A 142,355-nucleotide genomic window follows, 5' to 3' on the forward strand; every position below is an offset into this window, starting at 1 on the left:
CTTGTTTTCCTAACTCTGTTGTGCTCGTTTCTCCCATGCCTCTCTGCTTGGTGCCGACTCCATCACTACACTTGCTGAAGCCAAACGATGAGCCTTTCTACTCAAGAAGGCCCAACTTGGATTCAGCCGCCGCCGCCTTTGTAACTCCTCTGTACGTTTCCCAAGAGACCAATAAGGACCCATATAGGTAGGGACGACTCTATGCCCCTACTCAGCACAAAGAAGCTACAGAAGATGAGACCTTCCACCTTCATCCATCTTCAAGGTTTCAGGGTTGACATTATTCTGGGAGGATACGATGAGGGAGCATAAGGCAGGCTGAGGGGTAAAGCACAAGCCAGCCCCTCCTCCCACCCTGGGTGGAATATGATTGTTATTCCTTGGACAGTCTTGACCACCCAAGTACAGAGAAAAGGGCCTTAAGCACTTGTCATGGTAATGTGTGATGCTACGGCAAATGAAAATTAAATTCCCTTACTGCTTATAGCCCACTGACAATCCCTGAAACGGATAGAGTGACATCCCTCTAGGAGCTTAGCTGCTCGGTGATGGTGATGACCCTTTGCTAGGGGCAAAACACAACCTAAGCTTAACATTATCCCAACCTTGAAGACCCTGCAAGTCCACTTCTTTTATTTCAACTGCCCCAAGGCATATGCTGGCAGTATTCCTCCAAGCTTATGCACCCGCCCCATATACATTGAATGGGTCTCATGACTTGGGTTTTATTATGTGGTAATGAAGGGCATTTCCTTAGGCACACCTAGCCCCTCAAGGTGCTGAAAAATTGCTTCCCCCTAACCCTAACCCTATCCTTGACACCCTGCCAACCTGGTGGTGTGTAATAATGAGTTACCCGTCAGGACCCCAGTGCAGATTTTCTTGCATGTGGTTTCTGTCCCCATAGTTTAATAAAATCACCTTTTTTGTATGAAAGATGTCTTCAGGAGACCTTTCTTGGTCTTGGGCTCTGGATCACGCCCACCATCGCCCCCATTCTTCATCAGTTCGTCAGCAGAACTCCAAACGCTGGAGGATACAGATGCTTTCACCATGCAGAGCAGACACTTCATCCACTGGCAGTAATCTTCAGGATCTGCTACGTGCCAGACACAGCCCACTCAAGGACTGGTGCAGCAGAGCCACTCTCCAAATATCTGAGGGTTAGCCCCAAGCTAGAATGTGCTGACTGGGTGTCAACTCTGGCTTCAAAGGACAGGGCAACAAAAGCCAGTGCCAGGAACCTTTCACGCCTTTCTGGAGAAACACTGCAGGAGGTTTCCCTTGGTCCTAGCCCACACATGGTACTTACTCCTGAGGCAACCATCCTATCAGGAGATTGTGCTCGTCGCATCATTGTTTGATTTGTCACATTCTCTCGTGTTAAGAAAGAACTTTGGCCATCTCTGTATCATTCTCCATCCTGTTGCTCTTTTCCCACAAAGTTCTCTCTGTTGTCCATTCAGGGAAGGTATCTCAGAGCCATTTTTTCTACTTTTAACTGGGGTGTCAGACCATTTTCTTGTCACCGTGGGATCCCTTGGGCCACAGGGTCCCTCAACAATTGCCTTTCAGCACTAAGTGGACAAAGGTAAGCCCAGGGGATTTCAAAGTGCCCAGCAGCAATGCTCATGTGGAGTCAGGGTCACGGATATTGGGAAGGAGCTATCCTGCCTTCTGGGATAAGGGGAATGTGGAGGTAGACATTTCTGTCCCAGCTTGATTCCATAATTTGCTGAACTGAAACACTTTGGCCCTGTTTCTAGCCATTCTGATTTCCCTGGCCATAATGATAACCATGTCTCTGGTCTCAGGCAAGGACAATGAGACTGTCCCCTGCATAGTGAGTGCTGGCGACTCCTAACCAGCTCTGAATCTGGTCTGTGCTAACCAAGAGCAATCAGTTTCTGAGATCCCAAAGGAAGGATTGCCTTCCTGAGAGTACTTGGTGTGTGGGTGGCTGATAGAAGAAATGATGGCTAGCCAACTTGTTTCCCTCCCTGGCCATTAAAGATGCTTTTACTCTGAGGAACAGTTGGTTCACCATGGGCAGTATTCTCGAGGACCTGCTTAGCACAGAAAGAGACCATTCATGAACTACTGCATGCAAGCCCTGTTCCAAACATTTGAGCTTAGCCTGCAGCACAAGCCTGTTACCTTGGGATCACTGTCTTCTCTATCCACTGATAGGATGGCAAGGGAAAACAGTGAACTCCAGAAGCATTCCCTCTGTTTCTGAAGTAAGAACACAGGCATCTTGCCTTTGGGTTCCCATGGTAGTCGACAGCGGCTTCCCTTTGCCCTACTCATATGTGTTTCATATCTATCCATATCTTATTCCTGAGACCATCAGCTTGCCAGGGAGTTGTCCTAGTCATTGCATCCTAAGATTTATCTCATTTTCTGGACCACATGCTTCCCTGGGGAATTCCATCAGACATCTAAAGCAGTTAATATCTATGCTTCTCAAGCTGTTCCACAGAATAGAAATGCAAGGAAAACTTCCAGACTCATTGTACAAAGCCAGCTTTACTTTGATTCCCAAACCAGACAGAGACCCAGCAAAAAAAAAAAAAAAGTAAAAGAAGAAAAAAAAGAAAAAGAAAAGACGACTACAAGACAATATGCCTGATGAATGAGAATACAAAAATTCTCAACAAGATACTGGCAAATCAAACGCACAACATTTGAAAAGAACTTTTCACCATGATCAAGTAGGATTCCTATCTGGGCTATAGGGCTGGTTCAATATTTGCAAATCAATCAATAGGATACATCACGTTAAGAAAATCACAGGTAAGAACCACATGACCCTGTCAATACAGGCAGAGAAAGCATTTGAAAAAACACAGCATCCTTTCTTAATAAAAACCCTCAAGAAAGTTGGAATAGAAGGAACATATGTAAACATTATCAAAGCCACGTATGATACAAGCCCACAGCTAATATAATTCTCCGGGGGATAAACTGAAAACTTTCCCCCTCAGATCAGGAACATGACAGGCATGTCCACTGTCACCACTGTTGTTGAACATAGTTTGGCAATTCCTAGAACCAGCAATCAGACAACAAAATGAAATAAATGGTATCACAATGGCAAAGATGAAGCCAAACGTTCACTCTTTACAGACCACATGATACTCTACATGGAAAACCTGACAGAATCCACCAAAAGTCTCCTCGAACTGATATATCAGTGCAGCAAAGTCGCAGGGTACAAAAGCAATGTACAGAAACCCATTGCATTTTGATATACCAATAACAAACAGAAAGAGAAGTAAGGAAACTGATCACGTTCATAGTTGAACCAGGACCATAAAATATCTATCAATAACCTAAAAATACGAATGAACCTATCCAAAGATATAAAAGATGTGTGTGCTGAAAACTATAGAAGGTTTATGAAGTAAATTGAGGAAGACACAAAGAATGGGAAAACTTTCCATGTTCATGGATTTGAAGAAGGAATATTGTTAAAATGTCAATACCACCCAAAGCAGTCTACACCTTCAATGCAATCCCCATCAAAATCGTGCCACCATTCTTTCCAAAGCTAGAGCAAATAATGCTAACATGTGTATGGAAGCACCAAAGACCCCGAATATACAAAGTAATATTCGAGAAGAAAACCAAAGCAGGAGGCATCACAGTCCCAGAATGTAGCCTCAGCTACAAACCTGTTATCATCAAGACAGTGTGGCATGGGCACACAAACAGACACATAGGCCAATGGAACAGAATAGAGAACCCAGATTCAGACCCACAAATGTATGGCCCGGCCCACTAATCTTCCACAAAGCATGAAAGAGTATCCAGTGGAAAAAAACCAGACTCTTTAACCACTGGTGCTGGGAGAACTGGACAGCAACATGCAGAAGAATGAAACTAGATCGCTTTCTTACAGCATACACAAAAATAAACTCAAAATGGATAAAGGACCTGAATGTGAGACACGAAACCTTTAAAACCTGAGAGGAGAAAGCAGGACAAAACCTCTCCGACCTCAGCTGTGGCAATTTCTTACATGACACATCTCCCAAGGCAATGGAATTAAAAGCAAAAATGAACTATTGGGACCTACTCAAGATAAACACCCTCTGCACTGCAAAGGAAACAAGCAACAAAACAAAAAGACAACACATGAAATGGGAAAAGATATTTGCAAATGATGTATCAGACACAGGGCTAGTATCCAAACACCTATAAAGAGCTCACCAAACGCCACACCTGAAAACAAATAATCGGGTGATGAAATGGGCACAAGACATGAATAGGTACTTTTCGAAAGAAGACATCCAGATGACCAAGAGACATATGACAAGATACTCAGCGTCACTCCTCATCAGAGAAATACAAATCTAAACCACACTGAGATTCCACTTCACATCAGTCGGAGTGGCGGAAATGAACAAATCAGGACAAAATAGATGCTGAAGAGGATAGGAGAAACAGGAACCCTCTTGCATTGTTGGTGGGAAGAAAAACTGGTGCAGCCACTCTGGAAACAGTGTGGAGGTTCCTCACCATATTAAAAATAGATCTACCCTATGACGCAGCAATAGCACTGCTAGAATTCAGGGGATTCAGGAGTGCTGATGCACAGGGCACTCGTACCCCAATGTTTATAGCAGCGTTTTCAACAATAGCCACATGATGGAAAGAGCCTAAATGCCCGTCGATGGACAAATGGATAAAGAAGACGAGGTTTCTATATACAATGGAATACTACTTGGCAGTGAGAAAAGATGAAATCTGGCCATTTGTGGCAACGTGGAAGGAACTGCAGGGTGTTCTGCCAAGTGAAGTAAGTCAGGCAGAGAAAGACAGATACCATATGTTTTCATTCATATGTGGATCCTGAGAAACTTCACAGGAGACCAGAGGGGAGGGGAAAGGGGGACACGAGTTGCAGAGAGGGAAGGAGGCATACCAGAAGAGACTCTTAAATACTGAGAACAAACTGAGGGTTGATGGGGGGTGGGGGAGACGGGAAAGTGGGTGATGGCCATTGAGGAGGGCACCTGTGGGGATGAGCACTGGGTGTTGAATGGAAACCAATTTGACAATAAATTATATTGAATACAAGAAAAAAGAAAAGATGCTCAAGGTGACTCCTCATCAGGGGACTACAAATCAAAACCACACTGAGATGCCACCTCACACGGATCAGAGTGTGCCTGTGGGTGGGCAGTCAGCACTGCTGCTTTGCTGGGACACAGTGTGTCCTCCAAAAGCGACAAGGGGTGGGGGGTCTCGCGCTTTGGGAAACATGGACAATCAGGAGCAGCGCGGCTCCAACGTAGCTCAGGGTGTCCCGAAGCGGGCCCAGAGGTGGCCCATCAGCGTCATTGGGGCTCTTACAGGCTCCCGAGCCCCTGTCAGTGGCCGAGGAGGGGGGTGGGGGAGGGGCTTGGAAAGAGCACAGACTTGGGTTATGATTGCACAGAGGCCCGCCCATGCATATTTTTGGGGGTGGTTTTGGCTTCTTGGCTACTTTTCTAGAGCAGTTTTAGCAAATGTGAGAGGATCCTCCAGAGATTTCACACACATACCTGCCCTTACTGAGGCACAGCCTCTCCCCTGAGCAGGTATCCGAAACCCCCACCAGGGCGAGGCCTTTGTCACAGCCCCAAACCTGTGCTGATGTGTGTGCATCGCCCAAGGTCCGCAGCTGAGATCGGGTTCGCCTCTGACGTTGTACCCCAGTGCGTCCGGGAGGGTGCGTGTTGAGGAGTCTCTGCGGTGCAGCGTCCCACCCGGTGGTCTTTCCGCCCTGACGCAGTAGTTTCCGTTGGTGCTGGCGCCACAGCGCATTTGCCAGGCGGAGAGGTGGGGCGGGAGGCCGGCGGCTCTTGTCGTCGGTAGGAGCCCGCATGCGCTGTGGAGGGCGAGGGAGGTGCTCTTCTGAGCATCCGGCTTCTCCCTTGCTAGAAGTCTTCCACCTACGAGGATGTCGTCGTGGGGCCCCTGTTTCTCGGAAGACCGTCCCGATCGAGGCAGGTGAGTTCTGGTGGACCCAGCGCCGCTCGGACTCCCGCAGAGGCCCCAGTGCCAGCCGTGGGAGGCCGGGAGGCTCGGGGCGCCCTGGTTCTGCTCACTTGGGGGACGGCATTTGGCCACCCTCGGGCGGAAGGCCGGCCTGTCCGTGTGGACGCCCGCAGGCTCCCGTGAGTCGTGGTGGCCGCTCTGTGGCGGCGGGGTGTGTGTGGGGGCGCCTCCCGTGGCAGTGCTGGCTTGACCGCTCGGCAGGCGGTAAGGGCCCTTCTCCCTGCCGATAGTGGCTTCTGGGAGGTTCTCCGGGTACCCGCCTCAGCCGCGGCTGTCGTGTAAGGAGTGTGCCGCCCGCCCTCGCAGAGGCTGTCGGAGACCTTCCCGCCTTGTCCGTCCCCTGACCCCGCACAGGCCGCACACGTTCTGTCCCCCGAGGCGGCTGCCACAAACAAAGGCCGCCTTAGGCCCTTGCGTCCTGTGGGCCAGGCCCTAGAGAGTCTGGTGAGCTGGGGAAACCCTACAGAAATTGGCAAGTTGACGAGAAGAAGGGGAGAGTGCCCTTTGTTCCCTGGGTCAGTGTTTCTCAGACTCGGTGGTGTCGGGACACTTGGACATCAGGGGATTATTGAGGGCCCCAGAGAGCCTTCGAGTGTGGGGGCTGTGTCTCTTGATCTCTACTGTGGTGAGGTTAAACGAGAATTGAAGCGGGCACCTGGGTGGCTCTCTGTGTTAAGGGTTCGACTCTGGCTCAGGTGGTGATCTCACAGTTGATGGTTTAGAGCCCCATGTGGGGCTCTGTGCTGCCAGCTGCCAGCCTGGACTTGTCTCCGAATCTCTGTGTCCCTCTCCCTCTGCCCCTCCCCACACGTGCCCCGTGTCTGTCTCTCAAAAACAAACATTAAGGAAACCAAACCAAATCCGAGCATCTCAGGTGTGATGAATTCACTTAAAGACAAGAAATTAGTACATATTTTTGATACCTTTCATGCCAAAAATACATACATTTTCAGAACAACACTGTGTAGAAGCATGGCATTGGCATTGGCATTGGCTTAGTGCAAGATCTTTATTCTTCCAGCCGCTTCTGCATTCAGTGTCTTGTGGCCAATTATGTTCAGGAAGGTGATGTGGACACCCCCAGATGAACAGCTGGAGGCGAGGAGGGTGTGGCGGTAGCTCCTGGGGTGTCTGAATGCTCTTTCCTGATTCCGCACTCAGATGGGTGGGGCTTCCTTGCTTCTCTTGGGGGTTAGGGGCCCGCACAGAGCTGCATTTTTGTGTGGCACGCGGTGGACGTTTGGAACATCCTAGGCCACTACTTTCAGCTGATCTTCCATATCTTTCACTCAGCGAACCCATTCTTGGAACCACCACCTGGATGAAGAAATGGAACCTTACCGTGCTTCCTACCTCCTACTGACTCCCACCGAACGTCCCCCAAAGGTAACCACGGTCTTGACTTTCACCAGCGATGGCTTTGGCTTGTTCTTCGCTTCACGTTGAGCCAACCTTTGAGCGCTGTGTGGGCGCAATGCACCTGCTTTCCTTGCGTGGCTGTGCTGGTCCTCCCCTGCTGTCAAAGGCCCAGTGTGTGAGCACAGCACGGTTTATTCTTTCTCCTGTGGGTGCTCCGGTTTGTGCAGAGGCTGCCTGCAGATCCACATGCATCGTATTGGGTTGCCTTGGAGGAGCAGGGCGTGAGTGGTGGCACGTGTCTGTTCCCCACGAGCAACAGCGTGCGGGAGCTCAGGGCTGGCTGATGCCTGGTATTGCCTCTTCTCGTGTGTTAGCTGGTTGCTGGGGCTCAGGTGCTGGGAGGGATGGTGTATTCGTGGGACCCGCCCCTGTGTGTGTCTTGGCCACTTACCTGTTTCTTTTGTGAAATAATTGCCTTTTGGAAGCCACTTTGTGATTAGGTTGTGTGTTTTGGTTTTTGTTGATTTGAATGAGTTCTTTCTATGTGTGTGGAATACATCTGTGAATGGCAGAGGTTTTCACATTCTTGTGTATGTCTGCCTTACATTCTCTGTGTTGCCTTGTGGTAAGTTTCTTTCTTTTTCTTTCCAATAGTCTAACCATTTGTATGTTTCTTGCCTTGGATTGGCTAGGGCCTCCAGTACTGTGTTGAATGGAAGTGGTGAGAGTAGGTGTCCTTGTCTCCTTCCAGATACGAGGGAGAAGGGTTTCATAATTTTTTGTATACTTAATATTTTTTAAAGTTTCTTTCTTTATTGATTTTGAGAGCGTGCATGGGAAGGGGAGTGAGAGATGGGAAAGCGAGTGGATCCCAAGCAGACTCCGCCCTGTCAGCACAGAGTCTGATGCGAGGCTTGAACTCATGAACCGTGAGATCATGGCCTGAGCTGAAATCAAGGGTCAGACGCTTCACCGACTAGAAGCCACTCAGGTGCCCCAAAGGGTTCAGTATTTTACCACTACATATGACACCTGCCGTTGCGTTACTGGTAGATAGTTGTATCAAAACATGAAAATTCGGGGCGCCTGGGTGGCGCAGTCGGTTAAGCGTCCGACTTCAGCCAGGTCATGATCTCGCGGTCCGGGAGTTCGAGCCCCGCGTCGGGCTCTGGGCTGATGGCTCAGAGCCTGGAGCCTGTTTCCGATTCTGTGTCTCCCTCTCTCTCTGCCCCTCCTCCGTTCATGCTCTGTCTCTCTCTGTCCCAAAAATAAATAAACGTTGAAAAAAAAAAAACATGAAAATTCTCCTCTATTTTTAGTTTGCTCTGATTTTTTAACACTCATCAAAGAAATAATAATACTAAATTTTCTGAAATGTGTTTTGTGCATTTTGGGGACAAGTGATTTGTTTCAATGTTGTGGTTTTACTTAAAACAACTTTTGCCCGTCGAGAATAATCCAAACCTGATGTCTATGCATTCTCTTTTCACTGGATTCCATTTGTAAATAGTGTGCTTTGCATTCTTGCATGTGTATTCAAGAGAGAGGTGGGTGTTCCCTCACACCCTCTTGTGCTGTCCATGCTGGGGTTTGGGATTAAGGTCGTGTTGGCCTCCTAAAACAACGTAGGAAGAAGCACTCCTTGTGCTTTCCCAGAAGAGTTTTTGTGTGTGTTCTTTACTTTTGGGAAGAAGTGCTAGGCCCACAGCTGGTGTAGGGTTTTCCTTGTGAGAAGGGTTTTCATTGCAGATTCCTTTCTTAAGTGGAAATAGGATTTTTCTGATTTCCCATATCTTCTTGTGTCTATTTAGATAAGGCATTTTGTTTTCTTGTAATTTGCTCAGACCTCCCAAACTTTCCAAGGAGTAAGTGTCAACTGGTTTCTAATATCCCTCCTATCTGCAGCATCTGGTGTGATATTTGCTTTAGAACTTCTTGATATTGGTACTTTGTGCTTTGTTTCTTTTTCATAGAACCAACTTGGGCTTTTTTTTTTTTATTTCTGTCATTTACTATTTGTTTCCTGCAGCACTGATTTCTGCCCTTTTGTTTTCCATCTACTTGGTGATTGTTTGCTGTCCCATCTTGTAGTTCTTGAACTAAATCCTTCATTTGATTTGTAGCCTTTGTTCTTTTCCAGTATGTGTATTGTATTTATTTGCTTCTTAGTGTGTTGATTCATTTTAGAATGAGAGCATGAGCAGGGCAGAGGGGCAGAGGGAGAGAGAGAGAGAGAGAGAGAGACAGAGAGAGAGAGAATCTCAAGCAGGCTCCTCACTCAGTGTGGAGCCTGGCTGGGGATCAACCTTGTGGCCGTGGGATCATACCCTGAGCCAAAATGAAGTGTTGGTCACCAAGCAACTGAGCTATCCCTATGATATATGTATTCTAAAGGCATGAGTCTCCCTTTAAGCACACCTTTACCAATCTCACAAGTTTTGATAAGCTAAATGTTTATTATCTTTTATGTGAAACTAGTTTCTAACTTTCATTGTGGCATCTTTTTCTTAATTCATCACAACGTTTAGGAGCATAACACATCTTGATGTTTCGGGGGATTTTCTCGTTCTCTTTGTGCGGATTTCTAGCTTCATTCCATGAAGGTATCTGTCTCAGTGTTTTTGGGTGATTGTAACAAAATTCCATAGACTGGCTGCCTAATAAGCACAGAAGCTTCTTTCCTATAGTTGAGGAGACTGGGAAGTTCTCAAGATCAAGCATCTGCAGATTCAGGGTCAGGTGAGAGTCAGCTTCCTGGTTCATCAACAGCCTGCTTCTCCCTGTCCTCAAGTGGTGGCAGGGGTGATGGTGCTCTCTCAGCCGCCCAGGACTGGTCATCACCGGAAGTCTCCCTGTCTTCATCCCATCACTGTGGGCGTGATGAATTGTTGGGGTAAATGAACTGTGAATCTAATGCAATCCCTAAATATGCCCTGCAGTATTTCAGTCCTTTCAGATGAGTTCACTTTCCTAATGGCCTGGCATATATTCGTTTTCATGAACTGTTCCTTGGCCACGTGCAAATAATGTGTATTGGGGGGGATGCAGTATTCTCTGTTTATATGTTAGATGAAGTTTGTTAATGACAGAATTCAGATTTTAGTAACCACTTTAAACCAAGTAAGGAATAGGCGAGAACGAGTTTCCTAATATTACTAACAGGTATATCCAAAATATCATTTCAGTGTATAGCCAGCGTGAGAAAAACTAATGAATGATTTTGCATTCTCTTTTATCACATTGTCTTTAAAATGTGGTGTGCATTATATACTTTCCACACGTCGCACTTTGAGGAGCCGCATTGCAAGTACTTGCAATAAAGCACGTGACCGCATATTGGACAGCCCCGTCCCACTCCTTTGATTTGTCTGTTGTCGTCAGTTCTGTCAGATACTGAGAGATGTATCGTCAAGTCTCCCATCGTGCTTATGGATGTGGCTCTTTTTCCTTTTCTATGTCAATTTTTCTGTATTTTGAGATTGCGTTATTAGGTATATGCAAGTTTAGAAGTGTTGTGTTCTTGGTTAATGGAACTTCCATCGTGAAATGTTCCTCTCGGTCTCTATTAGAGCTTTTTGCTATAGAGGTTACTTTCTTGGAGGGTCCCAGTGGCCACATCAGTTTTCTGTTCGGTAGGGTTTGCCTGGGGATCTTTTTTTTTTTTTTTTTTTTTTTTAAATTTTTTTTTTTCAACGTTTATTTATTTTTGGGACAGAGAGAGACAGAGCATGAACGGGGGAGGGGCAGAGAGAGAGGGAGACACAGAATCGGAAACAGGCTCCAGGCTCTGAGCCATCAGCCCAGAGCCCGACGCGGGGCTCGAACTCACGGACCGCGAGATCGTGACCTGGCTGAAGTCGGACGCTTAACCGACTGCGCCACCCAGGCGCCCCAATGCCTGGGGATCTTTTACTTCCACCTGTCTGTGATCTTACGTTTTAGGGTGTACCTTTGTGACCAGCGTATGCTTAGTTTCCTTCTAATGAATTTGACACTCAAACTTTTCCTTGGAGTGTTTGTGCACATGTAATGACTGATAGGTTAGTTTACACGTACCGTATTAGTAGTTTCTTGTTTGTCCCACCTGTTGTGTGTTCTTTTGGTCTCTAGCCTTCCTTTAGAAGTAGGAGAGAGTTTTTAATTGTACACTGATGTGTTAGGTAATTGGAATATATCTATTTCTAGAGGCACGTGCATTTTAAACTGACCCCTGCCTGATTCAGGTCTTGTGCTGCTTCCCTGACACTGCTCTCTCCTTTTATCTTTTCTTTGTTTTAAGATTTATTTGTTTTTTGAAAGAGACATAATACAATCGGGTGAGGGGCAGAGCAGAAAGGGAGACACAGAATCTGATGCAGGCTCCAGGCTCTCAGCCATCCGCACAGACTCTGATGCAGGGCTCCAACTCACAAAACGTGACATCGTGACCTGAGCAATGTCGGACACTCAACTGACTGAGCTACCCAGGCGCCCCTGCTCTTTTCTTTGACACTTGAAGCACACTGAACTCCTCTTCACCTTTTGTTGCCTAATATTTTTACGTCTTAGATGGATTTTGGCGTTGTTGTCATTGTTTCGTGCACTTAATGCTTGTTAAGGTTTGTTCTCATAGTTACCCTTTCTGTTGTGACGTTGTTCTGCAAGCCTTGTTTTTTCATATTTCTGTCAGAGACTACATTTCTTCTTTGCAACGAGCTGCTTTAATATTGCTTTTAGTTTGTGTCTGTAGTTGATGTGTAGTCATGGTTTTTGTGTGTGTGTGTGTGTGTGTGTGTGTTGTTTTTGTTGTTCTGTTTTTATTTTTGCTTCTGTTTTGCCTGAAAAACATCTTTCCTTTGCCTTCACTGTGAAGAATGTTTCTGTTAGGTAAAGACTTTCAGGTTGGTGGCTATTTTAGTTCACCTTTCATACATGCCATTCCATCATCTGGCTTCATTTGCTTTTCTTGAAGAGTCAGCTGGTAGTGTTGTTGTTGTCCCATGGAAGGCGGTATCTTTGTCCTCTCAAGATTGGTCACATCTTTTTGCCTGAGGTGTTCTTTGTGGAGTCACTGTCACGGTTCTTTTATCAGTTTTGGAATAGTTTTGATTCTTATCTTTGTAGGGATGTGTTAATATCCATTCTGTGTTTCCTCTACTTTGAGGGTTCCCATTGGACCTTTTTACCGTATCTTCTGTGTCTTTTGGGCTTCTGTATTTTCTGGACGTTTTCTCTGTGTATGGTCTAGATATATTTTTATCTACCTATCTTTCAGTTCACTGAGTCTATTCACCTGTGTGTAGTCTGATGTGAAGCCCATAGACTGAGTTCTTAATGCTTTTAACAAGATTTTTTACACTTTTATTTATGTTGGAGAGCTAGACAGGTTGTGAGTAAGGGAAGAACAGGGAGAGAGGGAGACACAGATGCCGAAGCAGGCTCTCGGCTCTGCACTATCAGCACAGAGCCCAACACGAGGGCTCAAACTCCCGAATCATGAGATCATGACCTGAGCTAAAGTCAGATGCTTAAGCAAATGAGCCACTCAGGCACCTGGAGACCCTAATTTTAGCTCCGATAATTTGCAGTTTGAGAATCCGTTTTGAGTCTCTGAAAATTTTCCATTTGTCAAGAATGGTTTTTGGACAGTTGACTTTTGCATCCAGTAATTCCAGTCTATGTGTCTCTTCTTGGTCTGTTTCTCTTCTTTCTTCTCTGGGTCGCTATGATACAAAACCTGTTTTTTTTTATGTTTATTTATTTATTTTGAGGGAGAAAGAAAGTGAGAGCAGGGGTGGGGGTAGAGAATGGGGGAGAGAGAGACACTCTTGAGCAGATGCTCTTTTCTGTCAGTAGAGAGCCCAACACAGGGCTCAAACTCACAAACGTGAGCCGAAACCAAGTGTTGGTCACTTAAACGAGTAGACTGAGCTATCCAGGTACCTCTCTGTTTTTGTTTGCTTGTTTGTTTCTTTCCTTTTCTTATTAAAAGAATATTTTTTTCGTTCATATTTGAGAGAGAGAGGGGTAGAGACAAAACTTGAGCAGGGGAGGGGGAGATAAAGTGGGAGACACAGAATCCAAAGCAGACTCCAGGCTCTTCACTGTCAGCACGGAGCCCAACACCGGACTCAAACCATAAACCATGAGATCATGACCTGAACCGAATTGGGATGCTTACCCGACTGAGTCACCCAGACATTCCTTTTCTTTTCTTTTCTTTTCTTTTCTTTTCTTTTCTTTTCTTTTCTTTTCTTTTCTTTTTCTTTTCTTTCCTTTTTTCTTTTCTTTTCTTTTCTTTTTCTTTTTCTTTTCTTTTCTTTTCTTCTCTTTCCTTTCCTTTTTTCTTCTCTTCTCTTCTCTTCTCTTCTTTCTTTCTTTTTCTTTTCTTCTTTGTTTTTAATTTTGTGTTGGACATTATGTAGAAGCATAGAGGCTCTTTGTGTGGTTGTATTTCTTCAGCATTTCATCCCACACACCTCGAGTTCGGAGGTTATTGGGCTCAGTTAGGCGTGAGTGACCTGAGACTGGGGCTCAGTCTTTGTAAGGTGCAGTGTGAGCTGGGCTCACGCTGTCCCCCACCCCCATGTAGTCCTCCAGTGTCTCCATCTTGAGGCCGGGAGTATTTCCAAGGACCCCTTCTTGGGGCTATGTCCCAAAGCCCAGTTATTTTCTCCGCAGCACAATGAGATCATTGAAGTGTCAGCTTCTCAGACAGTGCTTGTCGAGTGCCGGGCTCATTTTCTGTGCCTCCCTGTGCTGTCCAGAGCTCGGTTAGCTGCGACTTTCTGCTTGCCTTTCTGTTAGGTTTCCTTTGCAGCTCGTTGGTATCTTGCCTCCAATCCCTGAGGAAATTCAGAATCCTCACATGTCTTGAGGGAGAGAGAGGACTCTGAACATTAGAGTTGGCTCAGCGGGCTTCCCTTTTGTTGGGGTCTCAGTCCTTCCAGTTGTGACTGCCTCAGTGTCTCCTTGATGCCTTCAAACACTGCTTAAAATTGAACTCATCTTTCCTAGTTCATGATGGGTTGACTAACAGACTACTCACACGTATAAGAGCAAGCCGGAAAAGAGTGAGAAGTCATAGTGAACATTTTGGTCATCAGCATTTGTTACAGGAGAAAACGAAACCCAGTAGTCCTTGCCTAGTACCCATCGTTCTTCTAAAATGACCATCCAGTTTGCCCACGCTCAGCCAGCGTCCATGGGGTGGTGATGGTGTCAGCGTCCCAGCCCCACCCCCCTACACCACCGCTCTCTTCCCCTGTCAGGTGCCTGCCCAGGGCGGGCTTTGTGGTGCCAGGCTGGCTGTGGCAGGGCAGGCAGAGGAAGTGGATGGCTTAAGTGACACTTACTCTTTGAGTGTTTGATCAGTGTTCATTGTTTTCTAATTTTCGTAATGTTTATTTACTTTTTAGAGAGACAGAGAGTGTGGCCAGGGTAGGGGCAGATGGAGGGACCCAGAATCTGAAGCAGGCTGGGGACGGGATGCACTTCAAGCGTACAGTGCAAACCCCACAACAAGGGTTTCTGTATTGGTGCACCGGAACCATCTGCAGAGACACAAACACCCACCTTTGTGGCTCCCCTTTGTGACTCTGCACAATTGTGGTCGCCAGGCTCTGGCGTCTGTGCTCCTCGGAGATGGTGGTGGAGGCACATCTGAAAGAGTGAAGGGGTTAGGAGGAAATGTCGCTCCCTTGCGCACTGTGGTTCCGGAAAGGCCTTTTCCAGAGAGGTCGCTCGGGAGCTGAGGCTGACCGAGCACTCTCCCAGCAGCCCGACTCCGAGGCCAAGGGCCGGGGTCAAGGAGGAGCTTGGCTTTGTTGTGAGCGATGGAAGGGGAAGCGGAGCCAGGTGAGGCACCAGGCAGCTGGTGTTGGGACAGAACCTACCCCGTCAGGAGTTGGGTTTTCAAATAAGGGCCTGGGGTCGTTGTGTCCTCAGGGGGAAGGACTGGCATGATGTTGTTGAATTTTTTAAAAGCTGGTGCTGGTTCTGCGTGGATAGTGGGTTGGGGGAGGAGACAAGAATGGATGCAGTGTAGACGTCATTGGGCAGAGTGGCTCCTTCTAATGCGTGGGTTGAGCTCTAAGATTCGTGCTTTAGGCAACAGGTACAAGCCCCTCACATCACCCATCACAGAAAGCACAGCACAGTGTACGTCTTTATATCCTATACACAAGTACGTAATGTTTAAAAGCAACGTGTGTAATTTTACTTGTGTGGGTACAAGGCGTACACTAAAGTATTTACCTGTTCTGGAGTGCGTGGCAGGCACTGTACTAGGTGCTGAACACTGAGTATGTGCTGCAGGTACCTCGCCCCGAGACGTATGTGGTTTTACGGAGAGCAATAGAAGGGCATGGGAGTGTGTGGTTCGGTGGAATAGGGGGAACGTGTGCACAGTGCGGCTGCAGGATGGCCGTTTTGTCTCATGGGTTGGCGTGGGTCAGACTCGGGGAGGCGGTTTTCCTTGGGAGGTTCGGCTGCCCTGTGTTCTCCTTCATGCACCCCACTCTGTCTCCCGGACGCCTTTCCAAGCACCTCGTAGTGAAGCTCCATCTGGGCGGACTGTGGGCTCTTTGAGTTCCACACGGGCCACCACCCTCCTCCCCACACCTGTGCCTCCTCCTGGGAACAGAGCAGCTTGCTCCCTGGTCCGGTGGTCAGAAGCCAGGGAGATGGCTTTGCCTCTTTCTTGCTCTTCCCTCTCCCTGCTGCTCCGTGGGTCCTGTGGCATGGAGCTTGCCTGTCTCAGAGGCCATCTGTGAGGTCCCTGAAGATCTATACCCTGTCTTCACTCGGGTGGACTCGGGGAGGGGCCGAGTCCTGCAGTCTTCCCTGTTCCTGCCGCAATTGCCTGCCAGCATCTTGGCTGTGGAGGGGGGGGGGGCGGTGCCTCCTGCTGTGCAGAGATGCTGGCTTCCTGCCCCATCCGTGTACATTATGCCATGCTCTCTGAGAAGACGGCCTTTCTTCCTGAACCTGTGTCCTGCCTGCTGGCTCTTAGTGCTTGGTGTTGCTGAGCAACTTGGTAACTACGTGGTTTGGGGAAACAAGTTTGCCCTGCGTACAAGGACCCTCCAAACTGCTCCTATTCTGCTCCTGGGTGGCTCAGTCGGTTAAGTGACCGACTTCACCTCGGGTCATGATCTTTGTGTTGGAGAGGTAACCCCCGATTCGGGCTCTGTGCTGACAGCCCAGAGCCTGGAGTGTAGTTTGAATTCCTTGTCTCCCTCTCTCGCTGCCCCTCCCCTGCTAGTTTCTGTCTCTGTCTCTAAGAAATAAAGAATGACATTAAAAAATTAAAACGGAAAATCTATTTCTATTTGACTCTTTTCTGTTGTTGACAATGGTCGTGCTTGCTTCGTTCTTCCCCAAGGATGAGTAGAGCTGACCGTAGAACAACTTGGTGTTTGGGGTTCCACCCTGCCCACAATTGAAAATCCATGTATAACTTTTGCGTCCCCAGAACACTTAACTGTTCAAACTCTCCTGTCGTCCAGAAACCTTAGTAGAAACACAAACAGTGCATTAGCACCTGTATCTTGTATGTGTCATATGCTATATTCTTCGAGTCAAGTAAGCTAGAGAAACAGTTTTACGTCACAGGGAAATAGGTGCACAGCTCTGCGCTGTATTGATCCCTAAGTTTATTCTCCGTTTGTTTCTAGAATGAATTGTCTATCAGAACCCACATCAGTGCCGGCTTAGGTGACACACTACGCTGTTGTTACGCGTATCATTAGCACTATGCATCAGAAATGGGAGGAATTGGAAAGATTCCTGTGTATTTACGGGTGTCACAATTCATGCATTACCAATGAAGGGTGAATGCTTCATGATGGCCTGGTGTAATCAGTACGATTGCTTCCTCATGGCCTAGGAGATACACGGGTGAATGCATGGTTACAAAGCTTGTCTAGCCTGCAGTTTTACAGCCATATTCCTAATACAGTCTGGACACATTGTGACATTACAAAAACGGCCTGTGATAGTAGGCTGAGAGGCATTTTCTCTGGGCGGGGACAGAGAGAGGCATGCTACAAGGTAATGTCACTTTTTGAAACCCATGTTATGGAATGACACGTTATTCGTTTTATGTCAGATCTTATCCCCTTATGCCCATGTGAGGATAGGCTGTCCAAGTGCACACAAGTCTCGCACACGATGTTCCTCCTGATGAACGCTTAGGTGGTGGTGACACACATGCGTCCCAGGTGGCCTGGCTGCATGCTCCCTCGATTTTCACGCACAAACGTGTGCATGGCAGGTGAAGTGATTCACTGAGCACCTTGGTGAGGATTTGCTGTCTGGAAAGTGGGGGTGGGTCCTCACATATGTCCTGATGTGCAGACCTGCATGGGGGGGGACCCGCTTGATGGGGCAGTCTTGGGCCTTGGGGCCTGGCGGTATGGGGGTGGAGGCGGGCACTGCACTGTCTGTGCAGCTTTCCAGAAGGGCCTTTCTGTTCCTGGCCAATGTTTCCATAGACGGCTGGCTGGCTTTCGTCCCAGCGCCCTTGTCATGGAAGGGTCCATGTGGGAAAGGAGCCGAGACTCCGCCGGATCACTCCTGGTGGCAGCGTGCTTTCCAGCGATGCCACTTCCATGCCGCCTTCCTCGCCCTCCGTCTGCTTCGCCAGATCTCCTCTCTGTGCTGTCTTCTTCTGTGACCTCCTCTGGGCTTTTCTCTGTGCTCGTGACCTTCTGTAGGATATGCATTTTGAATCCCTGCATCCCCCAACTCTTTTTCTTTTTCTTTTTCTTTTTTTTCTTTTTGCCATATGCACAGTCTCATTCATGAGTTTCCTGATTGGCTGTGTCATAGGTCCTGGAAATCCCGCACGTCGTATGGACAGTCATCTCTAGCAGGGATTTCTTGATTGTGTTGGGCTTGATGGTTTCCCCAGAGTTTTTTGTAACGTCCCTTGGCATCTTCCTGACTTTCATAATGTTCCCTCTGTGGCGGTTCTCTTTGGTAGCTTTGGCTGTCCTTGTAAAGTGCCTGTGTCATGAGCCTCACAGGTCCTCGTGGCCCCTGGTCCGCAGGCTGACTTAGACCCGCTACGCTCCGGAGCGAGTGAGCCGCCAAGACACGTTTGGTGGTGACCCGTGGGGTTCTGGGTGGCCAGGACATTGTCCAATGTCAGAAGAACTTTGGAGGACAGTCCCTTGCTTTCAGCGTACTTCCTGAGTTGAGGGACAGAGCCGGGATGGAACTGGTCCAGGGCAAGGGCTCTGGTTGTGCAGCAGACCACTGGCCACTGGGACTTGTTGTCTTCAGGACACTAGGGTGAGCTTCCTACACAGGGCCAGCCACCCTGCTCACACCCCCGCCTGTATCCGCTCAGTCGGTAGCTGCTTCACCCCTTCCTACCCAACATCTTGCTGCTCACTTGTCTTTCTCGTGAATAAATGTCGTTTGTGGCATTTTCCCCCCGACAGGGCACCTCCTTCTGCATGAAAAACCTGTGCAGGCAGCCATGGTCTCCTCAACTGATTTTCTTGGGTTTTCACTTTTTGTGTTGGAGTGGTTGACATGCGGTGGATGGTAGTTCCTGCTTCTCTGCAATCTTCTCTGGGGCGTCTGGGAAACCGTGTGCTTCCTCTTCATGGTAGAAGCTGCTTCTCCTATCGTCTGGACCATTTTCAAAGCCAACCCCTTTCTAAAATCACCAAGCTATCCTGTGCCTGCATTGAAATGTGCCAGTTTTCGATCCTCCCCTTCCTTCTGCCTTACGTCGTGATGTCAGGTCTTCACTTGTCTTGCAGTTTGAGTTGAGTCTGCAGGTGTGCCCGTCTCACAGCAGTCCTACATCCACAGAGATGCCACATCTTCCACACGAGACACAACGATGTCTCACCAATAGCACCAGGTTTTTGCATGTGCTGGGGTAGCCGCAGCGAGAGCTTCGAGAATTTCCCTTTCTTTGTGCCTCCATGGTCCTCACGCTGGCCGGCTGGCAGCTGCAGCTGTGGACCTCATTACATGTCAGGCCTTTCAGCCTTTTCTTGTCATGCCATGAGTCTTCTCTGCATCGCGGGAGCACGTCCAGCATCCCTGGGGACACTTCAAACGGGTCCCAGGCTGTAATTAAGGTTCATGGTATTGCCCTTAACACGGTGAAAATGACGCAGGAACCCTGAGAAATCACTTCTCCTGTGGTGCTTGATTTACTGGAGAAAGGAAGTGCTTCCCAAGAGCTGAGTAGCAGATTCGTGGATTCGTGCAACACTTGAGGGGACCTCAATAGCAACAGGAGGTGGTGCACCCTTCCCCCAGAGGACAGCGTCTGCTACAGCTCGTGTTATGCGGGTAGGACTTAATCCTGCATGTCCACATTTGTTTGCCTTTCTCTTGCCTGCAGATGGCACCATGTAGGTACGGTCAGTTTCTGTGTGCAAAATGATACGTTTTATCTTGTTACACTAGGTTTGTGTATGTTTTCGGAGAGGAAATGCTCTAATAGCCTAGTATCTGCGTATATTTCATGCACTCGTGGCCGCCCTTTTACTTACTAGTTTTGATACTTCGTAGCTGCTCAGCTCATCTGCCAGTCTTTCCAAACGTCACACATCTCCAGAGAAGTTTCCAATGTATTTATTGGAACAAAAATGCCCACATAGAAATGGGCCTGCACAGTCCTACATCAAGGATCAGATAGGCTTCTGTGGGTTCACCTTGTCAAGTCAGATTGCAAGGAACGTGGTCAGTTCTGTGGTGACATTCCCGTTGATTTGGAAAGGGCTAATTTATGAAAGAAATTGAAGTAGGTCACCAGTTTGTACTTGGATTTTCTAGAATTGCTGAAATCAACATCTCTCTTTATTTGGAATGTCAGTTGTTAAGTGAACGTTTATCCCCTCGTTTGTCCTACAGAGACAAAAGCTCTGGGGCGCCTGGGTGTCTCAGGGCGTTAAGCGTCTGACTCTTGGTTTCAGCTCAGGTCATGAGGTCATGGTTCAGGGATTGAGCCCTGCACCGGGCTCTGCGCTCGCCTGACTGGAGAGTGTGCGTCCACCTCCTTGGAGCCCACCTGTATGCCATGTCCTTGGCGGGCGCCCAGTATTGGCGGGAGAGAAGCCCCACGCGGGGTGGTGGGCCCTGGCATCACTCTCCTCAGAAACCCTTCCTCCATAATATTTCCTGCTTGACTAAGGAAAGAAGTCGTAAACTCGCCCTTTCGTCAAGAGTCCTACCATCATTTTTGAAAAGTCCATCGGGTATGGTTGAGTCTGATTGAGCCAGGGGTTCAGGCTAAGACAGCAGCTTTTGAGTACCGTCAGCCTTTCCCCACTGCCGCTCCACAAGCCTGCTTGCCAGACGAGGCCAGAGGCTGGGGATGGGCAGGAGGCTTCTCGGCCTGTTGCTCCCGAGTCAGCAGAGTTCCTGAGTCCTAGACCTGCCAGGCACCTGAAAATGTCGGTCCCCTCGAGTGTCGGTCCCTCCGAAAATCCCCGGGACTCCTGTGGGTGGTGAGGAGGGGACTGGTGTGTGTGATGCTACTTGAGGCTGGTGGGTGCTGGGACTCTGGAGGGCCACGGAGGCCTGGTGTGCTCTGGTAAAGACCCCCTGTGTCTCTCCACTTTTGTCCCCTCTCCGCCCCCAGGAGTGTGCAGCTCTCGCCGCAGAGCTCCACACCTGCAGGGAGCAGCTCGTGCAGAGAGAGGAGGAGATCGCCAACCTGAAGGCGGAGAGAAACAACACCAGGGTCAGTAGGCGCACTGCCAGTGTCTTTAAACACAGGACACCATTCACTCCCCTTGTCCACATGTCCCCATGGAGTTGGCTGGGACCTATTGTTCTCAAACCTTGTTTGATCCGTGAGGAGGAGTAAGGCTATTTTAACACATTCGAGGGGGTGGCTCCCTACCTGGGAACTGAATTGAAGGGATTCAGACTTGGTTTTGCATTTGGTGAACTTGAGGCCCGGAATTGAAGGTGTTCTTGACACACGGTTTTCCTTTTGCCTCTCCCGCCAGCTGCTGCTGGAACATTTGGAGTTCCTCGTCTCCAGGCACGAGAGAGCTCTTCAAAAAACCGTGAAACGGCGACAGGCGAAGACTCCGGCCGGCGTGTCCAGTGAGGCGGAGGTGCTCAAGGTCCTCAACTCCATATTGGAGAAGGACAAAACAGAGGATGAAACGGTGTGCCTAGCCACGGCGGTTCTCAGTTTGTGCACATGCTGTGTGTTCTAGGCACGCTTTGTGTGCTTGTGTGACTGGACTTGCCATTTCATCTTCTTGAATTCTTGTAAGAAGACAGGTCTGTATTGTGAAAAAGCAATAGTTGGTGGAAATGTTGTGTGTATCATTTGGCTAGTACAAATTGCATAATGTAATTTATTTCAGGGAAGATTTGTCTTGAATGTAAAATTGAAAGCGGTTAACAACCAATTTTGTCAACACGAGCATCCGTGAAAAACCTTACCAGCATTCTGTCATGTTATTTGAGGCGAAGGGGATGTTAGGGTAACTGTATAGTAAGGACTAATGAAACACCTCTGCGTACAAATTCAATCCCTTTGTTTCCAGGTGAGAGAGCAGCTACGTGTGGCACTGGAGGGGTGTAGTTTCGTAGAAGAAGAATTCGGGGCCACACGCAGAGTTCAGCTCCAGACATCATCCCAGGATTTGATTGGAGGGGGTTTCCTTTTTATCCATTGTTTTTAAAACAACATATGAAGACTAGCAGTGGGGGCCCTCACATGTTGCTTCCCTTTCTGAGTTTCAAAGGTGCAGAGCCAGATGAAAGAGCTCCTGGCTACCCTGTGCACTCTCGTGGCCAAGCTGGAAGAGGACCTAGACATCTCAAGGAAAGACCTCATCCTTTCTGAAGCAATGAACACCATATTACAAAGAGATGTCCGTGAAGTGAGTGTCGGTTGAAATGGCCACGCCGTCGTCGAGCCAAACGTGGGGTGTTTGGTTCGGCCTTGCCCCGTGTGTCCTTCGTCTCCCACGGGTTTTGAACTTCTGGAGTTGGTAGAAGTAGCAGCAGAACGGGACGTGACTCTGGGGCCTGGGCCGGCTGCCTCCCCGTATGCGTGGTGGAATCTGTCCTCCCTGGGCTCTCCCCTGCCGAGGCCTGGCGGGGAGGCGACGGAGTGGCCTCGGGTGTGGAGTGTGGGCCACCTGAGCTTGGCCCATGCCATGCTCTCGGTCCGTTTTGGAAATACACTCGGCACGTAGGAACCAGCGTGGTGCTGCCAGGTCGCTTCCGGGGGCACGACCGTGCGAGGGCGGCTCTGCCGAGGGGCCCTCACGGCCGCCTCTGCCGCCCTGCCCTCCTCCCAGGGGTTCCGTGCTCCTGGTCGTGGCGGTCAGAGTGAGCGAGGGGCAGCCCGCTGGTCCTGGTGTAAGGTCATGGAGGAGTGCGGCCGCTTCTGCACGTGTGGTCGTCGATGGGAATCTGATCATTGTCACAGAAACTAGTAAGGGTAGGATGGTTTCTCTGTGCCTCCTCCTGTCACTGTGAGCTGCCCTTTGCGGACAGTCCCCGCACACCCCACCCCCAGCCCGGCAATGCCACCTCGGGAAGACCCTGTCAGACCCTCGAGGGTGTACGTGCACGAGCAGTCTGTTTAGTACCTTAGTGTGGGTGAGGTCGTGTCAGAATTTAAAACAAAAGTATTTGCAGAAATTATATAACCTGTTCAGTGAAGTTGTTGTTTGGCAGAGGTGGGGAGAGACCCCTCAGCAGAGTTGAATATGCAGAGAATTTAGAAAATCCTTTCTTAGGACTCATCACTTTCACTCTTGAGACTGCTGACAGAAATTGCTTAGTAAACACGGAGGGCTGGAAGAGGAATCTTTCGGGTGTTGGACAAGAAACGCAGGGCAGGACGTTCTGGTTCCATTTGCAGTGTCAGATACCATGGGATACAATGTTGTTACAGGGTTAGGCTATAGAAGATGGCTTCCAGTTATATGAAAGGTGGAGTTTGGCTTCCATTTGTTAACACTGCGGCTTCAACTTTGTGGTAATTGGATGAGATTTCATCCGCCTTTTCCCCGGAAAAAGGATGGTTGTCTCATGGTGTGTGCCTCCAGAGGCAAGTCGCCGTTCTGTGGAAAGCTCAACGGTGTCCGGAGGCAACCGAGGTTGTGACTTCCGGGAGACTTTATTATCCGTTTGTCTTTGAACACATGGGAAAGAATAAGCCTGGGTAACTGGTCAGAATCCCGAGCAGCCTCCGCACTGTCGGCACAGAGCCTGACGCGGGGCGCCAGCTCACAGAGCGACACCGGCTGAGCCACCCAGGTGCCCCGAGGATGCTACTTTTCTGTTTGTTCGGAAAATGAGGATTTCGCCCGGTTTTTGTGTCTGCAGTGTGTTAATGTGTCGTACGCTGATTCTTTCCCTGTGTTCCCTCTGAAATACCTGCTGTAGGCCATGGCCCAGAAGGAAGACATGCAAGACAGGATCACTACCCTTGAGAAGCGCTGCCTCAGGGCACAGCACGAAGCCACCTCTCTGCACGACCTCAAGGATAAACTTGAATACGAGATCGCAAAGAAGGACTCTCTGCATCGACAGGTCGTTGGTTTCGTTGAACTTCATTCCACTTTTATTAATTACAAGTCAAGTTAAGGACCAAGTGTCAATGTCAGGGTTTTAGGATCTTAGAATCTTGTGTTGACCGGTGGGGTTACTTCAACGTCCAGGGTTTAATTCTTTTGAATTTTTTTTTTTTATTTTTTTTATTTTTATTTTTTTTTTAATTTTTTTTTTTCAACGTTTATTTATTTTTGGGACAGAGAGAGACAGAGCATGAACGGGGGAGGGGCAGAGAGAGGGAGACACAGAATCGGAAACAGGCTCCAGGCTCCGAGCCATCAGCCCAGAGCCCGACGCGGGGCTCGAACTCACGGACCGCGAGATCGTGACCTGGCTGAAGTCGGACGCTTAACCGACTGCGCCACCCAGGCGCCCCTAATTCTTTTGAATTTTATGGAAGCATGTTATGGGGCTCCCGTCCTTGATTCCTTCTTTGTCTTGTCTTACATGCAGGTTACTCTGTTGCCTGTTAGCCCTGTTTCCAAAGGAGCAGGGAGTGGCCGGGAATGTGTAGGCAGCTGGCCATTTTGGTTAGTACCTGAGATTGGGGGGAATGGCAGGTGCAGAAGCGTAGTCTGGCGTAAGGATGTGAGACCCTGTGTATTGGGAAGCAGCACGTCTCTTCCTTGGTTGTCTCAGGTCATCCGGCATTGAACAGGAAAACCACATCCACCTTCTTGGAAACAGAGTGAGTTTGCCTGGTGTGTTTGTCAAATGTGTCAGTCGACCCAAAATGATAATCAAAGTGAAATACTAGGAAGCCATTAAAATGACATGGAGGAATGCTATTTGAGAGCACGTAACATGTTCCAAATCATGAGTGTAAAGGGCAGATCGCGAAGTACTATGTGTACAGCATGTGATTTTTTTTTTGAGGGTTTTAAAGCATGATACGCGGTCTGTATATACACACAGAGCTATATGCACACAGAAGATGGAAGGATCTGTGGGAACAAAGGTTAACCTTGCAAAAACCTCACCTTGTACATGATTTTTAAAATGACTTTATATATTTTTAATGCTTATTTATTTTTGAGAGAGGGGGCCAGAGTGAGAGAGAGACAGAGAGAGAGCAAGCATGAGCAGTGGAGGGCAAGAGAGGGAGAGAGGGAGACACAGAATCCAAAGCAGGCTCCAGGCTCTGAGCTGTCAGCACAGAGCACGCGGCAGGGTTGACCCCATGAGCTATGAGATCATGACCTGAGCCGAAGGTGGACGCTTAACCGACTGAGCCACCTCGGCTTCCCTAAAAGTCCTTTAACAAAAAATCTCGTGTCTAAGATTTCCACGTTGAAGTTTTCCACGTTTTTGGTCAAGAGGGAGAGTGTTTTTGTTGAATCATGGTACACTTCCAAAAAGAACTCAACTGGCATCAGGCATGCTCTCAGAAGCTCTGTGCTGGCTGATGTGCCCACCTCCGAGTGTCCTATGTAGCGAGCCCTCGGACCACAGTATAAATATGTTTACGAAGGGTTAGGACCGAACCCTTCTCTCCTTAACTGGTCAGGAAGAGCGAGCAAGCTCCTCCAGAAGATGGGTTTTCTTTCATGTGTGGGAACTTTGTCTTTGGAAAGACTCCTTTGAAGATCCTGAAGAAGAGCAAAGAGGTTGGCAAGACATGTTTTGCGTAGTGAAAGGAGGACCAAGGCAGTGGGTGACTCCTTGCAGAAAGGAAAGGTTTACTCTGAAGCACCTGCCAAACTGTTGGCTTCAGTCAGAACTATCAGTAGATCTCTGCATTTAGATTTTGTTTCACTTTATTAAAAATGGAAACGGAGACGGGGCGCCTGGGTGGCGCAGTCGGTTAAGCGTCCAACTTCGGCCAGGTCACGATCTCGCGGTCTGTGAGTTCGAGCCCCGCATCAGGCTCTGGGCTGATGGCTCAGAGCCTGGAGCCTGTTTCTGATTCTGTGTCCCCCTCTCTCTCTACCCCTCCCCCGTTCATGCTCTGTCTCTCTCTGTCCCAAAAATAAATAAACGTTGAAAAAAAAATAAAAAAAAAATGGAAACGGAGAGAAGACTTGCTACACTTTGATGCTTTGCCTTCATTTCCTAGACTGCGGATCAAAACCGCCAGTTGCAAGAGCGCCTGGAGGTGGCGGAGCGGAAGCTGCAGCAGATCCCGAGGAAGGCCAAGTCGCTGCCCGAGGTGGCAGCCGAGCCGGCCCAGAGGGTGGCCACCCTCTGCAAGGTGGGGCCCCCGTTTCCTTCTGGGTCCCATGGTGGGAATGTCATTTTCAAGGCGGTCCGTTCTTGTATCTCCTTTCTCACCGGTAACGTCGGCGGGCCAAAGTCCGCGAACCAGCTGAGATCTGTTTTCGGTGCTACTGTGTCTGAGATTGGAATGCTTTCCAAACGGCAGGCATCATCCCCAGGTTTGTTCCCTCCGGTTTTGTCCGACGTGTGCTGTTTGCCGTTGGCTGCATCTAAGACTCACTGCTTTTCAGAGTTAAGTCAGCGACTCAAAGCTCAAGATAGTAGCCTTGGGTACGAGAAGGACAGGGGTGCCTGGCCGGCTCAGTCAGTGGAGCTTGGGACTCTTGATCTCAGGGTCATGAGTCTGAGCTCCCCGTTGGGTGTAGAGCTTACCGACAGAAAAAAAAACAAAAAGGCATAGAATTTTTCCGAGAAATGAGAAAATCCTATCCTCTTTTAAACACAATCGTTTTTATTTAAAAAATTCTTAAATGTTCATTTATTTGAGACAGACAGAGAGGGCGAGCCTGGGCACATACCTGAGCAGGGGAGGGGCAGAAAGAAGGAGATAGAATGCCAAGTAGGCTCCATGCTATCAGCACAGAGCCTGACACAGGGCTCGAATGCCCAAACCTTGAGTTCATGACCTGAGCTGAAGCCAAGAGTCAGAACCCGACTGACTGAGCCACCCAGACACCCCTGTAAGAAATAAATCTTTAAGGAATTCACTCGCAGGTTCCACAAATAGAGTCGAGGAACGTGCCAGATACAGTCCCTGCCCTCCCAGCTCTCACAGCCGTCACCACCCACAGAGGAAGGCAGCAGTTGAAAAGGTAGTTTCCAGACATGATGTGGTCTAAACTAAACAAAGAGACTAACAAACGTTTGTCAGGCACAATTGACAAGCTCTTTTCCGAATCTGACGAGAGTCTTCAGCGTCATCTGAAAGAGAGAATGGCTGCTGCGGAAGATAAGGTAGGACATGAGAGACAGCGGCTGAGTGCCCCCGTCGTCACAGAGGAGACGCTCACGTTGTGATCCTGAGGAGCAGCGTGGAGCAGAGGCTAACAGCCAGTGTAGAAAGTAGAAATGATTCTTTCACGCGGAAAAACTGCAGGCTGTTACCCACTGCCTACGTTAAGTTCCCAGTGTCTTGTCCCTGCCCGACGTATGTGTGTGGGAAGGTGCGTCTCACTGTCTAGAAGAGGAGTATGGTCTGGGGAGGGCCCGAGAGTAAGTATTTTAGGCTTTTACTAACTGAGACGTAAGGAGTAAGCTAGCTTCATGCTAATCCAAGATGGGCACAGAAACAGCCATATAACTAAGGGGAGGGGCCGTGTGCCGATACCCCTTTGTGGATAGGACCCGGCGGTGGCTGGATGTGGTCGGCAGGCCCTCGTTTGCCACCCCTGTGCTGGAACCTTCAGCCAGGTTCTTGTCTGGGGAGCTAATTTCTACCTCTTTTGTCCAGACGGACCGGTAGGAGTGCGCAGTTCTGTCAAGCATTTGACCAGCTGAAAACAGAGTATCTCCTGTTCCTTCTCCTGCCTTCCCTCTTTTCATCTGGGTTGGTAAGAGTCTAAGCCTGGACTCTTACACCATCATAACGGATACACTTGAGGTGTTAACGGGAGGGAAGCAGTATCATGGGATCTCTGTGAGAGAAGTTCTGGTGGTGACAGTTGGATGCGGACCTGATACTACCGGTTCTGGTTACACCTGTGTCCCTGTAGATGAGCCCAGAATCTGCCCTAAGATTGGCACTGGGAGACACCAGTGAGCAATGCTAATTACACGACACACTTGTTTTGGGTAAAACCCATTATGAGGTGTTATTACACCCCACGTGAGGTTCTACCTTGATCACTGGGGCCAGCCTTTCGGTAGAATAGTTGTATGTGAGATTGGAAGTATATGTACGAAACTTAGGTCAGGTTTCCCAAGTGACTGAGGCATCACAGACCCTAAAAGCTAGTACAAACCAGTGTACCTGCTGCAAGTAAACTTAGGAACTTGTCATATTTACAGTCAGACAGTGATCCGTGAAGAAATTGTACATGGACAAAGTATGAGTAAAGGCTGTTACTGCAGTTTCACAGACAGCATTTCACTCTGTGGTCATGTGACCCTGTTCATTGGTATGGCCATCTGCTCCATGCCTTGTCTGTGGTGCTGTGTTATTGTAAAAGGAAACGTCGGCATGGTCTAGCATGTGGAACGTTTGAAAGAATCAACACTAAAGGACTGTGTGTACCTTTCTCAGAAGTCTCCGTTAGGAGAAGTTGGCAATCTGAAAAAACAGTTAGAAGAAATGCAACGTGAGAAGGTACTTCCATCTCTCACTCATTCAGTGATGGGTTCAGACTGGAAAGGAGCAGGTGACCTCTGGGGCTCACACTTCCTCCAAGGCGAGCCACCAATGTGCTTTCGAGCGGCCCCACGCTCGCAAGTCTGAATGGCACGCATGTGGCGGAGTTGGAGCCGAGCAGCCTATGGGGTTCAGATTTCTGAGTCCCTTCGGGGGTTCGCTTGAAAGCTAAAATGTTCGCGTAAACCGTTCGTTGAGTGCAGCGTTGCTCAGCAGGAAGGTAACAGGTGACTCGGGTGTCATCCCAAGGGTTCTCGCGGCTGCATTTGAAATGGTCAAACAGACGGGTGATGTTAGTTTTCATGTAGCCCGATGCAGGCAACATGTTATTGTATCATGTAAATAGTGTAGACATGAAGGAGCTACTCTACAATGTTTTTCCACATTCAGTCCTTGCAACCCACGGGGCGTCTCACAGTTCCATCCCCTGTGGTCGGGACCAGCCCCATTTTGGGCGCTCAGTTAGCCACGTGCGGCGGTGTCTCCGGCCTGGGACGGCACTCCCTAGGGGGTTGTTGTGTGACCGAAGCTCCTCGTCGGTTTTGCTCCCTGGCACTGCGTGTGCAGATGTGAGGCTGGGCTGCAGAGGGTCCACGACGGAGCACGTGCCTATGGCACAGAAGGGCTATTCCCCCACCGCCCAGAAAGTCCTGCTCCTCTCTATATAATTAGGAAGAAGTCCTAGTGGCTCGGTGTTTCTCCTCTGTAACCTTGCTATGCCTGAGACCTAACTGTTGAGTAGGGTTTAGGACGTTCACTTGGTGATCCGGGTGTTTACTGGAGGACTCTTGGAGAGAATGGTCTTGGGGTTTGTAACTGCTGAATTTACCCATCGTGGTTATGATGGTCAGCATTTCAGCACACTTGATGCAAGGAGTGTTTTCCATTTTTTCTTGAATTCTAATGAACCTACAGTGTTGTGTCAGTTTCAAGTAGACAGCACACCGTTTCAACTATTGCACACGTGAGTCTGTGCTCGTCACCATCACTGTGGTCACCGTGTGTCACCATACAGAGTCCTTAGGGTATCACGGACCGTATTCCCTGTACTGTGCTTTTCATCCCCGAGACACCTTTATTTGATATCTGGATGCTGATGCCTGATAATCACCATCATCTCTTTTGCCCACTGCCCCTACTCGCCTCTCCTCTGGCCACTACCAGTTTGTGCTCTGTGTTGATGCAAAGACTAGTTAACCTTGCTTGCAGTGAGTGTCGTTGTCATTTGCTGCTTTGTAGGATCGGCTGCTACAGAAAATGGAAGCACTGAGGGCCGTATTGAAGCTGGCAAGATTGAGAGGCTCTTCGCTTCACCATGGGTATGACACTTCCCGGTTCACAGATCTGTTTGAGATGCGGCTGGGGGCGGCTTCCCTCTGTCACCAGTATGACCTGAACCAGCTCATGGTTCCAAAGTAGAACTGTGGGTGTGCTATGGTATGACCCGAACCGGATCACAGTGACACACAATAACCCTGAGTGTGTAGTAGTCTGACGCGATCCATTTCCCAGGTACCAATTAACTGATGATGGGGCGGGGCTGGGGCGACACTGCCCTTCACCGTACCTAACATGAACCACCTCACAAACACATATGTTAGCACCTGCTGTGTATCTTGCAGAGGAATCCTTTGGCCGAATGGGCAGAGTGACTGGATGTAGCTCGGGGAGCCGGTAGCTTAGTAGTTGGCAAGAGGGAGAAGTAAAACCTCATTCCAGAGGTTAGGTTTGGAATCTCAGGAGACCGGGAGGCATGACAGAGCTCGCAGCCATGGGAGGAGGAGTGGAAGTTAGGGAAAGTTCTGTTCGTGTTTGGGTGGGTTTATTTGCGGCCTCCCTCCACCGAGTGTGGCGGTGATGGTGTGGGGCTAGGAGGGGTCCAGCGTGCCAGGTTCGGCCCAGCATCCCTGGAAGCTATGGTCCCTTCCGCAACGCCAGTGGGGTCACCATGGGAGTGGACACGTGGCCATGGTGGTGAAGGTCACCTTGACATTGGTGGGGTTAGCGCAGTGCTCACAGTTTCTTATATTTTTGAAAAGACTGGAGAATGACATGTAATCGCTGTAAGTCTGTTGGGACGTTGGTGAGTCACCTGTGAGGGAGTGGGTCAGCCGGCTTGTGAGCTGCATCCGGCAGACAGTAATTGTCAGCAAGGTATGAAAAGGTTTGCTTGCTTCTTTGTAGGAAATGGGTACCATGTGAGAGTCATTCTGGTGTGACAGTGCCTCGAGTAGCTGACTGGGCCCCCTTAGGTGCAGGAAGCAGGCTCCTGCTCCAAAGGCAGGCCCACTCAGGCCTCACTGGGGTCTGTGCGGCTGCCGACGGGGGCTCTCGGGAGAGTCGAGGGTGTGCTGTGGCTGTCCTTGTTGAGCCTGCTTGTAGGAGAGAGAAGTCAGTGCAGGTAGAGTCACAAGCGGCCCTCCCTGTCCACGGAACTCCTGGTGGCACAGCGAATGTGTGTCCGGAGAGAGAAGCACACAGGAAGATCCGGGCACAGAGCAGCCTCTTGGTTGGCTGACGGAGATCCTCGCCAGCAAGACACCAGTGTGCTGAGTGTCACCATTCCAGGGCTTGAAGACGGGTATGTGTGAGGAGGCCAAGGGAGCAATCAGTGGATGCGGTGCAGGCCACTCGAGTGCATGTTGGAGTTCTCAAGGGAAGGGGCTGTGCAGGCCCCTGGAGGGTGGCACCCTGGGGCAGTTGCCATAAGAGGGACGTCCACGCCCGTCACCTGCCTGAGGTGAGCTGGCCAAGGAGAAGGATAGAGAGGATCGCAGTGCTCCCGTGGTTGCGGAGGCATTGGCTGCGGTCACAGGTGGCCTTGTGGTCAGAAGACCCCGGACAGGAGACCGGCTGAGGAACAGGGTCTGTTTGAAGCCGTCTCACAAAGTGCTCTCTCGTGTGGTGGCAGAAGAGAGGCTGGTGGGAGCTGTGTCACCGTGAGCGGCCGGGGGCCGTGGGGACGAGGCTGAGAAGGCGGCAGGCAGGCTGGACAGCTGAGCCCTCCTGGCACGACCTCACAGCCACGTCTTCTGTTTGTGTCCTCCTCTAGCAAGATGACATGGTCTGGGTTGCAGAGGAAAAGAAAGGTGACATACCAACTTCCACACCCAGGCAGGGCAGATGGGAAAGAGCTCTGGGATAGGACTGGGTGCAGCGTGGTGGGGTCGGGAGCCAGGAAGCCTGAGATAGGGTGTCAGAGTCAGGGGACACACGTGAACCTCGGAGGAGCCACGAACCTTCCCAGGTCCCATGCGGGGTGGCGTGTGTGGCTCTCCCCGATTGGCGATGTGTCGTGGCCCCACAGCAGTGAAGCTAGACCACCTGAGCACAGGTGAGCAGTTGTTCTGGGAATGGGGAGACCAGAGGAGGGGAAGATGGTTGTGGCCAGCGGGCAGTTCTGACTTGGCTGTCTTAGAAACAATCAGTACCCTGAGGCAGCACGTGTCAATGACGTTTCTCAAAAGGCCGCAGAGAAGAACTTGAGGCACCACAGAGGAGACGCCCTGTCGTGGTGGCTCTGTCTCCAGGCCACAAGGGGTGACGCCAGGGGCCCCCTCTTTAGTTGATGTGAATCAGACGGGCGTGTTCTGTCTCCCGAGACCATAAGGATTTGTGAAATGGAAGGCAGCCTCTCTTCTTTTCCAGAGAGCAAGGAGCCACTGGACTCCCGTGCAGGGTTCAAGTGTGGAGGGTGACCCGTGGCTGAGGCCGGGCACGTGGGCTGGCGGGTGCTCCTTCACAGCTGCTGACCGCTTCGTGCCCAGAGCCTTTGCTGAGGGGAGCAGCTGACAGCCCAATTAAGTGACTCCACCCTAGGGGCTCGGGGCTCCATGGAACTTTTCTGGAGACTTCTGAGGCCAAGGGGGACGTTTGTCTGTTAGTCTAACTGCACAGAGGCCAGAGACGCTTTTGCCTTGGAAACACCGGGCGCATTGCCACCTCCTGTGTACGGGAGCTGCGAGGTGTGGTTCCCGAGGATCCTGCTGCGACTGCCCCTGGGGCGCCCGATAGTGGCTGGTGGAGGAAAACCTGGGGTCACCTGGCATCACAGCGAGGGCCTTGGCACACGTGGGCCGATGGCAGGTGAAGGCCAGAGGGACGTATAGGAGTGCTTCCCGGGCAGTTGGGCAGGAGGTGGTGCAGACACGCAGGACGACAGCTTGACTGGGGGCAGGTGCTGGTCCACCTCGGGGACGTCTGGGCCGCGGGGATGCGTTGCACCTGCTGGGCCCGGGAGACCCTGTCTGCACAGGGCCCGGCTAGCGGGCTTGCACTGGAGCCAGGGGCAAGGAGACCTTTTTCTGTGACCTCATTTTCCCAATTGACGGGACGGGGCCTTGAGCCAGGGCAGAACTCAGTGGGCTCTGTGATACACTGGAGAGCAAGCAAGGCATGTGGCCACTCTTCAGTGCCCCTAGTGCCTGCGAGGTTTGGAGTGGGGTGCCTCATGTCCACACTGGGCCCACAGAGCCCCTTCCCGTAGAGGCCGTTCCGCTTCAGCCCCCAGACTTGTCTGTTGGTTTCTTTCCATCTGCCTCAACGTAGTCTCCTTCTCAGAACTCATAATAATGATCATGACTGGCACACTGAGTTGTACTTCAGGTGAAATGCCGTTATTTCCGTTACTGCTCACAATTCCGTAGGAACCCTCAGGCTTTTGGTTCCCTGGGAATGCAAATTTGTAGAAACTGTTCAACAGTGGTCTGATTTGAATGTCCCTATGTTTGAAGTGTATAAAAGTGTTTTACAATAACTTGGATAGTTGCCACCTTGCTGTATGCAATTTGATACTGAAAGTAGACCTTTTGCTCCTGGAACCATGCTGGGAAAATTCTGTCCCTTAGATGTTGCTGATGTGTTTTCTTTCACAACCTTATACTTTCTGTAATGAAAACAGTAAGATTCGTGGTAGTGCCTTCTGGTTCTCCCACCCCACTGCTCCCCGAAATGTGTATTTTTGTAAGTTGAGAGGTAACAAAAAGTGTGGGTTGGCTGCTTTCTGCGTGGAGCCTGCTTTGGGTCCTCTTCCTCCTTTCTCTCTGCCCCTTTCTCGTCCTACACATTCGTTCTCTCTCTCTCTCTCTTTCTCAAACTCTAAAAACAGGGGCGACTGGGTGGCTCAGTCAGTGAAGCATCTGAGTCTTGGTTTCGGCACAGGTCATGTTCTCACACTTGGTGAATGTGAGCCTTGCATTGGGCGCAGAGCTGACAGTGGGGAGTTTGCTTAGGATTCTCTCTCCCCCTAACTCTCTGCCCCTGCTCCACTCTTGCTGTTTCTGTCTCTTTCAAAAATGAAAAAAAAAACAATAAAAAATAAATAAACAAACCAATTAGCTATTGAGGAACCCATAGTTTCAGAGAGATGAGGAGTTTGGTTTCTTTCCTTTTTGCTATTGGACACTGATAGTCTTCAGAAATATTTTTGAATATTGAACGTTGGTTGCAGCCTGGGAATAGAGCCTGTAAGTTGTGTTTTGGGGGTAGCCGGATATCTCACTGCAATCCAGGGCCCTGTGCTCTGGGGGAATGTTCAGTAGTTTATTTGAAAAGACACAAAACGTTGCATTCTCCTTCTACAAAACCAGGACTGATTTCCTCCCACACCACTACTTAAGACTGTCGTCATTGCCACAAGAACGAACACATGCTTGTGAGGAGAACAGGGCAAGGGCAAGGGTGCTGTGGGACTGTCCCAGCGTGTGGCACTGTCTGCAGCTCAAAGACTATTTGGAAAACGAAAAGGTAGTATCTTGTATGGCAGGAAGGTGATTTCACATAAACAGTGGAGCAGGCCCAGGCAGCCCAGGACTCTGCTGACTTGTGCCCGGTCAGGGTCCTGGCACAAGTGTGGCCCTGTCTCCCTTTACCCCCTGGGGCAGCCTTCTGGGCAGGGGGCCCGATGGCTGTCAGGAATGTGGGTAAATACCTGTAAACAAAATTGCAGAGCGAGGTCATTTTAAAGGGCTGGTAACTTTAGTATACGCTTTTGTTTTTTAATTTCCAATCAGTCTTGACTTCTGGATGATGACAAAACTTTAGGAAGGCACCTTCTTGGAGAAAACAATGTAGACCAAAGGACATTTGTGACTTAGCTGCTGGGTCAGCAGAGACTCTCCCTGCAGACTTCTGGGTCACTTCCTCTCTGTCGTCTATGCAGCCAAAGAAGATGCAGCTGGTCGTCGGTCCGTGACATGCTGACCTGCCCCAGCCCCTCGGCGACGGCGCCACGGGAGGCTCTTTGACTGGAATGTGAACAATGGTGGAGAATGGCCGACTCCGTATGTAACAAGGCTGTGGCCCGCTCAGGCTTCAATGATCTAAGATGACTCCTAACTGGATATCAAGCTTATCTGCTTGAATATTAGTGTGCTGCTCTTCCACCTACTACAGCTAGGCATCGTGGGTGTCCTCAGTGCGTGGGCTCTATCAGAGCCTAGTCCTGGGGGCCTGGGCAGCTTGCCTGGAGTGACCCGCAGAACCTGGGAGCTGAGGCCTCGGCAAGCCTGGGCGGGGGGGACCTGGGCACGTCCTCCCCCCACCCCTGCCCCATGCCCACCCTGAGCTCCCTGGCACCCGAACTCTCAGAAGACCAATCAGGAAGCGCTGGGCTCCCACCGCGGGGCAGGGTGCTGGGTGTGCACCCAGGAGGAAGGCGCGAGACCCTGGAAATTATGTAGTGCAACTCTAATAAAGGTCTTCCTGTTCTTACGGAAATCAACGTTTTACATTTCTTTTTTGAACAAGTTTCAAGAGTGGACCTCATTCTCCATTTGTAGATTTTCCTTAAGTTTTTTATGTTTATTTATTATTGAGAGACAGAGAGACAGAGCATGAGCATGGCAGGGGCAGAGACAGGAGAAGACACAGATTCCGAAGCAGCCCTCACGAGGCCACCTCAGGAGGCCCTGGCACAAGATCCCTCAAAGCTCGGGCGACTCTGGGATGGTTCCTTCCCTCCCCGCCACAGAGAGCTTATGGCCATTGGGTCAAGGGATGGACGCCCTGACCCGTGGGCCTCGTGTGGAGGGCACAGCTGACAATCGCTGGGATTTCCTCTTCCGGTACTGTCTCTCCCGCCAGGGCCGATTGTTTACTACTGTGAAGGATACATAGTTTCTTTCTGTGGAGTAAGACTTCCCTTCTCCTTTCTGTCAGGGCATAGGTCATTCTGTGTCTTCCTGTTCAGAACCTTTGCTGGCTGGTCTTTAGTTTCTGCACTTCCTAGTCCTTAGTGTGAAGTGTGAGGTTTGGAACAACAAAGTGCTTCCCTGCGTTTTACACCTAGGATTCTGTTTTTTCCCCACCAAAGCTGGGCAAGCCTTCGGCATCTGAGAGTTTCTGGAAACAGACCAATTCCCCACAGGTACATTAGGTTGCACATGGTTTATTAAAACTTGATTTGGTGAATCCAATTATGCTTAAAAAAGAAATGTCAGTTGAGAAACAGACCAAGCACCGAGCAGATGTCCGAGGGGTGTGGCCTCTCTGAGAACACGCGTCAGCCATCCTTGGCTGTGCTCGCCCCATACTGAATGTTCCGGGGCTTGCAGGCCTTTCCACAGACCCGCCAGGTCCCACCGAATACCCTTGACTCTCCTACCGCTACACGCTCCTCCTTGAGGCCACTCTACCCTCCTCACTGCTGCCCTTAAGGTCCTTTCTTGTGTGTCACGTCGAGTGTTCTGAATGTAATTGTGACTTCACACTTTCCTCCTCGCCTTTTGCTGACCGAGTCCTGCCACCTCCCAGGTGGGTGCTCCGCGGTCCCGGGAGGGGTCTGTCCCCATGGCCCCTGCACAGGGGCAGCAGGCTCATGCCCAGGAGGGGTTGTTGCCTCCTTCCTAATGATCTGGCTTCACTTGATTGTGTTTCTCAACATCTCTGACGTTCTGCTTTCTCTTACCCCCCTGTCGCTTGAGTCCTCGGTGGGAAGAAGTGGCGTGGATTCTGCTGATTCTCCTCCTTGGCTTCCTGCGGCCCCTTTCCCAGTCCTGACTTGAGGCCAGCGCTGTGTCCACACCACCCGGTGCGTGGGCAGATTTCAGCGGGAGCAGGGAGGCTCCATCCTGCCCGGCTTCGGTGCTTGCTGGCCCCCGTGCCCTGTCCCTTCTCGGTGTATCTTACCTGACTCCTCTTTTGAAGAACATTCATCCGTGTACTCCCCAGCCCCCTCCCCAGGGAGTGCAGGGTGGTCTCCAGGTCCTCCACGTAGCTGCACTCACAAAGACTGCTTTTCCAAATAAAGTCACATGCACAGGTTCCAGAGATTTGGACATAGACGGGACCACCTCCCCAGTCCACCTGTTTCTGGAGAAGGCCTGTTCTGCCCGGTCCTCCCCCGGAGGCATCAGGGTGGGGAGGACGGGCCCAACCCTCCCACGGGGAAGAGGACTCTCGGGTCACACGACAGGCCCTAGACTGTCCAGGCAGAAAGTGGAAGATGGAAAATAGTCAAGAGGACCTCTGGCGTGCATCAGGATTACTGCCGGTTGGTGTTCTCACTCGAGTGTGCTGGGCCTCTCCTAGCCACGAGCGTGCGTGTGCCTGGTGAGGGTGAGTGTTCTCTGCTTTGGTAGAAGGCACTTTCAGGGACCCCTGAGACAGGAACCACTCTGGAAAGGCACTAGGACGTGCAGGGGAGACAGCGATGCAAGAGGAAACCATCCTGCCCACACGTGAGAGGAAGCAGCATCAGGCCTGGACGCCAGGATGCCAGCCAGGCTGGGCTGTGGTGAGGGCCAGGTGCAGGGAGGCCCGTGTCCCACTGTGCCGCCTCCAAGGCCTCCGTCCGCTGTGAGCCATGGGCATGGGGGCCGCCCACAGGGTTTCGGGGCACACACACCAGAGCACATCCAGCAGTTGGAGGGTAGGTCAGCCTCTCCTGCGCAAATGGTGGCTGCCGTCCCACTTGCTTGGATCGTTTTCAGTGCGTCCGGCCAGCCATCCTTAGAGGAGGCGAACAGAACCTTTCTCCACTGGTGCTGAGGGGAGGCCCACAGCCTAGCCTCCGTGCTTCAGGGCCATGGCTCTGGTTTTCAGGCCAGGATGCTCTCGGAAAATTAAGTAAAAGCTATTTGTAAACATTTTCAGGAGAACAATAATGTCAGTTAATTTAAAATTTTTTAATTAGGGTAGCCTGGGTGGCTCAGTTGGTTGAGCGTCTGACTCTTGACCTCGGCTCAGGTGACGATCTCATGGTTTGTGGGTTTGAGGCCCGCATCGAGCCCTGGGCTGGCAGCACAGACCCTGCTTGGGATTCTCTCCCTCCCCTCCCCCACTCACGCATGTACTCTGTCTCAAAATAAGGTTATGAAAACAAAGTTACAAAAATAAAAAAAATTTTCACTCGTAATTAAAGCAGTGAGTAAGGCATTGTCACATTGCAAAAATAGAGGGCTAAGGTTGTCTTAGTCTCCAACATCTTATTTTCTTTTTTATTTATGTTAATTTTTAAACTTTAAAAATGATATCTTTTGAGAGAGAGGGACAGGGGAGGAGGGTCAGAGAGAGGGAGAGAGAGTCCCAAGCAGGCCCTCCAATGTCAGCACAAACCTGATGTGGGAACTTTTTCACCAACAGAGAGATCATGATCTGAGCTGAAATCAAGAGTCAGGTGCTTAATTGACTGAGCCACCCAGGTACTCCTAATTTCGATTTATTTTTAAAGATGTTAAGGAACTTCTGCACAGACCCACGACCCAGGTGTCAAGAGTTGTATACTCCCCTGACTGTGGCAGCTGAGTGACCCTGGTTTTTGTTTCTTTTAAATTTTTTAATGGTTATTTATTTTTGAGAGGGAGAGAGAGACACACACAGAGTGCAACTGGGGGAGGGGAAGAGAGTCAGGGAGACACAGAATCCAAAAAAGGCTCCATGCTCTGAGCTGTCACCAAACAGCCCGACCTAGGGCTTGAACTCATGAATCGTGAGATCATGACCTGAGTCGAAGTTGGACACTCAGCCAAGTGAGCCACCGAGGTGCTCCTGTTTTTCATGTTTTGCTCAAAGTGCCACCACACTCATTATTTCAGGGAAAACTGCGACTGAATTGCCCCCACCCTGGTTCTTACTCCCCTCCCTTCCCCATGCGATAGTATTCTAACCGTTTTGTCCCGTTACTTACCTGCTAACTCATGTGTGCTCAGTGTGAGCCCTGGCACATCCACTTCAGATTTACCCAGTGGCATCTAGGTAATAAAGCGATATGTATCGCTCAGCCACGTGGATTGATTGCAAGGAGGACAACAGCAAGGGCTCACGGTGCCACCTTATGCCCCGGGATTTACACGTGAATTCACCCACCCTCTGGGAATTCGACGCCCTGGGTTAGGTCAGGGTATGCATCAATGATTAAGTGACCATGTGGGTTGATACTGGTGGAAGATGGGTGATGGATTCATGAGGGTTTACTGTACATCTTCCTTTGGCATTTGTGCAGAAGTTTCTAGAATAGAAAACGTTAGTAGCTGTTTAGGGATCCCCTCCATGCGATAGACGGTCTCAGCCTGGAACGACTGCTCCCTGGCCCTCACTTTGGAACGTAAGGTAGCCCGGGTTCAAAGTTTGAGCTGCACCGGCAGCGGAGACACGTCTCCCATCACAAATCAGCGTGCAAGTCCTACACGTCGCGATTCCATCTTGACCTTGCTTTCACATTTTGATTCGTGTGACATCAGGATGCTTCCTACAAGTGGTGACGTCTTAGACCTGCTGAAACGTGGCCCATGATGACATCAAAGTCACGATGGGAGGTAGTTGCTTGTCTCCAACTCCCTTTGAGAGGTAGAGTCTAAGGCCTCCCCTTGAGCCTGGGCCGTCCTCAGTGACATGCTTGACCAAATGGATGTGTAGATGGGATGCTCGGGGAACCTGTGGTTCTTGAGTGTGACAGAGTTGCTCAGAGATGTAAGCGGTGCGTGCTTGGCACTGGCTGGTTTCTAGGGGAAGAGAGGACTTGATTTCTCTACTCTGTAATCCGTAACAATGCAGTGCCTGTCGAGGTTGGTGTATCATTTGTGGAAGTCGGTGGGGAGTCGGTGGCTTGATGAATTGGTGTCGTGGTCTCTCTGCAGTCGCAGTGACCGTTCGTGAGAAGTGCAGCTGGCTTCTCCCTTGCTCCCTGAGTCACCCTGCTCTAATCCAGACAGCCTTCCCTGTGCTGTGCTTGTCTCTCAGCTGCATCACGGTCCCTTCAGAGAGGTTTCCTTGGGTTATTTATATATTTTTTCATGTCTATTTATTTTTGAGAGAGGGAGATAGGATGTGAGAAGGGGAGGAGCAGAGAGAGAGGGAGACACAGAATCAGAAGCAGGCTTCAGGCTCCCAGCTTACAGCCCAGAGGTGGACGCAGGGCTCGAACCCACAAACCTCGAGATCATGACCTGAGTCGAAAGTTGGATGCTTAATCCGGTTAGTCACGCAGGTGGTGTGTGTGTGGGGGGGGGGGTGGGTGTGTGTGGATGTGTGTGTTTGCGTGTGTGAGTATGTGTTTAACTCACAGGAATAGATTTTTTTCACTTGTAGCAAAGTCCTCATTTACAAGGAATAAACACAGGAGGCCATGAGGAGATGTATGCTGGCAGGTTGCATTAATGATTTCTGTTAGCAGGGAGAGAAAACTTTATGCAGCTCTAAATCTTTGGAAACGTGTCATTTTCTGTATTTTCTCAATGTGTCTGAAAACCGGTTGAGCTATTTGGTTAGTCAAATGCACTTCCTCCTTCCCTCCTTCGGATTTCTTCACAAAGCCGTGTGAAGTGTGGGAGGATGTCCTGGAGTCCTGAAAAGGTCTGCACGCCTGACGACTTGCCCTGGCGGCAGACGTCCTCCTGACGTTTTTACTCTTCATCGTGTTACGCACGGATCCCTCCAGATGCCTGGGATTTCCTCAGTGGATCGCTGGGTTTCAGAGAGAGACCTGTGAACAGCCTCTCACCTTCCGCCAGGAAGAAAGGTCTGTGCCTTATCAAAATGAATGAAATCTCGCCATTTGCAGTTACATGCATGGAACTGGAGGATATTACGCGAAGTGAAATTAGTCAGTCAGAGAAAGACAAAAGTCATATGACTTCACTCATATGAGGACTTTAAGAGACAGAAGGGATGAACATATGGGAAGGGAAACAAAAATAATATAAAAACAGGGAAGGGGACAAAACAGAAGAGACTCATAAATATGAAGAACAAACTGAGGGTTACTGGAGGGGTTGTGAGAGGGGGGATGGGCTCAATGGGTAAGGGGCACTAAAGAATCTACTCCTGAAATCATTGTTGCACTATATGCTAACCAATTTGGAGGTAAATTATAAAAAAAAAAAAAACAAAAAAAAAACAGAAAATTAAAAGAAAAAAGAAACATCTGTGCCTTGTCACCATGGTATTCCTTCCCCTCGGACCACAGCGGTGAGTCCCTGGGCAAGGATGGGGTGGGGATTCTCCCTTTGGGTGTGCGGAGATCAGGCCGGGATAGAAATTTTTTCTGGGAGGATATTTTGTTGTTTATAAGGTAAAGTCAAGAGGGCGCCCGGCTGGCTCTGTTGGAACAGCATGTGACTCTTGATCTCGGGGTCACAGGGTCGTGAGATTGAGCCCCACGTTAGGTGTAGAGATTACCTATCAATCAATCAATCAGTCAATCAATCAATATAAATGGATAACATTTAAAAAATCCAGCTCAGTTTCCAGTGTTGCCTGTGGTTTTCAAAGAGAACTCAGGAGCTGGGGAGCAGGAGCATATGGACCGTGGGCATGGCTGCCAGGCAGGATGTGAGGAATCAGGCACAGGTGCTCACCCTGCCCTCTGATGAAGCTGGCTTCCAGAAGGATCAGGAATGGTGTGGCCTTGCCGAGTTTTCCTGATGAGTCTAGAACAACAGGCAAAGCCCTCTTTCACCTTCACCTTCCGGGAGATTTAGCCTCACCGGCCCTCCCCAGAGACCCTGTCCTTTCGTGTGACAGTTTCCCCTGGTCCGAACTGCAGGCAGCTGAAGTCGTGCATGCAGTTGGGTGGCCTCTTTCCAGCTCGGGGCCATGGGGCACACTTGGCTGGAGAGGCAGAGACTGTGTACAAATCACACAACTTTCGTTCTGCCATTGTTTCGTTTGCGAATGGGCGCCCCGGCGAGACACTGCCTGGTTTCCCCTCCCAGGACTGAGATTTGAGGCTGATGTTTAACACTGCGTCCACAGTAGATGGCATCTGGGAAATTCGTGCCAGGCTTAGGATACCTAGAGAGAGGGGAGCGAGATTTGAGGTGGCCTTGAAGGGACAGTGTGGATCCTGCCTTACCTGCTAGCAAACTGTTGCCCTTTCAGGGCACAGTGACAGGGGTCGCATCTGGGCACTTGAGAGCTGTGCCCTGATTTGCCCCTCGCTGCCATCCCGGATTTGGACTTGAGGCCCAGTAGAGCTGGAGGGGGTGGGTCCACACAGGCTTTTGTTCTGGCTGAATTCAAGCCGCAGGAGCACCCCAGTGTGGCAACCCAAAAAGCACCCACTGGGTGTCCCCAGTTCAGACACATGGGTGGAGTTTCCCCTTGATCGACTTCAAATGGTGTTTCATTTGCTTCCTGGCCCAGGTGAAATTTTACTAGTACTGGTGTGGAAAACGAGTCGGGTCTCATACATAGTTTTCTCTTGAAACCTGTAAAAGTTCGAGTTTACATTTGCGGGTGGGAAAAGTCTTGTCCCGTTCAGGTGTGAGTCTGCTGCCCTTGGTCTCGGTGCCAGATGGACCCTTCTAGCACTGATGTGCTGGAGGTGGAGGGGACAGCACATCCTCTGAGATTCCCAGTAGGAGAAAAGTCCACATTGTACCGGCCAGATAGTTCCCCCGCGAGGTTTCGTGAAGCAGCCCTCTAAGAAATCACTTGAAAAAATGGACACAATTGTCAGAGCCTGAGTTAGGGATGTCACTATTACCCTTCCAGGAAGTACTTGAAATCGAAATGATTCCTGTTGTTTCTTTGAAGTGAGAAAGTCCACGGAACCTAGGAATCGCTCACGTTGTTGGGCTCCTTCGTGTTGGGACAACACTGTTGTCATGACTTAGTGAAGGCATGTTTTCTTGCTTGCTTGCTTGCTTTCTTGCTTTCTTTTCTTTATTGGTGTTTATTAATGAGAGAGAGAGAGAGAGAGAGAGAGAGAGAGAGCGCCACAACGGGGGAGGGGCAGGGAGCGAGGGAGACAGAGGATCCAAAGTGGGTTCTGCACTGACAGCACAGACCCAATGTGAGGCTGGGACTCACGAGCGGCAATATAATGACCTCAGCCAAAGTCAGACGCTTAACAGACTGAGGCCCCCAGGTGCCCCTGGAAGGGTGTATTCTTAATGGATGACTTAAATGCATGGGTGACTTTTTGTTTTCCAGAACATTGTCTCAATCGAATTGAAGCCGGAACGTTTCTGATGGTGTAAGATGCCCTTTGAGAGCAGTGTTAGAAATCCCACATGATGTTTCTTTTGTGTCTGATGTAGTCATTCCTGCACGGGGCTGTGGGTGGGCATTTGGTGGCCCGGCTGCCCAGCCCCCCCAAGCTGAGAGCTGTCACACTGTGGCCAGAGAGCTTGTTGGGTGGCCTCTGAGAGCCGTTCTCCCAGGCGTCCCTGACCCCGGGCCCTGCTCTTTCACATGTGGAATCTTAGGAAGGCCACACCATGTCCATTCCCCAGGATGAGGGGGTGCTGATGAGACCCATGGGAGACCGACCCTATTTTGTGGTATGAGTCACCAGTGTCCTTCTGTCTCCCTTTTCCCAAAGGTGATTTTCCTCTTGTTTTCATTTGGCTTGTCTGTGTTTCTTACAATCCCCTGTGTGGGCTTCACTCCTCATTGACTACACTTTTCTGAATGATGTAAGTGGCAAAGAGCAGAGATGGGGGCCAAGACCGTGAAAGTTTCTGGGCACCATGAGCACATCAAGGAAGAGACTATCTTAATGCTGGTGTGAAATTGGTCTTTTGAAAGGCAGAGACACAGACCAGGGGGACACAGCTTTCCTGTGAACCCACACGGGCACGACTTGGTCTGTCTTGGGAGCTGATGTTCCCACAACACGTAACTCCATGCTTCTATACATGTGTTTGCATAGGTACGTGGTGGCTTAGAATCTCCCATCACAAACAGTTCCTGTATTGATGATTCTAGCATCTTGTCTTCAAGAGCGGAGATTTCATCAAGGGACTCGGTCACCTACGCTCTCTGCAAGTGGGCGTTCCTGCCACACACCATGTCTTTGAATACTTTCGACCTTAAACTCCCCTCCACGACTCTAATTTTCCTGCTTTGTCACTGCGCGTGGGGTATACTGGGGAGCTGCTTTCTAAGTCCCATATTCTCATGAAAAGCCCCAAATAGGAGAGCCGAGGGATTGTCCCGTGGGAGAGCGGGCCCTGCACCTGACTCGGCATGGCCTTATGCTGCCACCTCTCCCGGTGGTGTTTCCTAGTCAGGAAGTGTAGGTAAAAGGATCCTTGAAACCGTGCTCAGACTTTTCTTTAGGATGCACCGGCTTCCGATTGGACCTTCCCGTCCCTACTGTGAGGGACCATCCCTCTGATCTGTTTGGGTCCCCTGCGGTGCTTGACTTCCTCGGCCCCAATATCTTTCAGGAAAATGAGGCTGTTCTTGGCTGAGGCAGTGCCAGGAAATCATCCCCAAAAGAGGGTGAAGTCTGTAGTGTGGGTATTTTAGACACAAGTGTAGGTTCCTCCCTGACTTGCTGAGCCCACACCTTCCACAGAAGCCACGTGAGGATGTCGAGGCCCTGGGAGCCGACTCCCGAGCCGGTGAAGTCACCATTGCTCTCCTCGTCGTTTCTGTTCCCGTGGCTTTGAAACATGCTGGATGTTGGGAGAACCCCTGGGACGGTTGTGGGCACCCTGTGGCCGTTCCAGGTGTTGGAGCCGGTTCTACCCCCGTCACCATTCCCAAGGACACTGGGCAGTGGCCAGGGCTGGTTTGCTTTTTCGCTATACTCTGGGATTGCCATCCAGATGTGTGGACGTGGTGACCCCTGGACAGCCCTGTGGGGTGGCCTTTGTGCCATTTTGTGGTCCCCTGATTGTGACAGCTCTAAAGGCTTCTTGACCTGCCATATTTTGACCACAGCTTGTGATCTGCTTCACTATTCCCGGTGTTAAATGTAGAAAGGGGCTTTCGATGATAAATTCTGATAGTGTCTTGTGTCACCTTCGAATGTGTAAGAATATGTGAAAGCAGTAGTACTTCAAGTAAAGAGATGCTGTCTAAACGTTTTGCCTCACTGTCTTTGACGAGCGTCCTCAGAGTCTCTGCGATGTGGGATTGTTGACTTGGTTTCCACCTCTGCTATGAGCTGAGGCTTGCAAAAGTACTTCTCCTAATCCCACTACCTGATGAAAGGGAACCTTTTCTCCATATGAATATAGAAAATTCCCATTTTAGGTCAGCTACTCTTGGATTTGGGGTGACTCACTGGCCCGGAGCACATTAGTTTCTGTTTTCCCTGTAAACTTGACTCTGAGCTCTACTGACAAGATGGGCCTGGCAGACTAAGGGGAGACTGGCAAAGGCAGGGACTGGGGGTGTGGAGGAATGGGGCCTAGTGGTGTAGAGATCCCACCACGTGACCTCACGTGTCATCTTAGAAGGCACCGACGCCCTCCCACCATTCCCAGTTCTTTCCCTTCCCTTCCCTTCCCTCCCCTTCCCTCCCCTTCCCTTCCCTTCCCTTCCCTTCCCTTCCCTTCCCTTCCTTCCCTTCAAGCATACACAAGTTGAGAGAGAATGATTTTTAAAGAACACCAGACCCTCAAGGAAAAGAGCTTGAAAGAGGAACAAAAGCCTCTCATGGTTATGGCAGGAAGTTTGGCATGTGGCAGGACCGGATGGACAAGGTCGGTGTTCGCAGAATGTGCCGGTTCACTGTGGGCACAGAGTTGGCGAAGGAGGGGCTCAGACTTCTTGCAGAAGAGCTTTGAGTCCATGCGGTGAAGGTGAGATCCTCCTCTGTTGACTGACCTTTCTCATGAGGTGTTCCTGCGTTTTAGAAGCTCTTTTAGGATTCTCATGTGTGCCGGGGTGTGGGCAATGTGGCAGAAGGCCTTACTGGGGGGCGGTGGGGGGCTCTGGGTGGAGGACAGAAGCCCAGAAGCATCTTGAGTGTGGGTGTTGGTGTCACGGCTGCCCCCAGTTCACCACGAGCCTAATCTGAGCCAGTCTGTAGACCAGAACCAGATCAGAGACTCTCCTTCACGGCGCAGGCGAGCCTTCAGCCAGCTGGCGCCAGAACCAGATCTGGGGCTGTCCTTCAGTGCGCAGGCGATGCTTCAGCCACCAGGTGCTTTGCTGTCCTTCAGGCATTGACGACCTTGACACAACAGTCCAACATGGCCCTGTGTGTAGAGTCACTTCCCGTGAGTCCGGGAGAGAGCACTCTCTGAGGACAGTGGGCGACCTTCCTCTGCCATCCAGCTATAGGGTTCAGCATGGTTGACTGCACACATCAGCCTTTGGTGGCACTTTGCATCCTCTGTCCTGAGACACCCGGAGCTCGGCCGCTCTATTCCACGCCCCACGCAAGAGACTACGGTGTAGGGGGTGGTGTGTTACATGTTTCTCCAGGGAGGTACCTGTGTACATTCTGCAGACCTCCCTGTAGAGGTGAATTTCCCAGTTTGAGCAGTGTCTCTCATTCTGACCCAACAGATGTCTGCCTCTGCTCTGCATAGACGGGAAGCCATCAGCTGATACGGAATTTCTGGTCTATAATTCTAACCTGTGCCTTGTAATTCCAGATGCTGCTCAGATCGGGCTCAGTGTTGAGCCAAGTGCAGAACTGCACCACCGGGTCACAGTGAGCCACGCTGAACTGTGTTCACACAGAGCAGATGTTTGGGGGGTCCTCGGGGCACCACACACCAGGTCTGGAATTTGCCTACGCTGGGGTTGGACCAAGAGTGAGCTACAGGAAACAGACAGGGACGTTTCCTGGTGTGACTGTCATTCCCGGAGATATCTAGACAGGCAGAGTGGGGAGTGGAATCATCTTTGGATTCTACAAAGTTGCCTGGTTGCCTTTTGCAGTACAGACAACCCGTCACCCCCGTGTGCTTCGGACAGTGAGAGAAACAGGTAGAGGCCTTTCCTTCCTGAAACAAAGCCTGTGCCCATGGGGTTGTAGGGATTTGAAACGGAGAGACATTCATGGTCTGTCTGGGTCTCTAGCTCTGGGTTGGCAAAATGACACATTGGGGCAAACAATGAATCTATCAAGGAGAAGCTTGATGGCAGTAACAACAAAGCTGTCACTGCTGGCTTCTCTGCTTCTGTCGTCCTCTCAACACCTTGGGCTCTGGCCTTACTAGGCCCCGAAGCTTCCCTGAGGAGCCCTCCTTCCCGCCAGCCTGTCTGCAGCTGCCTTTCCCCCGTGTCTTCTGCCTGTGGTCCTTCACTCACCCTGGACATTACTGTATTTCCGTGGAGGCTCTCTGGGGCTGGGACCTGTCCTCCTTACCTCGTGCCTGGCCTGGCACCGTGCAGGCGCTCAGCGATATCTCACGAGTTACCAGCCGGTGCAGTGATGGTACCCGGACAGCTGACGGAAATGCTCAGGTGTCTACGCCTGGTATAGTGGGGAGACTGCCCTTACAGATGAATTTGGTGGGGTGCTGCCATGGGCTCACAGCCCCTCTCCCCGTGCCTCCCTACACCTGTAGGCAAGCTTGGCTTCCAGCTCTTCCAGATTGGACCAACTTGTCAGAAATCTAGGTGGCTCAGTCTATTATGTGTCTGACTCCTGGTTTTGGCTCGGGTCCTGATCTCACGGTTCCTGGGTTCGAGCACTGCATCGGGCTGTCTAATGTCAGTGCAGAGCCTCCTAGGGATTCTCTCTCTCTCAATATCTCTGCCCTCCCTGAAATGCTCTGTGTTTGTCTCACTCAAAATAAAAAATAAAGATAAAAAATGAGACTCAAAAACGCATAACTCTGCAGTTATTTGTAACCTGTCCCCTCTGAGTTGGAAAGAGCCCTGAGATCCCTGTGTTAAGATTTGAGGAGAAAGTGATGGAGTCTTGGAGAGCAAAACTCTGCTCGGGCAGGCACGTGTTTGCATGAGTGTGGCCTGGGCAGGTGTGGTAGCCGCCAGGCCCCAGTCTGCACTGCTGTCTGGCATCCTGCCCTTGTCTGCAGGGGAGCCGGTGAGGCGGACCTCATTCCTGCTCTCGCTCCTGGGCTCGTTCCTGGCCTTGGCCCAACCCCCTGCCTGGAGCATGAGACTAGGCTTTCAGACCACGTCCCGCCCGGTGCTGATGCCTAGTTATACGCATGATTTTCTCAGTCGGATCGACCTGTTTTGATTAAAAAAAAAAAAAACTTGGGAAAATTGCCACTCTGCATCTCTGGCAGTACTCTTAGAGAAACTCTCTTACAACTTCTTTCTGCTAAGTTTTGTGCTGGGGAGTCCCTTCCGCAGGCTGTCCTCCAGGGGAGCTTTGTCAGCACTTTCGAGTGGACGCCTGGAGGCCGTGGGAGGCCAGTGTGCCTCAGGTCTCCAGGCAGGATGGACATCAGAGCAGAGCCGGGGAGGGGAGAGAGTGGCAGGGCTCCGACGTTTGGAATAAGCCTCGCCGCTCTCTCCCTTGAACTGTGCTGAGAAGGGCCTCCTGATTTCCTCTTCCTCCCGGCTCCTCCTGACCCAGGTATCTTGTAGGGCCCTGGAGAGACCAGGTGGAGGGGTGTCTATGCGCCGTGTCCCAGGCAGTAAGAGGGAAGGTTCAGATGCCCGCACTGGGTCACTCGTCTGGGCCGTCCACACTGGGGACAGAGCCTGGTGCTGGGAGGCCAGGCAGGGCCGGGGGCTGCCTGGGAGCTCGGTAGTCCATATTTTCAGCTTTGGAGGATGTGGCACATCTGGCATTTACTGAATTTGCTGGGCAGATCTCAGAACCGGGCTTATATATAAATGCTCGGTGGGGGCTGCCTTCCAGAAGCTTTGTTTGCAAAGTGCTGTGGTGCCCGGTGTGGCACGGAGGCTATGGGTGGCTGACCCCGCCGAGGCCAGAGTGGCGGGAAGCCTAGACTTTGCTGCGTGGCAGACCCTGTATGCGGATAGAGCGGGCGTTGCAATTGCAGTTTCTGTGTAGAGTGGTGGAGTGCATGGTGTCACCAAGAGCGTGAGTCTGTCTCCGCCTGTCGCCGCAAATCTCTGGTCCTCATTCCTACGCCACACGGTAGGCAAGTGCCTCGCTTTACAGAGCTAGTGATTGTATCGCCATCTGTGGGTGCCAGGTGTCAGACTCGGCTGTGGATGGTCCCGGCCTCGTGGCCCTTTCCCCACGCCCCTCAGATCACAAGCCCCACCTGGTAGGGTCTTGGGTGGCTTCGGGGATCCCTCCTCCACCAGCTTGCACACAGAGCCTGTTCCCAGGAGGAGCCCTGGTGTGGACAAAGGTGGGGGCCTGTTCCCCGAGGACCATGCCCGGGGGTGTGTGATACAGCTGCTATGCCCGGCAGCTGACACCTTTGCTCTGCGACCTGTTTCAGTCAGCTGTCGGCCACGAGTATCAGTCGAAGCTCTCCAAGCACTCGTCCCAGGTCCACTCCCTCAGGGTCATTCGAGGCAAGTTTGGTGTCCAGGTGGACAGCGTTGACCAGGTGAGTGAGGCGTCATGGGAACCAGAGTGCAGGTGATGGAGCCCCTCCCTCTAGACCAGGGTATGCACTGGGCCTCTCGAGACAGCGCCTCGACTCAGGCCTGTGGGGTGGCCGTCCAGGTGCAGAGCTTTTAGAAGCCCCCCACCCCAGCCCCTGACTCTGAGATGATTTGCCAGGTTAAGAAGTGAGAAGAGGAACACTGTTTCTTGTAGAAATCCCCCACATTGGTATCTAGAGATCAGATAGACCAGGGACAGACAGCCTTCCACTGCCTAAGACTGTGCCCGTGGGGACCATTTCTAGCCAGCCTCCCTGCATGGGTATCACTGTGACCCGGTGGTGTTCAGGGCAGACATGGCAGAGTGCCGCACACGTGCCCGTTTCCAGGGCTAAGGCCCGGTGTCCTGGCACCTCTGGGCCTCAGTCTCTCAGTCTCTGACTGAGGGCCGTGTATACCCTGTTTTACATCACAGCAGTTGGGTTTTGGAGTTAACCCTCTGTCTGCATTCAGGCTTTACTACATGTCAGCTGCGGTTCTGCGCTAACTGCCTGTAAAACGGGGCGACGGGGATTCCTGTCTCCTAGGGCCGTGTGCGCAGATGCCCCCCCCACCATGCCCGTTGTCGTTACTGACGATAGTATTGTTCTTGGAAGAGCTCATGGAAAAGCAGGTGTGCGTGTGGCGGGAGGGGGTCGCCGAGGGTTGGCATTGGGGGGCTGAAGTCCACGAGCACAACTTGCCGTGCAGGGCCTGCGGGTGGCTACCGGTCCACCCGCACTGCCTACTGGGCGTTGCAGAATGTTTCATGGCCGAAAGTTTCCATCCCCAGAGCTTTGGGCGTGAGGTAGGCCTGCCCATGGCTTAGGAAGGCAGAGGTCAAAAAATAACACGGTTTGCGGTTTCAAACCTTTCACATGCATTCTGGGATCAGATGACCTGTTTGGAGACCTCTAAAAACGTGTTTCCCTTCTTGTGGTAATTGCACTCTGCTGTGGGCTTTGAATAGCAGGGGAAAACTGAGAAACACGCCTCTCAGAAAGGTAAGGCCTGAGGCCAGTCGAGCAGGGGGAGAGGCCAATGTCCCCGGAGGTGGTTTCCTGGCGAGTGCGGTGTCTCCTCTGGGGAAGACTGTGCTCTCCGGGTGTGTGGGTCCTGTGTCACCGCCACGGAAGCTGTCTTTCTGAGCAGTGTTCCCTGGACAGTCGTCTCTGGGGCCCGGTCAGTGAAGAGCTAACTTCCCCCCCAACAATGTAAACCCGAGCCTTTCAAGTAATGATGGTTCACTTTTTTAGAGACACGGGTGCTCTCTAATACGTCACTGGCTGACCTTTCAGTTGTGCCCATGTTTTAGAACCATTTTTACCAATGAAAGAGTGTCACCTTCTCAGAGGACTTGATGTGTCTTGAGCAAGCCGGTTACTTCCGCCTCTTGCTTGTCATCAGATGAGCCAGGGCGCGGGTGCTGTGGCCAGGTGTGGACATTTCCTGTCCCTTTGGAAAGGGATGGTAAGTGCGTAGCTTCCAAAGGGTTACTTTCCCGAGTGGGAACGCGGCTCGTTTCTGCCCCAGGAAGCAGGTGCCCATCACAGGCTTGGGGTCCTCGCTGCCCAGTGCACAAGTTGTAGGCCGAGGCCGGCTCCCTGGTGTGTGACCGTGGGTGGTGTTTTCAAACGTGTGCGTCATGTCCTGGTGACTCCTAATTCCGGAATGTTGCTGTCGTGAGTGATTGACGAGAGACCAGTCCATCGTCGGTCTCTGTCCCCGACCCCTGTCCAGTCCCCTCAAATTACTCGATTGACTTTGGCATCAAGTACAGCCTGAAGGCAAAGCACGTGGACAAGAGTGTCGTGGACTTCAATTTCCAGGGCCTGACTGAGAAACACGAGTCACAGAAAGGTCAGCCTGTGGCAGCACGTCCTCACCGCTTGGGACCCCCTCGTGGGGGACACCTCCTGCATCCCCATAACAGGACCCGGGTAGACAGGCCCACATTGCACTCACGCAGCCTTTTTACCTGAACGTGTGAGAGCACTCCTGTCTCTTCCGTGGGTTTAGGGGGATTGTCGTCCTTCGGGTGGCAGCTCAGCCCCAGTCCTGTGAAGGGCCCAAGTCTCCCAAGCTACTTCCTTCTTCTCTGGACCATGGGATCCGGCGCTATGCAGTTTTTGAAGTTAAAAATCTTGTTCTCTTGTGTCATAGACATAAGTGATTATTAAGAAGCGTAAATTTCTAGAAAAGGAATTGCCGGGTCACAGAAGGTGGAATGTAAAATTTTGGTGGATGCTGCCAGATTGTCCTTGCAGGCCCTGCTGGTTTTCCTGTCCCTCGTTAAAACCCCTGCCAGGCATCAGTTATACACTGATGTGTGCATGCGAGGTGTGTTAGAGACGCAGTACCCTCCCGCAGAGGCTGCAGATTGTTGGCTCTTTTGCAATGTTTTATTTCGCGTGCGTGTTAAAAATGTTCGTAAAGATTTTATCTTTTTTAAGTCATCCGTACACACGTGTGCTGCTCAAACATACAACCCCTATATCACAGGTCAATAGCTCGCACGACTGAGTCACCAGGAGTCCATGCACGTTTAAATTTTTGTGTGATTTTATTGGTTTATTTGTTTGTTTATTTATTTATTCATTTATGTATGTATGTGTGTGTGTATTCATGCGTTTATTTATTTACTTATAATAAACTGGGAAGCGGCAGAAAGAGGGAGAGAGAGATTTCCAAGGAGTGTCCACACTGTCAGTGCAGAGCCTGACGCGGGGCTTAAACTAGCGGGCCACGAGATCATGACTTGAGTGAAACCAGGAGTCTGATGTTTCACCAAATGAGCCACCCAGGTGCCCGTGCACGTTTCAGATTTTGAGAATCACTGGCAACCGTTAACAATAGAGAGCTCACGTACTAATTAAAAACCCAGAGATCTTTAAAAGATGAAATTAAACCCCACGACTGCAAACACCACCAGCTCGGCATTTCCCCAGGGAAGCTGCAGGTGCTCCCGCGGGACACTTCCTGTCACTGGCCTGTCCGTCTGTCGTCAGGCGGTGGACTTGGGCCTGGAGTGCGCATCCCCTGCCTGCTACCCATGCCCCTCTGCCCGCCGCGCACCCTGCTGATCAGGGCCTTCTCTTGGATCTTCTTCAGTGCTGTTCGGACTCTCTCCCCGACGTGGCATGTAGGAGTAGAAACCGCCTGTGTAAAATACACCACACTATTTCACTGCATTGTTTCTGACAATGAGTGGAAGCTGGGCTTGCTGCCTTGGTTGGCTATGCTGTTCTGTAGCAGACAGTCATTCGAAAGACACGGCAATAGCAGCATCAAAGGTCTGTAGGGCAGGAACCACACAAGCTGCCTGAACCTCTTGGGCACAGACGGCACACTGGGCTGGAGTCAAAATGAGGCTCATAAGAGAGCCCCAGTCCAGGCCCACATGGAGTAAGTACCACAAGTATTTTTTAAAAGTGCCCGTGGTAAAAGGGCTGTGATGGACATGCAGCTGAACCGATTGTTGCAATTCTTTTGCTATTGGAAAGAGCAGGCCTTCATGGACCTATTGCCCATGTTGCTTGACGACGGAAACAGAGGAATTGACCAGCCTTATGGGGTTCCTTCGTGTGTTCTCTTTTGCATGGGGGCGAGGACTTTGTCAGAACTGGTCGGTGAGGTTTTTAGAGGCTCCACGTCCTCCCACCCTTTGGAGGGAGGGAGAGTATCTCTCGTCTGCAAAGGCACCAAAGGCACAGGCTGACTGTCAAAAAGCTCAGGTCTTTCCTCTATTCGGGGTAATTTGACATCTGTATAGACATCCTGTGAACTCAAGGGGAGAGGGGCAGTGTCAACACTGGACCAAGCGAGGATGACCTCAGGGGGAATGTTACCCCCTCAGAATGCCCAGCTTTAAGTGTTTTCCCTACTTGTTCCCAATTGTTAAGACCACAATTTCCTTGTGTGGGGAACCAAGGGCAGTGTTGCTGGGTAATCATTAATAATGTAAGGAGTGCTTTCTGATTGACAATAGTGTCCACCAAATTTTCCAATGTCTGTAAAATACAAATGTATTGTTCCTGTTGTGGGGAGAGACGGTTTTCCATAGTGAATTTCTCAAAAGTCCATGGCAGCGAATCCTAATAGAGTTTTGCTTCATCCCTTACCTTTTTTCCTTTGCTTTTTGTTTCTTCAATTCCATATATGAGTGAAATTATTGCATGGTATTTGTCTTTCTCTGACAGACTTATGTCAATTAGCATCATACTATCTACTTCAAACATGTCCTTGCAAATGGAAAGGATCCATTCCTTCTTTTGGGTTATGTGTGTGTGTGTGTGGGTGTGTGTGTATGTGTGTGTGAGTGTGTGTGTGTGTGTATGGATATGTATGTATATCTATATCTATCTATCTATATACATGAATGTATATCCATCTGTATATGTTCATGTCAACATATATAAATATATATCCATAAAACTATATCCATATATCAATATATATAAACATATATTTATCTATATATCAATATATATCCCCTTATATACATACCCATACATATATATATATATATATATATATGTATATATATATATATCTACCTATCTATATATCTATATCTATATAGGAGACGGATGGAGGTACAGAGTATGATGTTAAGTGAAATAAGTCAATCAGAAAAAGGCAAATACCATGCAATAATTTTCCTCATATGTTGAAGTAACAAACAAGCAAATGGAAAAAATGAGAGAGAGAGAGAGAAAGAACAGACAATCAAGAAACAGACTCTTAAGATTAGAGAACAATCTGATAGTATCAGAGGGGTGGTGGATGGCACTGGGGGGTGGTGAAATCGGTGATGCGGTTGAAGCGGTGTCCTCGTCATAAGGAGCACAGAGTGATCTATGGAATAGTAGACCGGAAAGTAATATAATTCTTCATATAAACTAACTGGAATTTAGAAACAAAATAAGAAAAGACACTGTGAAAAAGAAAGAAAATTAAATGAGGACCTATCCACTCATTGACTAGGTGAATTACATGAGAACTTAGTTATGACACTCTTGCCATGCCTCCAGTGGGTTGAGAGCTACCTTGGAGGAAGTGACAGTGTCTTCTAAGGCACATAGGACTTTGACACTGCTATTGTGGTGTCTTTGGAATGACCGTCGGCTGCAGGGCAGTATTCCCAACCAAGGCAGCAAGGCCAGCTTCCAGTCATTGGCAGTCAATCAATGCCCTGAAATAGTGCAGTGTATTTTACACAGGCCATCCCTCATATAGGGACTCTTACTCTCTCTTTCATTTCTTCTCCCTATACACTCTGGCTACTCTACCTGTATGTGTGGGCTTCTCCCTCATTCATTTCCTGGATTAAGAACTATGATGATGGGAGCCAATTGTCTTGTTAGGGAAACTGGTCTGGATCACCCGGCAGAAGAACCAAGCGGCACTCGGAGCTCTTGGAAGGAAGGAGGTTTATTTTACACCAGTGGGCCCAGAGGAGATCATTCTCCAGAGATCTGAGCCCAGAGCATCAATAGAGGGGACAATGTATCGTCCTCGGTTACTTCAGCACCCCTCATGAGTAGTAATTTGGTGCCCGTGGCAAGCAGGGTAGGAAGGAAATCCCGGGAGGGTAGTCTTCAGACTAGGACTAGAATTCCCTTATCAGTCCTGTTGGCCCTCTTCTCAGAGATTGTTCCCTAACATTACACCCTTGGATGCCCCTTTAAACAGACCTAGTCTCTATTAGAGGGCATCATCTTCATTTCTTATGGGCTGGTTCCGTTTCTTAGTTCCCTGACTTTGGTTGTGACTATGCCTGACTGATTTACAAAATAACAGCATTTTCTTTCCCAAGGAAGATGCAGGTGTCCCCTTTATCGGCAGTGAGGAGGCCAAGTGCCCATCTGTTCTAGAGGGCAACTCCTGCCACGGATCTTAATTTTCTCTGTAATGACGCTAAGGAGTCGGCCACTGGTTAGTCCCACAGAAGCGCCTGTGACTCCTATGCCAGTCCTCTCCCCGTGGCTATTCCTGACCCTCGGCAGATGGGTAGTAACACAGATCATTTAGCCTAGGCCTTAAGGCTGAACATTATTCTAAGCATCAACTTTTATCCTGAAAATCATTTAATCTCTTTTTTCCAAAGCTTGAGGCACATACGTCAGTGTAAACACTTCCTAAAGTGGCATTGGCCACCTCCTTACTGGCAGGCAAACTAGCATACCCAAAGAGTAACCTTTTAAATCTCCCAGAGTCTTCCATTCAGTGTACCCCATACTTCCAAATGGGGCCCAGATTAAAGGAAATCAATACCAACAAAATGTCCTATCCATAAGAGGAAAGTGAGTGCGGATGGGAACATCTCTCTATTTCCCCAGCTTTCTGGGGCAACCTCTGCCAACCCGATGGCAAGGAGTAACACAGTCTACTGATTTTATCAGACTGGCGATTCCTCGAGCTTCTGCCATGCACAGACCAGCCAGCTTCCGGGGTGTGGCTGGAGCAGGGCTGAAGATCCTAAGAATGTAGGATTCTCCGAAAGGTCACTCTGAGTGGGTTCGTCGGACATGGGTCAGTCTTCCAAGTCAGGGGCTCCTCGGGATTGGCCCTCTTGACTCTGGAGGGGTGGTCCCATGGAGTGATACCCGTAAATGGCCCTGTCTACTGTCTATTGAGAGGGCCTTTTGCAGTCTTTGACACCGGGCAAGTCCCCTGGTGAGAGGGGGTGTAGACGTGCAGGCAGCCCCACAGCACAAAGTGCAGTCTTACATCCTGGTCACCTTGGTGGGTGATGATGTTGCCCGCTGTGGCATGATGGGGAAAGACATGGCTGTTGAGGAGGGAGTGGCCACTGGCTCCCCTGCAGGTTCAGGTAGTAGGGCTCCAGTGAGGTCATGCTGGCCATGATTCTCCCTTGGCTCCTCGATAGCTGAGGCACTGACCACCTGCTTGGAGCCATGCACAGGGCTGGTTCGGTCCAGGAGGCCAGGGCCAGGGAAGAGGCGCAGGGGCTGGATCCCGTGGCTGAAGAGCTCATCGGTCAGACCCAGGTGGTTGTGAAGTGCCAGAAAGGTTTCCCACTGTAACCTCACCAGGATGATCTGCCCCACCTGCACCAAGCTCTCGGGGTACTTGGTGGACACGGCAGAGAAGGCCTCCACTGGCGGTTGCAGCACGTTGAAGTCTCAGGCCACCTGGGCAGACAGTGCCCTGGGGGTGCTGGTGGCTGGTGATGATGTCCAAGATGCTCAGGAGGCTGTTGATGCTGTCCCCGGGACCGTTTCCTTCACACACATTCCTTCCCATCAGGCCCCCACCGAAAGGGCTCCAGAAGCCCATCCTGCACCACATAGTTACTGGCATCCGTCTGGCCTGGCCAGTAGACGTAGTCACCCTGGCTGAGCTGCTGGAAGAACACGTGTCAGCAGAGCTCCAGGAAGAGCAGCTGCTCGACGCGGCCCAGCACCCGGACATGCTTGAGCATGTAGAGCACCTTGGGGGGCAGGTGGGAGTTATTCGGATCACCCTCATCAAGTCAGCTTCAAGCACCATGGGTGGGTGCTCCTTCTGGGGCAGTGTTGGCGCCTCCTTCTGGATGCCAGGATCCATAATAGCTGGGGCCATCCGGAGCTGGGGATTCCTCAACTCATTCCCAGTCTGCATTCCAGCAGGATGAATACGGCTGTGACCATTACCTCGAGTCCATCCCCAATCGTCATGTCCAGCACCTCCTTATTAGCTGCTTTCTTAGCGGCTCTGTCGGCCAGACGTTTTCCTTGTGCTGTAATGTTGTCTGCATTCTGGTGTCCTTTGCAGTGTAGAACTGTAACTTCTTTGGGAAGCCAGACAGCCTCGAGGAGCTTTCTTCCCTGCCTCGGCAAGGCCCTTTCCTTTGTAGGTTGCTTTCTCTTGGTGTGTGTGCAGTAGCAAAGGTGTACTGGGAGTCGGTTGAGTCACTTGTCCTTGCGAATGGTGAGGGCTCAGATTAAGGCATGTCACTGCGTACCCTGCCTTTTGAACGCCCTGCCCTCTGTGATGAAACTTCTACCATCACTGAACCGGGTGAGGTCTGGGTTCTGTCCAGCCTGCTCACGCAGATCTGAGCAGCTTGCAAATATTTTCTTGGCCACCTCAGAACAGTCATGAACTGGTTACCCTTCCTCAGAAGGTAGGAAAGTTGCAGGGTTCTGCATCTGCACCGTTCTAAGAGTGACCAGTGGATTCTCACAGAGGAGCCCCTGGTACTGTGCTAGCCAAGAGTTGAAGAAGCATGAGTTTCTTCTCATGCACAAAGAGATTCTACACTGAAACAGTCTGTAGCCAGCCAAAACCTGCTGGCAAGGGGCCCTCAAGGATGCCCAGAGGTACATCGAACTCGTCACCTAGAATCTGAGAGCAGCAAGCCCCCCACCAACCTACTACACAACTGTCTATCAACTCTCCTCCTCCCCCAGGATGAGCCCAGTTCTGGCTCTGCAGACATTGGCAGCAATCGGTGAGAGTCCCTGGGCCTCTGTGGCCTTCCTTTTTTTTTCTTTTTTTTTCACCCAGGGCTGAGAGCTGCCACCTCTCCCAGGCTGAGTCACAACAAAGCTCTCTTAAATGAACACCAAAGCATAAATCCACTCTGTCATCAAGAGTCACCTTAGGGCACAGTCTCAGCCTCCTCCTTGGGGCTTCTGAAACATACATCTCTGTGACCCAAGCAGGTAATGAGATACGACTTCACAGAATGAATCAAGCTCTCAGTCATCCATCACATGGTGTGCCTGTGGGCCGAGAGGCATCCACACCTTGGCTGTAGCTGTTGATGTAGGAAAATGCAGGAGCAAGGGGCAGGGGGCAAAGAAGAAAGTGGTTGTACCACCTTTTCTGAAAGTCACTTTAAAAGGCTTTTCTATATTCGGCAGGCCAAGGGCTGATGCCTGCCCCCAGGCAGCATTTATGTCTGGGAAGGCAGCTTTGGCCTCTGTCCAGCCAGGGAATTCTCGATCTGGCCCTACCAAGAGATTATAGAGGGGTCTTGCTATTGCTGAGAATCTGGGAATCCAGATTTGGTAGAATCCTGCACCCCCAGGAACTCTCATAGCCCCCTCTTAGTTTGGGGCTAGGGTAAGGAAGTGATTACCACCTTCTTCTTCGTCTTTTTTTTTTCCTGCCCTAGTGCTCTTTTTCCATGAGAACCTGAGTTTTCCGTGATATCCTGAGTCTGACAGGAGTTGGAGGAGGGCCCCTGTGTCCTCTGAACAATTCTCTTGGGTATTGTTGGCAAAGAGGAGGTCCTCCACACACTGAAGAAGGGTGCAGCATGTGGCCTCCCATGGGAAGCTGATGAGGTTCCTGGCCACTACCTCTCCAAAGAGGGCAGGCTAGTTTTAGTCCCCTGTGGGAGGCGCATCTAAGTCAGTTGCATCTGAGGCCCTGTGTCTGGTTCGGTCCACTTGAAGATAAACAAGGCTTGGCTCAGGGGGCCAAACAGAGGCAGAAGGAGGCATCCCTTCAGTCTAGGCGGGTAAACCAGCTGGCAGAGACAGGGATCAGGCTGAGGAGTGTGTACGGGTTAGGGACCACCGAGTGCAAGACTTGAACTGGTCAGTACCCTCCTCTCGGCTTCCTGACTGGCAAGAGTGGGGTTTGCCAGGGTGCTTGGCATTCAACCAGAATGCCTGATTTCCTGGCTACGATGACGGGGGCCCGGCTGTGGGCAAGTCTGGGGTGGGGGATTGTCCTCAGCCCATACACTGGGGAAGGCAGTCCTGAATTCGGGAAGGCCGCTTCATGGTGTACTGTGGCTCCTGAATTCACATAGAAGTCATAGTTTGGCCTCCTACTTTGATTTTGACCGTGGGCTCTTTGGGGCCAAGAAGAAGCGAGCCTGGTTCCCCTCAATCTGAATATATTCCTACTTTAATGTCCTTTCTCCTTGCAGCAGGCACGTTGTTCTTTGGCGAAGGAGGTTTTGCCCCCCCCCCCCTTTGGGGGCTGAACCTTCCTAATCCTACCCCACTCAGTATCTTAGTAAATTACAAGGAAAAGGCAATGTATCAGCAGCCTAATCTCCAGAAACTTATCTACTCAGTTTCCTGGTGCCCCAACGTCACCCTCGTCTCCATAGTGATGTGGGGAGCAAAGTCGAGAAGGAGATGGCAGATAATATAGAATTTCCTGGGGTGCCTGGGTGGCTCAGTGAGTTAAGCTTCCAACTTTGGCTCAGGTCACCATCTCAGGGTTCCTGAGTTCCAGCCCCATGTCGCGTTCTGTGCTGAAAGCTCAGAGCCTAGCGCCTGCTTCACATTCTCTCTCCCTTTCTCTCTCTCTGCCCCTTCCAGACTCATTCTCTCCTCTCTCTCTCTCTCTCTCTCTCTCTCTCTCTCTCTCTCTCTGTCTCTCCAAAATAAATAAACATTCAAAACATTAAATTTGAATATTTTGTAACCGGTAGCTAATTGACAAGTATTTGACTTCTTACCTTTTTTAGTAGGAACCTGAAAGATCTCAGATACCTGTATTTGTCCTAAAAGTCCTTTTTGTGAATCTCCTAGAAGATGAAATATGTTCTGTGACAGAATCAGAACAATTCCAAGTGATAAAATCTCAGAAATGGACATGGTTAAAGATCTGATGAGACTTCAGGTTGACACGATTGACAAGCGAATTGGGTTATTTCTGTGGCACATAACACTTTGATACAAAGAATATCAAGGGAGGACCTTAGAGCAGAACAAATTAAAACTTTAGGAACTGCATATACCTTTGAGCAGTTACAGCATTAACCCATGCAACAGTATCTAAGGTTTACCATTGCTTGACAATGCTTCTCCAAGTAACTTAGCATACATGCCACATAAAAAGGCCTACTTGGCCAAAAGACTTCATTGACAATTGAAATCTTGGGAAAGTTTGTTCAAGCTTTAGGAAGCGATGGAGCACACTGTAAATAGGATTCCAGATCATTACAAATGTTAAACTTTAAATTACTTATTTACCCCAGATGGCAAGAAGAGAGTCCAAAGGCAAGTATGGAAAATTATATAGTTGTTAGCAAAACCTAGCTCCTTTACCGTTGAGAAGTTTTCACTTTAAGTCATCAAAGTCTTGACAAAGACCACACCTAAAGCTTTGGTTTTCCTGGCAGACAAAAGAGAAAGGAAAACACCAACAAAAGAACAAAATGTTGTGTACATATCTTATCAAGACCAGATCAACAATCCAAGAAAACATGGTCTTTCCAAAAGAGAGGAAAGCAGGATGATTATCTTATACCAGTGTAGATGTAAAATCCATCCATGGCAACCTTAGTCCATCCTTACCACCCATAAAATTCCTTTCCAACGATTTCCCTTCGTGAAACTACTACAACTTTCCTTTCCTTCAGATTTTGTCCCAAGTCATTTCTCTCCAAACAACCCATCTAAGACAGCACAAAGTTACTTTCCTTTACCCTCCACGAAATATATATTTCCGTTCTTTGTATCTTTCTTACATACCTCCTATTTTCCAACATACAGAGCTGCTTTCCTTATTTCCATCCATCTTAAGTACACTTAGCAGAATTTTAACGTTTAGAACCTTAGTCTCCAATGAAAACTTAGTAACCAGTGGCGAACTGTTCACACTAGAATTCGTTAGATGGCAAATTAATGAACCGGTGAAGCACCAAGCAGGGTTTCCGATAGGCCCAAATAGCCTTAGTTTGTCTGCATTAAGAAGTTAAAACCACACATCTATGCTCAGAAGCCAAAGCTTTGCCCTGCATTCTGTTTGGAAAAGTCCTAGAGGTCCCATGAATGTCATCTCACTCGCGGTGCAAACTTGAAAGCATATCTTTCAAGTCTCAGGTTTCCAAAGGCTTTGAAAGCTATCTTCACAATTACCCAAGAACACTTGGAGACAGTCGAAATTAACCATTATTTCAAGTCCTCGTTATGCTAACAAACTGCAACTGAGATCAAATGAGCTTTTTTGACCTTTAATAAACCTTGGTAGAATAAAAGTTTCACACTGAATGCTGATAACTCTAAAGACACGTCTGTCTTTATTAAACAAGCAAACTGAATTTAGTTTAAACACGGAATTGTTTCACCTACAGCCACTTAAAAGACTTACATCCATTTGTTCCACCATTATCAGTTTTTACCTGAGATGCCTGCCAGTGGGCCCCAGGAATCTGAAGTGGGTGGTCCAAGGGGGTGCTCTTTGTTCCTTGACATTTAGGGTGGGAAGAGGGGCCGATGGTGCCTGAGGCGCTGAGGGTGGTAAGGGAACCAGTTCTATGGGCCCCACCCAAGGTGGTGCAGAAACAGGTGGAGGGGGAGGGGAAGGCAGAAGAGGTGAGGTGCCAGCAGAAGGCAGAGAAGGAAAACTTCCCGGGTCTAATCTTGTCAGCTGGGACAGAGGAGCAGACGCCATGTCTTTTGTCCCAGCAAAGTGGAATTAGGCAGTTCAGGTCAGGCCGGAGAAGACAGGGAATGTCCCCGAAACAAGTGGACTTTCGGCAGCTGCTTGGGAATTTTCCTTAAAGTCTCCATCCTGAGGTAGACTGAGCACAGTTGGCTCCAGTTATAGCCCTTAACCCACGAAAAAGGAATGAGGGAGAGGCCATCACATCTATCAGGCAGAGGAACAGAGAGGAAGAGTCAGCGTCCCCTTTTCAGGGATGGCCTGTGTTTCCTTCAGTGACCGAGCTTTCTCAGGAGGAGGCCTGTTTAGACATTTGTCATCCAACATATCCGCGGGGAGCTCACCGGCCTGGTTACTGACCAAACGCATCCTGCACGAGGCCCCTGGGCCCGGGTAGCCCTGAAGGGCTGAACCTAGGCTAACGGCCGTCCATTTGCCCTGTTTAGTAAGGCCATGCAGTGTTACAGGATCAGTCCTTTCCACATTTTGCAAACCCACCTGTTTCCAGTGGGTTCAAATGGCATCCTGAGGGAGAATCCTTGCGGACCAAAGAGGAACTCCCACGTTCCACCTAGAGAGAAAAGGAGAGAGAGAGAGAGAAGGTCCATTACCCCTAGAATCCATCCCGACTCCCCAGTAGCATCCCCCACACAGGATATGTGAGGGGTTCCCGAGGTGTCAAAGCGACCCGAGGCATCCCTTGAACAAAATCACTATGACTGCCAACCAGGTGGCGAAGGGCTCCTGAAGGAGGGATGCTAGCCTCCCCACGCCCACCGGCTTCCCCATTGCATTCTAGACAACAGATGGGTGCCTGACTTACAGACCGGCGTCTCCCTTGCTGAGAAGGCAGAGAAGAAACTGCCATTTTCAACCCATGGAAAATACTAGAAGAGTTTGACAAGGGGAAATGACCCAATTTTAAGTAGTAGTTAGTAGAGGACATTGAGGGAAAACAGAAAAGAGAGAAAGCCATCATGATATAAGTGACATTCCAACCCGCATAGTCTTCACAGCGAACCTCCCTAGGAAATGGCGCCCTGTTGGGTTTGAATTCAGTCAGGTGCTGGTTTCGGCCAGCTCTCAGTGGAGATCTGGCATGCAGAAGAGGCTAGCCCAGAGATACGGAGGGGGTCACATTAGACCAATGAGGAGGAATCCTCACACACGGGAGTCTTAAGATTGGCAGACGTGGTAGTCACTTAGGTGGCTGTCCACTGCCCAAGACAGACAACTTTAGACACGGAAAGGAATAAAGAGAGGGCATCAAGTTTCTGCATCTCACTACCATTCTGGCCAAGGTCCTAACTTCCAACCAAAAGGCAGGCTTTCTCCTCCCCGTAGAGTCGCCACAGGCTAGAGGATTGCAGCCAGAGCAATCCCCAGAAAAGTGTTCCCATAAGACCCTACTTCTCAAAAATCCCCTGAAATGAGAGTAAATGAAAGAGAAAACATACTCCCCAAATTGACACTGAAGCACAGAGTCAAGGTGAGAAGATTCGAAGCCCCACATTCGGACGCCAAAATGGTGATGTTTGGGGACGATGGTGGACTGGTCCACAGCTGATGACCAACACAGAATTCTGGAAGACGTCTTTGGTGCAAAAAGGTGGTTGTCTTAATGCCTGGAAGAGCTGTGCTGGGGTCCTACAACTAACTCATCATTATATTCCCTCAGGTTGGCAGGAGGTCAGGGATGGAATAAGTCTCTAAGGAATTTTGGAAGCAAGGTTTCCAGCACCTTCAGGGGCTAACTGTTACTAGGGAAACACTATTTATGACTCCTTAATAAAACATGAGGCGTGAGATCCTTTAAATGTAGATCAGGGGCCATAAGCTTGGAGGATGATTGCCCGCATGTATCTTGGCGAAACTGAGACAAAGGAAGTGGACTTACAGGGTCCTGGAGGTTGGGGTAATGTTAAGCTACAGTTCTCTTCTGCCCCCAGCAAAGAGCCATCATCTAGGCAGCTGAGCTCTTAGAGGGAGGTCATTGTGCTGGTTTCAAGGAGTTGTCAATGGCCTATGGGCATTAAGGGAATTTAATTTTTCCTGTGCCTTAGTTTCCCACATTAGCACGGCAAGGGCTTAAGCCCCTTTCCTTTGTTCTTGAGTAGCTGTGGTGCCCAGGGGATATCCCTCAGATCCACCATGGGGTGGCAAGGGGGGTTCTAACTTGCACTTTACCCTCAGCCTGGCTCATGCTCCCCCGTCATAATTCTCACCATGCCAACTGCAGCCTTTTGAGCCCCAAGTGATAAGGGACAGGAGGTCAATGGATCCTTTTGTAAATCAGCAAATGATTGCTTTCAGGTAGCGTGGGAGGAGAGTGGGAGCACAATTCCCCAGGGAAGCTTGGTGTCCTATGACTATGGACAATCCGTGGGTTATAGGGAAATGGAACATATTTTAGCTACACCTAGGAGCCTGAATGTACCAAAAGAAACCCTACATCTGTCAACACACACTGTAGGGGGGTGGGAGCACTTGCCATCTTTGCAGCTTTTCCTGTCCGTAGGTAAAAACATCGTTGATCTGGAGGGCAGAGTCCCAATACGAGCTCATGCCCAAGTGTGTAGGACTGGGTTCTGATTCTGTTTAGTTTTTTTGAGTCGCTTCTTTGACGTTCACCTGCTGGCGAAACGACTGGGCATGCAATATCCCTGAGAGTCTCCGAAAGCAGGATGCTGAGGCAGTCTGTGGCGGGGGCAAAGAGCACAGTAATAGTCACTGCACAAACAAGAGACTTCAATGCCCCAGGTTTTGAGGAACACAACATGTTTTCGTTGACATCAGAAATTAGTTGTTGGTGGGGGTCGAAAACAACCTTCACGTATGCTCACTGCGAGTAAATCGGCCCTATGTGCAATGAGAAAGAATGAAATCATGTCATTGGCAGCAATGTGGATGGAACGGGAAGGTGGTAAGCTGAGAGAAATCAGTCAGTCACAGAAACACTCCACCCACACCTGCACAGAGGGAAAGTGCGGCCGGGACCGGGGGCTGGGGACTAGGGCTGGAGGCTGGGGGTTGGGAGCTTGGGGCTGGAGAGTGGTGGCTAGGGGCTGCGGTGGAGGGTGTGGGCTGGAGTGCCTGGATACGAGGACAAAGAAGGGGCGGTAGGCACAGAGAGACCCCACACTCCAACTATGCCACAGACCAGGGCTGCCTGGGTCTGGGCCTCTTCCCTCCCTCGGAGCCCTCATCCCTAGCGCCCCTGGCAATTCACAAGGCCCAGCTAGGGCAGCGGGCTTGGGCTGGTGATGTTCTCTGGGGACGCTCGGGGCTCTGGCTTGCATTTGTGCCAGGTGGGTCAGACAGGAAGGAAAGGCCAGGTGGGGGTGCCGTAAGAGGGGGAAGAGGCGCTGAGAATCCGACGGGCCCCTAAGGCCTGACCGGGCGGACGCTGCTCGCTCCCACCCATTTCCCAGAGAGCAGCTGGACATGGTGTGGTGTACTGTGCTTTGGTGTGGTGTGCTGTGGGGTGGTGTGGTGCGGTGCTGCGAGGCGCCGTGCCATGAGGTGCGGTGAGGTGTGGGATGGAGGCGGAGGTGGGCGTGGAACCGAGCCTGGGGCAGCCTGCCAGAGTCCCGGGATCAGAGAGCGCCTCAGCTTGCGCCACTACGGGGTGCCAGGGGCCTGTCGCGCGGCCTCGGCCACCCATCCGGGCCCCACGGAGGACTGTGGTGGGAGGCAGGCAGGGGAGCAGGCGGGCAGGCGGGCACGCAGGTGCACGGGTGGAGCGGGGCACGCGCTGGGCTTGGGAGGTGAGGACCAGGCTCTTGAGGCGCCCAGCGACAACCGGTAGTGTATACGGACATAATACCCTGAACGCTCCAGATCTATTCTGATCTCCGAAGATAAGCAGGGTCGGGCCTGGTGAGTATTTGGATGGGAGACCAACTGGGAACACCGGCTGCTGTTGACTTTTGCCTTTTGCCTTTAACTCCTTGAACTCTCCTTTGGCACCTGCCCACACCGCCACCCTCCCTGACCCGAGAGCAGCGCTACTGGGGCCGAACACACCCCAGACACGGTTCCGTCAGCCCCTGACCGGTCAGCCCAGCAGCCTGGCCTACCTTGCACACCCCACCGAACGTCACAAGGGACCCGCTCCCCGCTCCTCCCTCCCCGTACCAGGCCAAATCCCACTGCACAGGCTTGAAGCCACACCCCAGCTTTGCACCTTCCCTTACACAACACCCACACCCACACAGAGTGCAGGCGGGACTGGGTTCCAGGGTGCAGGGGCAGGGGGCTGGGAGCTAGGGCTGGAGGGTGGGGGCTGGGGCCTGGGGCCTGGGGCTGGAGGGTGGGGGCTGGGGTGCGTGGATGCGAGGACAAAGGAGGGGCGGGAGGGACACAGAGACACCACACTCCGACTATGCCACAGGCCTGTGCTGCCTGGGCCCTGGGCCTCTTCCCTCCCTCGGAGCCCTCATCCCCAGAGCCCCTGGAATTCACAAGGCCCAGCTAGGGCAGCGGGCTTTGGCTGGTGATGTTCTCTGGGGACGCTGGGGGCTCCGGTTGGCGTTTGAGCCAGTTGGGGCAGAAGCGAGGGAAAGGCCAGGTGGGGGGCTGCCCAAGGGGGGGGGGAGCAGGCGCTGAGAATCCGGGGGGCCCCTAAGGCCTGACCGAGTGGACGCCGAGGCTCGCTCCCACCCATTTTGCATGAGCAGCGGGACGTGGTGTGGTGTGCTGTGCTTTGGTGTGGTTTGGTGTGGTGTGGTGCACTGGGGTGTGGGGTGGGGTGGGGTGGGGTGGGGTGGTGTGCTGCGGTGCTGCACAGTGCGGTGCCGTGCGGTGCGGTGCGGTGAGGTGTGGGATGGAGGCACAGTTGGGCGTAGGACCCACCAGGAGCAGCCTGCAAGAGTCCCGGGATCAGAGAGAACCAAGGCTTGCGTCACTCTGGGGTGCCAGGGGCCAGTCGCGCGGCCTCCGCCACCGCCCCAGGGCCCTTTGAGGATGGCGGCAGGAGGCAGGCAATCCAGCAGGCAGGCAGGCTGGCAGGCAGGGTCACGGGTGAAGCGGGACACTCTCTGGGCTCGGGAGGCGAGGACCAGCCTCTTTAGGCACCCAGTGTCAGCAGGTACCATTTAGGGACATACTACCCTGAACATGCCCTATGTCGTTTTGTCTCTGAAGCTAAGCAGGGTCGAGCCTGGTTAGTACTTGGATGGGAGACCTTCTTGGAATCCCAGGAGCTGTAGGCTTTTGCCTTTTACCTCTGACCTCCTTGACCTCTTCTTTGGCGCCAGCCCCCCCCCCCCGCCCCCCCCCCCCCCGACCAGGGAGAGGCGCTCCTGGGGCCAAACTCAACCTAGAAAGCAGGGCTCTCTCAGCCCCTCCCAGTTCAGCCCAGCTGCCTGGCCTGCCTTGCACACCCCACTGCAGGTCACAAGGGGCCCGCTCCCCGATCCCCACTCCCTGCACCAGGCCAAATCCCACTGCACCGGCTTGAAGCCACACCCCACATTTGCACCTTCCCTGACACACCACCTACACATGCACGGAGTGCAGGTGGGGCCAAGTTCCGGGCTCCGGTGTCCGGGGTCTGGGGTCCGGAGGCTGGGGGCTGGAGGGTGGGGGCTGGGGTGGGTAGATGCGAGTACAAATAAGGGGGCGGGAGGGACACAGAGACACCACACTCCGACTATGCCACAGGCCTGGGCTGCCTGGGTCCTGGACCTCTTCCCTCCCTCGGAGCCCTCATCCCCAGAGCCCCTGGCAATTCACAAGGCCCAGCTAGGACAGCGGGCTTTGGCTGGTGATGTTCTCTGGGGACGCTGGGGCTCCGGTTGGCGTTTGAGCCACATGGGGCAGAAGTGAGGGAAAGGCCGGGTGGGAGGATGCCCGAGGGTGGGGAGGAGGCGCTGACAATCCGGGGGGCCCCTAAGGCCTGGCCCGGCGGGCGCTGCTGCTCCCTCCCACCCATTTCCCAGTGAGCAGCGGGACGTGGTGTGGTGTTTTGTGTTTTGGTGTGGTTTGGTGTGGTGTGGTGCGGTGCGGTGAGGTGTGGGGTGGTATGGCGTGGTGTGGGGTGGTGTGGTCTGCTGAGGTGCTGCGAGATGCTGTGATGTGCGGTGCGGGAAGGCGTGGGATGGAGGCGGTGGTGGGCGTGGGACCAAGCCAGAGCATCCTGTGAGAGTACCGGGATCAGAGAGCGCCAGGGCTTGTGGCACTCCGGGGTGCCAGGGGCCGGGTGCTTGGCCCCCGCCACCGACCCGGAGCCCGCGGAGGACGGCGGCGGCAGGAGGCAGGCAGTCCAGCAGGCAGGCAGGCTGGCAGGCAGGTTCATGGGTGAATGGGGGCACATGCTGGGCTTGGGAGGCGAGGACCAGACTCTTTAGGCGCCCAAGGGAAGCAGATAGACTTTAGGGACATACTGCCCTGAACGCGCCGGACCTCCTCGGGTCTTGGAAGATATGCAGGGTCCGGCCTGGTTAGTACGTGGATGGGAGATCTTCTGGGAATACCGGGCGCTGAAGGCTTTTCCCTTTTGCCTTTGAGGTCCTTGACCCTTTCTTTGGCGACAGCCGACCCGCCCACCCTCCCTGACCAGTGAGGGGCACTCCTGGGGCCAAATTCAACCCAGCCAGGGTTCCCTCATCCCCTCCCAGTTCAGCCCAGCGGCCTGGCCTGCCTTACACACCCCACCCCACGTCACAAGGGGCCCGCTCCCCTTTCCCCACTCCCTGCACCAGGCCAAATCCCACCGCACGGGCCTGAAAACACACCCCAGCTTTGCACCTTCCCTGACACACCACCAACACCCGCACGGAGTGCACAGTGCACGCGGGACCGGTTTCCGGAGTTGGGGGTCCGGGGTGCGGGGTCCTGGGGAACGGCACTGGCAAGTGGGGGCTGGGGCCTGGGTTGGAGGGTGGGGGCTGGGATGCGTAGACGTGAGGACAAAAATGGGGCGGAGGGACACAGAGACACCACACTCCGTCTATGCCACAGGCCTGGGCTGCCTGGGTGCTGGGCCTCTTCCCTCCCTCGGAGCCCTCAACCCCTGAGCCCCTGGCAATTCACAAGACCCAGCTAGGTGAGCGGGCTTTGTCTGGTGATGTTGTCTGGGGACGCTGGAGCTCCGGTTGGCGTTTCAGCCAGTTGGGGCAGAAGGGAGGGAATGGCCAGGTGGGGGGCTGGCAGGCAGGCAGGCAGGCAGGCAGGCAAACAGGTGCATGGGTGAAGCGCGGCACCGGCTGGGCTTGGGACGCTTGGAGCAGGCTCTTGAAGCGCACAGCGGCAGCCCTTGGCGTCTTTGGCCATAGCAGCCTGAACGCTCCCGACCCCGTCTTCTATCCGCAGCTAAGCAGGGTCGGGCCTGCTTAGGACTTGGATGGGAGACCGCCTGGGAACACCGGGTGCTGTAGGCTTTTGCCTTTTGCCTTGGCCTCCTTGACCTCTCCTTTGGCGCCCGCCACCCCCCCCTCCCTCCCTGTGTCCCTGTCTCCCCAGGGAGCGGGGCTCCTGCGGCCAAACACACCCCAGCCACTGCTCCCTCAGCCCCTCCCGGGCCAGCAAAGCGGCCTGGCAGGGCCTGGCTCCGCCCTGACCCTCCCCACCCCCCCAGGGGCCCGCACTCCCCACCCCACTTCCCAAGGGGCACGCTCCCCGCTCCCCACACCCGGCCAAATCCCACTGCTGGGGCTTGAAGCCACACCCCAGCTTGGCACCTTCCCTGACACACCACCTACACCGGCACTGAGGGCAGGCGGGACCGGTTCCGGGATCCGGGATCCGGGGGCTGGGGCCTGTGGCCTGGGGGCTGGGGGCTCGGGGCTGGAGGGTGGGGACTGGGGTGGGTGGACACGAGGACACAGGAGGGGCGGGAGGGACACAGAGACACCACACTCCGACTATGCCACAGGCCTGGGCTCCCTGGGTCCTGGACCACTTCCCTCCCTCGAGCCCTCATCCCAAGGGCCCGTGGCATTTCACGACGCCCAGCTAGGGCACCGGACTCGGGCTGGTGATGTTGTCTGGGGGCGCCGGGGGCTCCGGGGTGGGTTTGCACCAGGTGGGGCAGACGGGAGGGAAGGGCCCCGTGGCCGGCTGCGCTCGCCCTAGGGCTGGGGAGGAGGCGCTGAGAACGCGGCGGGGCGGGCCCGGAAGGCACGAGCTGCCTGATGACCCACGCTCGCTTCCACCCTCTTCCCAGTGAGCAGCCCAACGTGGTGTGGTGTGGGGCTGCGAGGTGCCTTGCTGTGCGGGATGGAAGCGGAGGCGGGCGTGGGGCCAAGCCGGGAGCAGCCTGCAAGAGTCCCGGGATTGGAGCACGCCGGGGCTTGCGCCAGCGCGTTGCCAGGGTCCTCGTGCCCGGCCTCTGCCACCCGCCCGGGACCCGGTACCCGGGACGGAGGGCGGCGGCAGGCAAGCAGGGAGGCAGGCAGGTAGTCAGGCGCGTGCATGGGTGATGCACGGGCGAAGCGCGGCACCCGCTTGGCTTGGGACGCGTGGAGCCGGCTCATGAAGCGCCGAGCGGTAGCCGCTGGCCTCTTTGGCCATAGCAGCCTGAATGCTGCCGACCCCGTCTTCTGTGGGAGGCTAAGCAGGGTCGGGCCTGGTTAGCACTTGGATGGGAGACGGCCCGGGAATACCGGGTGCTGTTCGCTTTTGCCTTTGCCTTTGGCCTCCTTCCCCTCTCCTTTGGCGCCCGCCTTCCCCCCCCCCCCCCCGCCGCCTGTGTCCCTGTCTCCCCAATGAGCGCCGCTGTTGGGGCCAAACACACGCCAGCCTCTGCTCTCTCAGCCCGTCCCGGGCCAACGAGGTGGCCATTCCTGGCCCAGCCACGCGCCGCCTCGCCCCCGTGCCCGCACACCCCAGGGCACTTCAAAGGGGCAAGCTCCCCGCTCCCGGCACCCGGCCAAATCCCACTGGAGCCACTGGAAGCCACAGCCCAGCTTTGCACCTCTCCTGACACACCACCCAGACGCGCACCCGGACGGAGGGGGGGGTGGTGCGGTGTGGGGGAACCAGAGGCTGGAGCATGGGGGCTGGAGGGTGGGCGCTGGGTGGGTGGATCCAAGAACCCAGGAGCGGGCGGGAGGGGCAGCGCGACCCCAGACTCCGCATCCGCCACAGGCCTGGGCTCCCTGGGTCCTGGACCTCTTCCCTCCCTCGAGCCCTCATCCCCAGGGCCCGTGGCATTTCACGAGACCAAGCTAGGGCAGCGTACTCGGGCTGCTGTTGGTCTCTGGGGGCGCTGGGGGCTCCGGGGTAGGTTTGCACCGGGTGGGGCAGACGGGAGGGAACGGCCCCGTGGCTGGCTGCGCTCGCCCTAGGGCTTGGGAGGAGGCGCTGAGAACCCGGCGGGGCGGGCCCCGAAGGCACAAGCGGCCTGATGCCCCACGCTCCCTTCCACCCTCTTCCCACTGAGCAGCCCATCGTGGTGTGGTGCGGTGCGGTGCGGTGCGCTGCGGGATGGAAGCGGAGGCGGGCGTGGGGCCAAGCCGGGAGCAGCCTGCAAGAGTCCCGGGATTAGACAAGGCCGGGGCTTGCGCCACATCCCGTTGCCAGGGTCCTCTTGCGCGGCCTCCTCCACCCGCCCCGGGGCCCGCGGCGAAGGGCGGCTGCGGCGGCGGGCGGCGGGGGCGGCCGAGGCGGCGGCGGCGGCTGCGGCGGTGGCGGCGGCGGCGGAGGGCGGCGTCTGCGGCGTCGTCGGAGGGCGGCGTCTGCGGCGGCGTCGGAGGTCGCCGGCGGCGGCGGCGGCGGCGGCGACGGCCGAGGCGGCGGCGGCGAGCGGCGGCGGCGGCGGCGGGGGCGGTCGAGACGGCGGGGTCGCCCGAGACGGCGGCGGCGGCCGAGGCGGCGGCGGCGGCCGAGGCGGCGGCGGCGGCGGAGGCCGCGGCGGCGGCGGCGGCGGCGGCGGCGGCTGACGCGGCGGCGACGGCGGCAGGCAGGCTGGCAGGCAGGCTAGCCGACAGGCAGGAAGGCAGGCAGGTGGGCAGGCAGGCGCGTGCATGGCAGAAGCGCGGCACCCGCTGGGCTTGGGACCCGTGGAGCCTTCTCTTGGAGGGCTCAGCAGCAGCAGCCGCTGGCGTCTTGGGCCATAGCAGCCTGAACGCGCCCCGCCCGGTCTTCTCTCCGCAGCTAAGCAGGGTCGGGCCTGGTTAGCACTTGGATGGGAGACCGCCTGGGAACACCGGGTGCTGTAGGCTTTTGCCTTTGGCCTCCTTGACCTCTCTTCTGGCATCCATCTGCCACACCCCCTCCCTCCCTGTATCCTTCTCTCCCCAGGGAGCGGGGCTCCTGGGGCCAAACACACCCCAGCCACTGCTCCCTCCTCCCCTCCGGGGCCAGCAAAGCGGCCTGGCAGGGCCTGGCTCCGCCCTGACCCTCCCCACCCCCCCAGGGGCCCGCACTCCCCACCGCACTTCCCAAAGGGCACACTCCCCGCTCCCCACACCCGGCCAAATCCCACTGCTGGGGCTTGAAGCCACACCCCAGCTTGGCACCTTCCCTGACACACCACCTACACCGGCACTGAGGGCAGGCGGGACCGGTCCCGGGATCCGGGATCCGGGATCCGGGGGCTGGGGCCTGGGGCCTGGGGGCTGGGGGCTCGGTGCTGGAGGGTGGGGACTGGGGTGCGTGGACGCGAGGACAGAGGAGGGGCGGGAGGGACACAGAGACACCACACTCCGACTATGCCACAGGCCTGGGCTCCCTGGGTCCTGGACCTCTTCCCTCCCTCGAGCCCTCATCCCAAGGGCCCGTGGCATTTCACGACGCCCAGCTAGGGCACCGGACTCGGGCTGGTGATGTTGTCTGGGGGCGCCGGGGGCTCCGGGGTGGGTTTGCACCAGGTGGGGCAGACGGGAGGGAAGGGCCCCGTGGCCGGCTGCGCTCGCCCTAGGGCTGGGGAGGAGGCGCTGAGAACGCGGCGGGGCGGGCCCGGAAGGCACGAGCGGCCTGATGCCCCACGCTCGCTTCCACCCTCTTCCCAGTGAGCAGCCCAACGTGGTGTGGTGCGGGGCTTCGAGGTGCCTTGCTGTGCGGGATGGAAGCGGACGCGGGCCTGGGGCCAAGCCGGGAGCAGCCTGCAAGAGTCCCGGGATTGGAGGACGCCGGGGCTTGCGCCAGCGCGTTGCCAGGGTCCTCTTGCCCGGCCTCTGCCACCCGCCCGGGACCCGGTACCCGGGGCGGAGGGCGGCGGCAGGCAAGCAGGCAGGCAGGCAGTCAGGCGCGTGCATGGGTGATGCACGGGCGAAGCGCGGCACCCGCTTGGCTTGGGACACGTGGAGCCGGCTCATGAAGCGCCCAGCGGTAGCCGCCGGCCTCTTCGGCCATAGCAGCCTGAACGCTGCCGACCCCGTCTTCTGTGGGAGGCTAAGCAGGGTCGGGCCTGGTTAGCACTTGGATGGGAGACCGCCTGGGAACACCGGGTGCTGTCGGCTTTTGCCTTTTGCCTTTGGCCTCCTTCCCCTCCCCTTTGGCGCCCGCCTTCCCCCCCCCCCCCCGCCGCCTGTGTCCCTGTCTCCCCAATGAGCGCCGCTGTTGGGGCCAAACACACGCCAGCCTCTGCTCTCTCAGCCCGTCCCGGGCCAACGAGGTGGTCATTCCTGGCCCAGCCACGCGCCGCCTCGCCCCCGTGCCCGCACACCCCAGGGCACTTCAAAGGGGCAAGCTCCCCGCTCCCGGCACCCGGCCAAATCCCACTGGAGCCACTGGAAGCCACAGCCCAGCTTTGCACCTCTCCTGACACACCACCCAGACCCGCACCCGGACGGAGGGGGGGGGTGGTGCGGTGTGGGGGAACCAGAGGCTGGAGCATGGGGGCTGGAGCGTGGGCGCTGGGTGGGTGGATCCAAGAACCCAGGAGCGGGCGGGAGGGGCAGCGCGACCCCAGACTCCGCATCCGCCACAGGCCTGGGCTCCCTGGGTCCTGGACCTCTTCCCTCCCTCGAGCCCTCATCCCCAGGGCCCGTGGCATTTCACGAGACCAAGCTAGGGCAGCGTACTCGGGCTGCTGTTGGTCTCTGGGGGCGCTGGGGGCTCCGGGGTAGGTTTGCACCGGGTGGGGCAGACGGGAGGGAACGGCCCCGTGGCTGGCTGCGCTCGCCCTAGGGCTTGGGAGGAGGCGCTGAGAACCAGGCGGGGCGGGCCCCGAAGGCACTAGCGGCCTGATGCCCCACGCTCGCTTCCACCCTCTTCCCACTGAGCAGCCCATCGTGGTGTGGTGCGGTGCGGTGCGGTGCGCTGCGGGATGGAAGCGGAGGTGGGCGTGGGGCCAAGCCGGGAGCAGCCTGCAAGAGTCCCGGGATTAGACAAGGCCGGGGCTTGCGCCACATCCCGTTGCCAGGGTCCTCTTGCGCGGCCTCCTCCACCCGCCCCGGGGCCCGCGGCGAAGGGCGGCTGCGGCGGCGGGCGGCAGGGGCGGCCGAGGCGGCGGCGGCGGCTGCGGCGGCGGCGGCGGCGGCGGAGGGCGGCGTCTGCGGCGGCGTCGGAGGTCGCCGGCGGCGGCGGCGGCGAGCGGCGGCGGCGGCGAGGGCGGTCGAGACGGCGGGGGCGGCCGAGACGGCGGCGGCGGCCGAGGCGGCGGCGGCTGCGGAGCCCGGCGGCGGCGGCGGAGGCCGCGGCGGCGGCGGAGGCGGCGGCGGCTGACGCGGCGGCGACGGCGGCAGGCAGGCTGGCAGGCAGGCTAGCCGACAGGCAGGAAGGCAGGCAGGTGGGCAGGCAGGCGCGTGCATGGCAGAAGCGCGGCCCCCGCTGGGCTTGGGACCCGTGGAGCCTTCTCTTGGAGCGCTCAGCAGCAGCAGCCGCTGGCGTCTTGGGCCATAGCAGCCTGAACGCGCCCCGCCCGGTCTTCTCTCCGCAGCTAAGCAGGGTCGGGCCTGGTTAGCACTTGGATGGGAGACCGCCTGGGAACACCGGGTGCTGTAGGCTTTTGCCTTTGGCCTCCTTGACCTCTCTTCTGGCATCCATCTGCCACACCCCCTCCCTCCCTGTATCCTTCTCTCCCCAGGGAGCGGGGCTCCTGGGGCCAAACACACCCCAGCCACTGCTCCCTCCTCCCCTCCCGGGCCTGCTGTCCGGTGTATCACAGAGCCCACTGAGTTCTTCCCCGGCTCAAGGCCTCGTCCCGTCGTCCCACCATCTCCAATGTCCCCCCTTGGCCCACCTCCTGCTCCACCCCACTAAACTGCAAACCACCTCTTCTGTTGAAGAGGGCTCACTTTTATTTTTCAGTTGTCGGATCACTGGGATGTGGTCTCAACCTGCCTCCTTCATCCACTTAACTCAGCTCTGGGACACGCTCACCCCACATGTGACCTGCTCTGCAGTGGAAAGTCCCAGAGAGATATGCCTGCACCACTCCTCTGGGCCCCCATCCCGGGCATCACAGCGCCTCAGCCGCTTGGTAAGAAAGGAAACCCACTGCTGTTACTCACTGTCAGAATCAAGACCAGTTAAAAATAGTGGTACTGAATAGATTGCAAAGGTCAGAGTCTATTGAAGAGAAACTCAAAAACTACAGGGGAAGGAAAAAGAAGGGCAGCCTAGTGAATACGCCAGAGAGACCTCCAGATGAATGACAGTTTCTGAATGCTGGTGACCATGTCCTCACAGGGGCTGCAGTTACACATAATGTGATGGAGCTTCTGTGTTCAAAGTATCTCGTGGATATTTAGATGCAGACACTCCTAAAAGCCATGTGACGGAAGTGCTCCCACTGTTCCTATTAACAGGTGATTAAACGGAAGCACAGGAATGCTCATATGTACCTTCCCCAGAGCCCCAAACTCATCTGTGCAGGAGCCAGGCTCAGCGTCAAGTGCTCTGGGGTCACGCCCTCCCTGCACAACTTCTCAAGGTGGACTGGGAATCCACGTGAGTCCTTTCCAGATTTCATACATGCTCTACGTCCTCCAGGAACCATAGCTGCATTCGGGCCTCAGGTTCACTGTGAAGGAGATACAACCTATTTGCAGCTATATAGAACATTGAACAAACAACCACTGCTTGAAAACCAGGTACAGCTGAGAACTACTCAGCAACACGACAAATACCACAATGCTTATTTTTTAAAGTTTATTGTGTTTATCAGCTTGTCCGCCCAATTTGCTGAGTCCCAGGGCACCGTGGAAGGGTTTTCAACCTCCAATTCAGCGGCTGTGGGGAAGCAGAGTGATGAAATGGGAGGCAGGGGGTGTCAACAGCCACGTGAAGGCCTCCCGACAGGGGAAGGGGTCTGCAGGTCGAGTGACTGCGGATCTAGAGGAACGATGCCAGTAAGACCTCACTCATGCGGGAGCCACGCAAGGGACACCAACCTGTTCAGGCGGTCTTGTCACTAGCGTGGACGGGGTGGACCTTTTGTTTCTTGCCTAGCAAGCAGCACACTGAAGACTGATGACCTTCTTTTTGGGGGCGTTGTGCAGCGAGTCCTGGCTACTGCTACTGCTGCTGAGGTTGCTCAAGGGGCCATCCTGAGAGCCTGTGGATCTGGGGGACGCACAGGAGAGCATCTTCCAGGCATGCTCGTCACACGACACAGCGCCCCACGTGAGGGAGAAGCACAATCCCCCAGCTTCTAGGGAGGGCTGCGCCTTGGGAGCTGACACTCTCCCTCCCAAGTATATCTGGAGTCCAAGCGCCCTGGGTCGGGAACGCTCGGCACCCCTCCCAGGCCGTGACCCGATAACCATGGCGTGGGTCTCATGTAATGCAATGAGGCTGTCCCCTGCGTAGTGAGTGCCGGCCTCTCCTAACGAGCTCTGAATCTGGTCTGTGCTAACCAAGAGCAATCAGTTTCTGAGATCCCAAAGGAAGGATTGCCTTCCTGAGAGTACTTGGTGTTTGGGTGGCTGGTAGAAGAAATGATGGCTAGCCAACTTGTTTCCCTCCCTGGCCATTAAAGATGCTTTTACTCTGAGGAACACTTGGTTCACCATGGGCAGTATTCTCTAGGACTGCTTAGCACAGAGAGAGACCATTCATGAACTACTGCATCCAAGCCCTGTTCCAAACATTTGAGCTTAGCCTGCAGCACAAGCCTGTTACCTTGGAATCACTGTCTTCTCTATCCACTGATAGGATGGCAAGGGAAAACAGTGAACTCCAGAAGCTTTCCCTCATTTCTAAGGTAATAACACAGGCATCTTGCCTTTGGGTTCCCACGGTAGATGACGGAGGCTTCCCTTTGCCGTACACTTATGTGTTTCATATCTATCCATATCTTATTCCTGAGACCATCAGCTTGCCAGGGAGTTGTCTTAGTCATTGCTTCCTAATATTTATCTCATTTTCTGGACCACATGCTTCCCTGGGGAATTCCATCAGACATCTAAAGCAGTTAATATCTATCCTTCTCAAGCTGTTCCACAGAATAGAAATGGAAGGAAAACTTCTAGACACATTCTACAAAGCCAGCTTTACTTTGATTCCCAAACCAGACAGAGACCCAGCAAAACAAAAAGACGACTATAGGACAATATGCCTGATGAATGAGAGTACAAAAATTCTCAACAAGATACTGGCAAATCGAATGCACAGCATATGAAAAGAATTTTTCACCATGATCAAGTAGGATTCCTATCTGGGCTATAGGGCTGGTTCAGTATTTGCAAATCAATCAGTACGATACATCACATTAAGAAAACCACAGGTAAGAACCACATGATCCTGTCAATACAGGCAGAGAAAGCATTTGACAAAACACAGCATCCTTTCTTAATAAAAACCCTCAAGAAAGTCAGAATAGAAGGAACATATGTAGACATCATAAAAGCCACGTATGATACAAGTCCGCAGCTAATATAATTCTCCTGGGGATAAACTGAAAACTTTCCCCCTGAGATCAGGAACATGACAGGGGCATGTCCACTGTCACCACTGTTGTTGAACATAGTTTGGCAATTCCTAGACCCAGTTTTTCAATTCCTAGAACCAGCAATCAGACAACAAAATGAAATAAATGGCATCACAATGGCAAAGATGAAGTCAAACGTCCACTCTGCACAGACCACATCATACTCTACCTGGAAAACCTGACAGAATCCTCCAAAAGTCTCCTCGAACTGATACATCAATTCAGCAAAGTCGCAGGGTACAAAATCAATGTACAGAAACCCCTCGCATTTTCATATACCAATAACAACAAAACAGAAAGAGAACTAAAGAAACTGATCACGTTACAGTTGCACCAGGACCATAAAATACCTATCAATAACCTAAAAATACGAATGAACCAATCCAAACATATAAAAGTTCTGCGTGCTGAAAAGTATACAAGGGTTATGAAGAAAATTGAAGAAGACACAAAGAAATGGGAAAACATTCCATGTTCATGGATTCAAAGAATGAATATTGTTAAAATGTCAATACCATCCAAAGCAATCTACACTTTCAATGCAATCCCCATCAAAATCGTGCCACCATTCTTTTCAAAGCTAGAACAAATAATGCTAACATTTGTGTGGAACCACAAAATTCCCCGAATATACAAAGTAATATTGAAGAAGAAAACCAAAGCAGGAGGCATCACAGTCCCAGAATGTAGCCTCTGCTACAAACCTGTAATCATCAAGACAGTATGGTATGAGCACACAAACAGACACATAGGCCAATGGAACAGAATAGAGAACCCAGATTCAGACGCACAAATGTATGGCCCACTAATCTTCCACAAAGCATGAACGAATATCCAATGGAAGAAAAACAGTCTCTTTAACCACTGGTGCTGGGAGAACTGGACAGCAACATGCAGAAGAATGAAACTAGGCCACTTTCTTATAGCATACACAAAAATAAACTGAAAATGGATAAAGGACCTGAATGTGAGACACGAAACCGTCAAAAGCCGAGAGGAGAAAGCAGGAGAAAACCTCTCCTACCTCAGCTGTGGCAATTTCTTACATGACACGTCTCCAACGGCAAGGGAACTAAAAGCAAAAATGAACTATTGGGACCTCATCAAGATAAACACCCTCTGCACTGCAAAGGAAACAAGCAACAAAACAAAAAGACAACAGATGAAATGGGAAAAGATATTTGCAAATGATGTATCAGACACAGGGCTAGTATCCAAACACCTATAAAGAACTCACCAGGGGCGCCTGGGTGGCGCAGTCGGTTAAGCGTCCGACTTCAGCCAGGTCACGATCTCGCGGTCCGTGAGTTCGAGCCCCGCGTCAGGCTCTGGGCTGATGGCTCAGAGCCTGGAGCCTGTTTCCGATTCTGTGTCTCCCTCTCTCTCTGCCCCTCCCCCATTCATGCTCTGTCTCTCTCTGTCCCAAAAATAAATAAACGTTGAAAAAAAAAAAAAAACTCACCAAACGCCACACCTGAAAACAAATATTCGGGCGATGAAATGGGCAGAAGACATGAATAGGTACTTTTCCAAAGAAGACATCCAGATGGCCAAGAGACATGCCAAGATACTCAACATCACTCCTCATCAGAGGAATACAAATCAAAACCACACTGAGATTCCACTTCACATCGGTCAGAGTGGCGGAAATGAACAAATCAGGACACTATAGATGCTGAACAGGATGGGGAGAAACAGGAACCCTCTTGCATTGTTGGTGGGAAGAAAAACTGGTGCAGCCACTCTGGAAACAGTGTGGAGGTTCCTCACCACATTAAAAATAGATCTACCCTATGACGCAGCAATAGCACTGCTAGAATTCAGGGGATTCAGGAGTGCTGATGCACAGGGGACTCGTACCCCAATGTTTATAGCAGCGTTTTCAACAATAGCCGCATGATGGAAAGAGCCTAAATGCCCGTCGATGGACAAATGGATAAAGAAGATGAGGTTTCTATATACAATGGAATACTACTTGGCAATGAGAAAAGATGAAGTCTGGCCATTTGTAGCAACGTGGAAGGAACTGCAGGGTGTTCTGCCAAGTGAAATAAGTCAGGCAGAGGAAGACAGATACCATATGTTTTCATTCATTCATATGTGGATCCTGAGAAACTTCACAGGAGACCAGAGGGGAGGGGAAAGGGGCAAACGAGTTGCAGAGAGGGAAGGAGGCATACCAGAAGAGACTCTTAAATACTGAGAACAAACTGAGGGTTGATGGGGGGTGGGGGAGAGGGGAAAGTGGGTGATGGCCATTGAGGAGGGCACCTGTGGGGATGAGCACTGGGTGTTGAATGGAAACCAATTTGACAACAAATTATATTGAATACAAGAAAAAAGAAAAGATGCTCATAGTCACTCCTCATCAGGGGACTACAAATCAAAACCACACTGAGATGCCACCTCACACGGATCAGAGTGTGCCTGTGTGTGGGCAGTCAGCACTGCTGCTTTGCTGGGACACAGTGTGTCCTCCAAAAGCGACAAGGGGTGGGGGGGTCTCGTGCTTTGGGAAACATGGACAATCACAAGCAGTCTGTTTAGTACCTTAGTGTGGCTGAGGTCGTGTCAGAATTTAAAACAAAAGTACTTGCAGAAATTATATAACCCGTTCAGTGAAGTTGTTGTTTGGCACAGGTGGGGGGAGACCCCGTAGCAGAGTTCAATATGCAGAGAATTTAGAAAATCATTGCTTAAGACTCATCACTTTCACTTTTGAGACTGCTGACAGAAATTGCTTAGTAAACACGGAGGGCTGGAAGAGGAATCTTTCGGGTGTTGGACAAGAAACGCAGGGCAGGACGTTCTGGTTCCATTTGCAGTGTCAGATACCATGGGATACAATGTTGTTACAGGGTTAGGCTATAGAAGATGACTTCCACTTATAAGAAAGGTGGAGTTTGGCTTCCATTTGTTAACACTGCGGCTTCAACTTTGTGGTAATTGGATGAGATTTCATCCGCCTTTTCCCCGGAAAAAGGATGGTTGTCTCATGGTGTGTGCCTCCAGAGGCAAGTCGCCGTTCTGCGGAAAGCTCAACGGTGTCCGGAGGCAACCGAGGTTGTGACTTCCGGGAGACTTTATTATCCGTTTGTCTTTGAACACATGGGAAAGAATAAGCCTGGGTAACTGGTCAGAATCCCGAGCAGCCTCCGCACTGTCGGCACAGAGCCTGACGCGGGGCGCCAACTCACAGAGCGACACCGGCTGAGCCACCCAGGTGCCCCGAGGATGCTACTTTTCTGTTTGTTTGGAAAATGAGGATTTCGCCCGGTTTTTGTGTCTGCAGTGTGTTAATGTGTCGTACGCTGATTCTTTCCCTGTGTTCCCTCTGAAATACCTGCTGTAGGCCATGGCCCAGAAGGAAGACATGCAAGACAGGATCACTACCCTTGAGAAGCGCTGCCTCAGGGCACAGCACGAAGCCACCTCTCTGCACGACCTCAAGGATAAACTTGAAAACGAGATCGCAAAGAAGGACTCTCTGCATCGACAGGTCATTGGTTTCGTTGAACTTCATTCCACTTTTATTAATTACAAGTCAAGTTAAGGACCAAGGGTCAATGTCAAGGTTTTAGGATCTTAGAATCTTGTGTTGACCAACGGGGTTACTTCAACGTCCAGGGTTTAATTCTTTCGAATTTTATGGAAGTATGTTATGGGGCTCCCGTCCTTGATTCTTTTTTGTCTTGTCTTACATGCACGTTACTCTGTTGCCTGTTAGCCCTGTTTCCAAAGGAGCAGGGAGTGGCCGGGAATGTGTAGGCAGCTGGCCATTTTGGTTAGTACCTGAGATCGGGGGGAATGGCAGGTGCAGAAGCGTAGTCTGGCGTGAGGATGTGAGACCCTGTGTTTTGGGAAGCTGCACATCTCTTCCTTGGTTGTCAGGTCATCCAGCATTGAACAGGAAAAGCACATCCAGCTTCTTGGAAACAGAGTGAGTTTGTCTGGTGTGTTTGTCAAATGTGTCAGTCGACCCAAAATGATAATCAAAGTGAAATACTAGGAAGCCATTAAAATGACATGGAGGAATGCTGTTTGAGAGCACGTAACATGTTCCAAATCATGAGTGTAAAGGGCAGATCGCGAAATACTATGTGTACAGCATGTGATTTTTTTTTTGAGGGTTGTAAAGCATGATACGCGGTCTGTATATACACACAGAGCTCTATGCACACAGAAGATGGAAGGAGTCTTTGGGAACAAACGTTAACCTTGCAAAAACCTCACCTTGTACATGATTTTTAAAATGACTTTATATGTTTTTAATGCTTATTTATTTTTGAGAGAGGGGGCCAGAGTGAGAGAGAGCGAGCGAGCATGAACAGTGTAGGGCCAGAGAGGGAGAGAGGGAGACACAGAATCCAAAGCAGGCTCCAGGCTCTGAGCAGTCAACACAGAGCACGAGGTGGGGTTGACCCCATGAGCTATGAGATCATGACCTGAGCCGAAGGTGGACGCTTAACCGACTGAGCCACCTCGGCTTCCCTAAAAGTCCTTTCACAAAAAATCTCGTGTCTAAGTTTTCCACGTTGAAATTTTCCACGTTTTGGTCAAGAGGGAGAATGTTTTTGTTGAATCATGGTACACTTCCAAAAAGAACTCAACTGGCATCAGGCATGCTCTCAGAAGCTCTGTGCTGGCTGATGTGCCCACCTCCGAGTGTCCTATGTAGCGAGCCCTCGGACCACAGTATAAATATGTTTACGAAGGGTTAGGACCGAACCCTTCTCTCCTTAACTGGTCAGGAAGAGCGAGCAATCTCCTCCAGAAGATGGGTTTTCTTTAATGTGTGGGAACTTTGTCTTTGGAAAGACTTCTTTGAAGATCCTGAAGAAGAGCAAAGAGTTTCGCAAGACATGTTTTGCGTAGTGAAAGGAGGACCAAGGCAGTGGGTGACTCCTTGCAGAAAGGAAAGGTTTACTCTGAAGCACCTGCCAAACTGTTGGCTTCAGTCAGAACTAACAGTAGGTCTCTGCATTTAGATTTTGTTTCACTTTATTAAAAATGGAAACGGAGAGAAGACTTGCTACACTTTGATGCTTTGCCTTCATTTCCTAGACTGCGGATCAAAACCGCCAGTTGCAAGAGCGCCTGGAGGTGGCGGAGCGGAAGCTGCAGCAGACCCCGAGGAAGGCCAAGTCGCTGCCCGAGGTGGAAGCCGAGCCGGCCCAGAGGGTGGCCACCCTCTGCAAGGTGGGGCCCCCGTTTCCTTCTGGGTCCCATGGTGGGAATGTCATTTTCAAGGCGGTCCGTTCTTGTATCTCCTTTCTCACCGGTAACGTCGGCGTGCCAAAGTCCGTGAACCAGCTGAGATCTGTTTTCGGTGCTACTTTGTCTGAGATTGGAATGCTTTCCAAACGGCAGGCATCATCCCCAGTTTTGTTCCCTCCGGTTTTGTCCGACGTGTGCTGTTTGCCGTTGGCTGCATCTAAGACTCACTGCTTTTCAGAGTTAAGTCAGCGACTCAGAGCTCAAGATAGTAGCCTTGGGTAAGAGAAGGACAGGGGTGCCTGGCCGGCTCAGTCAGTGGAGCTTGGGACTCTTGATCTCAGGGTCATGAGTCTGAGCTCCCCGTAGGGTGTAGAGCTTACCGAAGGAAAAAAAAAAAGCATAGAATTTTTCCGAGAAATGAGAAAATCCTATCCTCTTTTAAACACAATCTTTTTTTTATTTAAAAAATTCTTAAATGTTCATTTATTTTGAGACAGAGAGAGACAGAGCGAGCCTGGGCACATACCTGAGCAGGGGAGGGGCAGAAAGAAGGAGATAGAATGCCAAGTAGGCTCCATGCTATCAGCACAGAGCCTGACACAGGGCTCGAACGCCCAAACCTTGAGTTCATGACCTGAGCTGAAGCCAAGAGTCAGAACCCGACTGACTGAGCCACCCAGACACCCCTGTAAGAAATAAATCTTTAAGGAATTCACTCGGAGGTTCCACAAATAGAGTCGAGGAACGTGCCACACACAGTCCCTGCCCTCCCAGCTCTCACAGCCCTCACCACCCACAGAGGAAGGCAGCAGTTGAAGAGGTAGTTTCCAGACATGATGTGGTCGGTGCTGGGATCGAATGATGCACACAGGACGAGGGAGCACATGACTGGGCAGCCAGTCCGTCCTTCCGGAACCGGGGCTGAGGGAACCTGTAGCAGGGAGACTGTCGGTGCTTCTGTGTCACCGGTTCCAGTGCAGTGAGGGTCCCAGTGGGAAGGGGGGTGGGTTCGTCACGGGATGCTGACCCTCAAGGCTGCCATCAAGTCGGGCAGGCGGCATTGGGCGCCCACAGGCCCAGGCTCCAACAGAGCCTCTCCTCCTTTGTGATCTGCATGTCAAGTCTCCGTTTCTTTTCTCGCCTGTCCTCTCTCCTGTCCTGGTCAGCCACGTAGCAGAACCCTTTGTCTTTGGACACTCTGCTGCTGAGGAAGCTCAACTATTGGAAGTGATTTCCCAGCTTAGGAAGGCAGCACGCCTGTTTGCTCTTTCCGCTTGCTGCTTCCTCCCGTCCGTGCTGAGTGGCCAGGGGTGTCTCCCGGGGGACGAGGCACCGTCCAAGGATCCGGGGCCCAGGGTGGGGACGAGACCGTTGCCTACCCCCGGTCACCAGCATGGAAGCCCACTGCTTCCCACTGGCACGCGTGAGGCCGGTAGGGACTGTGAGCAGGCGGAAGGCCGCTCACAGCCTGTCGTGCGTAGGGACGGCGTGTGTTGTGGGGCAGCCAGCTCTTCTGACCCCACTGTCGCCCACAGGCCGAGCAGAGGCGTGGCAACATCGAGGAAAGGCTGCGCCAGATGGAGGCCCAGCTGGAGGAAAAGAACCAAGAACTGCAGCGGGTACGTGTCCGGGCGGAGCAGCCGCGCACCTGGCAGTGGTTGAGGATGAGGCGCAGGCTGGGGGTGTGGGGGTAGGGAGTGGTCCCTTGTTTCCCACTTCTCCCCACGTGGACGCCAGGCCCCTTCTCGATCCCATCAGGGGTACAGTGCACTCTTGTGCGAGTTGGACGCTAGCGAACACTCCTAGCCTGTGGACAATGTTCTCTGGGCGCTGGGGCCCCGTAGGCAGTGCCGCCTAGGGGTGGAGGCACCCGCACAGCCCACCGTGCGCACCAGCTCATTAGCAGCTACTCACAGTTGACTCGGGACCTCGTGGGTGTCCCTTGACCAAAGCGGAGGTACTGGCCTGGGGTAGGGCAGCCTAGAGGAGGGGTCTCCTTCCTTAGGACATGACACTGAGGTCCTGAAATCAGGTCACTGGCCTGACCTTGGTCCCCACATCCTGAATTTCTACTTGAGATGTAAAGGCACAGGTCAGGGTAGATGTTCCTAAGAAGAGGAATAGCGTAATTGAGCCTTGACGAAAGGGACGCCCGTGTCCCTTGAATCCCCTGAGATTTTTCCCTGCGGGAGCTGGTCGGACGTCAACATGAAACACCCAGGAGACAGACCAGACAGCAGCGTCCCCAGCTTGGGACGTCTATCCAAGGCCATCGGGTTTTGTTTTCACCAGAAAACTCAAAACACTCACCCTTAACTTACAGCAGAAACTCGTGTGCTTGGCCCTCAGGGTCAGAGAATAAAACATGAGTTTCCGCGGAGTGAAGCTTCTGATGCCAGCGTGACGGCTCGTGTTGGCCGACCCCAGCCCGCCATGACACATGCACACAAGCGAGCACAACCAGACGCTAGCCTCTTGGGCCGAGAATTCGACCTCACCTACTTAGAGAAGCACTTCATTGCCTTTAGGACTGTATGGTAGTTTGGAGGGACAGGTGTTGAGATAAGGATTCTATTATAACTGAGACAATTCCAAGGACACTTTTAAGCTGCTTTGCTTGAAAAATACTTGGGTGCTGATCCCTTCTTGTGGGGTGGCCAGGGTCTTTTCCAAGTGATGGCCGTTGCTGCGTGTGAGGCGTGGTGGTCGTGCTTTCTGTTGCCTGCTCCCAAGGAAAGAGGTGCCAGCGGGTGTGGCTTAGAGATGAGGAAGCCCGAGCCTGGAGGGACTGTCCGTTGCCTAGCCTGCGGGTGTGTCCTGTGGGCTCTTCTTCCTCCCTGGGCCCCCCGACTGCAGGACACATGTGTACTCCATACCCCAAGGCCCTCCGCCCGGCAGGAGCCCCTGAATCCTGCCGGCCTGTCCTCGCTGCTTCTGTTTTGGGTTAATCCAGGATATGCGGTAGAAACAAGTTGTTAAACCATACGATTGATGAGAGTTCTATAAAACACAGACCCGTGAACTTTGCGGTTACATTCAGATATTACTTGAGGTAATTAGTTATGAATTTGTAATACAAGTTTCCATTACAAAACGTTCAGGAGATGTGTGAATTTCACGAAAAACAAGTGAAAGTCTTTCTCACCACTCAATTTTTCCCAAAGTAGATGTTTTTTTATCTTTCGGTTTTGTAAATGGATTCATTTCTTTCCCCCTGAAGCCAGATCCGAGCTTCTATTTACGCCCCAGAATATTCCTCCTCCCGTGTGTAGATCAGCTGATCCCCTTAAGAATATGCTCTTTCCTGCATGTACATCTGCCTCCTGAGCCCATCTGAGCTAATAATGAGGACATTCGTGAGGGCCCATGCGTGTTTTGTTTCCCAGAAACAAAGGGACCTGCTAAGTGATGACCCCTGGGAAGCAGGTTCCTGCGTTTCTGTGCCCCGCTAGGTCGGTGCTGGCAGTGACGCACAAGCACGCCAAAGAGTGCCGTGGGAAGGGGCAGCCGAGGATGGCGTGCGTGTGGGTCACACCGCTGGTCATTCGCACGCCTGAGCCGGTGTTCGCACTTTGGCTTGAAGCCTGCGTCTTCTCTTTCAGGTAAGGCAGAGAGAAAAACTGATGGAAGAGAGTAATCAAGGTCTGTCGGGCACTATTGACCAGCGCCTTTCCGAATCTGATGAGCGTCTGCAGCGTCATCTTAAAGAGAGAATGGCTGCTGCGGAAGATAAGGTAGGACATGAGAGACAGCGGCTGAGTGCCCCCGTCCTCACAGAGGAGACGCTCACGTTGTGATCCTGAGGAGCAGCGTGGAGCAGAGGCCAACAGCCATGGCAGAAAGTAGAAATGATTCTTTCACGCGGAAAAACTGCAGGCTGTTACCCACTGCCTACGTTAAGTTCCCAGTGTCCTGTCCCTGCCCGACGTATGTGTGTGGGAAGGTGCGTCTCACTGTCTAGAAGAGGAGTATGGTCTGGGGAGGGCCCGAGAGTAAGTATTTTAGGCTTTTACTAACTGAGACGTCAGGAGTAAGCTAGCTTCATGCTAATCCAAGATGGGCACAGAAACAGCCATAGGCAGTATATAACTAAGGGGAGGGGCCGTGTGCCCATAACCCTTTGTTGATAGGACCCGGCGGTGGCTGGATGCGGTCGGCAGGCCCTCGTTTGCCGCCCCTGTGCTGGAACCTTCAGCCTGGTTCTTGTCTGGGGAGCTAATTTCTACCTGTTTTGTCCAGACGGACCGGTAGGAGTGCGCAGTTCTGTCAGGCCTTTAACCAGCTGAAAACAGAGTTTCTCCTGTTCCGTCTGCGGCCTTCCCTCTTTTCATCTGGATTGGAAAGAGTCTAAGCCTGGACTCTTACACCATCATAATGGATACACTTGAGGTGTAACGGGAGGGAAGCAGTATCATAGGATCTCTGTGAGAGAAGCTCTGGTGGTGACAGTTGGATGCGGACCTGATACTACCGGTTCTGGTTACACCTGTGTCCCTGAGATGAGCCCAGAATCTGCCCTAAGATTGGCACTGGGAGACACCAGTGAGCAATGCTAATTACACGACACACTTGTTTTGGGTAAAACCCATTATGAGGTGCGTTATTATACCCCACGTGAGGTTCTACCTTGATCCCTGGGGCCAGCCTTTCGGTAGAATAGTTGTATGTGAGATTGGAAGTATATGTACGAAACTTAGGTCAGGTTTCCCAAGTGACTGAGGCATCACAGACCCTAAAAGCTAGTACAAACCAGTGTACCTGCTGCAAGTAAACTTAGGAACTTTTCATATTTAGTCAGACATTGATCCGTGAAGAAATTGTACATGGACAAAATATGAGTAAAGGCTGTTACTGCAGTTTCACAGACAGCATTTCATTCTGTGGTCATGTGACCCTGTTCGTTGGTATGGCCATTCGCTCCACGCCTTTTCTGCGGTGCTGCATTATTGTAAAGAGAAACGTAAGCATGCTCTAGCATGTGGAACGTTTGAAAGAAGCAACATTAAAGGACTGTCAGTACCTTTCTCAGAAGTCTCTGTTAGGAGAAGTTGGCAATCTGAAAAAACAGTTAGAAGAAACGCAACGTGAGAAGGTACTTCCATCTCTCACTCATTCAGTGATCCCTTGAGACTGGAAAGGAGCAGGTGACCTCTGGGGCTCACACTTCCTCCAAGGCGAGCCACCAATGTGCTTTCGAGCGGCCCCACGCTCGCAAGTCTGAATGGCACGCATGTGGCGGAGTTGGAGCCGAGCAGCCTATGGGGTTCAGATTTCTGAGTCCCTTCGGGGGTTCGCTGGAAAGCTAAAATGTTCGCGTAAACCGTTCGTTGAGTGCAGCGTTGCTCAGCAGGAAGGTAACAGGTGACACGGGTGTCATCCCAAGGGTTCTCGCGGCTGCATTTGAAATGGTCAAACAGACGGGTGATGTTAGTTTTCATGTAGCCCGATGCAGGCAACATGTTATTGTATCATGTAAATAGTGTAGACATGAAGGAGCTACTCTACAATGTTTTTCCACATTCAGTCCTTGCAACCCACGGGGCGTCTCACAGTTCCATCCCCTGTGGTCGGGACCAGCCCCATTTTGGGCGCTCAGTTAGCCACGTGCGGCGGTGTCTGCTGCCTGGGACGGCACTGCCTAGGGGGTAGTTGTGTGACCGAAGCTCCTCGTCGGTTGTGCTCCCTGGCGCTGTGTGTGCAGACATGAGGCTGGGCTGCAGAGAGTCCACGACGGAGCACGTGCCTATGGCACAGAAGGGCTATTCCCCCACCGCCCAGAAAGTCCTGCTCCTCTCTACATAATTAGGAAGGAGTCCTAGTGGCTCGGTGTTTCTCCTCTGTAACCTTGCTATGCCTGAGACCTAACTGTTCAGTAGGGTTAGGGACGTTCACTTGGTGATCCGGGTGTTTACTGGAGGACTCTTGGAGAGAATGGTCTTGGGGTTTGTAACTGCTGAATTTACCCATCGTGGTTATGATGGTCAGCATTTCAGCACACTTGATGCAAGGAGTGTTTTCCATTTTTTCTTGAATTCTTTTTTTTTTTTTTTTTTAATTTTTTTTTCAACGTTTTTATTTATTTTTGGGACAGAGAGAGACAGAGCATGAATTGGGGAGGGGCAGAGAGAGAGGGAGACACAGAATTGGAAACAGGCTCCAGGCTCTGAGCAATCAGCCCAGAGCCTGACGCGGGGCTCGAACTCACGGACCGCGAGATCGTGACCTGGCTGAAGTCGGACGCTTAACCGACTGTGCCACCCAGGCGCCCCCTTCTTGAATTCTAATGAACCTACAGTGTTGTGTCAGTTTCAAGTAGACAGCATACCGTTTCAACTATTGCACACGTGAGTCTGTGCTCGTCACCATCACTGTGGTCACCGTGTGTCACCATACAGAGTCCTTAGGGTATCACGGACCGTATTCCCTGTACTGTGCTTTTCATCCCCGAGACACCTTTATTTGATATCTGGATGCTGATGCCTGATAATCACCATCATCTCTTTTGCCCACTGCCCCTACTCGCCTCTCCTCTGGCCACTACCAGTTTGTGCTCTGTGTTGATGCAAAGACTAGTTAACCTTGCTTGCAGTGAGTGTCGTTGTCATTTGCTGCTTTGCAGGATCGGCTTCTACAGAAAATGGAAGCACTAAGGGCCCTATTGAAGCGGGCAAGATTGAGAGGCTCTTCACTTCGCCATGGGTATGACACTTCCCGGTTCACAGATCTGTTTGAGATGCGGCTGGGGGCGGCTTCCCTCTGTCACCAGTATGACCTGAACCAGCTCATGGTTCCAAAGTAGAACCGTGGGTATGCTATGGTATGACCCGAACCGGATCACAGTGACACACAATAACCCTGAGTGTGTTGTAGTCTGACACGATCCATTTTCCAGGTACCACCTAACTGATGATGGGGCGGGGCTGGGGCGACACTGCCCTTCACCGTACCTAACATGAACCACCTCACAAACACATATGTTAGCACCTGCTGTGTATCTTGCAGAGGAATCCTTTGGCCGAATGGGCAGAGTGACTGGATGTAGCTCGGGGAGCCGGTAGCTTAGTAGTTGGCAAGAGGGAGAAGTAAAACCTCATTCCAGAGGTTAGGTTTGGAATCTCAGGAGACCGGGAGGCATGACAGAGCTCGCAGCCATGGGAGGAGGAGTGGAAGTTAGGGAAAGTTCTGTTCGTGTTTGGGTGGGTTTATTTGCGGCCTCCCTCCACCGAGTGTGGCGGTGATGGTGTGGGGCTAGGAGGGGTCCAGCGTGCCAGGTTCGGCCCAGCATCCCTGGAAGCTATGGTCCCTTCCGCAACGCCAGTGGGGTCACCATGGGAGTGGACACGTGGCCATGGTGGTGAAGGTCACCTTGACATTGGTGGGGTTAGCGCAGTGCTCGCAGTTTCTTATATTTTTGAAAAGACTGGAGAATGACATGTAATCGCTGTAACTCTGTTGGGACGTTGGTGAGTCGCCTGTGAGGGAGTGGGTCAGCCGGCTTGTGAGCTGCATCCGGCAGACAGTAATTGTCAGCAAGGTATGAAAAGGTTTGCTTGCTTCTTTGTAGGAAATGGGTACCATGTGAGAGTCATTCTGGTGTGACAGTGCCTCGAGTAGCTGACTGGGCCCCCTTAGGTGCAGGAAGCAGGCTCCTGCTCCAAAGGCAGGCCCACTCAGGCCTCACTGGGGTCTGTGCGGCTGCCGACGGGGGCTCTCGGGAGAGTCGAGGGTGTGCTGTGGCTGTCCTTGTTGAGCCTGCTTGTAGGAGAGAGAAGTCAGTGCAGGTAGAGTCACAAGCGGCCCTCCCTGTCCACGGAACTCCTGGTGGCACAGCGAATGTGTGTCCGGAGAGAGAAGCACACAGGAAGATCCGGGCACAGAGCAGCCTCTTGGTTGGCTGACGGAGATCCTCGCCAGCAAGACACCAGTGTGCTGAGTGTCACCATTCCAGGGCTTGAAGACGGGTATGTGTGAGGAGGCCAAGGGAGCAAACAGTGGATGCGGTGCAGGCCACTCGAGTGCATGTTGGAGTTCTCAAGGGAAGGGGCTGTGCAGGCCCCTGGAGGGTGGCACCCTGGGGCAGTTGCCATAAGAGGGACGTCCACGCCCGTCACCCGCCTGAGGTGAGCTGGCCAAGGAGAAGGATAGAGAGGATCGCAGTGCTCCCGTGGTTGCGGAGGCATTGGCCACGGTCACAGGTGGCCTTGTGGTCCGAAAACCCCGGACAGGAGACCGGCTGAGGAACAGGGTCTGTTTGAAGCCGTCTCACAAAGTGCTCTCTCGTGTGGTAGCAGAAGAGAGGCTGGTGGGAGCTGTGTCGCCGTGAGCGGCCGGGGGCCGTGGGGACGAGACTGAGAAGGCGGCAGGCAGGCTGGACAGCTGAGCCCTCCTGGCACGACCTCACAGCCACGTCTTCTGTGTCCTCCTCTAGCGAGATGACATGGTCTGGGTTGCAGAGGAAAAGAAAGGTGACGGACCAACTTCCACACGCAGGCGGGGCAGATGGGAGAGAGCTCTGGGATAGGACTGGATGCAGGGTGGTGGGGTCGGGAGCCAGGGAGCCTGAGATAGGGTGTCCGAGTCAGGGGACACACGCGAACCTCGGAGGAGCCACGAACCTTCCCAGGTCCCATGCGGGGTGGCGTGTGTGGCTCTCCCCGATTGGCGATGTGTCGTGGCCGCACAGCGGTGAAGCTAGACCACCTGAGCTCAGGTGAGCAGTTGTTCTGGGAATGGGGGGACCAGAGGAGGGGAAGATGGTTGTGGCCAGCGGGCAGTTCCGACTTGGCTGTCTTAGAAACAATCAGTACCCTGAGGCAGCACGTGTCAATGACGTTTCTCGAAAGGCCGCAGAGAAGAGCTTGAAGCACCACAGAGGAGACGCCCTGTCGTGGTGGCTCTGTCTCCAGGCCACAAGGGGTGACGCCAGGGGCCCCCTCTTTAGTTGATGTGAATCAGATGGGCGTGTTCTGTCTCCCGAGACCATAAGGATTTGTGAAATGGAAGGCAGCCTCTCTTCTTTTCCAGAGAGCAAGGAGCCACTGGACTCCCGTGCAGGGTTCAAGTGTGGAGGGTGACCCGTGGCTGAGGCCGGGCACGTGGGCTGGCGGGTGCTCCTTCACAGCTGCTGACCGCTTCGTGCCCAGAGCCTTTGCTGAGGGGAGCAGCTGACAGCCCAATTAAGTGACTCCACCCTAGGGGCTCGGGGCTCCATGGAACTTTTCTGGAGACTTCTGAGGCCAAGGGGGACGTTTGTCTGTTAGTCTAACTGCACAGAGGCCAGAGACGCTTTTGCCTTGGAAACACCGGGCGCATTGCCACCTCCTGTGTACGGGAGCTGCGAGGTGTGGTTCCCGAGGATCCTGCTGCGACTGGCCCTGGGGCGCCCGATAGTGGCTGGTGGAGGAAAACCTGGGGTCACCTGGCATCACAGCGAGGGCCTTGGCACACGTGGGCCGATGGCAGGTGAAGGCCAGAGGGACGTATAGGAGTGCTTCCCGGTCAGTTGGGCAGGAGGTGGTGCAGACACGCAGGACGACAGCTTGACTGGGGGCAGGTGCTGCTCCATCTCGGGGACGTCTGGGCCGCGGGGATGCGTTGCACCTGCTGGGCCCGGGAGACCCTGTCTGCACAGGGCCCGGCTAGCGGGCTTGCACTGGAGCCAGGGGCAAGGATGCCTCTTGGAGACCTTTTTCTGTGACCTCATTTTCCCAATTGACGGGTTCTGGTCTGGCTGACAAAGTCCACTTTTCCCTAGATAACAACCTTGGTGTGTGTGTGTGTGTGTGTGTGTGTGTGTGTGTGTGTGTGTGTGTTTGATTGTTTTCCTCCATATTTCAGGCGGACGCACGTCGGCAGCATCCCAGTTTCCAGGTTCCGTCTGGCGGACAGCCCCACGGATGCCAGCAGCACCAGCAGTAGCGCGGTGTTGCGGCGCCACCGGAAAGGCCGTGTGGCCCGTCTGCGACATGAGCCTTCCAAGGCAAGGACCTCCATCCTCTGGGGGCTCTCGTGGGACCCACCTGCCTGCTCCAATGTCACCTGCCTTTTCCTCTGTCTGTGAGGCTCTTCTGGAACTAAAGGACTGATAGGCTGCTTTCTCTTCTCCCCTTCCCCCATTCTTCTTTTGCTGCCTTAGAATTTACTTTTGAGAGCTTTTGATCTTTCTTTGTATAAAGTAGCAATGTGGATTAAGATAGGACCTAGTGTTAAGCACAGCACAATGCAAATTAGTAAGGGTTTGAAACGCTAATGAAGGTTAAATGAACACGTGTATTCATCCTTAAACAACAAAGAATTCACCTTTGGAGTTTAAGTACTTTTGTCCTTTGTCTCTTCAGCCGCGTATATTTTTATATATTTGTGTAAGTTTTGAGCACCTGTGGTCATGGAACAAGTTTGGTGCAGACATCGTCCCAGAGCTAGGGTGCAGCATGACTGAAAAACCCAGATGAGGGGCGCCGGGTGGCTCAGTCGGTTAAGCGTCCGACTGCTGATTTCTGCTCACGTCACGATCTCTGGGTTTGTGAGATCGAGACCCGGAGCCCCACAGCCCCGCAGCCCCGCATGGGGCTCTCCGCTGACCGCGCCTAGAGCCTGCTTGGGATTCTCTCTCTCTCCCTCTATCTGCTCCTCCCCCACTTGAAATAAAACAAAGAAAACAATAAACAGATAAAAAGTCAGAGGCGAGGCCTGCACCCCTATGTGTGCACAGTGTAGTGAGAAGAGACCAGCAGAGAATGGGAAGTAAAAGGTGATATGCGTGTTAGTTATCTATTTCTGTTTGACAGATGATTGACAAGTCCCTAGATGGGCACCTGTGGATAGCCCCAAAGTCCAAGGGTGGCTCTCTGGGCACTGCCCAGTGTGGCAGTGGAGAGAGAGATCCAGAACTGGCAGAGACCAAGCGGTCACAAAGTGGAAGGACCTCAGTGAGCCAGGTGCTCAGGGAAAGGGAGACCGGTGGCCTGGTCGTGCTGGGTGGGGCCAGCCAAGGTGGAGGTCGAGGATCACGGTGGTCTGGTCCAGGAGCCCTTGTGCTAAAGCCCACTCGCCAGAGTTCCAGAGTCTGTGTAGACACAGTAGGGGCAGCTTTCTGGAGGACTTGAACTCTGGTTGGGAGCAGAGACGCAGTGCTAGCTGGAAAGAGACACAGGGTAAATTTCTGTGGTTTGTGTTTTGTCATTTTGCTGTTTTGCCCTGGAGGGTCTGTGGTCAGTCGTGGCTGGCTCGTGTTGTTTCTCCTGTATCTTCATCAGTAGATAGTGGGGTTTTGCCCCAATAGTCATAAATTGTCGTTAGCGTATCACTGTATAGTACATGTGGATACGGGTATGATCTAGATAATAGTTTGTAAACGAAGTGCTTCTTCAAAAGAGATAAGGCACTGAGCATAGATGAACGGAAGCTCGATACAGACAGCACGCTTTGCGGTGCCGACACTGGTGTTCAGGACTCCAAATCTCATGGGCTTACTGAGCACAAGTACTGCCTTCTACACTGAAACTCAGGACTCCTACAACATGAAGCTGTCACCTGCCCCTAAGCCCGTTTTTATCACGTACCTGCCCAGGGCACCCTCCTGTAACCAGCACAGTGATTCGTGAGAGGTTGTCAATCAAATTCTAGGTCAGGATTTCACATTCACGTCCGGCAGGGCATTAACAGAGTGGGTTTGTTTGGTGTTATACAAGGTGTTGCGGGAACTTCGGCATCCCCTAGGGTGATACTGTAAAAGTGTAACTTGGTTTTCAACAAGGAGAACTGTTACAGGAAAGTTTAGAATAGGCACCTGTTAGAAGTCTTTGTTCTACAAGATGCCATGTTTTAATAAGTTGTGTATGTTGTAATGGAGTTTTACGTCCCTGAGTGATAATTGGTAGTGTCTCTGGTAAATATTGTATAACCTATTACGTTCAGATGTGTGGTGGAACAAAGTTCTGCTTCCAGTCGTGGTTGTTTCTAAATCTTCTCTCAATTACATCCGTCCTGTTGTTCTCTTTAAAATATGTTTGCCTCATTTGGTCTTGGAAATTGTAGCTTCCAAGTGTGCAGTAAATCTGATTTCTCTTCTTTTCTTTGCATGCCTCTGTCAGCCTAGTGATGTAAGGAAGCATCGGAGAAAGCGAAAGTGTTTCGTAGTGCAACCTAGCTGTGTTTGTGTGTGGTGTGGGGGAGAGTGCCCGTCTCTCCACAGCTGGGTAAGGACGAGCGGCTGGCGTGTGCGGGGAAGTACAGGAGCCACTGGGGGCTGGAGCGTGGCGGCCGGTTTCCACGGTACCTGCGACGGCCACCAGAGCTCGCCGTTGTCTCTCGTTTGTGTCTTGCTCGCTGCGCTGCGTACTTCGTTCCATGAGACCTAGAAGTTTCTAGGAAGAGAAATTACTGAAGCAGAGGCATAGAGTTTCGATTTCGGGATAACCACTTTTGACAGCCGTAGCCAGCAGCACTCAGAGAGCTCTTAGCGTTCGCCACCTGGTGTGTGCAGTGGTTTAGGATCCTGTGACCTGGCCCTCACAGACATCCCCGCGAACCACAGCTTGTGTGGTTAGCCCATTTCCAGACGTGCAACCAGAGCCTGAGAGCCCGGGTCCTGTGCATGAGGACACTTTGCAGGGCAAACACTGGCCACGACACCACTCTGCCACATACCCCACCTTTGCGCGGGCGCCCTTCTCCCATTTACAGTGCCCCTCGCCGGGACAGGACACCTCCTGTGTCCAGAGGACAATGATGTGGGTGTGCCCATTCTCAGGGGAAGCGCCGTGCCTCGGGACGGAACCCTCGACCAGAGAGTCCGCCTCATAACTGGGATGCCTTGCTCCCTGGACCGGACCCCCATCCCAGACCTTCCCAGCCATGCGCTGACAGGGCCGTGCCTCTGATACAGAGCTGGGCGGCAGCTGGGGGAGCCCCTCCACTGCACAGATGGTGTGTCCGTTCAGTTGAATTCTTGCGTTCAAGTGCCAGTTCGGTCACTGGTTGTTTTGTGACCGGGGTGTATTCATCACCGTCTTTTTTTCCTGCTTTGCTCTCCTGGTAAGTGAGGACAGCGAAAGGTTCATGGCCCTTGGGGTGTCCACACCCTGCCCATCGGTGCACGGTCCTCAGAGATCAGGAGCTCACATCGGCGACGGGGCACAGAGCACGCCCTGCATTCTGCTGGCTCGTGCTGCCTTTTCCTCTGTAGCAAGACTTTCTCAAGGACCAGAGGGTCGTGTGATGAACACCCAGGCAGGTCAGCCTGCTCCCGCAGCTCACTGATGGCTACTTGGAGGGCTCTTTGGAGGTTTTGGGGGATGAAGTCTAGGTGTACGGGCAGTGGGTGTCAGGTCCATGCAGACAGGGCCAGCACGGGCGTTGCACTTCCCAGCCTGGCGGGAGCCTCCCGTTTTGGTTGAGACTGAAATGGCCCATAGGCACAAGTCTGGCAGGACCCAGTGCTGGACTGCGCTGTGACGCAGGGGAGGGTGTGCTCCCGGAACCCTCCGTCCCTGCTCACCTCATAGCCTGGTCGCTAGTGTGGCTCCCTGTCCTGTTCCCTTTTGGGTTTGTTTTCTCCGTATCCTTGCTTCCACCTGGGTATGAAATCTACTTGTGTTGAGTGAGTCTGACCCTGTTTGGTTTTATGTGGATAATTTGTAGCCTGTTAAGGTAGCCTTTTGTTGTCTGATGATTGTCAGGAAATCAGGAGAGGAGGCAGGTGTTCTGGAGCTGTTGGTGAAGCTTGTGTCTTCCCTGAGCTCAGCTCCACTTGGTGCCGGCCGCCATGGGGGTCCCGAGCCCCATGCAGCTTCGGAGGTCCTGGTGCAAACCCAGTTGGCTGTGCCTGTCTCGCCAGTCCTACACGTGTGTCTCGTGAGATCCGGCCCTGCCTCACCACCAGGACCTGTCAAGGGTCATAACGCTGGCGGGTCCGTGGCCCCACGGTCCTTTCCAGGGCCCACAGCCACATAGCCGCAGACCCACAGCCTGTCACAGAAGGAAAAATGGAGTCTGAAGGGGTTCGTTTGTCGTGACGGCAGCCGAGGGACACTGTGTCTCCACCGTGTCGAGCAGACTGTCTGTAAGCTGCAGATGGGTCCGTCAGTTTGTAACATCAACCGAAATGGCCCTGAGAAGCAGAAGTCAGACCCGAGTGTGGGCTCAGGGGGTTGGGTGCCTTGTCACTTTACACACGTCCCCGTAGATTCCAGCCTTGCATCGCTACCAGAAGTGACAGTGGATTAGGCCACAAGCTCGCTCCACTTCCCCCAAACAAAGAGCTTTGGACAATCGTGCATGGGAGGGCTCCGTGCTCACCAGGGTTTGCCCTGAATGGCGTCAGGAAACAAACACCTTCCTTCTCAGCTGGCCGTGGTGTATGGTGACATGGTTTGGGTCTCCGCCTCTACCTTCTGTGGCCGGGCTCCTGGTGGTGCGAGGTCCTGGGGAGGGTACACCCCTCGGTGCAGATGGGCTGGGGGTCTCAGTGGGCCCACTGCCCGGACGCGAATCCACCCTTTCGCCTGGCGTTAGGCCGATCCTAGGAAGTCGTTTTGGACGCTGCACAAAGCACAGCTCATAGCTTTTCAAATGAGTTGTTGGCTGTGATTTCAGGGCTGTGTGCTCCTCTGTCTGGGTGCACGGTGAACTCATGTCACTCTCCTCTCCACCCCACAGTTGCTGCCTTTGGAGGAAGAGTCACAAGATAGTGTGGCAAGGACACGATGTGTACCGTCAGCTCCTTCTTCCCAGAGGTCCCTGAGCTTGGACAGGCTGCAGCAAGGGGCACTGCACAAGGCCAGCCACGAGGACATCAGGGACGCCACAAAGTAAGGGGCACAGGCATCGTAGGAGACATGCCTGTACGCTGGTTTTCAGCTCTGAGAACCCTTTGATCTCTACATGGGGGAGAAAGGGTCGGAACAGCGATTCCAAAGAGAGGCCGATGAACTGAGTTTACGTGCACGGCGTTCTTGGGATACCTGCCTGGGTGCCCTGGGTGTGGCCAGCAGAGCAAAAGGCAGGTGGGAAAGACCAGAGTCTTGTGATGCTGGTGGCTGTAGGGCAGCCTCGTTTGCTCAGATCCTACGCACCAGCCGTCCTGAGACCTCCCTTTTCCTCCCGGTGGATCCTGGGTGACATGCTCCCTAGGGCTCCTCCCCTGGGCTGCACTGTGCCCTGTGGGGCTGTCAGGAGCCATGCTCTCTTCCCCCCACCCCCACCAGGCAGCTCCAGCAGCCTCTCTGTTCCTCGCACCACGTCCTGGGGTGGCTCAGGTGTGCATGTCCTCCGTGCTCCCGGGTCACGGCCAGGGAGGGGTGCTGGACCCAAGGTGCTTGGACTCCAGATATACTTGGGAGGTAGAGAGTTTCAGCTCCCAGGGCGCAGCCCTCCCTAGAAGCTGGGGGAGTGTGCTTCTAATCACGTGGGGCGGTGTGTCGTGTGACGAGCACGCGTGGAAGATGCTCTCCTGTGCGTCCCCCAGATCCCCAGGCTCTCAGGATGGCCCCCTGAGCAACCTCTGCAACAGTAGCAATAGCCAGGACTCACTGAATAACGCCCCCAAGAAGAAGGGCATCACAAAATCCATCCCCTGGTTGCTCGCCAGAAAACAAAAGTCCACCCCAGCCACGCTAGCAATGAGCCTGCATGACCAGGTTGGTGTCCCCTGCGTGTTTCCAGCGTGTGGGTGGTCTTACTGGCCTCATTCCTCTAGATCCGTGGTCTCTCTGCCTGCAGACCCCTCCCCGTGTCGGGAGACCTCACGTGGCTGTGGACACCCCCCACCTCCCATTTCATCACTCTGCTTCCCCACAGCCGCTGAATTGGAGGTTGAAAACCCTTCCCAGCGTGCCCTGGGACTCCGCAAATTGGGCGGACAAGCTGAAAAACACCAAAAACTTTAACAAATAAGCATTGTGTTTCTTGTCACCTTGCGGAGCACTTTTCAGCTGTACCTGTTTTTAAAGCAGTAGCTGTTCGTTTGTTCAATAGACTCTATAGCTGCAAAGCATTATTATGTCCTCCACGCTGAACCTGAGGTTCTTCTTAAACTGTGGGTCCTGGAGGACGTAGAGCACGTATGAAATCTTGAAGGGACTCACATGGATTCCCAGTGCACCTTGAGAAGTTGTGCAGGGAGGATATGTTGTGGCTCACGTGAGGGTGTGGCCCCAGAGCACTTGACGCTGAGCCTGGCTCCTGCACAGATGGGTTTGGGGGTCTGGGGAAAGTCCATATTAGCATTCCTGTGCTTCCGTTTTCTCACCTGTACCTGGGAACAGTGGGAGCACTTCGGTCGCATGGCTTTCAGGAGTGTCTGCATCTAAATATCCACGAGATACTTTGAACACAGAAGCTCCATCACATTATGTGTAACTGCAGCCCCTGTGAGGACCTGGTCACCAGCATTCAGAAGCTGTCATTCATGTTGGTGATCTCTCTGGCGTCCTCACTAGGCTGCCCCTGTGTTTCCTTCCCCTGTAGTGGTTGAGTTTCTCTTCAATAGACTCTGACCTTTGCAGTCTAATCAGTACATCTTATTTTCAACTGGTCTTGATTCTGACGAGTAACAGCAGTGGGTTTCGTTTGCTACCAAGCAGCTGAGGCGCTGTGATGCCCGGGATGGGGGCCCAGAGGAGTGGTGCGGGCATATCTCTCTGGGACTTTCCACTGCAGAGCATGTCGCACGTGGGTTGACTGTGTCCCAGAGCTGAGTTAAGTGGGTGAAGGAGGCAGGTTGAAACCACATCCCAGTGATCCCACAACTGATTAAAAAAAGTGAGCTCTTTTCAACAGAAGAGGTTGTTTGCAGGCTAGCGGGGTGGAGCGGGAGGTGGGCCACGCGGGTACATTGGAGATGGGGGGACGACGGGACGGGGCCTTGAGCCAGGGCAGAAGTCAGTGGGCTCTGTGATACACCAGACACTAGGCAAGGCGTTGTGGCCACTCTTCTGTGCCCTGAGAGCCTGCGAGGTCTGGAGTGGGGTGCCTCATGTCCACACTGGGCCCACAGAGCCCCTTCCCGTAGAGGCCGTTCCGCTTCAGCCCCCAGACTTGTCCGTTGGTTTCTTTCCATCTGCCTCAATGTAGTCTCCTTCTCAGAACTCATAATAATGATCATGACTGGCACCCTGAGTTGTACTTCAGGTGAAATGCCTTTATTTCCGTTACTGCTCACAATTCCGTAGGAACCCTCAGGCTTTTGGTTCCCTGGGAATGCAAATTTGTAGAAACTGTTCAACAGTGGTCTGATTTGAATGTCCCTATGTTTGAAGTGTATAAAAGTGTTTTACAATACCTTGGATAGTTGCCACCTTGCTGTATGCAATTTGATACTGAAAGTAGACCTTTTGCTCCTGGAACCATGCTGGGAAAATTCTGTCCCTTAGATGTGCTGATGTGTTTTCTTTCACAACCTTATACTTTCTGTAATGAAAACACTAAGATTCGTGGTAATGCCTTCCGGTTCTCCCACCCCACTGCTCCCCGAAATGTGTATTTTTGTAAGTTGAGAGGTAACAAAAAGTGTGGGTTGGCTGCTTTCTGCGTTGAGCCTGCTTTGGGTCCTCTTCCTCCTTTCTGCCCCTTTCTCCTCATACACACTCGTTCTCTCTCTCTCTCTCTCTCTCTCAAACTCTAAAAACAGGGGCGACTGGGTGGCTCAGTCAGTGAAGCATCTGATTCTTGGTTTCGGGACAGGTCGTGTTCTCACACTTGGTGAATGTGAGCCTTCTATTGGGCGCAGAGCTGACAGTGGGGAGTTTGCTTAGGTTTCTCTCTCCCCCGAACTCTCTGCCCCTGCTCCACTCTTGCCGTTTCTGTCTCTTTCAAAAAAAAAAAAGTATAAAAAATAAACAAACCAAGTAGCTATTGAGGAACCAATAGTTTCACAGAGATGAGGAGTTTGGTTTCTTTCCTTTTTGCTATTTGACACTGATAGTGTTCAGAAATATTTTTGACATCATAACACGCTGGCTGCAGCCTGGGATTAGAGCCTGTAAGTTGTGTTTTGGGGGTAGCCGGATATCTCACTGCAATCCAGGGCCCTGTGCTCTGGGGGAATGTTCAGTAATTTATTTGAAAAGACACAAAACGTTGCATTCTCCTTCTACAAAACCAGGACTGATGTACTCCCACACCACTAATTAAGACTGTCGTGATTGCCATAAGAACGAACACATGCTTGTGAGGAGAACAGGGCAAGGGCAAGGGTGGTGTGCGACTGTCCCAGCGTGTGGCACTGTGTGCAGCTTAAAGACTATTTGGAAAACGAAAAGGTAGTATCTTCTATGGCAGGAAGGTGATTTCACATAGACAGTGGAGCAGGCTCAGGCAGCCCAGGACTCTGCTGACTTGTGCCCGGTCAGGGTCCTGGCACAAGTGTGGCCCTGTCTCCCTTTACTCCCTGGGGCAGCCTTCTGGGCAGGGGGCCCGATGGCTGTCAGGAATGTGGGTAAATACCTGTAAACAAAATTGCAGAGTGAGGTCATTTTAAAGGGCTGGTAACTTTAGTATACGCTTTTGTTTTTTAAATTCCAATCAGTCTTGACTTCTGGATGATGACAAAACTTTAGGAAGGCACCTTCTTGGAGAAAACAATGTAGACCAAAGGACATTTGTGACTTAGCTGCTGGGTCAGCAGAGACTCTCCCTGCAGACTTCTGGGTCACTTCCTCTCTGTCCTCTATGCAGCCAAAGAAGATGCAGCTGGTCGTCGGTCCGTGACATGCTGACCTGCCCCAGCCCCTCGGCGACGGCGCCACGGGAGGCTCTTTGACTGGAATGTGAACAATGGTGGAGAATGGCCGACTTCGTATGTAACAAGGCTGTGGCCCGCTCAGGCTTCAATGATCTAAGATGACTCCTAACTGGATATCAAGCTTATCTGCTTGAATATTAGTGTGCTCTTCCACCTACTACAGCTAGGCATCGTGGGTGTCCTCAGTGCGTGGGCTCTATCAGAGCCTAGTCCTGGAGGCCTGGGCAGCTTGCCTGTAGTGACCCACAGAACCTGGGAGCTGGGGCCGCGGCAAGCCTGGGTGGGGGGGACCTGGGCACGTCCTCCCCCCACCCCTGCCCCACACCCACCCTGAACTCCCTGGCACCACAACACTCAGAAGACCAATCAGGAAGCACTGGGCTCCCACCACGGGGCAGGGTGCTGGGTGTGCACCCAGGAGGAAGGCGCGAGACCCTGGAAATTATGTAGTGCAACTCTAATAAAGGTCTTCCTGTTCTTACGGAAATCAACGTTTTACATTTCTTTTTTGAACAAGTTTCAAGAGTGGACCTCATTCTCCATTTGTAGATTTTCCTTAAGTGTTTTATGTTTATTTAATATTGAGAGACAGAGAGACAGAGCCTGAGCATGGGAGGGGCAGAGACAGGAGAAGACACAGATTCCAAAGCAGCCCTCACGAGGCCACCTCAGGAGGCTCTGGCACAAGATCCCTCATAGCTCAGGCGACTCTGGGATGGTTCCTTCCCTCCCCGCCACAGAGAGCTTATGGCCATTGGGTCAAGGGATGGACGCCCTGACCCGTGGGCCTCGTGTGGAGGGCACAGCTGACAATCGCTGGGATTTCCTCTTCCTGTACTGTCTGTCCCGCCAGGGCCGATCGTTTACTACTGTGAAGGATACATAGTTTCTTTCTGTGGAGTAAGACTTCCCCTCTCCTTTCTGTCAGGGCATAGTTAGGTCATTCTGTGTCTTCCTGTTCAGAACCTTTGCTGGCTGGTCTTTAGTTTCTGCACTTCCTAGTCCTTAGTGTGAAGTGTGAGGTTTGGAACAACAAAGTGCTTCCCTGTGTTTTACACCTAGGATTCTGTTTTTTCCCCACCAAAGCTGGGCAAGCCTTCGGCATCTGAGAGTTTCTGGAAACAGACCAATTCCCCACAGGTACATTAGGTTGCACATGGTTTATTAAAACTTGATTTGGTGAATCCAATTATGCTTAAAAAAGAAATGTCAGTTGAGAAACAGACCAAGCACCGAGCAGATGTCCGAGGGGTGTGGCCTCTCTGAGAACACGCGTCAGCCATCCTTGGCTGTGCTCGCCCCATACTGAATGTTCCGGGGCTTGCAGGCCTTTCCACAGACCCGCCAGGTCCCACCGAATACCCTTGACTCTCCTACCGCTACACGCTCCTCCTTGAGGCCACTCTACCCTCCTCACTGCTGCCCTTAAGGTCCTTTCTTGTGTGTCACGTCGAGTGTTCTGAATGTAATTGTGACTTCACACTTTCCTCCTCGCCTTTTGCTGACCGAGTCCTGCCACCTCCCAGGTGGGTGCTCCGCGGTACCGGGAGGGGTCTGTCCCCATGGCCTCTGTACAGGGTCAGCAGGCGCATGCCCAAGAGGGGTTGTTGCCTCCTTCCTGATGATGTGGCTTCACTTGATTGTGTTTCTCAACATCTCTGACGTTCTGCTTTCTCTTACCCCCCTGTCGCTTGAGTCCTCGGTGGGAAGAAGTGGCGTGGATTCTGCTGATTCTCCTCCTTGGCTTCCTGCGGCCCCTTTCCCCGTGGATTCTGCTGATTCTCCTCCTTGTCTTCCTGCGACACCGTTCCCAGTCCTGACTTGAGGCCAGCGCTGTGTCCACACCACCCGGTGCGTGGGCAGATTTCAGCGGGAGCAGGGAGGCTCCCTCCTGTCCGGCTTCGGTGCTTGCTGGCCCCCGTGCCCTGTCCCTTCTCGGTGTATCTTACCTGACTCCTCTTTTGAAGAACATTCATCCGTGTACTCCCCAGCCCCCTCCCCAGGGAGTGCAGGGTGGTCTCCAGGTCCTCCACGTAGCTGCACTCACAAAGACTGCTCTTCCAAATAAAGTCACATGCACAGGTTCCAGAGATTTGGATATAGACGGGACCACCTCCCCAGTCCACCTGTTTCTGGAGAAGGCCTGCTCTGCCCGGTCCTACCTCGAAGGCATCAGGGTGGGGAGGACGGGCCCAACCCTCCCACGGGGAAGAGGACTCTCGGGTCACACGACAGGCCCTAGACTGTCCAGGCAGAAAGTGGAAGATGGAAAATAGTCAAGAGGACCTCTGGCGTGCATCAGGATTACTGCCGGTTGGTGTTCTCACTCGAGTGTGCTGGGCCTCTCCTAGCCACGAGCGTATGTGTGCCTGGCGAGGGTGAGTGTTCTCTGCTTTGGTAGAAGGCACTTTCAGGGACCCCTGAGACAGGAACCACTCTGGAAAGGCACTAGGACGTGCAGGGGAGACAGCGATGCAAGAGGAAACCATCCTGCCCACACGTGAGAGGAAGCAGCATCAGGCCTGGACGCCAGGATGCCAGCCAGGCTGGGCTGTGGTGAGGGCCAGGTGCAGGGAGGCCCGTGTCCCACTGTGCCGCCTCCAAGGCCACCGTCTGCTGTGAGCCATGGGCATGGGGGCCGCCCACAGGGTTTCGGGGCACACACACCAGAGCACATCCAGCAGTTGGAGGGTAGGTCAGCCTCTCCTGCGCAAATGGTGGCTGCCGTCCCACTTGCTTGGATCGTTTTCAGTGCGTCCGGCCAGCCATCCTTAGAGGAGGCGAACAGAACCTTTCTCCACTGGTGCTGAGGGGAGGCCCACAGCCTAGCCTCCGTGCTTCAGGGCCATGGCTCTGGTTTTCAGGCCAGGATGCTCTCGGAAAATTAAGTAAAAGGTATTTGTAAACATTTTCAGGAGAATAAAATAATGTCAATTAACTTAAAATTTTTTAATGAGGGTAGCCTGGGTGGCTCAGTTGGTTGAGTGTCTGACTCTTGACCTCGGCTCAGGTGACGATCTCATGGTTTGTGGGTTTGAGGCCTGCATCGAGTCCTGGGCTGACAGCACAGACCCTGCTTGGGATACTCTCTCTCCCCTCCCCCACTCACACATGTGGTCTGTCTCAAAATAAAGTTAACAAAAATAAAACAAAATTTTTCACTTGTAATTAAAGCAGTAAGACATTGTCACATTGCAAAAATAGAGGGCTAAAGTTGTCTTAGTCTCCAACATCTTATTTTCTTTTTTATTCATGTTAATTTTTAAACCCACGGGGCTGTGGGTGTGCATTTGGTGGCCCAGCTGCCCAGCCCCCCAAGCTTAGAGCTGTCACACTGTGGCCAGAGAGCTTGTTGGGTGGCCTCTGAGAGCCGTTCTCCCAGGCATCCCTGACCCCGGGCCCTGCTCTTTCAGATGTGGAATCTTAGGAAGTCCACACCATGTCCATTCCCCAGGAAGAGGGGGTGCTGATGAGATCCATGGGAGACTGACCCTATTTTGTGGTATGAGTCACCAGTGTCCTTCTGTCTCCCCTTTCCCAAAGGTCATTTTCCTCTTGTTTTCATTTGGCTTGTCTGTGTTTCTTAGTGTGGGCTTCACTCCTCATTGACTACACTTTTCTGAATGATGTAAGTGGAAAAGAGCAGAGATGGGGCCAAGACCCTGAAAGTTTCTGGGGATCATGAGCACATCTAGGAAGGGACTATCTTAATGCTGGTGTGAAATTGGTCTTTTGAAAGGCAGAGACACAGACCAGAGGGACACAGCTTTCCTGTGAACCCACACTGGCAGGACTTAGTCTGTCTTGAGGGCTGAAGTTCCCACAACATGTGACTCCATGCTTCTTTACATGTGTTTGCATAGGTACGTGGTGGCTTAGAATCTCCCATCACAAACAGTTCCTGTATTGATGATTCTAGCATCTTGTCTTCAAGAGCGGAGATTTCATCAAGGGACTCGGTCACCTACGCTCTCTGCAAGTGGGTGTTCCTGCCACGCACCATGTCTTTGAATACTTTCGACCTTAAACTCCCCTACACGACTAATTTTCCTGCTTTGTCACTGCGCGTGGGGTATACAGGGGAGCTGCTAAGTCCCATATTCTCATGAAAAGCCCCAAATAGGAGAGCCGAAGGATTGTCCCGTGGGAGAGCGGGCCCTGCACCTGACTCCGCATGGCCGAGTCAGTCAGAGAAGCTGCCAGAGATTGCTGTCTGGGTGGCAGCTGCGTTGTTCCTGACTACTACTAGCTGATATATTTCCTTTGCCCTAGAAGGAAGGCAGCCTGCTTTCCACCCGGCCTTTTGTCCGCAGGCAAACCTCTTGTGCTCAATGCTTTCCAACGCACTGGGGTACCTGCTTCCTGTTGCCAGTGTACGTTTGCCAGGGAAGCCCATGAGGCACGAATTTTCCAAGCTGTCCCACGTCCAGGGACCCTGCTTTAAAGGAGTTGACAATGAAAAATCAGAAGGGAGGCTTCCAGACTGCTTCCACCAAAGCCCACAAGGAGGAACTGGTCAATAAATAACAATGATGATTATGATGATAATCATAATCAAAATAAGAATAACAAGTGAGAAGAAACACACTGGGGACATAAGTTGTTCAGCTCAGATGAAAATGGAATTAAAATGGGACTGCGGACATGAGCACTATTTTCCAGGCAAGCTAGGTGTCCTGAGAGTAAGAAGGAAACGTCTGTGGGGTTGGCATGAAAGGAAGCACCGATCACAAGCGCACTGCATCCTGAGCTACGTAGGGCAGGAAGGCTTCTGGCTCTGGCCTTCCACTTACAACCGGTGGGCAGAGGCCCTCGTGATCTATCTCAGTGTTGGCTTCTCTGTGCTGGCTGGCAGCCATGTCTGTGGAATTGGGCTCTGGTCCCCGAGTCTTTGAATGGACTGTCTGCCCTGACCACCTGGGGAAGAACAATGCTCATGCTCCAACACTGGACTCCTCACCATGTGGTTACCTCACAGCGACCTGTGGAACAGGGTCACCAACAGCCCTCAGGCTAACAAGCACACAGGTCTCAGTAAGGGAGGGCAATGTGTCCTTGGGAATCACCATGTGTTAGCTGCTTGTGAATGCTGGGCACTCTCTGAGTAACAGTTACATGGTTCCTGACTCGACCTCTGATCTCCAACTCCCCTTGCACACAAGTGAAGATGGCTCCCTCCCGATAACACTTGCCCCATCCCAGAAGACTTTTTGCCTTCTCTTGCCAAGAGAGGTGTCACAGGTGAGCCCATGGAGAACCCACTGTCCATGTTCCCCTGGATCTAGGGCAACGTAGCAGGACTCCACAATTAAAATCAGAGAGACATAGTTCCAGGCTAGGAAACTCAGTCCCTCACTGGAAAACCGGATTAGGAAGAGATCAAGGGAATCAGAAGGGATACAGTTGGGTCCCAACTCTCTGTCCCAGATGATAAGAAAATAAATCTGTGAAGGAAGTGACCGGCACAATTCCCCAGGGAAGCTTCATGTCCTATGACTATGGAAAACCTGTGGGTTCTAGAGAAATAGAACCTATTTTAGTTACACCTGGGAGCTTGAATGTAGCAAAAGAAACCCAACATCTGACATCCAACAGTGTAGGGGGGTTGGGGCACTTGCCAGCTTTGCAGCTTTTCCTGTCCGTGGGTAAAAGCAGTGGTGATCTGGAGGGCAGAGTCTCCGTACGAGCTGATGCCCAAGTCTGTAGGACTGGGTTCTGATTCTGTTTAGTTCTTTTTGAGTCGTTTCTTTGACGATCACCCGCTGGCGCAACGACTGGGCATGGAGGATCCCTGAAAGTCTCCAAAAGCAGGATGTTGAGGCAGTCGATGGCGGGGGCAAAGAGCACAGTAATAGTCACTGCACAAACAAGAGACTTCAACGCCCAACGGTTTGAGGAGGACATGTTTTCGTTGATATCAGAAATTAGTTGTTCAGGGGGTTGAAAACAACCTTCATGTGTGCTCACTGGGAGTTAACCGGCCCTATCTGCAATGAGAAAGAGTGAAAGCATGTCATTGGCAGCAACGTGGATGCAACGGGAAGGTCGTATGCTGAGCGACATAAGTCAGTCAGAGAAGGATCCGTATCATATGTTTTCACTCACATGTGCTTCTTGAGAAGCTTAAGAGAAGACCGAGGGGAAGGGAAGGGGAAAAAATAGTTACAAACAGAGAGGGATGGAGGCAAACCATAAGAGACCCTTAAATACAGAGAACAAATGGAGGGTGGATGGGTGGTGGGGGAGAGGGAAAATGGGTGATGGGCATTGAGGAGGGCTTGTTGGGATGAGCACTGGGTGTTGTATGGAAGCTAATTTATCAGTAAAGTATGAAAAAAAGAAGACTAGCTATCCCTATCTATGTGATTTTTTCCCCCTTGTGACTGTGGCCCTAAAGGCCACATCTCTATCAACTTTTGCCACAGCAGTGAGGCCAACTGTCTCCCAATAGCACCTGCCACTACCCACAAGCAAGCCTCTTGTGCTTCACCCATTCATGTCCCCAGTACCTCCTGTTCCCAAGATACATCTGGCAGACACCAGAAGAGCATCAGTTCCTCAAGCGATTCCAAATTGATGGGAACTTGGCAAGACTCCACCAATAAAATTGGAGACAAAGGCTGCCCGACTCCAGCACGGAATGTCTCCCAATGAACACACAGTGAGGATAAGTGTAAGAAAATTGAAAAGATACACGGAGGGCTAAGGTTCTTCATCTCAGGTGAAAACAGAAAGAAGCTGGAGCTGATGTTACTAGCACAACTCCTTGGGCAAATGTGGGTTCCAAGGAGTGAAAAAGACCTGTGGCCTGAAGAGAAATGGAACACCCACTAACTGTACCAGGGAGTCCTGTGAGCAACGTCATGCACCCCAACGTCAATATGGTCAGCAAAGTGTCAAGCTCTGGCCAGGTTTCAAGCCATTCCCCTCTGTGGATAGAGAGGCCCTTGTGACTCACAAGGTAGGCTCTTGCTCCTGGCAAGTCTTCAGATTCAGGCTCTGGTATTTTAGTCTTGGAGTATTGTTGTGCCCCAACCTGCTCGGTGAATGAACTTTACACGCACGGTCCCTGAGTGTCTCGGGGGTAGGTGGTTCAGGCTTTCCCGAAAGGGGTGGGTAGAGAGCAGAGCAATGGTCCCATGGCAACAGAAACCAGCCAGACACAGAGTTCTTACTGGCAGGAGGTCAACCTTTCCTTTTCGATATCAGAAATTAAGTGCTATGTGATGACACACGGTGTGAGCGCAGGCTCCCCGGGAAGGACTGGGCACTGTCTGACTGACAGCCCTGTAGCTCCTCAACATGGCCCTAGGCCCTTGATCCAGAAAGGAGATCGGATCCTTCCGAACCTCCTCTGCCCCTGTGCACAAAGCAAGCCTCTTGGGCTGAACAGTTCCGATCCCCGATGACATCTTTGGCCAAGGTAGGTCTTGCAGAGGAGGCCCATGGATTCCTATTGCCCAGGCCATCCTAGATTCCTGGCAACTGGTCACAACTCCACGATTACCGTCAGAAAATGCTCCTAGGTTATGTCTGTGAATGTCCCATAATGATATCCTCATTAATGAAAGAGCAAGGGGATCTGAAGGGATGCACTGAAGGCCAGATGTCTTCCTCACCGAAGAAAATGGTATAAAGCTTCCAAGGAAGTCACTAGCACTTTTTCCTGGGCCAGGTTGGTGTCAGCACTAACCTCAGTGGGCCAGGCCTCAGGGGAACCTCCAGTAGCTACACTTAGGAGCCCTGTATGTAAAAGGGCTATCACTTTCTTCCATTCCTTTCCTTCAGCGATAGAGCAGTGGTGATTTGAAGGATCTTATCTGGCTCCTGGCTGACCCCCAAGTCCCTGGACATGGTCTCTGGTCTTTACTTATGGAGATTCTTGTTTCTACCTCCTTAGGCAAGGTATGCACTTTGCTTGGACAAACCATTAGCATCTCAGAACTTAGGAAGCACAGGCATTCCAGGAGGTTGGGAGAGAGCAGGAAGTAACCATCTGAGCCAACACAATCCTGCCTGGCCCTGACTTCTTAGGAATGCAAGGACAACCTTTCTTCCCCAACATGGCAAACGAATTGCTGTGGGGTAGCACACCACCGAGTGGGAGCTCGCCTAGAGCTTCTTGTCACTGTCTGAGGACAGACCAGTTGCTCCTGAATCTGGCCCCTGATCCCAGTCTCTTCTTGACCCTGAAGTCAGGTGGGCTCTTTCCAGCACCACCTGCTTTGAATTGCATTAGCGTCTTATATTCTCTATTCTATTTAACATCTAACCTGATTGCTTTGCAGCATGACACCTGTTTCTGGACTGCATTCATCACACAGGGACACATCACTGTGTGTTTTTAGGTCCCTGGCCACACAGACTTTACAATAACCTATGTTGCTAAAGTGCAAAGTCTCCCAATGGTTGAGCTGTGAGTACTTCTGTGGGATTGCCAAACAGGAAAGTGATATCGGACAGAAATATAGAAATATCTCAATTCACTTGAAAGTCTGTCAGATGTGGTTCCTGCATGTGGTCACGTTCTCCGATCCCCTAGAAATGAGGAGGTCGCATATTTAGAAACACCTGTGAGTAGAAAATGTCATAAAGAAACGTTGAATCTTCATGACAGCACATTCTTCTGTCCTATTTTCCTTCATTTGTTCTAAATATCTGAGTGGCAAACATTAGATTTTATTCGACTACTGCTGAGGTAGAAGCATAAAGAGAAACTAAATAGAAATATTCTTGGAATAAGTGAGTCAGTCACAATAAATCATTAGGCTTTTTGTTTGTTTTGTTTTTATTTCTTTTGTTTGTTTTCAGCCCTCTTTGTAATATGTCCACAATGATGCCTCCAGTTTTGCTTTGGTTTTTAGCATCGCTTTATTTGGGGACTTTTATCATTCCATACAAATTTTAGGGTCTTTTGTTCTGTGAAAGATGGTGGTGGTATTTTGATACGGATTGCGCTAACGTGTCGATTGCTTGGGGTAGTATAGCCCTTTTAACCATTTTGTACTCCAAACCATGGGCATGGAGAGGTTTCCCATTTCTTTGTGTCCTCTTGCATTTCGTTCATGAGATTTCAGAGTACAGATTTTATACCTCTCCCTTAGGGTAATTTCTATGTAACTGACAAAGTATCTTTGGTGCAACTGGCAATAGCTTAAAGCTCTCCCATCACGTTTGCTCTAAAAATGAGAGACAAATATTCTAGGAGAAATCATGTCAGCACTTCCTGTCCATTTGAGTTCACCTTGCTATCCTAATTCCCACATATGCACTGGCACACACACACACACACACACACACACTGAACGGTGTGTTCAAGAGAGACTGGACACTGGGCAATAACAAGACAGAAGGAAGAAACAGGTGAGCGAGAGCTCTGCCATGGGGCAGCAGCATCCATTGTCACAGCTGCATGCACAAAGGCCCAAAGATGGGCAAGAGATTCTTTTTTCAAATTTTTTTTCAACGTTTTTATTTGTTTTTGGGACAGAGAGAGACAGAGCATGAACGGGGGAGGGGCAGAGAGAGAGGGAGACACAGAATCGGAAACAGGCTCCAGGCTCCGAGCCATCAGCCCAGAGCCTGACACGGGGCTCGAACTCACGGACCGCGAGATCGTGACCTGGCTAAAGTCGGAAGCTTAACCGACTGCGCCGCCCAGGCGCCCCAAATGGGCAAGAGATTCTTCATGTTTGTAGGTTTCTGCTGCACCCAGGACCATCCTTGACCCAGCCTCCAGAGGAAAGGACTAGGGTCCTACAGTCTGCCTCTCTGGGCACCTGGAATTATGATGAACTAGCTCCCAGTATTTTCACAATAGCTAAAGAAGAAAAGGCCTTGGTGTTCTCCCATAATCAGTTGTGTTGCCAGTGGGTTTCTCCTGAGTTCCGTAAAATCATAAAGTGTCAACTGGCCTTGGTTCTCGATCAATGCCTCACTGTGTTCTGAGAGACTAGAGAAGGACTTGATACCTGCTGAAGCCTTTAGAGCCTAGAGAGGTTTGGGGACTTGGGGCGGTGAGGGGTGGGGATAGGGAAGGACATGTCAGAGCCCTGTACACTGACTCCAGAGCCCAAGTCCAGTAACAGTCCGGGGTCCCCGGGCTCTTCATTGGGAAACAGGGGGTTCATTTTGCTGGCCGACGGAAGGATGCCTCACGAGTCACGAGTATACACTGGGGATGGACAAAGGGGAACGACAGAAACCTGAGATCCATAGCACAGCTCTTGGGCGTGTAGCTTATGAGCTTTACTCAGGGACCTTCGAGGGCCACGTTAGCTTAGGTTTAGGTCCGATCAGGTTAAGCTGGGGTCAGGGCGCTGATTCTGTTTGGTGGTCTTCATGCCTGTGGCTGCAGTGCTAGCGCCGGGCACCAGGGAACAGGCAGCCTCCTGTGTCCGTGGTGCACACTGAGACTTGCTGGAGGAACGGAACAAGGGAAAGTTCGTGCAGAGGTCATTCTGGAATCCCCCTGCCTCAGATACAACAGGAATCTCCCATGAGTAGCAGTTATCTCCACAGAGTAAGGCCATTAAATCTAGACAGAGGGCTCCACAGTCCTTCAATTTCTTCATTCAGTATCTGCTCCAAGCACGCACTTTGTGCTAGGAGATCTGGCGGGCCTAACTGAAAGGCTGGCAATGACAAAGCGGTCCCCGCCTGCCAGGTCTCCACAGTCCGGTGGGGAGATGAACGAAGGTATGAAAGACAAGATTTGTCCCAATAAAAAGGGAAGGGGTTCAAGGACTGTAATGGTGAAAAAAACAAGGGTGCTGTGAGGACAGCCTGGGGAGTCACTGGAGGTGACATCTGCTGGGGCCAGAATGACAAGAGGGAACCACCCTGCCCGTGTCTGCAACGTGTCAGGAGAAGATATTGCTGTGGCCAAGAATAGGAGACAGAATCGAGTTTGTCCAGACACATCAGAAAGGTGGATAATGTGGCTGTGGGATCCTGGGAGGGGAGAGGCAGAGAGGAGCCAGAGCATAGACCAGATGCCGGGACCTGGTAGACTGTTAGCTTTCCATTCCTCTCTGACAGAACTGTCTAGATAGTTAGAACCTTAAAACTACAAATATTGGATAGCTCACAATTTTTGTAGGAGAGGAATCCAGTCACAGCATAGCTGTGTGACCCTGCCTCAAAGTAAGTCTCTATGAAGCCAGGGTTGTGGTCTCAACAGAGACTCAAAAGGGTGATACTTTCCTTCCAAGCTCACTCACACAGACAGTGTCAGAACTCAGTTGCAACTGAGAGCCTATTTCAATCTTTTGACTTGGAAACTTGCTTCTTACTCTCCTATATCATGTTCTCATATGGTATTCCCTAACTGAAGTGTTTGATTCCCCATTTCCAGGGTTAGCGGAGAGACAGAGGGAGCAAATGAGGACAGAGAGCAGAGAGAGAGAGGGAAAAGGGAAGGAGAGAGAGAGAGAGAGAGAGATACAGAGAGAGAGAAAGAGGAGCAGACAGACAGAGAGAGATGGAACAAACACGGGACAAAGCAAGTAAGAAGTAAGTGACAGAATTTCTGTCCTGAAATCTGGAAACTGACCTCCCCTCGCTAACAGCTTAGTGGTTTCACAAGGAGTGACGTTTCCTGACTGGACACAGATCACTGTCTGTGTCCCCGGGGGATGTCCAGGAGAGTGTGTTCAGCAGGCTCACCCAGAACTGAGAACAGTGGCCACATTTTGGAAATGGCAGGAAGTGGTAAACATCCAGCCTCACTCGTCATTAGAAAAGTGAACATAGGACGATGAGTTTGGTGTAATTTCTCATCCACAAAACTAGCAAAAATAACTCATCACACTCCTGAAACTAGACCCCTTGTTGTGCATTAGAGATCAGGGCACTCATTTTTCAGTAGCGGGAGGGGCCTCGACTCTCTTACTGGAGGGGGATTGTTGCCATGATTTCAGTTGCCAGCACCTTTGATTCCGGTGGGGAGGGGTCTGATTCTGGAGAGCAAAGACAGTGACTAGGGATTTGCACAGACTTTCATGTAGGCATGTGTCATCTCTGCTTTTTCTCTAAGAGCCCTGAATGGGACACCTCCTTCTCAGACAGAGAGGATCCGATTCCTCTGGCTACAGGACCATGATACGGCATCTAGAATGACGGTGCCAGAGAGAATGTCACACACTGTTGTCAAAACCATTTAATGGACCATGACCGAGGGAGTGGGCTGCTTAGATTTCTGTTTCTTATTTTAATTTAAATTTTAGTTAGTTAACATATGGGTTTCAGAAGTTGAATTCAGTGATTCATCGGTTACGTACAACACCCAGTGCTCATCACAAGTGCCCTCCTTAGTACCCACCACCCATCTAGCCCATCTCTCACCCACATCCCTCCATCAACTCTCCGTTTGTTCTTTATCATTAAAAGTCTACCTCTTTTCTAGGTCCACCTGGGTGGCTCAGTCGGTTGAATGTCTGACTTCGGCTCAGGTCATGATCTCAATCTGTGAGTTTGAGCCCCGCGTCAGGCTCTGTGCTGACAGCTCAGAGCCTGGAGCCTGCTTCGGATTCTGTGTCTCCCTCTCTCTCTGCCCCTCCCCCGCTCATGCTCTGTCTCTCTCTGTCTCAGAAATAAATAAACATTAAAAAAAATTTGTTGAAGTCTACCTCTCTTCTCTTCCTCACCTTCTCATATGTTAAATTCCACATACTAGTGAAATCGTATCTTTGTCTTTCTCAGATGGACTCATTTAGCTTAGCACAATACGTTCTAGTTCCATCCACATAGTTTCAAATGGCAAGACTCCATGCTTTTTGATGGCTGAGTAATATTCTCATCAAGACAAAACCTTCTGCACAGTGCAGGAAACAATGAACAAAACTAAAAGCAGCCCACAGCATGGGAGAAGGTATTTGCAAGACACGTATCTGATAAAGGGTTAGGATCAAAATCTAGAAACAACTCATCAAACTCAGCACCCAAAACCAAACAGCCCAGTTATGAAATGGGCAGAAGGCACGAATAGACACTTTCCCAAAGAAGACTTCCAGATGGTTAACAGACATATGGAAAGATGCTCAACATCACTGTGCATTAAGGAATGCAAAGCAAAACCATGATGAGAGACCACCTCACACCTGCTAGAATGGCTCAAATGAACCACACAAGAAAGAACCGTTGTCGGTGAGATTTGGAGAAAGGGGAACACTCTTGCACTGCTGGTCACAATACAAACTGGTGCAGCCACCCTGTTATGACTTTTTAAAGAAGCAACGTCAGCAAGCGCTCCCCTTCTATGGCTACTTGTTGTTCCCATTTATGTGTACTATTAAGGGCACTGGCAGCAGGTGAAGATTTTTCCCTATGAGGAGTAGGGTAACAAAAAATTGAAAACCAATGTAAATGGATATTTAAAGCTACGAAGTAGGGTTTACCCAGTTGAAATGAAAATAAGAATAAAAACAGAAACAAAACAGTTTGCCCAACAAAAAAGCCAAACTCACATTGTGATTCCACTCTCTGAAAATAATGCTTAAGGTAGAAAAACAGTGCAGGCTGTGATTGCCCTTGAATGCCAGGATTCTTATTTCCTTCATCAGCCTTAGTTTGTCTATCCAAAGAACACAGAAAGCTACCGGCAAATGTAACCTGGTTTGGTTAAGCTGCTTCAAAATCTAAGGAAAGTCAATAAGGAAGAGGACCCAATGGAGGTTTCCAAAGAGAATGACTTGATTGTCACAGGAATAGAGAAGTCCTTGGAAAAACTAAAGAGGCCTAGCAGATTTCTGCCACAATGCTATAATTTGGTGCGACAAATTGCCAGATAGATACCCGATCCCCTCCAGTTTAAACCTATGTTCTAGGAATAAATACACAGGTAGATGATAACACATCTTTTGTTCAATATAAAAACACACTTTTCCAAAAGCTCTAATTCATTCCTTTCCAAGACCTTCGTGCCAAGTTTTCCTTTCGGAGGAAGTTTCCTTTGAAGTGCAGGTCTCTGCTCTCAATGACCCATGCTGTTGTCTCCCATCCCTACTAACCACATGGACCCCCTTTTCACCTCTGTCTTCCTCATTGGCAGTGATCTCCACATGGGCACAGATCACATTTTGTCCCGGTCACTAATGAAGATACAGTGCTGGACACAGAGGAAGGATGGGTGGCCTTTAAAGGAATTCATACAAAATGAACCTGTTATTTGACTTGCGTCATCAGCGTCAAAACTACAGGCCCAGGACGGCATGCACGGAGTATTTCCCACTAACCTTCCATTGTTAAGCTGCCTTTGTCTCTCTGTAAGACATTGTCATCCTCATTCTTCTTCAATACCTGCACAACTACTGCTATTTCTGCACGGGAAAGAGAGGAGTCTCTACGCAATGTGACTTAGAGGACATTGTAACTTCTTCTAAGGTAGTTCTTTTTTTTTTAATTTTTTTTCATGCTCATTCATCTTTGAGAGACAGAGAAAGACACAGCATGAGTAGGGAAGGGGCAGAGAGAGAGGGAGACCAGGCTCTGAGCTATCAGCACAAGGCCCGACAAAGGGTTCGAACTCACAGACAGCGAGATCATGATCTGAGCCCAAGTCGGACACTCAACTCACTGAGCCACCCACGTGCCCCCCCCCAACGTAGTTCAGAACCCACAGCAGTCCTGGCAAGGGTGCCATAACTACAATCTCATGTAATTCACCTACTAAACGATAGGACAGGTACTCATTTCATTTTGTTTCTTTTTCAAATTGCATTTTTTGTAGTCTCTTTGATTTCAAAAGGTTAATACAAAGAGTTAAGTAGTTTCAGGGTCCAAATATTACCCAGTGTGCATTTTTGCAGGTACACATTTCAATCTCCTTCACGTGGTGCGAAAACTACCCCAGCAACCACCTTCCCTCTAGTACTATCAAACTATTATCATAGTAGGGTCTGTTACTTGATACTCTACTCGCTCTCACTCTCTCACTTTGTCTCTTCCTCACGATCTCGCTCTCTTATTTCCGATGATTCTTTACTTCTAACCCGTGAATGATTACAATATTACATGGTACTTGTATATTTCTGACTGACATAATTCACTTAGTCCAATAATCGATAGTTTCAACAAACCATTACAAGTTGAAACTTTACACTCTATCACTGGGCTGAAAAGTACATATCTTACTGGCTGACCCAGGAAGGAAACACACCTCTGTCAAACCCATAAAAAAAAAGAAGACTGCTAATTTGGAACCAGGGCGCTGAAGAAGGGCATAAGACCAGCCTTGCCTTCCAGCCCAGCAGATTCTCAGCCCCTCCTCCCCACCAAGAGGGTTAGCGCAAACCAAAAACTGGCCATTCTCTCCTGTCTGCCCCATCTGGCTCAAAACCAAACAGAAGCCCCTAGCGTCCCCAGAGAACCTCACCAGCCCAAGCCCAATACCGTAGATGGGCCTTGTGAATTACCAGGGGCTCTGGGGATGAGGGCTGAGAGGCAGGGCACAGGTAGAGGACCCAGGGAGCCCAGGACTGGGACATAATCCATATCTGAGATCTCGCTGCGCCTCCCACCCCTCCTGGGTCCTTGTATAAACACGCCCCAACCCAAACCTCCAACATCCGAACCCCTACCGAGACCCCAGCCCCGCCCTCTCTTCCTCCTTCCTGCACCTGTGGGTGGTATGTCAGGGAAATTGCAAACCTGGGGAGTGGCCTCCAGCCAGTACAGAGGGATTGGGCCTGATAAGGGGAGCGGGTAGCAGGGAGCATGCCCCTTCTGACTTGTGGTGGGGTGTGCCAGCCACGCCTGACAGGGCCAGACCAGGCCAGGCCACGTTGCTGGCGCGGGAGGGGCTGAGGGAGCAGTGGCTGGGGTGTGTTTGGCCCCAGGAGCCAAGCTCCTTGAGGAGACAGGGACACAGGCAGGGAGGGGGTAGGGGCGGCGGGCGCCAAAGCAGAGGTGAAGGAGGCCAAAGGCAAAGGCAAAAGCGAACAGCACCCGGTATTCCCAGGCCGTCTCCCATCCAAGTGCTAACCAGGCCGGACCCTGCTTAGCCTCCCAGAGAAGACGGGGTCGGGAGAGTTCAGGCTGCTATGGCCAAAGAGGCCAGTGGCTGCCGCTGGGCGCTTCAAGAGCTTGCTCCACGCCTCCCAGGAAAGCGGGCGCCGCACTTCGCCCGTGCTTCACCCATGCACGCGACTGACTGCCTGCCTGCCTGCCAGCCTGCGTGCTTGCCTGCCGCCGCCCTCCGCCCCGGGTACCGATCCCGGGCGGGCAGCAGAGGCCTGGCAAGAGGACCCTGGCAACGCGCTGGCGCAAGCCCCTGCGTGCTCCAATCCCGGGACTCTTGCAGGCTGCTCCCGATCTTGGCCCCAGGCCCGCCTCCGCATCCATCCCGCACAGCAAGGCACCTCGCAGCCCCGCACCACACCACATTGGGCTGCTCACTGGGAAGAGGGTGGAAGCAAGCGTGGGGCATCAGGGCGCTCGTGCCTTCCGGGCCCGCCCCGCCGGGTTCTCAGAGCCTCCTCCCCAGCCCTAGGGCGAGCACAGCGGGCCACGGGGCCCTTCCCTCCCGTCTGCCCCACCTGGTGCAAACCCACCCCGGAGCCCCCGGCGCCCCCAGACAACATCACCAGCCCGAGTCCGGTGCCCTAGCTGGGCGTCGTGAAATGCCACGGGCCCTGGGGATGAGGGCGCGAGGGAGGGAAGAGGTCCAGGACCCGGGGAGCCCAGGCCTGTGGCATAGTCGGAGTGTGGTGTCTCTGTCTCCCTCCCGCCCCTCCTTTGTCCTCGCGTCCACGCACCCCAGTCCCCACCCTCCAGCCCCGAGCCCCCAGCCCCCAGGCCCCAGGCCCCAGCCCCCGGATCCCGGATCCCGGATCCCGGATCCCGGAACCGGTCCCGCCTGCCCTCAGTGCCGGTGTAGGTGGTGTGTCAGGGAAGGTGCCAAGCTGGGGTGTGGCTTCAAGCCCCAGCAGTGGGATTTGGCCGGGTGTGGGGAGCGGGGAGCGTGCCCCTTGGGAAGTGCGGTGGGGAGTGCGGCCCCTGGGGGGGTGGGGAGGGTCAGGGCGGAGCCAGGCCCTGCCAGGCCGCTTTGCTGGCCGGGGAGGGGCTGAGGGAGCAGTGGCTGGGGTGTGTTTGGCCGCAGGAGCCCCGCTCCCTGGGGAGAGAAGGATACAGGGAGGGAGGGGGTGTGGCAGATGGTTGCCAGAAGACAGGTCAAGGAGGCCAAAGGCAAAAGGCAAGAGCCCACAGCACCCGGTGTTCCCAGGCGGTCTCCCATCCAAGTGCTAACCAGGCCCGACCCTGCTTCGCTGCGGAGAGAAGACCGGGCGGGGCGCGTTCAGGCTGCTATGGCCCAAGACGCCAGCGGCTGCTGCTGCTGAGCGCTCCAAGAGAAGGCTCCACGGGTCCCAAGCCCAGCGGGTGCCGCGCTTCTGCCATGCACGAGCCTGCCTGCCCACCTGCCTGCCACCCTGCCTGTCGGCTAGCCTGCCTGCCAGCCTGCCTGCCGCCGCCGCCGCCGCGTCAGCCGCCGCCGCCGCCGCCGCCGCCGCCGCGGCCTCCGACGCCGCCGCCGCCTCGGCCGCCCCCGCCGTCTCGGCCGCCCCCGCCGCCGCTCGCCGCCGCCCCCTCGGCCGTCGCCGCCGCCGCACGCCGCCGCCGCCCACCGACGCCGCCGCAGCCGCCGCCCTCCGAAGCCGCCGCCGCCGCCGCCCTCCGCCGCCGCCGCCGCCGCCGCCGACCTCCGACGCCGCCGCAGCCGCCGCTCTCCAACGCCGCCGCTGCCACCGTCCTCCGAAGCCGCCGCAGCCGCCGCCCTCCGCCGCCGCCGCCGCCCTCCGCCGCCGCCGCCGCCCTCCGCCGCCGCCGCCCTCCGCCGCCGCCGCCGCCGCCACGCCCGCCCACGCCGCCCGCCGCCGCAGCCGCCCTTCGCCGCGGGCCCCGGGGCGGGTGGCGGAGGCCGCGCAAGAGGACCCTGGCAACGGGATGTGGCGCAAGCCCCGGTCTTGTCTAATCCCGGGACTCTTGCAGGCTGCTCCCGGCTTGGCCCCACGCCCGCCTCCGCTTCCATCCCGCACAGCAAGGCACCTCGCAGCCCCGCACCACACCACGTTGGGCTGCTCACTGGGAAGAGAGTGGAAGCGAGCGTGGGGTATCAGGCCGCTCGTGCCTTCGGGGCCCGCCCCGCCGGGTTCTCAGCGCCTCCTCAGCGCAGCCAGCCACGGGGCCATTCCCTCCAGTCTGCCCCACCTGGTGCAAACCTACCCCGGAGTCCCCAGCGCCCCCAGAGACCAACACCAGCCCGAGCACGCTGCCCTAGCTTGGCCTCGTGAAATGCCACGGGCCCTGGGGATGAGGGCTCCAGGGAGCGAAGAGGTCCAGGACCCAAGTGGCCCAGGCCTGTGATGGAGAACGAGTCTGGGGTCTCGCTACCCCTCCCGCCCGCCCAATGGCCGGCTCCTGGGTTCTTGTATCCACCCAGCCAGCCCCCACCCTCCAGCCCCCAGCTTCCGGTCCCGCCCACACCGCACCCCCCACCCTCCGTGCAGGTGCGGGTTTGGGTGGTGTGTCAGGAAAGGTGCAAACCTGGGCTGTGGCTTCCAGTCGGTGCAGTGGGATTTGGCCGAGGCGGGGAGTGGGGTGCGTGCCCCTTGTGAAGTGGGGTGGGGTGTGCGGGGGGGGGGGGGCCTGGCGGGGTGGGGCGGGGCGGAGCCAGGCCCTGCCAGGCCGCTTTGCTGGCCCGGGAGGGGCTGAGGGAGCAGTGGCTGGGGTGTGTTTGGCCCCAGGAGCCGTGCTCCCTGGGGAGACAGGGACACAGGGAGGGAGGGGGGGGCGGCGGGCGCCAAAGGAGAGGTCAAGGAGGCCAAGGCAAAAGGCAAAAGCCTACAGCACCCTGTGTTCCCAGGCGGTCTCCCATCCAAGTCCTAAGCAGGCCTGACCCTGCTTAGGTTCCCAGAGAAGACAGGGTCGGGAGCGTTCAGGCTGCTAAGGCCAAAGATGCCATGGGCTGCCGCTGTGCGCTTCAAGAGCCTGCTCCAAGCGTCCCAAGCCCAGCGGGTGCCGCGCTTCACCCATGCACCTGTTTGCCTGCCTGCCTGCCTGCCTGCCAGCCCCCCACCTGGCCATTCCCTCCCTTCTGCCCCAACTGGCTCAAACGCCAACCGGAGCCCCAGCGTCCCCAGACAACATCAACAGACAAAGCCCGCTCACCTAGCTGGGTCTTGTGAATTGCCAGGGGCTCAGGGGTTGAGGGCTCCGAGGGAGGGAAGAGGCCCAGCACCCAGGCAGCCCAGGCCTGTGGCATAGACGGAGTGTGGTGTCTCTGTGTCCCTCCCGCCCCATTTTTGTCCTCGCGTCTACACACCCCAGCCCCCACCCTCCAATCCAGGCCCCAGCCCCCACTTGCCAGCGCCGTTCCCCAGGACCCCGCACCCCGGACCCCCAACTCCGGAAACCGGTCCTGCGTGCACTGTGCACTCCGTGCGGGTGTAGGTGGTGTGTCAGGGAAGGTGCAAAGCTGGGGTGTGTTTTCAGGCCCGTGCAGTGGGATTTGGCCTGGTGCGGGGAGTGGGGAAAGGGGAGCGGGCCCCTTGTGACGTGGGGTGGGGTGTGTAAGGCAGGCCAGGCCGCTGGGCTGAACTGGGAGGGGATGAGGGAACCCTGGCTGGGTTGAATTTGGCCCCAGGAGTGCCCCTCACTGGTCAGGGAGGGTGGGCGGGTCGGCTGTCGCCAAAGAAAGGGTCAAGGACCTCAAAGGCAAAAGGGAAAAGCCTTCAGCGCCCGGTATTCCCAGAAGATCTTCCATCCACGTACTAACCAGGCCGGACCCTGCATATCTTCCAAGACACGAGGAGGTCCGGCGCGTTCAGGGCAGTATGTCCCTAAAGTCTACCTGCTTCCCTTGGGCGCCTAAAGAGTCTGGTCCTCGCCTCCCAAGCCCAGCATGTGCCCCCATTCACCCATGAACCTGCCTGCCAGCCTGCCTGCCTGCTGGACTGCCTGCCTCCTGCCGCCGCCGTCCTCTGCGGGCTCCGGGTCGGTGGCGGGGGCCAAGCACCCGGCCCCTGGCACCCCGGAGTGCCACAAGCCCTGGCGCTCTCTGATCCCGGTACTCTCACAGGATTCTCTGGCTTGGTCCCACGCCCACCACCGCCTCCATCCCACACCTTCCCGCACCGCACATCACAGCATCTCGCAGCACCTCAGCAGACCACACCACCCCACACCACGCCATACCACACCACACCTCACCGCACCGCACCACACCACACCAAACCACACCAAAACACAAAACACCACACCACGTCCCGCTGCTCACTGGGAAATGGGTGGGAGGGAGCAGCAGCGCCCGCCGGGCCAGGCCTTAGGGGCCCCCCGGATTGTCAGCGCCTCCTCCCCACCCTCGGGCATCCTCCCACCCGGCCTTTCCCTCACTTCTGCCCCATGTGGCTCAAACGCCAACCGGAGCCCCAGCGTCCCCAGAGAACATCACCAGCCAAAGCCCGCTGTCCTAGCTGGGCCTTGTGAATTGCCAGGGGCTCTGGGGATGAGGGCTCTGAGGGAGGGAAGAGGTCCAGGACCCAGGCAGCCCAGGCCTGTGGCATAGTCGGAGTGTAGTGTCTCTGTGTCCCTCCCGCCCCCTTATTTGTACTCGCATCTACCCACCCCAGCCCCCACCCTCCAGCCCCCAGCCTCCGGACCCCAGACCCCGGACACCGGAGCCCGGAACTTGGCCCCACCTGCACTCCGTGCATGTGTAGGTGGTGTGTCAGGGAAGGTGCAAATGTGGGGTGTGGCTTCAAGCCAGTGAGTGGGATTTGGCCTGGTGCAGGGAGTGGGGAGCGGGGAGCGGGCCCCTTGTGACCTGCGGTGGGGTGTGCAAGGCAGGCCAGGCAGCTGGGCTGAACTGGGAGGGGCTGAGAGAGCCCTGCTTTCTAGGTTGAGTTTGGCCCCAGGAGCGCCTCTCCATGGTCGGGGGGGGGGGCGGGGGGGGGGGGCTGGCGCCAAAGAAGAGGTCAAGGAGGTCAGAGGTTAAAGGCAAAAGCCTACAGCTCCTGGGATTCCAAGAAGGTCTCCCATCCAAGTACTAACCAGGCTCGACCCTGCTTAGCTTCAGAGACAAAACGACATAGGGCATGTTCAGGGTAGTATGTCCCTAAATGGTACCTGCTGACACTGGGTGCCTAAAGAGGCTGGTCCTCGCCTCCCGAGCCCAGAGAGTGTCCCGCTTCACCCGTGACCCTGCCTGCCAGCCTGCCTGCCTGCTGGATTGCCTGCCTCCTGCCGCCATCCACAAAGGGCCCTGGAGCGGTGGCGGAGGCCGTGCAACTGGCCCCTGGCACCCCAGAGTGACGCAAGCCTTGGTTCTCTCTGATCCCGGGACTCTTGCAGGCTGCTCCTGGTGGGTCCTACGCCCAACTGTGCCTCCATCCCACACCTCACCGCACCGCACGGCACCGCACTGTGCAGCACCGCAGCACACCACCCCACCCCACCCCACCCCACCCCACACCCCAGTGCACCACACCACACCAAACCACACCAAAGCACAGCACACCACACCACCTCCCGCTGCTCATGCAAAATGGGTGGGAGCGAGCAGCAGTGTCCACTCGGTCAGGCCTTAGGGGCCCCCCGGATTCTCAGCGCCTGCTCCCCCCGCCTTGGGCAGCCCCCCACCTGGCCTTTCCCTCGCTTCTGCCCCAACTGGCTCAAACGCCAACCGGAGCCCCCAGCGTCCCCAGAGAACATCACCAGCCAAAGCCCGCTGCCCTAGCTGGGCCTTGTGAATTCCAGGGGCTCTGAGGATGAGGGCTCCGAGGGAGGGAAGAGGCCCAGGGCCCAGGCAGCGCAGGCCTGTGGCATAGTCGGAGTGTGGTGTCTCTGTGTCCCTCCCGCCCCTTCTTTGTCCTCGCATCCACGCACCCCAGCCCCCACCCTCCAGCCCCAGGCCCCAGGCCCCAGCCCCCACCCTCCAGCCCTAGCTCCCAGCCCCCTGCCCCTGCACCCTGGAACCCGGTCCCGCCTGCACTCTGTGTGGGTGTGGGTGTTGTGTAAGGGAAGGTGCAAAGCTGGGGTGTGGCTTCAAGCCTGTGCAGTGGGATTTGGCCTGGTACGGGGAGGGAGGAGCGGGGAGCGGGTCCCTTGTGACGTTCGGTGGGGTGTGCAAGGTAGGCCAGGCTGCTGGGCTGACCGGTCAGGGGCTGACGGAACCGTGTCTGGGGTGTGTTCGGCCCCAGTAGCGCTGCTCTCGGGTCAGGGAGGGTGGCGGTGTGGGCAGGTGCCAAAGGAGAGGTCAAGGAGTTAAAGGCAAAAGGCAAAAGCCAACAGCAGCCGGTGTTCCCAGTTGGTCTCCCATCCAAATACTCACCAGGCCCGACCCTGCTTACCTTCGGAGATCAGAATAGATCTGGAGCGTTCAGGGTATTATGTCCGTATACACTACCGATTGTCGCTGGGCGCCTCAAGAGCCTGGTCCTCACCTCCCAAGCCCAGCTCGTGCCCCGCTCCACCCGTGCACCTGCGTGCCCGCCTGCCCGCCTGCTCCCCTGCCTGCCTCCCACCACAGTCCTCCGTGGGGCCCGGATGGGTGGCCGAGGCCGCGCGACAGGCCCCTGGCACCCCGTAGTGGCGCAAGCTGAGGCGCTCTCTGATCCCGGGACTCTGGCAGGCTGCCCCAGGCTCGGTTCCACGCCCACCTCCGCCTCCATCCCACACCTCACCGCACCTCATGGCACGGCGCCTCGCAGCACCGCACCACACCACCCCACAGCACACCACACCAAAGCACAGTACACCACACCATGTCCAGCTGCTCTCTGGGAAACGGGTGGGAGCGAGCAGCAGAGTCCGCCCGGTCAGGCCTTAGGGGCCCGTCGGATTCTCAGCGCCTCTTCCCCCTCTTACGGCACCCCCCACCTGGCCTTTCCTTCCTGTCTGACCCACCTTACACAAATGCAAGCCAGAGCCCCGAGCGTCCCCAGAGAACATCACCAGCCCAAGCCCGCTGCCCTAGCTGGGCCTTGTGAATTGCCAGGGGCGCTAGGGATGAGGGCTCCGAGGGAGGGAAGAGGCCCAGACCCAGGCAGCCCTGGCCTGTGGCATAGTTGGAGTGTGGGGTCTCTCTGTCCCTACCGCCCCTTCTTTGTCCTCGTATCCAGGCACTCCAGCCCACACCCTCCACCGCAGCCCCTAGCCACCACTCTCCAGCCCCAAGCTCCCAACCCCCAGCCTCCAGCCCTAGTCCCCAGCCCCCGGTCCCGGCCGCACTTTCCCTCTGTGCAGGTGTGGGTGGAGTGTTTCTGTGACTGATTTCTCTCAGCTTACCACCTTCCTGTTCCATCCACATTGCTGCCAATGACATGATTTCATTCTTTCTCATTGCACATAGGGCCGATTTACTCGCAGTGAGCATACGTGAAGGTTGTTTTCGACCCCCACCAACAACTAATTTCTGATGTCAACGAAAACATGTTGTGCTCCTCAAAACCTGGGGCATTGAAGTCTCTTGTTTGTGCAGTGACTATTACTGTGCTCTTTGCCCCCGCCACAGGCTGCCTCAGCATCCTGCTTTCGGAGACTCTCAGGGATATTGCATGCCCAGTCGTTTCGCCAGCAGGTGAACGTCAAAGAAGCGACTCAAAACAACTAAACAGAATCAGAACCCAGTCCTACACACTTGGGCATGAGCTCGTATTGGGACTCTGCCCTCCAGATCAACAATGTTTTTACCTACGGACAGGAAAAGCTGCAAAGATGGCAAGTGCTCCCACCCCCCTACAGTGTGTGTTGACAGATGTAGGGTTTCTTTTGGTACATTCAGGCTCCCAGGTGTAGCTAAAATATGTTCCGTTTCCCTATAACCCACGGATTGTCCATAGTCATAGGACACCAAGCTTCCCTGGGGAATCGTGCTCCCACTCTCCTCCCACGCTACCTGAAAGCAATCATTTGCTGATTTACAAAAGGATCCATTGACCTCCTGTCACTTATCACTTGGGGCTCAAAAGGCTGCAGTTGGCATGGTGAGAATTATGACGGGGGAGCATGAGCCAGGCTGAGGGTAAAGTGCAAGTTAGAACCCCCCTTGCCACCCCATGGTGGATCTGAGGGCTATCCCCTGGGCACCACAGCTACTCAAGAACAAAGGAAAGGGGCTTAAGCCCTTGCCGTGCTAATGTGGGAAACTAAGGCACAGGAAAAATTAAATTCCCTTAATGCCTATAGGCCATTGACAACTCCTTGAAACCAGCACAATGACCTCCCTCTAAGAGCTCAGCTGCCTAGATGATGGCTCTTTGCTGGGGGCAGAAGAGAACTGTAGCTTAACATTACCCCAACCTCCAGGACCCTGTAAGTCCACTTCCTTTGTCTCAGTTTCGCCAAGATACATGCGGGCAATCATCCTCCAAGCTTATGGCCCCTGATCTACATTTAAAGGATCTCACGCCTCATGTTTTATTAAGGGGTCATAAATAGTGTTTCCCTAGTAACAGTTAGCCCCTGAAGGTGCTGGAAACCTTGCTTCCAAAATTCCTTAGAGACTTATTCCATCCCTGACCTCCTGCCAACCTGAGGGAATATAATGATGAGTTAGTTGTAGGACCCCAGCACAGCTCTTCCAGGCATTAAGACAACCACCTTTTTGCACCAAAGACGTCTTCCAGAATTCTGTGTTGGTCATCAGCTGTGGACCAGTCCACCATCGTCCCCAAACATCACCATTTTGGCGTCCGAATGTGGGGCTTCGAATCTTCTCACCTTGACTCTGTGCTTCAGTGTCAATTTGGGGAGTATGTTTTCTCTTTCATTTACTCTCATTTCAGGGGATTTTTGAGAAGTAGGGTCTTATGGGAACACTTTTCTGGGGATTGCTCTGGCTGCAATCCTCTAGCCTGTGGCGACTCTACGGGGAGGAGAAAGCCTGCCTTTTGGTTGGAAGTTAGGACCTTGGCCAGAATGGTAGTGAGATGCAGAAACTTGATGCCCTCTCTTTATTCCTTTCCGTGTCTAAAGTTGTCTGTCTTGGGCAGTGGACAGCCACCTAAGTGACTACCATGTCTGCCAATCTTAAGACTCCCGTGTGTGAGGATTCCTCCTCATTGGTCTAATGTGACCCCCTCCGTATCTCTGGGCTAGCCTCTTCTGCATGCCAGATCTCCACTGAGAGCTGACCGAAACCAGTACCCGACTGAATTCAAACCCAACAGGGCGCCATTTCCTAGGGAGGTTCGCTGTGAAGACCATGCGGGTTGGAATGTCACTTATATCATGATGGATTTCTCTCTTTTCTGTTTTCCCTCAATGTCCTCTACTAACTACTACTTAAAATTGGGTCATTTCCCCTTGTCAAACTCTTCTAGTATTTTCCATGGGTTGAAAATGGCAGTTTCTTCTCTGCCTTCTCAGCAAGGGAGACGCCGGTCTGTAAGTCAGGCACCCATCTGTTGTCTAGAATGCAATGGGGAAGCCGGTGGGGGTGGGGAGGCTAGCATCCCTCCTTCAGGAGCCCTTCGCCACCTGGTTGGCAGTCATAGTGATTTTGTTCAAGGGATGCCTCGGGTCGCTTTGACACCTCGGGAACCCCTCACATATCCTGTGGGGGGGATGCTACTGGGGAGTCGGGATGGATTCTAGGGGTAATGGACCTTCTCTCTCTCTCTCTCCTTTTCTCTCTAGGTGGAACGTGGGAGTTCCTCTTTGGTCCGCAAGGATTCTCCCTCAGGATGCCATTTGAACCCACTGGAAACAGGTGGGTTTGCAAAATGTGGAAAGGACTGATCCTGTAACACTGCATGGCCTTACTAAACAGGGCAAATGGACGGCCGTTAGCCTAGGTTCAGCCCTTCAGGGCTACCCGGGCCCAGGGGCCTCGTGCAGGATGCGTTTGGTCAGTAACCAGGCCGGTGAGCTCCCCGCGGATATGTTGGATGACAAATGTCTAAACAGGCCTCCTCCTGAGAAAGCTCGGTCACTGAAGGAAACACAGGCCATCCCTGAAAAGGGGACGCTGACTCTTCCTCTCTGTTCCTCTGCCTGATAGATGTGACGGCCTCTCCCTCATTCCTTTTTCGTGGGTTAAGGGCTATAACTGGAGCCAACTGTGCTCAGTCTACCTCAGGATGTAGACTTTAAGGAAAATTCCCAAGCAGCTGCCGAAAGTCCACTTGTTTCAGGGAAATTCCCTGTCTTCTCCGGCCTGACCTGAACTGCCTAATTCCACTTTGGTGGGACAAAAGACATGGCGTCTGCTCCTCTGTCCCAGCTGACAAGATTAGACCCGGGAAGTTTTCCTTCTCTGCCTTCTGCTGGCACCTCACCTCTTCTGCCTTCCCCTCCCCCTCCACCTGTTTCTGCACCACCTTGGGTGGGGCCCATAGAACTGGTTCCCTTACCACCCTCAGCGCCTCAGGCACCATCGGCCCCTCTTCCCACCCTAAATGTCAAGGAACAAAGAGCACCCCCTTGGACCACCCACTTCAGATTCCTGGGGCCCACTGGCAGGCATCTCAGGTAAAAACTGATAATGGTGGAACAAATGGATGTAAGTCTTTTAAGTGGGTGTAGGTGAAACAATTCCGTGTTTAAACTAAATTCAGTTTGCTTGTTTAATAAAGATAGACGTGTCTTTAGAGTTATCAGCATTCAGTGTGAAACTTTTATTCTACCAAGGTTTATTAAAGGTCAAAAAAGCTCATTTGATCTCAGTTGCAGTTTGTTAGCATAACGAGGACTTGAAATAATGGTTAATTTCGACTGTCTCCAAGTGTTCTTGGGTAATTGTGAAGATAGCTTTCAAAGCCTTTGGAAACCTGAGACTTGAAAGATATGCTTTCAAGTTTGCACCGCGAGTGAGATGACATTCATGGGACCTCTAGGGCTTTTCCAAACAGAATGCAGGGCAAAGCTTTGGCTTCTGAGCATAGATGTGTGGTTTTAACTTCTTAATGCAGACAAACTAAGGCTATTTGGGCCTATCGGAAACCCTGCTTGGTGCTTCACCGGTTCATGAATTTGCCATCTAACGAATTCTAGTGTGAACAGTTCGCCACTGGTTACTAAGTTTTCATTGGAGACTAAGGTTCTAAACGTTAAAATTCTGCTAAGTGTACTTAAGATGGATGGAAATAAGGAAAGCAGCTCTGTATGTTGGAAAATAAGAGGTATGTAAGAAAGATACAAAGAACGGAAATATATATTTCGTGGAGGGTAAAGGAAAGTAACTTTGTGCTGTCTTAGATGGGTTGTTTGGAGAGAAATGACTTGGGACAAAATCTGAAGGAAAGGAAAGTTGTAGTAGTTTCACGAAGGGAAATCGTTGGAAAGGAATTTTATGGGTGGTAAGGATGGACTAAGGTTGCCATGGATGGATTTTACATCTACACTGGTATAAGATAATAATCCTGCTTTCCTCTCTTTTGGAAAGACCATGTTTTCTTGGATTGTTGATCTGGTCTTGATAAGATATGTACACAACATTTGTTCTTTTGTTGGTTTTTTCCTTTCTCTTTTGTCTGCCAGGAAAACCAAAGCTTTAGGTATGGTCTTTGTCAAGACTTTGATGACTTAAAGTGAAAACTTCTCAACGGTAAAGGAGCTAGGTTTTGCTAACAACTATATAATTTTCCATACTTGCCTTTGGACTCTCTTCTTGCCATCTGGGGTAAATAAGTAATTTAAAGTTTAACATTTGTAATGATCTGGAATCCTATTTACAGTGTGCTCCATCGCTTCCTAAAGCTTGAACAAACTTTCCCAAGATTTCAATTGTCAATGAAGTCTTTTGGCCAAGTAGGCCTTTTTATGTGGCATGTATGCTAAGTTACTTGGAGAAGCATTGTCAAGCAATGGTAAACCTTAGATACTGTTGCTTGGGTTAATGCTGTAACTGCTCAAAGGTATATGCAGTTCCTAAAGTTTTAATTTGTTCTGCTCTAAGGTCCTCCCTTGATATTCTTTGTATCAAAGTGTTATGTGCCACAGAAATAACCCAATTCGCTTGTCAATCGTGTCAACCTGAAGTCTCATCAGATCTTTAACCATGTCCATTTCTGAGATTTTATCACTTGGAATTGTTCTGATTCTCTCACAGAACATATTTCATCTTCTAGGAGATTCACAAAAAGGACTTTTAGGACAAACACAGGTATTTGAGATCTTTCAGGTTCCTACTAAAAAAGGTAAGAAGTCAAATACTTGTCAATTAGCTACCGGTTACAAAATATTCAAATTTAATGTTTTGAATGTTTATTTATTTTGGAGAGACAGACAGAGAGAGAGAGAGAGAGAGAGGAGAGAATGAGTCTGGAAGGGGCAGAGAGAGAGAAAGGGAGAGAGAATGTGAAGCAGGCGCTAGGCTCTGAGCTTTCAGCACAGAACGCGACATGGGGCTGGAACTCAGGAACCCTGAGATGGTGACCTGAGCCAAAGTTGGAAGCTTAACTCACTGAGCCACCCAGGCACCCCAGGAAATTCTATATTATCTGCCATCTCCTTCTCGACTTTGTTCCCCACATCACTATGGAGACGAGGGTGACGTTGGGGCACCAGGAAACTGAGTAGATAAGTTTCTGGAGATTAGGCTGTGGATACATTGCCTTTTCCTTGTAATTTACTAAGATATTGAGTGGGGTAGGATTAGGAAGGTTCAGCCCCCAAAGGGGGGGGGGGCAAAACCTCCTTCGCCAAAGAACAACGTGCCTGCTGCAAGGAGAAAGGACATTAAAGTAGGAATATATTCAGATTGAGGGGAACCAGGCTCGCTTCTTCTTGGCCCCAAAGAGCCCACGGTCAAAATAAAAGTAGGAGGCCAAACTATGACTTCTATGTGAATTCAGGAGCCACAGTACACCATGAAGCGGCCTTCCCGAATTCAGGACTGCCTTCCCCAGTGTATGGGCTGAGGACAATCCCCCACCCCAGACTTGCCCACAGCCGGGCCCCCGTCATCGTAGCCAGGAAATCAGGCATTCTGGTTGAATGCCAAGCACCCTGGCAAACCCCACTCTTGCCAGTAAGGAAGCCGAGAGGAGGGTACTGACCAGTTCAAGTCTTGCACTCGGTGGTCCCTAACCCGTACACACTCCTCAGCCTGATCCCTGTCTCTGCCAGCTGGTTTACCCGCCTAGACTGAAGGGATGCCTCCTTCTGCCTCTGTTTGGCCCCCTGAGCCAAGCCTTGTTTATCTTCAAGTGGACCGAACCAGACACAGGGCATCAGATGCAACTGACTTAGATGCGCCTCCCACAGGGGATTAAAACTAGCCTGCCCTCTTTGGGGAGGTAGTGGCCAGGAACCTCATCAGCTTCCCATGGGAGGCCACATGCTGCACCCTTCTTCAGTGTGTGGAGGACCTCCTCTTTGCCAACAATACCCAAGAGAATTGTTCAGAGGACACAGGGGCCCTCCTCCAACTCCTGTCAGACTCAGGATATCACGGAAAACTCAGGTTCTCATGGAAAAAGAGCACTAGGGCAGGAAAAAAAAAAGAAGAAGAAGAAGAAGGTGGTAATCACTTCCCTACCCTAGCCCCAAACTAAGAGGGGGCTATGAGAGTTCCTGGGGGTGCAGGATTCTACCAAATCTGGATTCCCAGATTCTCAGCAATAGCAAGACCCCTCTATAATCTCTTGGTAGGGCCAGATCGAGAATTCCCTGGCTGGTCAGAGGCCAAAGCTGCCTTCCCAGACATAAATGCTGCCTGGGGGCAGGCATCAGCCCTTGGCCTGCCGAATATAGAAAAGCCTTTTAAAGTGACTTTCAGAAAAGGTGGTACAACCACTTTCTTCTTTGCCCCCTGCCCCTTGCTCCTGCATTTTCCTACATCAACAGCTACAGCCAATGGTGTGGATGCCTCTCGGCCCACAGGCACACCATGTGATGGATGACTGAGAGCTTGATTCATTCTGTGAAGTCGTATCTCATTACCTGCTTGGGTCACAGAGAGGTATGTTTCAGAAGCCCCAAGGAGGAGGCTGAGACTGTGCCCTAAGGTGACTCTTGATGACAGAGTGGATTTATGCTTTGGTGTTCATTTAAGAGAGCTTTGTTGTGACTCAGCCTGGGAGAGGTGGCAGCTCTCAGCCCTGGGTGAAAAAAAAAGAAAAAAAAAAGGAAGGCCACAGAGGCCCAGGGACTCTCACCGATTGCTGCCAATGTCTGCAGAGCCAGAACTGGGCTCATCCTGGGGGAGGAGGAGAGTTGATAGACAGTTGTGTAGTAGGTTGGTGGGGGGCTTGCTGCTCTCAGATTCTAGGTGATGAGTTCGATGTACCTCTGGGCATCCTTGAGGGCCCCTTGCCAGCAGGTTTTGGCTGGCTACAGACTGTTTCAGTGTAGAATCTCTTTGTGCATGAGAAGAAACTCATGCTTCTCCAACTCTTGGCTAGCACAGTACCAGGGGCTCCTCTGTGAGAATCCACTGGTCACTCTTAGAACAGTGCAGATGCAGAACCCTGCAACTTTCCTACCTTCTGAGGAAGGGTAACCAGTTCATGACTGTTCTGAGGTGGCCAAGAAAATATTTGCAAGCTGCTCAGATCTGCGTGAGCAGGTTGGACAGAACCCAGACCTCACCCGGTTCAGTGATGGTAGAAGTTTCATCACAGAGGGCAGGGCGTTCAAAAGGCAGGGTACGCAGTGACATGCCTTAATCTGAGCCCTCACCATTCGCAAGGACAAGTGACTCAACTGACTCCCAGTACACCTTTGCTACTGCACACACACCAAGAGAAAGCAACCTACAAAGGAAAGGGCCTTGCCGAGGCAGGGAAGAAAGCTCCTCGAGGCTGTCTGGCTTCCCAAAGAAGTTACAGTTCTACACTGCAAAGGACACCAGAATGCAGACAACATTACAGCACAAGGAAAACGTCTGGCCGACAGAGCCGCTAAGAAAGCAGCTAATAAGGAGGTGCTGGACATGACGATTGGGGATGGACTCGAGGTAATGGTCACAGCCGTATTCATCCTGCTGGAATGCAGACTGGGAATGAGTTGAGGAATCCCCAGCTCCGGATGGCCCCAGCTATTATGGATCCTGGCATCCAGAAGGAGGCGCCAACACTGCCCCAGAAGGAGCACCCACCCATGGTGCTTGAAGCTGACTTGATGAGGGTGATCCGAATAACTCCCACCTGCCCCCCAAGGTGCTCTACATGCTCAAGCATGTCCAGGTGCTGGGCCGCGTCGAGAAGCTGCTCTTCCTGGAGCTCTGCTGACACGTGTTCTTCCAGCAGCTCAGCCAGGGTGACTACGTCTACTGGCCAGGCCAGACGGATGCCAGTAACTATGTGGTGCAGGATGGGCTTCTGGAGCCCTTTCGGTGGGGGCCTGATGGGAAGGAATGTGTGTGAAGGAAACGGTCCCGGGGACAGCATCAACAGCCTCCTGAGCATCTTGGACATCATCACCAGCCACCAGCACCCCCAGGGCACTGTCTGCCCAGGTGGCCTGAGACTTCAACGTGCTGCAACCGCCAGTGGAGGCCTTCTCTGCCGTGTCCACCAAGTACCCCGAGAGCTTGGTGCAGGTGGGGCAGATCATCCTGGTGAGGTTACAGTGGGAAACCTTTCTGGCACTTCACAACCACCTGGGTCTGACCGATGAGCTCTTCAGCCACGGGATCCAGCCCCTGCGCCTCTTCCCTGGCCCTGGCCTCCTGGACCGAACCAGCCCTGTGCATGGCTCCAAGCAGGTGGTCAGTGCCTCAGCTATCGAGGAGCCAAGGGAGAATCATGGCCAGCATGACCTCACTGGAGCCCTACTACCTGAACCTGCAGGGGAGCCAGTGACCACTCCCTCCTCAACGGCCATGTCTTTCCCCATCATGCCACAGCGGGCAACATCATCACCCGCCAAGGTGACCAGGATGTAAGACTGCACTTTGTGCTGTGGGGCTGCCTGCACGTCTACACCCCCTCTCACCAGGGGACTTGCCCGGTGTCAAAGACTGCAAAAGGCCCTCTCAATAGACAGTAGACAGGGCCATTTACGGGTATCACTCCATGGGACCACCCCTCCAGAGTCAAGAGGGCCAATCCCGAGGAGCCCCTGACTTGGAAGACTGACCCGTGTCCGACGAACCCACTCAGAGTGACCTTTCGGAGAATCCTACATTCTTAGGATCTTCAGCCCTGCTCCAGCCACACCCCGGAAGCTGGCTGGTCTGTGCATGGCAGAAGCTCGAGGAATCGCCAGTCTGATAAAATCAGTAGACTGTGTTACTCCTTGCCATCGGGTTGGCAGAGGTTGCCCCAGAAAGCTGGGGAAATAGAGAGATGTTCCCATCCGCACTCACTTTCCTCTTATGGATAGGACATTTTGTTGGTATTGATTTCCTTTAATCTGGGCCCCATTTGGAAGTATGGGGTACACTGAATGGAAGACTCTGGGAGATTTAAAAGGTTCCTCTTTGGGTATGCTAGTTTGCCTGCCAGTAAGGAGGTGGCCAATGGAAGTGTTTACACTGACGTATGTGCCTCAAGCTTCGGAAAAAAGAGATTAAATGATTTTCAGGATAAAAGTTGATGCTTAGAATAATGTTCAGCCTTAAGGCCTAGGCTAAATGATCTGTGTTACTACCCATCTGCCGAGGGTCAGGAATAGCCACGGGGAGAGGACTGGCATAGGAGTCACAGGCGCTTCTGTGGGACTAACCAGTGGCCGACTCCTTAGCGTCATTACAGAGAAAATTAAGATCCGTGGCAGGAGTTGCCCTCTAGAACAGATGGGCACTTGGCCTCCTCACTGCCGATAAAGGGGACACCTGCATCTTCCTTGGGAAAGAAAATGCTGTTATTTTGTAAATCAGTCAGGAATAGTCACAACCAAAGTCAGGGAACTAAGAAACGGAACCAGCCCATAAGAAATGAAGATGATGCCCTCTAATAGAGACTAGGTCTGTTTAAAGGGGCATCCAAGGGTGTAATGTTAGGGAACAATCTCTGAGAAGAGGGCCAACAGGACTGATAAGGGAATTCTAGTCCTAGTCTGAAGACTACCCTCCCGGGATTTCCTTCCTACCCTGCTTGCCACAGGCACCAAATTACTACTCATGAGGGGTGCTGAAGTAACCGAGGACGATACATTGTCCCCTCTATTGATGCTCTGGGCTCAGATCTCTGGAGAATGATCTCCTCTGGGCCCACTGGTGTAAAATAAACCTCCTTCCTTCCAAGAGCTCCGAGTGCCGCTTGGTTCTTCTGCCGGGTGATCCAGACCAGTTTCCCTAACAAGACAATTGGCTCCCATCATCATAGTTCTTAATCCAGGAAATGAATGAGGGAGAAGCCCACACATACAGGTAGAGTAGCCAGAGTGTATAGGGAGAAGAAATGAAAGAGAGAGTAAGAGTCCCTATATGAGGGATGGCCTGTGTAAAATACACTGCACTATTTCAGGGCATTGATTGACTGCCAATGACTGGAAGCTGGCCTTGCTGCCTTGGTTGGGAATACTGCCCTGCAGCCGACGGTCATTCCAAAGACACCACAATAGCAGTGTCAAAGTCCTATGTGCCTTAGAAGACACTGTCACTTCCTCCAAGGTAGCTCTCAACCCACTGGAGGCATGGCAAGAGTGTCATAACTAAGTTCTCATGTAATTCACCTAGTCAATGAGTGGATAGGTCCTCATTTAAGTTTCTTTCTTTTTCACAGTGTCTTTTCTTGTTTTGTTTCTAAATTCCAGTTAGTTTATATGAAGAATTATATTACTTTCCGGTCTACTATTCCATAGATCACTCTGTGCTCCTTATGACGAGGACACCGCTTCAACCGCATCACCGATTTCACCACCCCCCAGTGCCATCCACCACCCTTCTGATACTATCAGATTGTTCTCTAATCTTAAGAGTCTGTTTCTTGATTGTCTGTTCTTTCTCTCTCTCTCTCTCTCTCTCATTTTTTCCATTTGCTTGTTTGTTACTTCAACATATGAGGAAAATTATTGCATGGTATTTGCCTTTTTCTGATTGACTTATTTCACTTAACATCATACTCTGTACCTCCATCCGTCTCCTATATAGATATAGATATATAGATAGGTAGATATATATATATAGATAGATAGATAGGTATATATATAAGGGGATATATATTGATATATGGATAAATATATATGTTTATATATATTGATATATGGATATAGTTTTATGGATATATATTTATATATGTTGACATGAACATATACAGATGGATATACATTCATGTATATAGATAGACAGATATAGATATACATACATATCCATACACACACACACACACACACACACACACACACACATAACCCAAAAGAAGGAATAGATCCTTTCCATTTGCAAGGACATGTTTGAAGTAGATAGTATGATGCTAATTGACATTGGTCTGTCAGAGAAAGACAAATACCATGCAATAATTTCACTCATATATGGAATTGAAGAAACAAAAAGCAAAGGAAAAAAGGTAAGGGATGAAGTAAAACTCTATTAGGATTCGCTGCCATGGACTTTTGAGAAACTCACTATGGAAAACCATCTCTCCTCACAACAGGAACAATACATTTGTATTTTACAGACTTTGGAAAATTTGGTGGACACCATTGTCAATCAGAAAGCACTCCTTACATTATTAATGATTACCCAGCAACACTGCCCTTTGTTCCCCACACAAGGAAATTGTGGTCTTAACAATTGGGAACAAGTAGGGAAAACACTTAAAGCTGGGCATTCTGAGGGGGTAACATTCCCCCTGAGGTCATCCTCGCTTGGTCCAGTGTTGACACTGCCCCTCTCCCCTTGAGTTCACAGGATGTCTATACAGATGTCAAATTACCCCGAATAGAGGAAAGACCTGAGCTTTTTGACAGTCAGCCTGTGCCTTTGGTGCCTTTGCAGACGAGAGATACTCTCCCTCCCTCCAAAGGGTGGGAGGATGTGGAGCCTCTAAAAACCTCACCGACCGGTTCTGACAAAGTCCTCGCCCCCATACAAAAGAGAACACACGAAGGAACCCCATAAGGCTGGTCAATTCCTCTGTTTCCGTCGTCAAGCAACATGGGCAATAGGTCCACGAAGGCCTGCTCTTTCCAATAGCAAAAGAATTGCAACAATCGGTTCAGCTGCATGTCCATCACAGCCCTTTTACCACGGGCACTTTTAAAAAAATACTTGTGGTACTTACTCCATGTGGGCCTGGACTGGGGCTCTCTTATGAGCCTCATTTTGACTCCAGCCCAGTGTGCCGTCTGTGCCCAAGAGGTTCAGGCAGCTTGTGTGGTTCCTGCCCTACAGACCTTTGATGCTGCTATTGCCGTGTCTTTCGAATGACTGTCTGCTACAGAACAGCATAGCCAACCAAGGCAGCAAGCCCAGCTTCCACTCATTGTCAGAAACAATGCAATGAAATAGTGTGGTGTATTTTACACAGGCGGTTTCTACCACAGGGTGCGCGGCGGGCAGAGGGACATGGGTAGCAGGCAGGGGATGCGCACTCCAGGCCCAAGTCCACCGCCTCACGACAGACGGGCAGGCCAGTGACAGGAAGTGTCCCGCGGGAGCACCTGCAACTTCCCTGGGGAAATGCCGAGCTGGTGGTGTTTGCAGTCGTGGGGTTTAATTCATCTTTTAAAGATCTCTGGGTTTTTAATTAATACGTGAACTCTCTATTGTTAACGGTTGCCAATGATTTTCAAAATCTGAAACGTGCACGGGCACCTGGGTGGCTCATTTGGTGAAGCATCAGACTCCTGGTTTCACTCAAGTCATGATCTCGTGGCCCGCTAGTTTAAGCCCCGCGTCAGGCTCTGCACTGACAGTGTGGAGACTCCTTGGAAATCTCTCTCTCCCTCTTTCTGCCGCTTCCCAGTTTATTATAAGTAAATAAATAAACGCATGAATACACACACACATACATACATAAATGAATAAATAAATAAACAAATAAACCAATAAAATCACACAAAAATTTAAACGTGCATGGACTCCTGGTGACTCAGTTGTGCGAGCTATTGACTTGTGATATAGGGGTTGTATGTTTGAGCAGCACACGTGTGTACGGATGACTTAAAAAAGATAAAATCTTTATGAACATTTTTAACACGCACGCGAAATAAAACATTGCAAAAGAGCCAACAATCTGCAGCCTCTGCGGGAGGGTACTGCGTCTCTAACACCCCCCGCATGCACACATCGGTGTATAACTGATGCCTGGCAGGGGTTTTAACGAGGGACAGGAAAACCAGCAGGGCCTGCAGGGACAATCTGGCAGCATCCACCCAAATTTTACATTCCACCTTCTGTGACCCGGCAATTCCTCTTCTAGAAATTTACGCTTCTTAATAATCACTTATGTCTATGACACAAGAGAACAAGATTTTTAACTTCAAAAACTGCATAGCGCCTGGATCCCATGGTCCAGAGAAGAAGGAACTAGCTTGGGAGACTTGGGCCCTTCACAGGACTGGGGCTGAGCTGCCATCCGAAGGACGACAATCCCCCTAAATCCACGGAAGAGACAGGAGTGCTCTCACACGTTCAGGTAAAAAGGCTACGTGAGTACAATGTGGGCCTGTCTCCCCGGGTCCTGTTATGGGGATGCAGGATGTGTCCCCCACGAGGGGGCCCCAAGCGGTGAGGACGTGCTGCCACAGGCTGACCTTTCTGTGACTCGTGTTTCTCAGTCATGCCCTGGAAATTGTAGTCCACGACACTCTTGTCCACGTGCTTTGCCTTGAGGCTGTACTTGATGCCAAAGTCAATCGAGTAATTTGAGGGGACTGGACAGGGGTCGGGGACAGAGACCGACGATGGACTGGTCTCTCGTCAATCGCTCACGACAGCAACATTCCGGAATTAGGAGTCGCCAGGACATGACCCACACGTTTGAAAACACCACCCACGGTCACACACCAGGGAGCCGGCCTCGGCCTACAACTTGTGCACTGGGCAGCGAGGACCCCAAGCCTGTGATGGGCACCTGCTTCCTGGGGCAGAAACGAGCCGCGTTCCCACTCGGGAAAGTAACCCTTTGGAAGCTACGCACTTACCATCCCTTTCCAAAGGGACAGGAAATGTCCACACCTGGCCACAGCACCCGTGCCCTGGCTCATCTGATGACAAGCAAGAGGCGGAAGTAACCGGCTTGCTCAAGACACATCAAGTCCTCTGAGAAGGTGACACTCTTTCATTGGTAAAAATGGTTCTAAAACATGGGCACAACTGAAAGGTCAGCCAATGACGTATTAGAGAGCACCCGTGTCCAGTAAAAGTGAACCATCATTAATTGAAAGGCTCGGGTTTACATTGTTGGGGGGGAAGTTAGCTCTTCACTGACCGGGCCCCAGAGACGACTGTCCAGGGAACACTGCTCAGAAAGACAGCTTCCGTGGCGGTGACACAGGACCCACACACCCGGAGAGCACAGTCTTCCCCAGAGGAGACACTGCACTCGCCAGGAAACCACCTCCGAGGACATTGGCCTCTCCCCCCGCTCGACTGGCCTCAGGCCTTACCTTTCTGAGAGGCGTGTTTCGCAGTTTTCCCCTGCTAGTCAAAGCCCACAGCAGAGTGCAATTACCACAAGAAGGGAAACATGTTTTTAGAGGTCTCCAAACAGGTCATCTGATCCCAGAATGCATGTGAAAGGTTTGAAACCTGCAAACCGTGTTATTTTTTGACCTCTGCCTTCCTAAGCCACGGGCAGGCCTACCTCACGCCCAACGCTCTGGGGATGGAAACTTTCGGCCATGAAACATTCTGCAACGCCCAGTAGGCAGTGCGGGTGGACCGGTAGCCACCCGCAGGCCCTGCATGGCAAGTTGTGCTCGTGAACTTCAGCCCCCCAATGCCAACCCTCGGCGACCCCCTCCCGCCACACGCACACCTGCGTTTCCATGAGCTCTTCCAAGAACAATACTATCGTCAGTAACGACAACGGGCATGGTGGGGGGGCATCTGCGCACACGGCCCTAGGAGACAGGAATCCCCGTCGCCCCGTTTTACAGGCAGTTAGTGCAGAACCGCAGCTCACATGTAGTAAAGCCTGAATGCAGACAGAGGGTTAACTCCAAAACCCAACTGCTGTGATGTAAAACAGGGTATACACGGCCCTCAGTCAGAGACTGAGAGACTGAGGCCCAGAGGCGCCAGGACACCGGGCCTTAGCCCTGGAAACGGGCACGTGTGCGGCACTCTGCCATGTCTGCCCTGAACACCACCGGGTCACAGTGATACCCATGCAGGGAGGCTGGCTAGAAATGGTCCCCACGGGCACAGTCTTAGGCAGTGGAAGGCTGTCTGTCCCTGGTCTATCTGATCTCTAGATACCAATGTGGGGGATTTCTACAAGAAACAGTGTTCCTCTTCTCACTTCTTAACCTGGCAAATCATCTCAGAGTCAGGGGCTGGGGCGGGGGGCTTCTAGAAGCTCTGCACCTGGACTGCCACCCCACAGGCCTGAGTCGAGGCGCTATCTCGAGAGGCCCAGTGCATTCCCTGGTCTAGAGGGAGGGGCTCCATCCCCTGCACTCTGGTTCCCATGACCTCTCACTCACCTGGTCAACGCTGTCCACCTGGACACCAAACTTGCCTCGAATGCCCCTGATGGAGCGGACCTGGGACGAGTGCTTGGAGAGCTTCGACTGATACTCGTGGCCGACAGCTGACTGAAACAGGTCGCAGAGCAAAGGTGTCAGCTGCCGGGCATAGCAGCTGTATCAGACACCCCCGGCCATGGTCCTCGGGGAACAGGCCCCCACCTTTGTCCACACCAGGGCTCCTCCTGGGAACAGGCTCTGTGTGCAAGCTGGTGGAGGAGGGATCCCCGAAGCCACCCAAGACCCTACCAGGTGGGGCTTGTGATCTGAGGGGCGTGGGGAAAGGGCCACGAGGCCGGGACCATCCACAGCCGAGTCTGACACCTGGCACCCACAGATGGCGATACAATCACTAGCTCTGTAAAGCGAGGCACTTGCCTACCGTGTGGCGTAGGAATGAGGACCAGAGATTTGCGGCGACAGGCGGAGACAGACTCACGCTCTTGGTGACACCATGCACTCCACCACTCTACACAGAAACTGCAATTGCAACGCCCGCTCTATCCGCATACAGGGTCTGCCACGCAGCAAAGTCTAGGCTTCCCGCCACTCTGGCCTCGGCGGGGTCAGCCACCCATAGCCTCCGTGCCACACCGGGCACCACAGCACTTTGCAAACAAAGCTTCTGGAAGGCAGCCCCCACCGAGCATTTATATATAAGCCCGGTTCTGAGATGTGCCCACCAAATTCAGTAAATGCCAGATGTGCCACATCCTCCAAAGCTGAAAATATGGACTACCGAGCTCCCAGGCAGCCCCCGGCCCTGCCTGGCCTCCCAGCACCAGGCTCTGTCCCCAGTGTGGACGGCCCAGACGTGTGACCCAGTGCGGGCATCTGAACCTTCCCTCTTACTGCCTGGGACACGGCGCATAGACACCCCTCCACCTGGTCTCTCCAGGGCCCTACAAGATACCTGGGTCAGGAGGAGCCGGGAGGAAGAGGAAATCAGGAGGCCCTTCTCAGCACAGTTCAAGGGAGAGAGCGGCGAGGCTTATTCCAAACGTCGGAGCCCTGCCACTCTCTCCCCTCCCCGGCTCTGCTCTGATGTCCATCCTGCCTGGAGACCTGAGGCACACTGGCCTCCCACGGCCTCCAGGCGTCCACTCGAAAGTGCTGACAAAGCTCCCCTGGAGGACAGCCTGCGGAAGGGACTCCCCAGCACAAAACTTAGCAGAAAGAAGTTGTAAGAGAGTTTCTCTAAGAGTACTGCCAGAGATGCAGAGTGGCAATTTTTCCAAGTTTTTTTTTTTTTTTAATCAAAACAGGTCGATCCAACTGAGAAAATCATGCGTATAACTAGGCATCAGCACCGGGCGGGACGTGGTCTGAAAGCCTAGTCTCATGCTCCAGGCAGGGGGTTGGGCCAAGGCCAGGAACGAGCCCAGGAGCGAGAGCAGGAATGAGGTCCGCCTCACCGGCTCCCCTGCAGACAAGGGCAGGAGCCAGACAGCAGTGTAGACTGGGGCCTGGCGGCTACCACACCTGCCCAGGCCACACTCATGCAAACACGTGCCTGCCCGAGCAGAGTTTTGCTCTCCAAGACTCCATCACTTTCTCCTCAAATCTTAACACAGGGATCTCAGGGCTCTTTCCAACTCAGAGGGGACAGGTTACAAATAACTGCAGAGTTATGCATTTTTGAGTCTCATTTTTTTATCTTTATTTTTTATTTTGAGTGAGACAAAGACAGAGCATTTCAGGGAGGGCAGAGATATTGAGAGAGAGAGAATCCCTAGGAGGTTCTGCACTGACATTAGACAGCCCGATGCAGTGCTCGAACCCAGGAACCGTGAGATCAGGACCCGAGCCGAAACCAGGAGTCAGACACATAATAGACTGAGCCACCTAGATTTCTGACAAGTTGGTCCAATCTGGAAGAGCTGGAAGCCAAGCTTGCCTACAGGTGTAGGGAGGCACGGGGAGAGGAGCTGTGAGCCCATGGCAGCACCCCACCAAATTCATCTGTAAGGGCAGTCTCCCCACTATACCAGGTGTAGACACCTGAGCATTTCCGTCAGCTGTCTGGGTACCATCACTGCACCGGCTGGTAACTCGTGAGATATCGCTGAGCGCCTGCACGGTGCCAGGCCAGGCACGAGGTAAGAAGGACAGGTCCCAGCCCCAGAGAGCCTCCACGGAAATACAGTAATGTCCAGAGTGAGCGAAGGACCACAGGCAGAAGACACGGGGGAAAGGCAGCTGCAGACAGGCTGGAGGGAAGGAGGGCTCCTCAGGGAAGCTTTGGGGCCTAGTAAGGCCAGAGCCCAAGGTGTTGAGAGGACGACAGAAGCAGAGAAGCCAGCAGTGACAGCTTTGTTGTTACTGCCATCAAGCTTCTCCTTGATAGATTCATTGTTTGCCCCAATGTGTCATTTTGCCAACCCAGAGCTAGAGACCCAGACAGACCATGAATGTCTCTCCGTTTCAAATCCCTACAACCCCATGGGCACAGGCTTTGTTTCAGGAAGGAAAGGCCTCTACCTGTTTCTCTCACTGTCCGA

The 142,355-nt window shown here is 52.6% G+C and overlaps 1 protein-coding gene and 1 pseudogene across 1 annotated transcript; one reads left to right on the forward strand and one right to left on the reverse strand.

Moving 5' to 3' along the window:
- The first annotated feature begins 5,269 nt into the window (after positions 1 to 5,269).
- Positions 5,270 to 98,479, forward strand: LOC124507282 (liprin-alpha-1-like). Its single transcript, XM_047073692.1, is given in 18 exon segments — positions 5,270 to 5,377; positions 5,932 to 6,000; positions 6,355 to 6,492; positions 7,342 to 7,434; positions 21,002 to 21,103; positions 21,375 to 21,539; positions 21,927 to 22,265; positions 80,728 to 80,874; positions 82,440 to 82,574; positions 84,128 to 84,211; positions 86,195 to 86,326; positions 87,622 to 87,684; positions 89,212 to 89,291; positions 92,430 to 92,625; positions 97,251 to 97,402; positions 98,059 to 98,189; positions 98,192 to 98,230; positions 98,391 to 98,479. Coding segments are annotated over 18 exon segments (2,262 nt in total).
- A 35,026-nt stretch (positions 98,480 to 133,505) lies between these two features.
- The window catches only part of LOC124507284 (src substrate cortactin-like), a 14,179-nt pseudogene continuing 5,329 nt past the window's right edge, over positions 133,506 to 142,355 (reverse strand).

Source organism: Lynx rufus, unplaced genomic scaffold, assembly GCF_022079265.1.
Source record: "Lynx rufus isolate CCGP_SWC_20201006 ecotype Redwood Valley unplaced genomic scaffold, mLynRuf1.p SCAF_11, whole genome shotgun sequence".
NCBI lineage: Eukaryota > Metazoa > Chordata > Mammalia > Carnivora > Felidae > Lynx > Lynx rufus.